This window comes from Pipistrellus kuhlii, unplaced genomic scaffold, assembly GCF_014108245.1.
Source record: "Pipistrellus kuhlii isolate mPipKuh1 unplaced genomic scaffold, mPipKuh1.p scaffold_m20_p_1, whole genome shotgun sequence".
Taxonomy (NCBI): domain Eukaryota; kingdom Metazoa; phylum Chordata; class Mammalia; order Chiroptera; family Vespertilionidae; genus Pipistrellus; species Pipistrellus kuhlii.
Window position 1 is genome coordinate 155267534 of NW_023425404.1, and position 144179 is coordinate 155411712.

At 40.0% G+C, this 144179-nt stretch overlaps 3 protein-coding genes, 1 long non-coding RNA gene and 2 pseudogenes across 7 annotated transcripts; 2 read left to right on the top strand and 4 right to left on the bottom strand.

Annotated features, from left to right (window-relative positions):
• Window positions 1–15774: 15774 nt before the first annotated feature.
• On the bottom strand, window positions 15775–23725 carry ODAPH (odontogenesis associated phosphoprotein). The gene is made up of 2 exons (XM_036413690.2): window positions 23599–23725; window positions 15775–17529 (listed from the first exon to the last, which is right to left on the bottom strand). The coding sequence occupies exons 1-2, from the start codon at window positions 23663–23665 to the stop codon at window positions 17141–17143; spliced, it is 456 nt and encodes a 151-aa protein (XP_036269583.1). The 5' UTR covers window positions 23666–23725; the 3' UTR covers window positions 15775–17140.
• A 17365-nt stretch (window positions 23726–41090) lies between these two features.
• THAP6 (THAP domain containing 6) lies at window positions 41091–56294 on the bottom strand. Of its 2 annotated transcripts, XM_045571674.1 has the most exons (6): window positions 56183–56294; window positions 55154–55256; window positions 54254–54461; window positions 47301–47426; window positions 43566–44074; window positions 41091–43347 (listed from the first exon to the last, which is right to left on the bottom strand). In XM_045571674.1, the coding sequence occupies exons 1-5, from the start codon at window positions 56292–56294 to the stop codon at window positions 43835–43837; spliced, it is 789 nt and encodes a 262-aa protein (XP_045427630.1). In that variant the 3' UTR covers window positions 41091–43347; window positions 43566–43834. The 2 variants fall into 2 exon arrangements, with proteins under 2 accessions (XP_045427630.1, XP_045427631.1); XM_045571675.1 differs by lacking the exons at window positions 41091–43347; window positions 47301–47426 and having other exon boundaries at window positions 43724–44074.
• Window positions 56295–56357: 63 nt separating this feature from the next.
• Window positions 56358–78060, top strand: RCHY1 (ring finger and CHY zinc finger domain containing 1). 3 transcript variants are annotated; one of them, XM_036413644.2, is made up of 9 exons: window positions 56358–56492; window positions 62063–62182; window positions 62419–62534; window positions 71392–71470; window positions 73792–73836; window positions 73945–74003; window positions 74091–74117; window positions 75020–75140; window positions 77397–78060. In XM_036413644.2, exons 1-9 carry the CDS (start codon window positions 56403–56405, stop codon window positions 77523–77525), a joined length of 786 nt encoding a protein of 261 aa, XP_036269537.1. In that variant the 5' UTR covers window positions 56358–56402; the 3' UTR covers window positions 77526–78060. The 3 variants fall into 3 exon arrangements, with proteins under 3 accessions (XP_036269537.1, XP_036269553.1, XP_045427638.1); XM_045571682.1 differs by lacking the exon at window positions 56358–56492 and adding an exon at window positions 60732–60875; XM_036413660.2 differs by lacking the exon at window positions 62063–62182 and having other exon boundaries at window positions 56364–56492.
• A 1943-nt stretch (window positions 78061–80003) lies between these two features.
• Window positions 80004–80604, bottom strand: LOC118705220 (annotated as a pseudogene).
• Window positions 80605–80653: 49 nt separating this feature from the next.
• Window positions 80654–102857, top strand: LOC118705240. The gene is made up of 3 exons (XR_004983644.1): window positions 80654–81067; window positions 87407–87411; window positions 102847–102857. It is a non-coding gene; the product is annotated as an uncharacterized LOC118705240 (long non-coding RNA).
• Window positions 102858–141341: 38484 nt separating this feature from the next.
• Window positions 141342–142939, bottom strand: LOC118708950 (annotated as a pseudogene).
• Between the last annotated feature and the right edge of the window lie 1240 nt (window positions 142940–144179).

Below are 144179 nucleotides of genomic sequence, written 5' to 3' on the forward strand. Positions count from 1 at the left end.
TCATTATTGGTTTCTTTACCTTAATTGTGCTAAAATATAAGGCTGGATCTATAAGCAACTGTAAATCAGATTAGATTGAAAAATGTGATTGACTTATTTTCTGTGACCTCCTCAGTGTAATCGAGCCACTGGCAGAGGATCCGAAATTGGAGGGTCACTGCTCTGAAAGCTTTAAGGCTAGTCCTAGTGCATTGGACTAAGTGGACTTTTCTCTATTGATTTGTATTGTGTTTTTACATTAGAAATGGGCCCCTAACACTATGTGAGTGAAAAATTATGTTCTCACATTGCTTTTTATTTACTTATTTTTCTTCTTTTTCTTTTTTTCTCTCTTTTTTTAATTAAATTATTATGTGTGTACATATTTTAACATTGCCACCCCCCCCTCCCCATACATACCCTTCCTCCCCAGAGTTTTGTGTCCATTGGTTGTACTTATATACAAGTTCTTTGGTTAATCTATTATCTCCCCCAGATCTTCTTACCCTACCTGCTGTAATTTGACAGTCTGCTTGTTGCTTTACTGTCTCTATATCTATCTTTTGGTTCATCAGTTTATAACGTTCTTTATTATACATAAATGAGTGAGGTCATGTGATGTTTCTCTTTCATTGATTGGCTTATTTCACTCAGCATGATGTTCTCCAATTCCATCCAGATTGCTGCAAATGATGAGAATTCCTTTTTTTTGATGGCAGCATGATATTCCATTGTGTAGATGTACCATGGTTTTTTGATCCAATCATCTGCTGACGGGCACCTAGGCTGTTTCCAGATTCTAGCTATTGTAGCTTGTGCTGCTATGAACATAGGGGTGCATATACCCTTTCTGATTGGTGTTTCTAGTTTCTTGGGATATATTCCTAGGAGTGGGATTACTGGGTCAAATGGGACTTCCATTTTCAGTTTTTTGAGGAAACTCCACACTGTTCTCCACAATGGTTGCACCAGTCTGCATTCCTACCAGCAGTGCACGAGGGTTCCTTTTTCTCCGCAACCTCTCCAACACTTGTCGTTTGTTGATTTGTTGATGTTGGCTATTCTGACAGATGTGAGATGGTACCGCATTGTTGTTTTGATTTGCATCTTTTGGATAATTAGTGACTTTGAGCATGTTTTCATGTTGGCCTTCCTTCTGTCTTCTTTTGAAAATATTCTATTTAGGTCCATTGCCCATTTTTAAATTGGATCATTCATCTTCCTTTTATTTAGTTGTATAAGCTGTTTGTAGATGTTGGAGATTAAACCTTTATCAGTGGTAACATTTGCAAATATGTTCTCCCACACAGTGGGCTGTCTTGTTGTTTTGTTGATGGTTTCTTTTGCTGTAAAAAAGCTTTTTATTTTGATGTAGTTCCATTTGTTTATTTTCTCTTTAGCTTCCATTGCCCTAGGGGCAATATCAGTGAAGAAGTTCTTTTGGCATATGTCTGAGATTTTGCTGCCTGTGGATGCTTCTAGTATTTTTATGGTTTCCTGTCTGATGTTTAAGTCCTGTATCCATTTTGAGTTTATTTTTGTGAATGGTGTAAGTTGGTGATCTAGTTTCATTCTTTTGCATGTATCTGTCCAATTTTCCCAACACCATTTACTGAAGAGACTGTCTTGACTCCATTGTATATTCGTGCCTCCTTTGTCAAATATTAATTGAGCATAGAAATTTGGGTTGATATCTGGGTTCTCGATTCGATTCCATTGATCTATATGTCTGTTCTTGTGCCAGTCCCAGGCTGTTTTGAGAACAGTGGCTTTGTAATACAGCTTGAAGTCTGGTATTGAGATTCCCTCCTACTTTACTCTTCTTTCTCAGGATTGCTGTGGCTATTCGGGGTCTTTTATTGTTCTAAATGAACTTTTAGAGAGTTCTTTCTAGGTCCGTGAAATATGCCGTTGGTATTTTAATGGGGAGTGCATTGAACCTATAGATTGCTTTAGGAAGTATGGACATTTTGATGATGTTGATTCTACCAATCCATGAACATGGTATGTTCTTCCATCTGTTTACATCTTCCTCTATCTCTTTTTTCAGTGTCGTGTAGTTTTCCACATATAGGTCCTTTACTTCCTTAGTTAAATTTATTCCTAGGTATCTTAATTTTTTTGGTGCGATGGTAAATGGAATTGCTTTTTTAGTCTCTGTTTCTGTAATTTCACTGTTGGTGTATAGAAATGCCATGGATTTCTTGACATTAATTTTGTATCCTGCTACATTGCCAAATTCATTTATTAAGTCAGTTAGTTTTTTAATCGAGTCTTTTGGGTTTTTATGTACAATATCATGTCATATGCAAATAAGGATAACTTTACTTCTTCTTTTCCAATTTGGATGCCTTTTATATCCTCTTCTTGTATAATTGCAATGGCTAGTACTTCCAGTACTATGTCAAACAGGAGTGGCTAGAGTGGGCATCCCTGTCTTGTTCCTGTTCTTAGAGGGAACGGTTTTAGTTTTTGCCCATTGAGTATGATGTTGGCTGTGGGTTTATCATATATACCTTTTATTATGTTGAGGTATGATCCTTGTACTCCCACTTTGTTGAGAGTTTTTATCAAGAAAGGGTGTTGGATTTTATCAAATGCTTTTTCTGCATCAATTGATATGACTATATGATTTTTATCTTTCAATTTGTTTATGTGATGTATCACGTTTATTGATTTGAGGATATTGTACCATCCTTGCATTCCTGGAATAAATCCTACTTGGTCATGGTGTATGATCTTTGTGATGTTCTGCTGGAGCCGATTTGCTAGAATTTTGTTGAGGATTTTGGCATCTATGTTCATGAGGGATATTGGCCTGTAATTCTCTTTCATTGAGTTGTCTTTATCTGGTTTTGGCATTAGGGTGATGCTGGCTTCATAGAAGGAGTTTGGAAGTGTTTCTTCCTCTTGAATTTTTTAGAATAGTCTGAGGAGGATAGGTTTTAGTTCTTCCTTGAATGTTTGGTAAAACTCTCCTGTGAAGCCATGTGGCCTTGGGCTTTTGTTTGCTGGAAGCTTTTTGATGATTGTTTCAATTTCTTCCCAAGTCACTGGTCTATTGAGATTTTTAGATTCTTCTTGATTGAGTTTTGGACGTTTGTATTATTCTAGGAATATGTCCATTTCCTCCAGGTTGTTCAGTTTGTTGGAATAGAGTTGTTCCTAGTATTTTGTAACAATCCGTTGTATTTCGGTAGGGTCTGTAGTTATTTCACCTCTTTCATTTCTGATTTTGTTTATTTGAGTCCTCTCTCTTTGTTTCTTGGTTAGCCTGGCTAGAGGTTCATCTATCTTGTTTATTCTTTCAAGGAACCAGCTCTTGGTTTTGTTGATTTTATGTATTGTTTCTTTGGTCTCTATGTCGTTTATATCCGCTCTGATTTTTGTTATTTCCTTCCTTCTGCTTACACTGGGCTTTTCTTGTTGCTCTTTTTCTAACTTTTTGAGTTGTAAAGTTAGATAATTTGTTACCATTTTTTCTTGTTTTTTTGCAATAGGCTTGTAGGGATATGAACTTCCTTCTCAAAACTGCTTTTGCTATGTCCCATAGATTTTGGATTGTTGTGTTTTCATTGTCATTTGTTTCCAGGATGTTTTTAATTTCTTTCTTGATTTTTCTGGTAACCCAGTCCTTGTTTAATAACATGCTGTTTAGTCTCTATGTGTTTGATTTCTTTGGGTTATTTTTATTGTAGTTAATTTCCAGTTTTATGCCACTATGATCTGAGAAGATGCTTGATATAATTTCTATCTTCTTGAACTTGAAGAGACTTTGCCTATGTCCCAAAATGTGGTCTATCTTTGAGAATGTCCCATGTGCATTTGAGAAGAATGTTTATTCTGTGGCTTTGGGGTGGAATGTTCTGAAGATGTCGATCAATTCCATCTGGTCTAGTGAGTCATTTAGGATTGATATTTCTTTGCTGATTTTTGTTTAGATGATTTGTCCAAGGGTGACAGTGGGGTATTAAAATCTCCTACTATGATTGTGTTGCTATTAATCTCTCCCTTAACGTCCTCCAGCAGTTTTTTTTATGTATTCAATATTTGGGTGCTCCCGAATTGGGTGCATATATATTTTATTTACCTGGGTTATTTCTTCTTGTTGGATTGCTCCTTTTAATATTATGAAGTGGCCTTCATTATCTCTTGTTATGTCCTTCACTCTGAGATCTAATTTGTCAGCTATAAGTATTGCTACCCCAGCTTTTTTTTCATTTCCATTTGCCTGGAAAACCTTTTTCCATCCCTTCACCCTCAGTCTGTGTGCGTCTTTTTTTCTGAGGTGGGTTTCTTGTAGACAACAGATGTATGGGTATTGTTTTCTTATCCAGTCTGTTACCCTATGTCTTTTGATTGGAGCATTTAATCCATTTACATTTAAGGTTATTATTGATACTTACTCATTTGACGCCATTTTTATTCTTTACCCCTGTGTTCCTTCTTCACTTCCTATTTCTTTATTTTTACAGTAGACCCTTTAGCATTTCTTGCATTGCTGGTTTGGTGGAGATAAATTCCTTCAGTCTTTTTTTTTGTCTGTGAAGCTCCTGATTTCCCCTTCAATTTTGATTGATAGCCTCGCTGGGTACAGTATTCTTGGATTCAGACCCTTCCTTTGCATGACTTTGTATATTTCATCCCATTCCCTTCTGGTCTGATAAGTTTCTGTTGAGAAATCAGTTGCTAGTCTGATGGGGGTTCCTTTGTATGTAACTTTCTGTCTCTCTCTGGCTGCTTTTAAGATTTTTACTTTGTCATTGATGTTTGCCAATTTAATTATAATGTGCCTTGGTGTCGGTCTTCTGGGAGTCATTTTGCTTGGGACTCTGTGAGCATCTTAGATTTGTTTGGGTTTTTTCTCTATCTCAGGAAAGTTTTCCGTCATTATTTCTTGAAATATTTTTTTCATGCCTCCCTCATTTTCCTTTCCTTCTGGAACTCCTATTATTCGAATATTGTTTTGTTTTGTATTGTCCCAAAGTTCTCTTAGGTTCTCCTCCTGTTTTTTAACTTTTTTTTCTAGAAGCTGCTCTAATTGGGTATTTTTTTCCATCTTGTCTTCTAGCTCACTGACGCGGTCCTCTGCTTCATCTAGTCTACTCTTGATGCTTTCTATTGAGTTCTTCATGGTAGCGATGTCATTTTTCATTTCTTCTTGGTTCTTCTTCATTTCCTCTTGGTTCTTCTTCAATTCCTCTTGGTTCTTCTTTAATTCCTCATGGTTCTTCTTCATTTCTTCTTGGTTATTGTCAAATTTCTCTTCCATTCTTTTTAGCCATCCAATGATCATTACTCTGAATTCTTGCTCTGGTAGGTTGCTTGCCTCTAACTCGTTTACTTCCTTTTCTGGTACTGCTTGCTTTTCTTTCATGTGCGGGCTATTTCTTTGTCTCCCCATGGTCTCTCTTTTCAGGATGTCTGGTTATGTGGTGTTCTTTCTCCTATGTTGATTTAAAGGCACAAAATACAACACTACCAGGTACAACATACAAGGCACTTAACAGGAATGTATTTTCGATATTAATAACCTCTAATAAAGGTGACTACTAGAGAAAGGCAAATTAGGGGATAGGAGAGAAGGAAGAATGGTAAAAATAAAATAAAGAAAAATAATAAAAAAATAAAATAAAAAAGAGGGATAAATAAAGATATAGGAATAGAAGAAAAAAATAATGATGAAATAAAGTTGGAAAACAGGGAAAAAAGAAAAAAGGGAGTGAGAGAGAGAGAGAGAGAGAGAGAGAGAGAGAGAGAGAGAAGAAGCAGACTAAAAGAGGAAGGGGAAACAAACAATATATGTGGAGAAAATTCCCATAGAACAACCACTAATCCCATCCAATGCCAGCAATAATACTTGGAGATTAATAAAACTACAAGATCCACTATTATTAAGTAAGGCTATGATATACAGAAGTAAAAAACAAAAACAAAGGATTTTAAAAAAATACAAAGCAACAATAAACACAAGAATAAGTATAACAATTTCACTAAAAAGCATAAAAATTCACTATAATCAACATTCACGCAAACAATGACAAAAGGATAGAGAGGAGAACAGGTTTTTTCTTTTCTTTAACTAGTTAATATAGTGAAGAAAGTGGTATTTATACTCTTGGATCAGGGCATTGGAAATTAGGTCTGTAAGTATGGTGAGAGCTTTAGCAGGGGGTATGCAGAAAGAATTGGGGGAAAACTAAAGCTGGACAGGGATAGGATAACCAGAAGACAAAAAGTGTAAAGGTTAGTAAGAGCGTGATGGTGTAAAGGTCGAGTTGAGATAGGGTTGAACAATGCTATAGTAGAGATTAAAATAGAATGAAGGCTAATCCCAATGTAATAAAGAGAAAATAAAATGGTACTGGAGAAAAAAAAGAAGAAAAAGGAAACAAAATAGCAGTAATAATAGTGATGATTGAGATTGAAAAATGTAATAATTAAAAAGGTAAAATCAAGGAAGTAAAAAAGAAAAAAATTCATTTCTTAAGTAAAAGATATAAAAAATGAAAATAAAAGATGTAAAAAATGGAAATAAAATAAAGAATAGTAAAATTAGCATAAAAATGACCAGTAGTGGTCATTCACTTCCTCTGTTATTGTAATTGGCACGCCTGATTCTCGGACCAGACAGTCTTGCGGTTCCCAGCCTTCCACTGCACCTCAGTCTCACAAGGTAGTCCTTAATTTTAAGTAGGCTATATCTTAGTTATTTGTGTCCATTTATTTTTGATTAATTAAAAGGAAGAAAAAAAAAAAGGCAGTTTGTAATTCACCCCCTAGGTGGCAGTGTTTCTGGTTTGACCTCCCAGTCTTTTTGATTGCTCTTGCTCGTTTCCAGGAAGGCAATTTCCCCCTGCAGTCTCCCAGGATAAGCCCAACTGGGCAGTCCTTCCCTAATATTCAGAAGCAAGGGGGTGAAGGGGATCAGGTGCCAAGGTGTCCAGATGTTCCACCCTTGGCGGGACAGCCCCAATTCTTAACAATCTGTCCTGTGTCTCCTGGCGTTTTAAAAAAAAGTCCTGCTTCTGGGGAAGATACGCCAAACCCAGCACTGGGTCTTGCAGGGCAGCGGCAGCCTTTCACTGCAGCTCGGCACGGGGGTTTCCTGGGCGCTCCGCGGCTACAATCGCTGCCTGTGCCGCAGGGACCCAGAACCCTCACACTATCCCCGCAAACTCTGACCTTTCCGCGGGTGATTGAAGAACTCCCTTGAATCCACATGTTTGCGCCGATTGGGGTGTCACAGCTGCTCGATGGACTCCTCTGCTGTGGGTTTTCCAGGCCTCAGAGAAGATCCTCCTTTCCTGGTAAGATGGCACAGCCTTCCCTCTGAGCCCGTAGCTCCAGGAGAGGTCTCTGCCGCCAGAGTGCTGGTTTCTTGGTCAGGAAAATCCTGTCCAGCAGACCCTTTCTTACCTTCCTTTAGAGTTCCGCTGCCCCTTAGCTGCCAATCAATATTCCCTGAGCGACTCAGACACTGCTTTTATCTGTTCTGGGGCCAGGGTCAGAACAAGTCTGTCTGTTCGGTCGCCATCTTGTCTCCTCCCCCCCTCACATTGCTTTTTAAATGCTTTTATTTTTTTCTTTTGATAGCTTTAGACATGAACTAATTTGAAAATGTACAGTTTATCTGTTTCTTTTTAAAAATATTTTTATTGGTTTCAGAGATGAAGGGATAAGGTGAGAGAGTATCATTGATTGGCTGCCTCTTGCACTTCCCACTGGGCATGTACCCTGACTGGGAATGGAACTGTGACCTCCTGGTTCATAGGTTGATGCTCAACCATTGAGCCACACCAGCTGGACTGTTTGTTCCTTAACACGTCCTTCTGTGAAATATCTAGCTCTAAATCTTAACATCACTCATTATCACTTGTAATTTGTGTGATTTGTGATTTAGATTGTTGTGTTTATCGATGTTTGGGGTTATCTGACATTGAATGTATTATACACTGAGACATTTTCTTCACAAAACAAAAAACCCATCCATAAAGTGTCATGTCTTTTGCTCTCAGTGAAATCCATTTCCTTCCCCGGGGGATATAGCCTTATTTAATCCCCCTGTTCTGCTTTGTTATGCAAGGGCATGTCCAGTGGAAGTGAGAAAGGTTCTAACAAAACTTTTGAAAATGTACTGTTGTCTAACATGAACGAAATCAAGAATCAGGAAGATGAAATAAAAATATCTCAATTCAGCCTGTTTTCCTATCAATAGGTTAGGGTAGTATCGCCTATCATTCAAGGGAGCAGGTTTTTATGTCAGTTTATCTTCATTCATCTATCTCCTTGCCTCTAGATCTGGAAAGGGATCTCTATTGATATTGCTGCTAGAATTAAAAACCATCTTCTGCCCCAAGGCAACAGTGTTTCAGTTGGTTACTTCCCTGTTTTTTGCATTTTTCCTTAGATTATCACTCCTTTTCTGATATGTATCACTCCTCATCTGTCTCCCAGTAGACATATTTTAAATAGAAACATCTGTTTATGAAGTTGCTTTTAGGCTCCGGCAGAAGAGTCAGGGCAGATTCTGAAGGCACCTGTGCAAGAACAATACTCAGTGTCACTGCCCACTACGTTTTCTGTGTTCCTTAATGAAGATTGGGAACCACACTTTATTTATCTCTGTTCCATACAACCAGCAAAGCAATTCCTATGGACGATAGTAATAATATTCCTTATGAAGGTAGGAATGTTAGTCATATTTTACAGGCGAGGTAATAGGCTTAGAAAATTTAAGGAATTAACTCAGCGTCAGTCGCTCAATAAATGATAGAGCCAAGCATGTTTGTTGAAGTAAATAGATGGTCATGATTTTTACATCTGGAATCAATTAAAATGTTTTTTGTTTAGCCGAAACCGGTTTGGCTCAGTTGATAGAGCGTTGGCCTATGGACTGAAAGGTCCCGGGTTCGATTCCAGTCAAGGGCATGTGCATTGGTTGCGGGCACATCCCCAGTAGGGGGGTGTGCAGGATGCAGCTGATTGATGTTTCTCTCTCATCGATGTTTCTAGCTCTCTATCCCTCTCTTCCCTCTGTAAAAAAAATCAATAAAATATATTTAAAAAAATATTTTTTGTTTAGATAATATAAACTCTGGGCGCTTAGACTCCTGGAGCTATACACATCTTTATCCTCTTAAAAGAGGAAGGAGTGCATTCCTCCAGCCACCAAATAAACCTTAATTCTGATTAAGCCAAATTTAGATACTGCTCACCTTGAATCAAGCATGTCGCCTGGGACATGGCATGTTCTGATTAGCGTGGGCCTTTGTTAAATTCCTTTGTCTGAATTAATAATGGGAGCTAAAGGAGGTAGGATTATGCTGATTGGTTCAGGCCAATCACAGCCTCCCTATGGAACCACCTGGCCCCTTCAAAGCCCAGGGGGAAGAGAATGGATGCTGGCAAAACCATTGCAATGCTCACCAGAGTTGGACAGTTTGAAGCTGCAAAAGGTATGTGTCATTTTAGATTTTGACTGATTCTTCTGAATTGTCCTCCAAAAGTGCTGTACCAATTCACGTTACCATCAACACTGTATGAGAAAGTCTATTTCTTATAGTGGAACTATTTTAGATATTAATAATTTTTATTTTCACCAATTTGATGGGTAAAAATTATTTCGCTTTAGTTTACATTTTCTTAAAGGCTACTTGTTATATATACTTTCATATATTTTTCTTATTATTGATTTATAGACCATTTGAGTTCCTTCTTCTATGAATAAAGATATTGTAGGTCATTTAAGAAGCAGATTTTAGCTTGACTATTGGAGATATTCCTCTGTAGATGTGTCTCCTACCTCCTGAAAACAAAGGCAAACACCAGATTCAGATAATAGAGTTTGGCTCAAGCTATATTGTAGGATCAGAAATTATTTTGTACTGAGAAATGCAACCTAGTGAGAGGAATGTGGTTTCATTTGCACTTTTCTTCTTATTTCATCTTAAGTAAAGCAGTCAAGTCCTCTTTCTTCTGAGGATCCTGGAAGGAAAGAAGTTAGTGAGAGACTAGCGCTTGTCCCTCCCTGCGAGAGGGATGAAGGAGAAGTCAGTTCTGCTGGAATGGACAAAAACTATTTAAGGAGGGTTCTGAAACACCTGAACTTAGGGGTGGCTGCAATTGGCCTTACCTCCGTTTCCCTGGTTTGACACCCTAATCCTTTGGCTCTGCCCAGGACAGCCTCGGGCTACCAAGCCATGATCCAGGAGGTGGCAGTAAAGCCCCACTCACCATAACTCTTATCCTTCCCCAGGGGAAAAGTGCTAAAAACCTTGGACGAATTTGATGTGAGAAGTATTTTTTGTTCCTTTTATCCATGCAATAGTAGTCTTCTTTTTCCATTTTTAAGGAGTGCCCAATATTAAGGAGTGCTTACTCTATTTGAGCTGCAGAGGTATAATTGACATATCACATTATGTAAATTAAAGGTGTACAATGTGTTGATTTGGTATATTAATAAATTGCAAAATGATTATCACTATAGCATTAGCTAATACTTACATCCTAGATTTAAGATCTACTCTCTTAGCAACTTTCAAGTATATAACATAGTATTATTAGCATAATCATCATGCTGTGCATTAGGTTTCCAGAACTTATTAACCTTATAACTGGAAGTTGGTGCCCTTTGACTTATTTCTCCTATCCTCCAGCCCTTGGTAACCACCACATGCTTCTCTGAGTTTGAATTTTTATATTTATTTTAAATATATTTTTATTAATTTCAGAGGGAAAGGGAGAGGGAGAGAGAGATAGAAACATCAATGATGAGAGAGAATCATTGATTGGCTGCCTCCTGCGCATGCCCTACTGGGGACAGAGCATGCAATCCAGGCATGTGCCCTTGACTCAAATCGAACTTGGGACCCTTCAGTCTGCAACCCAACGCTCTGACCATTGAGCCAAAGCACTGAGGCTGAGTTTGAATTTTTAGATTCCACATATAAGTGATATCATATAGCACTTGTCTTTCTCTCAGTGAGCAGTCATATATTGCTTAATGAAACTTTGGTAACTACCCACCAATAGAATATTTGAATACTTATTTGATAAATGAAATCTACAATTATAAGGAACATATACGTACTGATTTCCTTTATTCTGCAGCATTTAAAACATTCCAACTGATATTTCACATATATACAATAAAACACATAAATCTTAAGCACATGACTTGATGAATTCTTATAGATGTACACACCCATGTGAAAACCACCCCAATGAAGAGATGGAATATTGATGTCCAGCTCCCAGCAGGCTTCCTTTTGCCCTTTCCCAGCTAATTACCTACCAAAACTTATTACTATTCTGACTCAATCTCCAGGGATTAGTTTTGTGTGCTCTTGAATTTCATATAAATGGAATCTTGTTAAATGCATTCTTTTGAGTCTGGCTTCTTTCACTCCACATGAAATTGTGAGATTCATGTATGCTGCTTCCTGAAGCAGCAATTCCTTCATTTCCATGGCTATGTAGTATTCCAGTATGTGATATAGTAACAATGTTCTTACCTATTCTATTGTTGATGGACATTGGTATTGTTTCCAGTTTAGAGGTGTTTTGTGATGATTCAGTGGGTTTCTTTGGTGATGACTTGAGGTGTCGAGATGTATAGAACTGATTGCCCCAATAAATTGTTACAGTTGTGACTACTCTTTGTACCTCTCAGCCTTGACTTGTTTATCTCCCTGTTGTTTAGAACAAGCTTAGAGATTCTTAAAGGAACCTGTTATCTATTTACATTTTATTATAAAAATAAGTCAAATGTGCTCTAGGCTTAAAAAAGGAAAGTGGTAGTTTATTTATTTATTTATTTATTTAAACTATTAAAAGTACCTGACCATTCTGACCACAGTTTTCTTTAAAATTAGAGCCAGGTTTTTCTAGATTATGCAGCTTGTCTGGGAGTTTGAATTTCCTATTGTACATCTGTCATTATGGGCTGAATTTATTTTCTCCAAATTCATGTGCCAACACCTTGATCTTGGACTTTCAGCTTCCAGATTTGAGAGAGAATAAACTTCTACTGTATAAGTCCCCCAATCCCCCAGTCTATGGCATTTTATTAAAGTAGTTCTAACTAACTAGCAAACTAAAGTACTTCCTCAAATAGTTTTCCAAATGTCACAAGGTAACATCTATAAAATAAGTCTTTTTCTTAATTTTTTTTCATTTTTAATCAAACCCCAGAGTTTGCTTTACCTTTGCTTTAGTGTGCCTTCAGGAGCAGGCCCATGCAGCCCACATGTCCTTCCTTGGCTCGGCTGTCCCTGTGGCCACATGCTGCCCACAAAGCCCCAGAAGGCGCTCCAGCACCGCTGCGGTGGACAGTGCCCTCTGCGAGTACTAGGAAGCTGCTGTTCCCACGTTTTCAAACGTTGCTATCTTGGGGGGTGAGTTCTGTGCAGGGGGCGGGGGGAGAATGGACCCTTTCTCTAATCTGTGCCACACTTTGCCATGTTGGCCCCAAGGCAGCTCTATGTTCAGTGTCTCCTAAAATTTCTTTTAAAGAGATTTTTACCAGCATCTGGTGCTCACCATTGACTCAATCTCTGGGCTCAAATTCAATCCAAGTAGTGGTGTGGAAATTCATGTTATCTCATGCCTTCTGTTGATCCCTTTGAGACCCAAACTTCCAACCATACTTTCCATCCTCCCCCAAATATCAGTTATACTAAGAGTCAACCAGCCCATGACTCTTAGTATAACTAAATGTGAATCATTACAAGGGTGTTAGTATTGTGGGAAGCAGGAATAGGATTTTATTTTTAACTTATCTTTAAGGCATGGATAAATCTAATATTAATTATTTTGTGGGGATTTTTTTTTTTTTTTTTTTTTTAGAATTCAAATAATATTTCTTTATGCTGTAAAGGAAAAGAGAAATGCTTAATAATAATATACATGATGCAACATGACTAGTTCTTACCATACAGAGCAATGTACAAGCACTTTAACCACCTATCTTTACAGTTTTAATTTCACATATTTAAAACTGTAAAGGTAGTTACATATTTAAATATGTAAAACATATTTCCCCATACATGCATGCCTAATACTCCTTACATTACAATAGTTGTTGTATCATACCTGAATCATTAGTTAAGACTTGAACTATCATGCTAACATATTTTTAAACATAAAAAAAAAAAAGAACCAGAAGGCAGAAAAATCCCAAAGGAAAAAGTATTGAGGATCTTTAAAATTTTAAGTAAAATTTAAGGGGGAAGAGGGACATATTAAAAATATACACACACTATGGTAATACTTTACCAATTTAATAGATACAGTTCAGAAACAAATCTATAATAATAAAAGTGTAATATGCTAATTAGACTGGACAGCCAAATGACCTTCCAGACATCATTTTGGACATCCTTCTGGATGAAACTGCGGCAGCAGGGGGTGAGGCAGAGGCAGTTAGGGGTGATCAGGCAGGCAGGCAGAGTGGTTAGGGGTGATGATGCAGGCAGGAGAGTGGTTAGGGCCAATCAGGCAGATAGGCAGAAGGGTTAGAGGTGATCAGGGAGGCAGGCAGAGTGGTTAGGGGCAACAAGACAGGTAGGCGAGTGGTTAAAAGCCAGCAATCCCAGATTGTGAGAGGGTGCAGGCGGGGCTGAGGGACCGCCCCGCCCCTGCAGGAATTTCATAGTGGGCCTCTAGTATTAACATAAAGGATTTTCAGGTCTGCCCTCCCACCTCCTTGTCCCATGTTTTGCTCTTATTCTTCCAAAATGATTTTGGCTGATAGTTTATTCTCTACTGCTAGATTATTTAAAAAGCACAAAGAAACATTTAAACTGGATTATTAACTCTAACCTTAGCAAGAGTGCATGACCTCTGTTACCAAACATTACAGTAAGTTTACAGCGACCACAAAAGATTATTTGGTTCTCCTTGTTTATAATGATTATGAAAAGATAATACTAAGCAGAAACTTCTGCTGTTATTGATACCACAAACACAGGAAAGACAAAAGATGCGTTTGTTAGGCACTACTCAACAGACAAAATTTTTTCAGAAATCATTACATTTTCACTTAGAATTTTCAATCACAAAATATCTCAGTGGGGGGGAAAAATGAGTTACAAACTCAGAAGAGTGCATCTAACTTCGTTTTACATGCACACCGAAATCTCAGACTGAAATGTGTTTAAAGTCTACATGGAGCTGCATCCTCCCAGGTCCATTTCCCCTTTTCCAGCGGCAGCAGGGTCGCCCAGCCTGGGCTGTTGCTGTCCACTCCCAGGCCACTCCAGGCGCTTGCAATGCAGTGTTCCCAGATTTGTTTCCCCAATATCCCTTTTTAACCTTTCTCTTCTTTGTACCCCCACCCCAGTCTAATCTTACTCTGTCATTTCCTTCATCTGTCCCCAGACCCTACACTAACCACTTCCTCCCCTATGACTAACCCAGGGTGGCACTCCTTGTCACTAAGGCCTCTGTGTTGTGGTTAATGGTATCATTTTACTTTCATTTTGAGATAACTTCAAACTGCACAAGAGTTGCGACAACTGTACAAAGAACTCCCATGTACCCTTCACCCATTATACACCAACTGTAAAAACATTCACCACATTTGCTTTATTATATTTCTCCCTTCTTCCCGTTCTCTCTCTTTTACACACACACACACACACACACACACACACACACACACTTTTCTCCATAATAATTTGAGAGTTATTTGTAGAAATCATACTCTTTTACCCTCAAACACTTCAGATCTTACATGTTTTCTTATCCAATTATAAAATTCAGAAAATGTAATGCTGATAAAATACTATTATTTAACGCGTGGTCCACTTAAAAAATTGCCGTTTGTCCCAATAATATTTTCCATGGCAGTCTCTTCCTTTCCTTCCCACCTCCCTGATCACATTTAGTTGTTGGGTCTTTGTAATCATCTTTAAACTCTGTCTACCATGACATCTTCCTTTCTGAAGATTACAGGGCAGTTGTTTTGTAAATGTCCCTCAACTTGGGTTTGTCTGATGACTGCATTCAGGTTCTGCCTTTTTTACATAATTAGAACTTCAGGCTTGCATAGGCTATTTTTACCACAAAGCAAAAGTTGAATTTAAAGGTCATCACACCCTCCCCACAAGCTCCCATTGCTTCAAAAGCGGCTAATCCCACCTGAATGCTAAGAGGAACACACTTGATAAATACTAGTACCTGAGTGTGTAAACCTGCTAGGTAGGCATCACTGTATTTTAAGAGAAAAATGTATTAACCCAAAGGATGCAATTTTTCAAAAAAGTCACAAGAATATGCTTGTACTAGCAGGTGTGGGCCTGCTTTTTATATACATGTTCGAGGGTGAGAAGCAGTGCAATTTTACCTGGTTATTTTACAAAAGGCCCTTACTATGAAACACTTCAGCAGTCATCTGCTTTCTATAATAGATGCAAAAACTAGCTAATAAAGCTGTTAATCCATCTTTATTTTGTCTAAGTTTTCCTAATGATTAATATCATGTAGCCAGGCCTCAGGGACTCAGTTCAGAGCAGTTAATGTTTGGATGGCACTATTTCTAATGTTTGGGAGAGAAAGGCAGTGAGAGCCAGGCTGGTTGGACAGTGGGAGTTCTGGCAAGAGCAGTGAGTACTAGGTAAGAGTGAGTGGGGAGCAGGGATAAAACGGGGTCCTGAGAGGGAGGCGAGATCACATACAAATCTTTCTCTGCCTTCAAGTTTGCTCAAGGCTGGCTCATTTCTGTTTATGCCCACTAACCAACAAGAAAGAAAAAAAAGATGAAGGCTATTAACAAAATATATACTTTCTTAATGAGGATTTCAAGTATAGATTTTATTTAAGCCTGCCATTTTGAAGCAAATATCTGTTCTTATAAGGAAAATTTGTTATGAAGCAAGTAAAGGAAATAGTTGTGTAACCCCCTCCCTTTCTTTTCTTTAATACAGCAAGGAAGTAAAGTAATCTCTTTCCATTTCCCAGGCCATGTTCCCAGCAACCTCACGTCTTCATGTTCTTTCTTCTTTGTAAAAGCAGCAGCATCAGCAGCAACTTTTACACATAGCTCTTAGGAGGAAGAGGTATTAAGATACAAACCACATATACAAGACTAGTTCCTGTGTTACAGGCAAGATGAATGGCACAAACAGGAGTTGGAATGTTACAGAATGGCTAAAGAAATAACCAATGCATGTAATGGGTTGGGTTACTTATATTGCACTCCTGAAATACAAGCTTCCCATAGAGGAGTAAACTTATGTCTGTGGAGTCCTAGAGTTAGGAGAACATTCATGTCAACTTAATCAGACTTTGATCCCAGACTACATTGAAAGTTTTAGGGGAAGTATATCATTTAAGCTGGTGTCTGTATGATGATAATGGGAGAACGTGAGATATTTATCATGCTAATTTGCTTAAAAAAGTTAACATTAAAGTACATTTAGATATTACAATTAAAAAGAGTTCTGGAGTTAGGTAATTCAGTTTATGATAGCTTTAAAGTATTATCTATAGTCAGATATCCTATAATTTAGTTTAATCTTTAAATTTGTTGTTAGAAAACTGATTGGATCTTGGAAGTTCTCATCACAAGGAAAAATAAATTTATAATTACGGATGGTGTTAACTAGACTTATTGTGGTGACCATTTTGCAATATATACAAACATTGAATCCTTATGTAATGTTATGCCAATTGTACCTCAATAAAAATGTAATAAATTAATAACTAACCACTAGTTACATCCCTGCCAGACATGCTTGAAATAAAGCTTTCAGTTTTCCATAATTTCTTTTACAGTTCACTTTGTAAATGCACCTTGCTCATAAGTTTTCCAGTGAGTATCAAAGGGCTTCATTAATGTCTTAATTTGATTTGAGCAATCTTGATTTATTGAAATGTTCCCCACTCTAATTTAGAAGATGGAGCTGATTCTTCTGGCATCTCAGTATGAACAGGAATGACCAGAATGTCTCATTTTAGGGTATTATTTGCACAAATATCATGTGGTTGTAAAAAGTTGGGAATAAGAATAATGTGGTTATTGCTCCTACTTTGCAAACTTGAATGACCTTTACACCAGTATCTTTACTGTTGGCAAGGAGAACAATTTCTAGTCAGTGGTGTTTAAGATAACTTTCAAATTTGGTAATTTCAGTTTGGAAAAAGAAAACAACGATTTTTATAGTCTTTTCTGAGGCATTGACCTCCTCTGATTGAGCAGGTTCGGGGCTTCTCTCTTCCATCTTTCCTCAGATGAGCTTCCTCTCCGGAGTCTTCTTCTGGGGAAATAGTTATAATATGGACTAAGACGATTGTTTGGCCAAAAATATGGACGGTACTGAAAACGGTGGTTGCACCTCCGCGGGAGGAAAGGGCTGTTTGGAAACCTTATTTGGACGCTGGGCCTCCGTATTGGAAAAAAGTGGAAAGGACACTTGGTTGTCCTTATGATGGGCGGGATCCTTGTCACCGGCTTTGTTGGAGGCGGAGGGGTGAGTGTAAAGATCTGGCAATCTGTAGGATCCACATTATTTTGTGAGCCTCTGGGAGGGATGACTACCCCTTGTCCTGTGGGGAGAAAAATGCAAATCAGGAAGCAGGCCTGATAACAACAGAAGAAGGGAGATGCTTGAGGGGTGGCAGGAGAGCAAGATTAGAGGGAAGAAATGAAGAGGTCTGCATGTGTTTGGAAGAACTGCCAATGTTCAGTGAAGTGAAACATGGACACACCTTATGATCCCATGGTTGCACTGTGGGGAATTTACCCAAGATAAATGAGTGTATATGTCTACAAAAGACTACTTCAAGAATGTTCATAGCAGCCTTACTCATATTAGCCTAAATTTGGGTACAATACAAATGTTCATCAATCGGAGAATGTATAAACAGACTGTAGATATTCATACAATGAAATAGTACTCAGCAATGCAAAGGAGAATTAATACAATACAGATGCATCCCACAGATGTTATGTTGAGCAAAACATTCCATTTGTATCAAGTTCAAGAACAAGCTATACTAATCTATGGTTTTAAAAACTGTAGTTAACTTAGGATTGGGGTAGATATTATTTAGTGGAAAAAGTAATGAGGGAACTCTTTAGATCTTGATATTGGTGGTTGTTAACATAGATATGGAGATAAAGACTCCACACACACACACACACACACACACACACACACACACACCCATATACACTTATCTATATATATAAAAGCCTAAATGACTGGCTGATTGGCCAGTAGCTATAACACACACTCACCACCAGGGGGAAGATGCTCAATACAAGATCAGCCAAACTGGTCACTTGGCAGCTGTGGTTCTCCAGTGACGCACCCAGAACCAGAGAGGAGGGAGCCTAATTCTGGGGTGCGTCACCGGAGAACTGCCCTCTTGCAACCCGGGACCTCTTGGGGGATGTCAGAGAGACAGTTTCAACACAATCCCTGCAGGCCAGGTCATGGGACCCCACCTGTGTACGAATTCATGCACTGGGCCTCTAGTATATACATATCTACACACATATTATATACACACATATATGTATGCATGTGTAAAATGTGATCAATCTATACCTTTAAGATTTGTGCATTTTATAGTCAGAGAAAAATATATGATTTCACTACAAGTGGAATCTAATGAACAAAATAAACTAAAAAGCAAAATAGAAACAGACTCAGATATAGAGAACAGACTGACAGCTGTCAGAGGAGTGGGAGGTTAGGGGCTGGGTGAAAAAGGTGAAGGGATTAAGCAAAACGACAACAACAAGACTTCATAGACAGACCACAGTATGGTAACTCCCAGAGGGGAAAAGGGTCAGTTGAATGTGGAGTAAGCGGAGAAGCTGTCTTTCCATAGAAATTATAAAATGGGGAAGGCCTCTCAGAGAGAAAAAGAGACAAGAGACCATGTGGTAACAGAGCGATGATGAAAGTAGCCTTGGTTCCTGACTTTCCAGGGCTGATCTGACTGAGGGCTGGTTGTACTTAGCGTCTTAGAGATATTCTTATAATAACCATTCCACTTCCAGTTCTCTTTTTTAAAAGCTAGCTTGAATTGGTGTCTGTTCCTGGAAGGAAATACCCTTTCTTCCAGACCCATCTAGGCTACTGAGTATTGAAATTCTATGACTGAAACTAGATTAAAATATTTCAACTTCCAGAAGATGATTAAATCCCACATGACTCATTCTTTCCTCCTACACCATTAGATCAGTTCCGATCCTTTTGTAACATAAAAATCTTCTGCTGAGGTTTCAGTTGCTAGGGGAGAAGCTAGCCTTACTCTTAATCCCCATCTTGACACTTTGCTGTCAGATCAGGCTTAGCTGGGCCTTGAGCTTTGTCACTCAGTAAGCTGCATTCCAGCTGTACAAACCAGCCAACCAACTGACCGACCGACCAACCCACCCACCCTGGTGCTCATCTCATTTCTTAAAACCTTAAGCTGCTCTCCACATCCTCCAGCTGACAGTGGGTGTTAGAGCCTGCTAGGCAGCTTTTTTCTGACTCTGGGATGTCCCGAGGTGTTCACTGTTTTCTTCTGGGAATTTCTGTGGGGCTCAAGATCAAGGTACATGTTGGTCCCATTAACCAACCTAAAAATGTGGGCAAACCCACATAAAACCACATTCTTCCAGCAGACTAGACACATGGTGACTATTCCAGATCTCTGGTTGGCTGGCACAAGTTCTGTAAAATGGGGAAGCCATAGGGATTGATTTGGGAACTGTCACAGATTCTTTACAAGGTTAAGGCCAAACATCTGAGTGAGGGGGTGATGCTATTCATGGTCTCCAACTTCGACTGAGTTAATACTGTTCATTAATTCTTTTTTTAATGCTATTTTTTAAAAAAGATATTTTTATTGATTTCAGAGAGTTAGGGAGAAGGTGAGGAAAAGATAGAAACATCAATGAGAGAGAATCATTGACCGACTACCTCCTGCACGCCCCCTATTGGGGATTGAGCCCACAACCCAGGCATGTGCCCTTGACTGTGATCAAAGCTGGGACCCTTCCGTCTGCAGGCTGACACTCTATATCCATTGAGCAAAACCAGCTAGGGCTCATTCATTCTTTTGTTTATTCTTGTTCTGCTCAATTCCCACTGTCTTCTAAACTTTTAATATGCTCCTTAAAGCTGCTTCAAAATTCCCATTCTTTATTTACCTGAAGAATTCTCCTCTAAATTTTCTCTACCTTTCTAAGTAGATTACTTAGCTTCATATTTCATAGAGAACACTTTGGTGATCTGCCATGAAATTCTTTGGTTTTTACTATCATTGCAATCATTGCAAAGAAAAGTCTGCACACTTCCGATTCTGCTGCCCCTCCCCCACCTACTTAAGTGGACTGGAATCTGACTCTACCTTCTCCACTCCACAAAGGCTACTTTCGCAAAAGTGATGGCTTTAGAAAATTTGGTTCCATATGCTTAGAGCACCATTTCCTGCCATTTTTGCTTGGTTTACTTCTCTGCAGATTTCATATCTCATTTCTTGAGGGAGGCCTGAGGCTGTGTTAAGGCAATATGCAATATGCTTCCATAGCATCCTGTGTGTTCATGATACTCATGAGTCATGTGATTACTCTTTAGAGGTTATACTTCTCCACTGTAATATACATTTGACCATCCTGTAGACCACATCCTTTGACCTCATCCCCAGCATGGTACCTAGCTAGAGTAGAATTGATTGATTGAGAGAAATCTGTTTCTGTAACTGCAAAGACTACCATTTTCCTATTTCTCAGGGGTAATTCAATTGTTACTAAGCAAATAGTTCTCGCTGTGTAATGTACTGACATGCCACCAAAGGCACTCAATATCAAAGATGAGAGTGCTTCTGCAACCTTATTCAGGCCAAAGTAGGTCAAATATTTAAATGCAGATTAAAAACATTTTGAGAGGCAGAACGGCATAATGTTTAAAAGCATAGGCTCTAGAGCCAGGTGTCCTGAGCTCTGCCATTTAACAACCCAGAGACGGGCTCCTTAACTTCTGAGTCTCCTTTTCCTTATTTGTAAAATGGAGAAAGTAATACTACCTATCTCACTGGTTTGTTGCATTATCTGAAATAAGGTATGTAAAGTGCTCAGAACATTCCTGACCCACAGTATGCATTTAGAAGGTGTGAGCTACTGTTACGATTAATCTTAAATGCTATGGAAAGATTCTGTTAGCAAGAGCCCAGTTTTCTTGGTTCCATTTGATTACACTTTATACATAAAATCTGCACTATTGATAGGACTAAAGGATGAAAATCTTATTACAACAGGACCTCCATGAAGACAGGAACTGCTGACTTTGTCAGTCACTGTGATGTCCCTCTTATGTAGAATAGTCCCTGGCTTAGAGTGGTGCCCAGACACACTGCAAATATTATTACATGGATCTGATAAATGGAATGAATGGCCAGCCAGACACTGAATTTTCCTCTCTATAGATTTTTTTAAAGCTCACTGAATATTTAATGTCAGTCCTAGAAAATTCACAATAATAACTTATATTTAAAATTAGAGTAAAATAAAAAATTAAGCCAAAATATTGCTTAGAGTTTAGATATCAATTTTAAGTGGGTTTATTATAGTCTAGACACAAAATTCATAGCATACCAACAACAAGTACTTTAAAAAAAATTAAGGATAAAAAGACTGTCATATAAATATATAATTACTTGTGGTCTGTGGTTATTTGGGCAGACAATAGTTGGGTTGTAGAGAACTATATGGATTTTAAGAGAAGTAAGCTTCATATTTGATTTATAAGTATTAGTATGCAGTTCTTCCATGGAGTATTAGAAAAATTCACACATGCTTTTAGAATTGAATCAGAAAGAAATATAAATCCTGTAATTAATTTACTCACCATTCAACTCAATTTGATTTTGACTTAGTTAACTGCAACTCAATTCATTGTGTAGACTCACAGAATGACTGGCTATCTTGATCATATCTCTGATTTTACAGATAAATAATTTGGAGCCCAGAAAGTGTCACACAGACTTATTTCATTTTCAGCAGTGCGCAGGGTCCTATGCTAGATACCGAGGCGCATGCAGAGACAATAAAGACCTGGCCTGCAAATACAGGGATTTGTAATACAGAGCAGAATGCAGGAATGCCATGGGTGATGCACACGTTATTATAAGTATTATTCTAAGTTATCGAAGAGATTGCAATTTTGTCTTAAGCCTTTGTGAAGGCAGGACCATAGTAACAAACATTGTCATGAGAAGCAGAATTGCAGTACATGGGGGGCAGAACAGGAGGAGGGGCAGTCCAGCCTGCCAGGAAGAGGAGAGGAGAGAGTGAGGGTTGTGGAGGTGAGCATGAGCTGGGACCAGGGCGGCTTGGAGAGAGCGAAGCTACATTGGATGGACTTCCATGCTCGTCTGAGGGACAGTGGGGAAGCGTGAGACAAGTTCAGAAATCATGTCTCCCATTTTAATTGGTGTTCTTCTGGTGTGAATAAACCTCTAATCTCATTATAACGGGTTTAGCTACACATTACAAAGTTTCCTGACGAATGGTTCACTTTCTGGAACGAAGGCATGAGGTGGCTGGTTCTGTTTATGGTGTTTCTTTTATATGTCACTTTTAGCAAGTGAGGCTTGGAGGCCTTGTCTTAGGAAGAAGTGGGGCAGGGGTTATTTGTAATCTGTATTTCCTGCCCTCTGATCACCGGAATGCAGAGACTGGACAGGGTGAGCTCCAGTGGTCTCTCCGCCACCTCTAAGATTCCTTCCCTCTCTGCTGTGAGCTTTGGGGGATGGAAGCAGGGAATTTGCTGGAGGCCGATTAGCTTCTGGCTGGGCCCCTGCAAAGCCCCCAGGGGCATGTGAAGATGAGAGATGCATGAGAGATGCAGTTTGACTCCTGGGTCTCTACTCCCTGAACCATAGTTAGTTCTGGAGCGAAAGGAAACTGTCATCAGACCCAGGTCTCCCAGTTTCTTCTTCCTCTCTCTCTTTTCCCCCCTCTCCTCCCTTTTTTTTTATCTTTTTCTTTCATTTCCCCAGAGGTTTGTAAGCCAAATCTAAGGCCACATGGAAATTTCATAGTGGAGAAAGGAAAAAGAAAAGGAACAGTGGAGAGATGGAATCTAATATAATCCTAAGGAAAGAAATCTATGCTCACCTGAATGGCACCAAAACTCAGCTAAATAGATGTGATTAATTAAAGCAACTAACAAACAGAGACTAAATACCCACTATGTGCAAATCACCGTGCTTCTGGGGATAGAAAGAGGTGGACATTGCTGTCATTCAGGGCTGCAAATTGTTAGCTTTAGAACCCTAGTAAGTAGTATTCGTATAGTGTTTTAAACTTGAAGAGCTTTTCTGGCACGATGGCTCATAGTCCCCCAAATAATGTATGTTTTTAATCCTGTCACTTCACATATGAAGAGACTGATATCAGAAAGGTTAAGTATGCCTAAAATCACAGCGTGAGAATTGAGACTGAGATTGAGATCGTCATATGGTAAGATTCAGCCTGTCCTAACCACACAGGCTGGTGAAAGCTGACAAACATTTTCAATTTATGAACATGTATAATCATGGAGCCAAATTTTATCTTTTCACACAACTTATTCATTAGTGGGCCCACGGTAGAATAAACACAAAAACCCTTACCTTCTGCCACCATTACCACCAGCCAGGAGGCCAACAGCCAGCCGGAGAGGCAGAGCCTGTGAGCCATGGCTTCTACCTGCGCAGTCACTACCTTGAACCTGGCATTGGTTTAAAAGGGAGTTGGTGACTCAACAGCCTGAGTCAGGTAATTTGCATTTGCATAGTGGACCACAGTGGTCAGGGCCTGCGGTGTGAGGCTAAGAAATCAGCAAGGAAGTACCAGCAAGTATTTATCAACCAGAAGCTTCTTGTAATGACAGCTAAACATCGTTCATTTGTCCTTAGAGTTGGACTGTATTCTTTTAATTCCCTAAAGTCTTCTTCCCTGTTTACTTGTGTATGAGTCTCCCTCCACAAGAGAAAGACTGTCTAGGAAATAGTCAACACTGCTTCCCTTTGTGGAACTTACTTACTTAAAAAAGCCAAACAGGACAGGGAGAGCATTATCAAAAAACTTCCTAACCCATGCAGTTTAGAGAGGCCTCTGACCAAGATTTCTGGCTTCTCTGCTTTTGTGCAGGAGCCAACAGCAGCAATAAGCAAAGTATCTTCTCTGATAGCCATCATGATCACTGTCTAAACCAGTGGTCGGCAAACTGCGGCTCGTGAGCCACATGTGGCTCGTGAGCTGTGGCTTGCCGCTCTCTTGACTTAATGAGTTTGCCGACCACTGACCTAGACTCTTGATTCCAATAATTACAGGCTGCTGCTGTTCCTTGTGATTAAGCCCTAAACAAACACCAACGTTTGGAAAGATTAACTTAACGAGTTGTTTTCCAGGCTCTTCCTTATGCACGAAGTTGCCAATAAGATGGATGTGATACATCTGTACCCAGTTATTTCCTGAGAGAAGGATTATCAGCTGCTGGAGGAGTGGGATGGGATGATCACGAGTGATTAAGAGCATGGACCTTGGCGTTACAAAAACCTAGCTCCAGTTTTGGTACATAGTCCAACTCTAATTTTCTTTTTTAAAAAATGTTTTTATTGATTTTTAGAAAGAGGGGAAGGGAGAGGGAGAGAGAGATAGAAACATTGAGGAGAAACATCTATCGGCTGCCTCCTGCACGCCCCCTACTGGGGATAGAACCCACAACTCGGGCTTGTGTCCTGTCTGGAAATGGAACTGGTGACCTCTTGCTGCATGGGTCAACCACTGGGCCACACCAGTGGGTCTGTTCTTTTTCCTACCAGCTGGGAAACTTGGGGCGAGTCCCTGAGAGTTGTTGAAGCCTCAGGTGCCTCATCTGTAAAAAGGGGCTTGTAGTATTTTTCTCAGAGGATTGCTGTGGAATAAAAGAGTCAACTGACTTAAAACTATTTCAGTGTGTGGCCCATGAAATGAATGGTTGTGGTTATAAAATTATTCTGACTCCGATTCTTTGTTTTCTTAGGAGGTGATACTTGCCCAGTCATTCAATTGCTCAAAAGGTCCCCCGCTTAGAGCATTTCCTGGGCATGGCAGAACAGCAGCACAGAACACAGTCCCTAGCTTCGAAGAGCTGACAATCAAATGAGGGAGACCAGGCAAACAGAGAGCCAAAACGAATAAGGCAACATGGTAAATTCCACAGGCTTGTTATAATCCTAGGCAAAAGTTTGGAATGGATGATTAAATGAACGATTTGTCAGCAGCTTGGAAAGGACGCAGGGATCATCCAGGCGCAGCTCCTTTCCTTTGATTAAGGCACTGCCCACTGGCTCAGCAGGTCTCTGTTGTCCACGCATGATGTGCCCTAGGTACTGGGCTAAAGATAGAGTTCCTGCTGTCATCGAGCACACAGTCTGGCAGGGACATTAAATATTAACTAAGGAATAACAACAAAGGATCTTGAGGGGTAAGAGGGGGAAGTACAGGAGGCTATGAAGCAGAGCACAGAATCTGTAATTTTCCATCACGGGGTATGTATTCCAGATGCTACTTTGCCCCTGCGTTGGTAACACCCTGCCTTGCCAATAAAACCAGGTCCACGTAATCGCTTTATCTACTGCCCAGTGTTCCATTTTCTGGATTTACTTTAAATTATTTAACCAAACTTTTAGTTGAAGGACATTTGTGTTATTTCTTCTGATCTCCTTTCTTTTCTGTATTGGGTTTCTAAAGAGCTTCCAATTTACATGTGGATGGAAATAAATGACAAAAGCAAGTGGCATATTTTTCTCATTTGCATCTATTGCCCTGAAATTTATAAAAGAAAGGAGCAAAACTTTAAAAGGGACATTTAGATTTTTTAATTAAATTTTTATTTGACAAAAAGTTCTTATTTCCTTACTGTTGGTGTATAGAGAAACTCTTGCCATATTTTGTTTATTTATATTTTGTTTATATATAAAGTGAAACCAAGTGATCAACAATATATCGATATAAACTCAATGAAGCTGTTGTGAGGTCATTAGGTTAGCAAATTCATTTGCAAAAATCTTTAACTCAAAAAAGGAAATATTTCTGAAAGCTTATTTCAAATAGGGTAACTTTGATAAAAGTATTTTTTTCAGTCATATACTTTAAAAATCCACAAATCATAACAGTCATTTAGTTGAAGACTGCTCAATGAGATGTACGTTTCCATAATCCCAATGTCAACAAAGCTGCAGGAGTTTTGGGTCACTGTTGTTGGTTAGTGTGTTAAGGGGAAAGGCCCATATGGCCAGTTGGTGTTAGGTTTTTCTCACAATAACTGTATGAGGAGGTGATATAGAACTAACAGTAGTTACACTTCTTTCCCAAAGACTGAGATATTGAGGCTGGGATTCAGAACTGAGATTTTCCTGTATCCAAAATTTATGGTTTTCTTCTAATTAGATGTATTTACTTTGCTTTGAAAATCCAGTCATTCATTTACTCGCCAATTCATTAATAAATATATATTCTTATTTTAATTGAACTGTGTTTTATGTCCATGTGGCTTAACAATCTATGAAGAAAGAAGCTCTACCCTGCTAGCACCTTTTAGAAATGACCCAGGGAGGCGCTCTGGTTGGCTAAGCTTGTGGCTGAGGAAGGGAGGGTAGAATCAATACAAGAAGAGAGATAGGGCCGAAACTGGTTTGGTTCAGTGGATAGAGCATGGGCCTGTGGACTGGAAGGTCCCAGATTCAATTCCAGTCAAGGGTATGTACATTAGTTGCGGGCACATCCCCAGTAGGGGGTGTGCAAGAGGCAGTTGATCAATGATTCTCTCTCATCGATGTTTCTAACTCTTTATCCCTCTCTCTTCCTCTCTTAAAAAGTAAATAAAATATATTTTTAAAAAGAAGAAGAGAGATAGGGGTAACAGACAGGGCCATGAGGGATGTTGGCCAAAGAGCTGACCTGATTTGTGTCTATTACACCCACAGTGTCACATGACCTTCCCACCCAGAATGTCTCCTTCCCATTCTCCAGTATGTGTCCCTTACCCAGAATGCCTGTTAACAGGACAATTGATGTTCCTGTGAAAAACAAAAAGAGGACAACTTTTTATTACTAAATGCCTGGGATTGTTACAAATATAGTAATGTTTATATTACTGCTTTTTGAGAGAAATTGTTGTTGGCGACTAAAGGGTCATGTGGTTCAGCCACCACTTGGCATGTGACCTTATTCCAACCAAATGCCAACTGAGATGGAATTATTCACCGATTCGATTCAGTTCGGTATCCGTGTCTAGGCTGCCTTGATGAAAAGTTCCCAATGCCCTATAGTGACAAGTTTCATCACAGAAGGGACGCTAGTCTCTGAAGGCTTTGTGATCCTTTTAGGGAAAAGTCCCTCATGTCTTTTCAGGTTTGGAGCCCAGAGAAGCAGGAACCTGACTGGGGCGTGCTACTTTGTGAATGTGTATCTTGTTTTCATTATTCATTCAGCAGCTACTTATTTACCTGTGTGCCAGACACTATGTCAGGTGAGCAAAACAGACAAAAATTACCTGTCCTCATGCAGTATCATTCAGTGGGATGGAGACAGAGAGTAAACAATAATTGTAACAAAGGAATAAATTATATAATATGTTAGGATATGTGAGAATGTTAGGGTATTCGGTAATATGTACTATAGAAAAATAAAAAAATAATCAGTGTAAAAAAAATGGGTGGGTGTTGCACCTTTAAGTGGAAGATGATGTTTGAACAAGGACTTGAGGGAAGTGGAGAAGTTATTTATGTAACTCTATGGGGGAAGAGTGTTTCAGGTGGAGAGTACAGCCAGTGCAAAGGTGCTGAGACAGGAGTAGACTTTGCATGTGACATCAAAGTGGTGGTTGTAACTGGGCAGAGTGAGTCAAGGGGGACAGTATCAGGATAAGGCCATGGGGTCAAGGGTCATTATGTGAAGCCATTGGAGGGTTTTGCAGAGGCATGACATGATCTTACATCTTGAAAAGTCAACTCTAGCCACTGTGTGGAGAACAGATTGTTGAGGGCAAGGGTGGAAGCAGGCGGTCCAGGTATAAGACTACAGCAGGAGTGTAGGGGGAGAGGATGATGACTCAAATTGGGGTGGTAGCGGCAGAGGTGTGGGGATAGGGAGATTCTGGACGTATTTTGAAGGTAGAATAGATAGGATTTCCTGGTGAATTGGAAGTAGGGTGTGGGAGTAGTGGATTACACCAAGATTTTTGGTCTGAGGACTTGACTGCTGTGGTTGAGTGTGGTCAGGTGGTGAGATTATAGTTGAATTTCTAAAATCCCAATATATAAAAACTCTGGGTCTGTCATATCCACAACAACCGGGAGGCTCGATCAACTGGAAGTCAGTCCTGCAGTCAGTGCTAGGTTGCTATGGTGACCCAGCACTGACTGCTGCCGGGGCTGTGAATCAGCCTGGAAAAGAGGCCCAAAGAGAGAGGCAGAGTCTGATCCGTAGCCTCTGTGGCAACTGTTAATCAGCACTTGCCACTCTCTTTCCAGGCCTGGTCAGCAGCTGTGCCTCCATTTCTCTATAGGCCTCCACTGGGGCTGCTGATCAGCCCCACCTTTCTGATCAGGCCCATTGATAGGTCCAGAGATGCTGACTGGCATAGAAACCGACCAGTCAGAACCAAATTGGCCAGCAGAGGAGGACAGTTGGAGACGATTGGGCTGCCAGAGGAGTAGTTAGGTGTTAATCAGGCCAGCAGGGTAGTGATTATGGGGTGATCAGGTTGGCAAGCAGAAGCGGGTATGGGCAATCAGGCAGGCATGCAGGTGAATGGTTAGGAGCCAGCAGTCCTGGATTGTGAGAGGGATGTCCAACATGTGACTAAGCAGTCAGACATCCTCTGAGGGGTCCCAGATTGGAGAGGGTGCAGGCTGGGCTGAGGGACACCCCTTCCCCCCGTGCATGAATTTTGTGCACCGGGCCTCTAGTGTTACTATAACATTGCTTTATCCATCAATAAAAATTGACACTTTAGTGAATAAATACTAACAAACTTTACAATGTGAGACAAGATATTAGTCTGTGAACATGTTCCATGAAATTGCAGGACTAGAGAAGTGAGACTGTCATTTCTGGGCAATAAGAGGGAACTGGTTTGCAGCCCTGGTGATGTGCCAGGAGATTCTTATGTCCAGCACAGTGTTGCTCACAGGGCATGGAAAGGATGATGTGAGCAGGTGGGTGAGGCACAGGTTCTCCTGACCCACGTCAGCTCTGGATTCTCTACTTGCTCTGTCTAACCATGGGTGAGACCCTACATTAACATTGAACTTTGTATCTATCCTCTCTCTCTCTCTCTCTGCACTTTCAGATCCTTGATGGCAAGAACTAAGTATTTTTAAATATTAAAAAAAATTTAAAATTGTGATGAGCCGAAACCGGTTTGGCTCAGTGGTAGAGCAAGTCTGCGGATTGAAAGGTCCCGGGTTCGATTCTGGTCAAGGGCATGTACCTGGGTTGCGGGCACATCCCCAGTAAGGGGTGTGCAAGAGGCAGCTGATTGATGATTCTCTCTCATCGATGTTTCTAACTCTCTATTCCTCTCTCTTTCTCTCTGTAAAAAAAATCAATAAAATGTGTTTAAAAAAATAAAATAAAATAAATTGTGTTGAAATAGACAACATAAAAATGACCATTTAACCATTTTTAAGTACACAGAAGAACTGAGTCTTAATTACAGCTGTGGTCTCAGTGCCCTGCACGTAGGCACTCAGTAAGTAGTCTGGCGTGCATGGATAGAAGAATGCCTGGGGAGGGGAAGAAGGGTCCCTGCCTCTGCATATGAGCTCATGCACCTTGTTGTCTGGCAATTACCTATTGGGAGAGGACTGGAGGGTAAGAAGGTGCTGTACCCAGGGTCTCCAGATCTCTGCCACGCCCTGCTACTTGGATCTGAGCTCTGGGAAATGTTAACACCTTTCTCTTCCCACTTGCACTTTATGACGGTTAGTTTTGTGTGTCAACTTGGCTGAGACATGGTGCCCAGATAGTGGGTCAAATATTATTCTGAACGTTTTTGTTTTTTTCTGTGAGGATGCTTTTGCATGAGAGTAATTTAAATCGGTGAATTGTGCATAAAGCAGATTGCCCTGAATAACATGGGTGGGCCTCATCTAATCAGTCAAAGTCCTGAATAGAATGAGACTTTGATGTCCTCGGAGCAAGAGCAAGAAGGAGCTGAGCAAACAGCCTTCAGACTTGAACTGCATTATCAGCTCTTCCTCTGGTCTCCAGGCTGGCAGGCTTTTTGAACCCTGCAGATTTTGAACTTGCCAGCCTCTGTAATCACATAGACAAATTCCTTAAGATAAATGCCCACCTATTTATATACACATACTATTGATTTTCTTTCTCTAAAAAAATCTGACCAACACACACACATATTCTCTCTCACCTATATGCATGCTGCTCTCAGGTTTAGGACACATGTATGTACGAAGAGACTTAATAAACCAAATTCTTCTCAAATAAAAGTCTAGGTTTTGTGGATATTGCAGGGCATAGCCCAGTGCTTCCTGGCCATGACTTTCGGAATTTTCAGCTGGATGCTGAGTATTGAACTGCCTCACACATGCTTCATAAAGATACTCATGAGGAGAGTAGCACCCTCCATCCCCCATTTCAAAAAGCCTGTCTTTTAACTGGAGGCTGCACACCTGTATTCTGGGGAGACTCTCAGTGATCTCCTTGCTTTGTTCTCTTATCTGCCTCTCTTGCCCTCCTTCCTGGTGGTTTAAAATGTGTTTAGAATTTCAGGGTGCACAAATGCTGAAGGTACTGGGTTTGGATACAACAAAAGTGGTGTTGGGTAAGTAGTTTATTTTAGATGCTCAAATTCCGTATTAATTGAAACGGAATCCAGCTCCCTGAGAGGGAAAAGCCACAACCAGCCATGTTCAGAGGGGCTAGACCGTCCTAGCTGTCCCCCTGCAGCTTAGGGCACCGCTCCGCATCCTCAGGGCCCCGCCGGGATGTCTGCCTGAGGAATGGATCAGCCGCATCTCGCCTCACTCATCTCTGTGAATTTCTGTGGGATGAAGGTCTGTGGGATGAAGGTCCCGTTTTGCTGCCGGGGCTTGGAGAAGCGAAGGCAAACTGCAGTTACGTCTAAGGAGGCTGCTACTCTCCTGCTGCAGAAACCGCCTGTCTGGGAGAGGCATTCCCATCCCACGCTGGGCTGGCCGCAGTGAGTCATGCGGAGAGCTGCCATTAGGGCCTCCGTGAGTCAGGTGATCAGGGGAGCCGTGGAGACCAGGCCTGGACGCTGAGTCAGGCTAAGGAAGTAGCGGCTGGCGCTGTGAGGCTTATCTCCTGGAGGCCTGGGTGGCTTAGGGTTCTCTGTGGGCAGGATGGAGCAGACACCTTTGCAGGGAACCTGAAGGTGCTGTGGTTGGGACTGATTTGGAGGTGCTGCTCTGTGGTGGCCTGGATGACTCCCCTGCAAAGCTTACTAGCGCATCTTCTGCTGGAATTTTCTCTAAGAGGATCTCAGGCCCCCTGGACACATCTCCAATTCTCCCACTTGCAGATCAGGAGACTGAGGCCTAGGAAAGTTCTTAGCATCATCCTAGTGCTTTAACGGCAGAATGGCAATACTATCCTGGTCAGGGTCAGAGTGAGGCCCACTACATGAGAGCCTTTGCTTATCAGTGGTTTGAAACTATTAAACCAGTCGGATAAATCAGCTTCCCTGCCCCTCAGTTTCCTCATATGTATAAAGTATCGTTTACTGTGTTCTAAGCATCACCATTCTAATTATTGCACATCTATTAGGCCATTTAGTCGTCATTCATCCAATGAGAAGGTACTATTGTCACCCTCATTTTAAACATGAGAAACTGAGGCACAGAGAGGTTATTTATAAAAATAAAAACATAGTACACTAATTAGATCAGACAGCCAAACAACCTTCCGGATGTCCTTCCAGATGGCCTTTCGGACAAAGCCAGAACTGTGAGGACCGAGCCCCTTGCACGAATTTCATGCATCGGGCCTCTAGTATGGCTGATAAGTGGCAGAGCAGTGATATGAACCTATGCAGTCAGGCTCTAGAATTCTTGCTCTTAACCACTGTGCTGGGTGTGTCCTGATGTACTAGCTGTCAACTGATTGCTGTAAAAGCTTCATGAAAGTAGCCTTAAAATTAAGTCATGTGATGTAGGACAAAAGATTTGGTCTAAAGAATTTTTTTCAAGGCAAAATAAATAAAAAGAGGGAGAGGGAAACCTACAGTTTGGAAGAGATCTAAGAGACAGATTAACCAATTACAATCCCAACTTTATTCGGGTGCTGTTTGAAATAAACTAATTGTAAAAATAAGGAAGAACAAAAGACAATTGGGGAAATATGAACTCTAATTGGATGTTTTGATATTAAAAGATTATTATAGGTGTAATAAAGATAAATGGCTTTGTCCAAAAAAAAATAGTGTTTACTTTTTAGAGATAGATGCTAAATATTTATAGGTAATACTAGAGGTGCAGTGCCCGAATTCATGCATTGGTGGGGTCCCTCGGCTGGCCCTCTTGCAATCTGGGACCCCTTGAGGGATGTCAGAGAGCTGGTTTCAGCCCGATTTTTGCAGGCCAGGCAAAAATCCCCACCAGTGCATGAATCCATGCTCTGGGCCTCTAGTACGCATATAAGATCTTTGGTTAATCTCTCCCTGCTCTCCTCTCTCCCCACTTTCCTCTGAGATTCATCAGTCTGTTCCATGTTTCCATGCCTGTGCATTGAGCACCTGCCTCCTGGTGACCAGTGAATGTCATGGCTACTGGTCGAATGGTCACTTAGGTTTTTATATATATAGACTGGAGGACCAGTGCACAAAATCGTGCAGGTAGGGTCCCTAGAACCTAGCCTCCTGTGATCAGGGCCATCTTTTGTCTGTTTGCCAGTCCCCAGGATGAACACTGCTTCCACCACCAGGCTGTAAGGGCGCTGGGATCACCAGGTCATCCCCAGCTGCTTGAGGGCTCAGGTCTATGGGAAAGCAGGCATTGGCGACTTCACCTCCATGCGCTTGCACAGGCTGGCCGTTGATGGAATGCACTGCCCATTTGGGCCTGCTCACACTGGGTTGGATAGGTCATGAGTGTACCCCAAAGCTTCCATCAGTACCTCAAGCCCCAGCAACAGTGGCAGCAGCAGCGGCAGTGGTGGTGGTGCCTGCGAGAGTGGCCCCAAGTGGGCAGTGAGTTCCATCAGCAGACGGCCTGGCACACGTGCCTGCACATGGAGGTGAAGTCTGTAAATATTTTTCTTTTCTCCGCATCCAACATGGCTAGAGAGTGGTCTGGTTCCTGAGTAGGGGCTGTTGGGGATTGAAAGAATGAAAGAGACAGACATAGAGACAGAAGGGAAAAGATGGGGCTGGGTGGGACCACAGGGACAGGGAGCCAGAGCCAATACAGCATGCTTATTTTATACAGCAAAAAACAGGAAGTTTTGCTAAAAGTTAAGACAAAGGAGATAGTGTGCATTCTTGGGTGGGCCCAAGTCATATTCATTCCTGGTGCTTGGCTGGATTTAAATACCAAAAATCAACCCCTGGCACCTGGGCTGAAGGTCAAGCTGACAACACTCCTGCCTCTGGCAAAGTGTGTTTCCAGGACATGGCTTTGCCAATGCCACTGGATTCAGCTGACAATAATTAAAGAAATGCCCATGTGCCTTCTCAGGCACTCTCACAGGAGTCACCAGCACCTGCTTTTCCACAGGCCTGACTCCCCTGAGCAGCCGGGGATGAATTAGTGATCCCAATGGCCTGACAGCCAGCCCAGTCCTCTCACCACCCACTCTGATTCCCCCATTCACTATTGCTGATCCATGGGAGCCATGGGTTGGGGGCAGGGACCAAGAGGTCAGCCATTCAGCTTACTTTCCAGTCCCCAGTCCCGCCATGCTGTGCTCATGGGCCGGGGGTAGGACCATATATGGTGACCAGTGGTGTGGTCACCACAGTCATCATGGACACTGGCCCTATATATATATATATATATATATATATATATATATATATATATATATACACACATACATATTTAGATGCTGCCTAGGATTTGCTTCAAAACAATCAGAAAATGGGGAGGGCATCGGGTGTAGGTGGAATAAGATCATCCATAGTTAATAACTGTTGAAACTAGGTGATGGTACATTCCAGTTTATTATACTCTCTACTTTTGTTTGGAACTTTCCATTATAAAAAGATTTTAGAAATCACCCAGAATAATTCCTTATTTTATTCTCTCAGCACCATGGACCTACTTCACAGGGCTAGAGGGAAGAATAGTGAGAGAGTTGTGGGACACTACTTAGAAGTCACCTTCAAAGGCTGTCCTTTGTTTCAGGGTGATTCCTGGTGCTTTTCCCACATGGCAGATGTTCAGTACATTCTTCTAGACTGCGCGAATGCATGAGCATATGAATGAATGTTGTCTATAGTGAGTTGGAAAGCCATTCTGTCCCCAGATCAACAATCCTATATAATAAAGAGCTAATATGCTAATTAGACCCAGCAGCCGAACAACCATCCAAACGACATTCTGGATGACAGTCCAGAAGTGTGGCTGCGAGTGTCAGCTAAGGCTGCAAGGGCCGGCTGGGGCTGTGAGGGGCTGTGAGGGGCTGCAAGGGCTGAGCCCCTTTCATGAATTTCGGGCACTGGGCCTCTATTAATTTTTTGACCAAATATAATAAAATGATTCTGTATCTTCCCATTTAACCAAATACTGCATTTAAAGGCAGCTTTCTCTCTCACAATCATAACAAGGATCAAAATACTCCTACACTGTCCCTCTTTACCCTGGTGGACCAATGCACATGAACAAATTTACTGACACAGAATCTTCACTCAGGTGCAGGTGCTGTGTCCCCACCTCTGAGTTCCAGTGCAATTGATTTTTTGTTTGCCCAGCCCAGGATCCATCCCAGTTCTTCTGATTACCTAATAGCTCTGAGTTCCCAGTGAGGAAACATAATTTCTGTACTCTCCTTTCTTTAGGATTGCCTGTAACCCACTCCTGCCAATTAGCATAGCAGTCCTATAGCCATAGTGATATGTTTAGAGATGGGCATTTGACTCAAGCCAAGTCAACAGGCTCTGTCAAAACCAGTCCTGGGACTGTTTGCACAAATGACTGGAAAAGAGGCACACAATTGCCTTTGGACTTGAAGTTGTGAAGGGTCATACCTACATGGAGGGGGAACCGACATGATCAAGCAGAGGGGAGAGATATCAGATTCAGACCCTGGATCTGGCTGTACTAATAGTCTAATACCATGTTTCCCCGAAAATAAGACATCCTCCGAAAATAAGACCTACTTACAGGTTTCCTTCTGAGTGAAATATAAGGCATCCCCCGAAAATAAGGCCCCCCCCACTAAACATGGGAGATTTGGTCCACTGATTCTGAAAGAAATGGAGTCACAAGAAATTCACCAGGAAATTCAGGAATTGGATTGTTATGATGATGTTCCAGAAGATGATGACATGATTGTCATTGAATAAATGAGTAAATTCTTGATACTGTAGGATTCACGTTTGTCTGGTTTGTGTTGACAACTACCGTACTACCGTACCATATACAGGTAATAAATTTCCTTTATTTTCATTTAACAATAAATGTGTACTGTATTCTTCTTCATGGAAAAATAAGACATTCCCTGAAAATAAGACCTAGCGCATCTTTGGGAGCAAAAGTTAATATAAGACACTGTCTTATTTTCAGGGAAACAGGGTAGTAGCAAATTACATAGAGAACGAAGATTCTATTTTAAGCCTAGTGTTGCTTGCTAAGTGGAAAAGAAGAGCTATTAACTTTTATATTCCTGTGTTGAATTAGAAACTACTGTAGATGTAGACACAGAGTGGGAACTTATGTCAGTTCTAGGGGTTGGGTAAAGCATTAACAGAGATTAGATTTTTATTATTCCATGCATTCTTCCTGAGAGCCGAGAGGAACCAGGTGGCTAGACAAACCCCTGTGCAGGTGAAACCCATGGATACTTATACGTCTTGCAGACATATGTGGTAAGGTGACGTCATCTGAATGCTCCACTGCCCTATGTATGCGTGGTGGTAACACCAGACAGATTCAGATTGTGGTAATGAGTAACTGTGGAGTCTCCCCAGCTTCAGACACAGGATGAGTTCACATTTTATCCTTCGACCTGTAACTACCCCATCTAGAGCTTCTGAATGGAATGATCTAAGTCTAGCCTTAGATACTGTATATATGCTCAACAGCAATTCAACATTTAGTGAATTGAAACCTCCAGGTCTGGCATTGTAGATCACGGATGATGACAATGTGTCTCCTTGTATAAGGATGCTAAAATATTTATCATTGTACTTTGGGCAAGTCACCTAACATTTCTGTTTAATTTCCTCACCTGTAAAATGAGAAAAATAATAGTACCTACCATATAGGATTGTTGTGAGGTGAAATGAGTTAACATTTAAGCACCTGGAATAGAGATGGGCACTTTGTAAATATTAGCTGTCTTTATTATTGAACATTAATAATTTTCTGCCTCAGATAAACATTCCTCTAGAACCTGGGTATGAAATAAAATGAAGAAAAGGCAGAAATATGAAGATTTATGAATTGTGGAAAGTTCTACGAGAGTGTGCCATACTTCTGGGTATCAGTACTCTGAAGTCATGGTTTTTAGTGTTAGTGTTCTGAGGTACTGAGTTAACTGGAAAGCTGGATTGAAAGGTTCTCAGCAGGGGATGAGAGTGTGCGTGTTTAATTTTTTTTTTTTTTTTTTTAGGGTTCTGCTAGGTGGCTAGTCACAGCTAACTGAAATCTGTAACCATCCCTACCCAGACAGTGGTTTCTGTAAATCTCAGTAGCTAAGCTGACAGGGGTGTGAGAGAGTTCTTGGAAATATCCAAGTTTCACAGGAAATGGTAGCAATTCAAGACCTGGATCCAACTTTAGTCTGTGTCTTAAGGAGTTGATGAGCGTAATGATAACAATCAACTACTAGTTTTTAAGAGGTGAAATGTTTTTATTTAAATATACAGAATGCTGTTATTGTAACTTCCTTTCTTTTCTTTCCCTCCCTCCCTGCCTGGATGTTTTCTCTTCCTCTTTCCTCTCTGTGTTTTTGTCACAAGAACTATATACATTCCCCTCTCCAGAAGCACTTTTAGCAGTTGGCAGATCCTTCAATTCCTTTTCTGTATATTTACACACACATGCAATTAGAAATTGTTTTGTAGGTGGGTTTAAAATTATTTTACATAAACAGGATATTTTGAATTGCCTTCTATATTATTTCTTCTCACTTAAAATGTTTTTTCTCTCCATTCCAATACATATAGATTGATGTCTTTTTTTTTCAATTGCTGCTTATTACAGCACTAGAGGCCCAGTGCATGAAATTTGTGCACAGGAGGGAGAGGGTCTCCTCAGCCCAATCTGCACCCTCCAATCTGGGACCCCTTGGGGGATGTCCAACTTCTGGTTTAGGCCTGATTGGGTCTAAACTGGCAGCTGGACATCCCTCTCACAATCCTGGACCACTGGCTCCTAACCGCTCATCTGCCTGCCTGCCTGCCTAATCACCCCTAACTGCCTCTGCCTGCTGGCCTGTTCACCTCTAAACCCCCCCCCCCCCCCTGCCCCCCGCCCGCTGGCCTGGTTGCCCCTAACTTCCCCCTCTGCCAGCCTGATGACCCCTAACTGCCCTCCTGCCCCACTAGCCTGATTGCTCCATGCAGCCTGTTGTTCAGTCATTTGGTCTCCCCTCACTAATCCCTCTCCTGGCCTGGTCACCCCACGCAGCCTGTTTGGTCATCTGTTCAGTTGTTTTGGTTGTGACAGTTGCTTAGGCATATTATATGGATGCATCATAATTTTATTTATCCATTCACTGCTTGATGGAATTTGGGTTGCTTTCCATTTTCTTCTCTTACAAACAATCCTCTCATAGCCCACTTTGGGCACATGCAGTTTCTGTGCCATAAAGTACATTTAAAAATAACTTGCCAAAACTGGATTTAGATTTAAATTACAGAATACATTTTCATTCCACTCTGAAAGTTTCCAGTCCCTATGGGCCTTGTTTGATTTTTTTGAATAGTCACATTTATTGCTGGTTAAAAGCATTTCCTATCTTTTCAATGAAAAATGGCCAGATAATTGTGATGGCCACAAAAAAGGTGAAATGTCCATCCATCTCACTAAGACATTCCCTACCTAAGAGTCATCTGCAAGTGTCATAGTGACATGAGTGGCAACCAAAACATTTCTTGAAATCTTTAGGATTTCAGAGATAATCTCCTTCAGCTGTGTAGCCTGGCAACATTTTTTACCATTACAAAATCTCTTCCATAAACATCAGTCCCCTTCATTTTTAGTTAAATTGTATGTGAGTACAGTTTGCTGGCAAGTCTGCAGTGGGAGGCCCGTCTCCACAAAGTGCTCATCACCAGTGTTTGTGGTTAGCATTCTGCACAACCTGTACTCTTCACTATCTCTGTTTAATAAAACACTTGTTTTCAAAAGCATGAGGCCCAGATCTTGAGTCTGATGTGATGTTATCTTTCAACTCCACAAGCTCTACCACAAGCATTTGGAGTTTGTTAACTGATACAGATCTGCTGCGGCCTCTTCTACTGTCAACCCACCACAAATCAATAAGCTAAGGTTAGTTCAAAGATTGCCTATTTAGTGACTACATAATCTTAAATAGTGCTATTAAATCGCTCTCCTGTGAACTTTTTTACTGGTCCAGAATGAAATAAGATGTTTGTTCCAAGAATGTAAAACAGACCATACCATGAGCCCTCCATATATTACTTTCCTTTCTTTAAACCCCATGCCAGAGTTAACAGGAAGAAGGGCAAAAAGCAAGATGGGGAAATGAGTTTGACAGGAAATGATAGTAGCCCAGGAGGCTATTTGGGCCTTGAATTGCCATCTCTCCTTGTAGCAGCTCAAAAGCAGGGAAGGAACATTCCCCCATTGAAAGAGACTATTTTATTCACCGAGAAAATCTTGCCATGAAAAAGATGTTGACTGAACAGTGCTTCGAGATGTAGTTGATTTGCATTCTGGTGTAAGGTTTTTAACATGTACACATGTCTGTGAGCCACATTTGAGTAGCACCATCTAAAGTGCTTTATGAAGTTGAATAAATGAATGATATACCTATGATGGATTAAATGGCTTTTCGGGGTAGAGGGGGCAGAATGGAGAGAAGGATGGCAAATAAATAAAATAGTCTCTTTCAATGGGGGAATGTTCCTTCCCTGCTTTTGAGCTGCTACAAGGAGAGATGGCAATTCAAGGCCCAAATAGCCTCCTGGGCTACTATCATTTCCTGTCAAACTCATTTCCCCATCTTGCTTTTTGCCCTTCTTCCTGTTAACTCTGGCATGGGGTTTAAAGAAAGGAAAGTAATATATGGAGGGCTCATGGTATGGTCTGTTTTACACACAATTAAATACAATTCTCACAAGTGGGTAAGGAAGTATTGTCCACTTTGTAAATGTGGACAATAAAATAGTGTGCTGATTTACATTCTGGAACAAACATCTTATTTCATTCTGGACCAGTAAAAAAGTTCACAGGAGAGCAATTTAATAGCACTATTCCAGATTATGTAGTCACTAACTTGACCCAGGTCCCATCTATATATAAAAGCCCAAGTGACCAAATGACCAGTAAACTGATTGGTCACTATGACGGACACCGACCATCAGGGGACAGATGGTAACTCAGGAGCTGCCCCCTGGTGGTCAATGCGCTCTCACAGTGGAAGCGCCGCTCAGCTGACCCATGAGCGCAGCTGTTTGGCTCCAGCCCCTCTGGCCTCTGAGGCAGCACTACTGGGTTGCGGTGGCAAGCATAGCTGCAGGGCGCCTGGCCAGGGCTCAGGCTCTTCCCTGGCTGCCACTCATGCACTACCATATTCCTTGGGGGATGTTGGACAGCCTGTGAGGATCAGGCTGAAACTGGCAGTCCAACATCTTTCAAGGGGTCCTGGATTGCGAGAGGGTGCAGATTGTATGTAATAAAGTGGCAGGTTTGAGATTGGAACCTAGGTCTCTGGGTAGTTTGGTCTTTTATTGTCACATCCAAGGAGAGTGCTAATAGAATCCAGGACCCAGGACAGAACTTTAAAAATGCACCCTGACACACTAATGTTCCATTTTGGAACTTTGAGGTACTGTTAGTTTCATAGTCTGCCTTCTCTAATTGACACAGTTCTGACAATTGCCTACTTCTCTGTATTTGTGTTAGGTACATATTTGTATATCCCTATAGGTTATGAACACCTCATCTTATCCTCTTTGTATCCCACACAATAATGTATGGAGCTTTGAAAGCATTACATGTAATAGGTTAGTACAGTGGTCGGCAAACTCATTAGTCAGCAGAGCCAAATATCAACAGTACAACAATTGAAATTTCTTTTGAGGGCCAAATTTTTTAAACTTAAACTTCTTCTAATGCCACTTCTTCAAAATAGACTCACCCAGGCCATGGTATTTTGTGGAAGAGCCACACTCAAGGGGCCAAAGAACCGCATGTGGCTTGTGAGCCGCAGTTTGCCAATCATGGGGTTAATATTGTACATGTAATAATGTTAGTTTATAACTTCTTTATGTGCCTAAGATAAATATTAACTAAATGAGACTGAATCAGACTCAAACACTTACATTTTCAGATGTTGTGGTATGAAATCTACTGAGCATGTATGTCATCCAACAGAACAGTGAGGAGAAAAGCATTAGGAGCCTACATCAGTAAAATTTGGGGGAGGGGCATGCTAGGACATCCCCACTGAAGTATAAGACATATTAGTGCAACTTGTATCTCACTATGAAGGTGGAAGCACAGTGCTTAATAGGCCTCTTTGAGGTCTGAAGGCAGCATATTTCACACCTAAGAATACTGCTCTCTGCTCTACATTGGATGACATGAAAGGCTGCCAGATTTGAGTGAGGCCCAGAGCAGATCCATATTGTAGTGGAAGCAGGCCTGCCACTTGGGTCATCTAACCTAGTAGACTTATATTCGAGTTATTGGTGGAGAAAATGTGGAAAACATTAAGGCAAACTCTTGATTTTTTTTGCTTCATTTTATTGAATAACTAAATGTATAAAAACCACATAGAGCATGTTACTGAAGAAAATATTTTTTCAAGTATATAATGGATTCTTCAACCCTGTTATTTCTGTAACAATCTTATTTTTTCATGGAAACTAAGTATACAAATTTTAATACATTTCATCTGTCCTCCATTTAAAGACTATGTTATAATTATGATTATCTTTAGCAACCAAAGTCTAAAGATTTAAACTTTATATGGAGAAAAACGCCTTGTCATGTCCTTCACACCCGATTTGGGGCTGAGGTTGAACTGATGTATTGGTTTGTTCCAGAATCCAGAGGCCACGCTGAGCCTTAAAACGAAGGGAAACCCTTGGCTGGCCTTGGTTCCTGGAGGAACCTCTGGATGGGAGATGACTGATTTTGCTCCGCATAGAACAGCTCTTCCCCAGGCTAAGAACTGTTCTCTGGGAACTGTGAACTGAGGTATATACTGTAGTCAAACATATGTTTGGGGTGGCAGGTGGAGAGGGCCTTTGTTATGTCATATTTCTATTGGTAATCACATCTCCATAAAAATAAAGAGCAAATGGGTACTCCAATTCATTGATGATACCAATATTTCCCCACAGTTATCTCTCGCTCAGTGATACGAAGACCAATGAAAAAGAGCACAAGGACTGAATTCACTCTGAACACAAGTAGTAAAAGAGTAACTGGTTAACTGATAGAGGCAGAAACTGGGACTTGGCTTTTGTAAGGTCTCCCGGGCTTGATTTATTTTAAGCAGCCTGTAGAGAGCTAGAGTTTGGACACACTGTTTTGGATCTATCCTTTTACTTTTCTCCACTGCCCAGTGACTTTATTTGAAAAAATAGGATGAGAGAGAAAAATCTCCATATTTGTCACAGAAGTCATTCCCAAACTTCCCACTTAAGTGTCCATCATGAATTCAAAATTAAATAACATAAATAATGGGTAACTAATGAGTTTTTTTTAAGGTAGTAAAAATATATGACCTCAGAAATTTCTTAGCATAATGCTGATCCGTCAAATGTGGGTAAAAATCCCATTCAGACAGAAGGTTTGGAGTCCTATATAAAAATATAACATGCATTAAAACGGAGAATTCTTAAATATAAAAAAATTCAAGTGACGATATCCTTAATGATATTAATATATCACAAACAAAATTATAATGAACATTTTAGCACAAATGTAGTTCATTTCTAGTTAACACATTGAAATAATTGACACTCAAATTCTAAATACTATAACATAGATGCCTTAATGAGATTCATATATGTACATATGCTTCAAAGTAGAATTTGACTTTGGGTTAGTACATTGCATTCTAATCCATAGTTTTTATGTTTCTTAATTTCAGTTGCTTTTACTAAGAAACTGAGAGAAAACCAAAATTTCTGACACTTGGATCAATCAGAAAATAGCTAAGAGTTATCTGTGTACTCAGAAACTACTTATAAAGCTGATGTTTTTCTTACCGATTTCTCTATATAAAAGCTCTTGAATGGTAATCTATTCTTCTAATTAGAGGAAAATATTATAACCCTTTTTCCAATTCCTAATACCACTGGAAGAGACACATCATTCTTTTAAAATAGTTTCTTCTATATTTTATACTTTTGAAAGTGTCAGCAATATTACTTTCTGTAAAATATAAAGCAGCATTAAACTGAAAGTACTGGCATTCAGATTTTGAAGATATACCTTTGTGATGAAATGACAGTAAAAAAAACCCAGAATGTTCGGAATTGTCAGAGTAACTAGCTATTAGAAAAATCAGATTTATGAAAATTTCTAAAATTTTTTAAAACTACACAGGTTTACATAAAAGTAGTGAGGAAGAACAATGTACTCTATTTAAAAACTAAGACCTTGTCCAGGAGTCTTCTTAACTTGTCTCTGGACAACTTTAAAAGCCTAAAGTTTTGTACCATATGCTGTTCTTAGAGCCAGTACCATGGGATGTCTTGTGAAAAGATCTTTTGGTATTACTGATAACAAAACACCTTGGACTAGATCCAAAGTCAACATGTGTTATAAATAAATTCTGCTTTATAGTAAGATACATTTTAAAGTATAATTGAACATATTTACCATAAAGAGTACCTACATAAATAATAGTAAAAGTATTCCTTTGAAGTAAAAAATCTGCTGCTGCTGAAGAAGTGTTCAGTTCCTACTACCATAGCTTAACATGGCTGATTTGATATCATTTCCTTAGTCTGGAGAATTTTCTCGATCTTTTAATTTACACTAGTGGTTGGCAAACTCTTTAGTCAACAGAGCCAAATATCAACAGTACAACGATTGAAATTTCTTTTGAGAGCCAAATTTTTTAAACTTAAACTTCTTCTAACACCACTTCTTCAAAACAGACTCGCCCAGGCCATGGTGTTTTGTGGAAGAGCCACACTCAAGGGGCCAAAGAGCCGCATGTGGCTCACGAGCCGGTTTGCCGACCATGGACTTACACTAATGACCTGGCACTAGTTTAGATATATAAAAACGTAATTGTTACAAGTCACACCAAAACATGAGAACTAACACAAATTTCTGCATGTCTTAAAAAATGGTCTTTGGATAACAACTATAATGCTTATTAATGCTGAAGAGGACCCAAAGAACACTCTAAATGATAGACAGTATTTAATAATGGTAAATAAGAATTATTTTCTAAAAAGTTGTACCAATGTCAATTTTAGGTTAAACATAACGTGAAATTATTTCATGAAATACAGTCTCATTCTATGCTCTCCTGATAATATTCCCAACAAAAAGCTTCCAGTCTATTTGCTGTTTCTTGGCTGATGAGACAGTCATCCTTTAATTCCCTGATTGTCTTCCCCAATGATTTTTGGAAACGCTTTTCTCGGTCTAAAACATTCTGCAGACTTTTCTTGGTATCCTCTAGCTCGCTGATCACATGATCTAATTTATACTTAAGTTTCTTTGGACTGTCCATTACACTGTAGCTGTGCTCCTAAAAACATAAATACCAAGTTAAATGAACAGACAAATAATTAGCCAAAAGCTTATAACTAGGCCTCAGCTGTTTCTCCAGTTACTGTGCTTAGAGAGACCTTTAATAAGTTGGTGATTGTAAGTTGGTGTTAGTAAGATGGTGAACATAAGAGGAGGATAAGGGATTAAGTAATATTTTAGGTGCCTAGAGCCTCTTTTGTCAAAGGCTATGCAGACAAGAAGAGAGCAAAATGCTATGGATGGGATGCACTTCTCATTCAAAGTGGGTAACTGCTTATAAACACTGAAACCCACAATGGCTATAAGGCTTTCATTCCCTAAGTTTGTTTTAACAATAAAAAAACTTACATTGTTAAATTGGTAACAGAGTTACTTTAGTTTGATGAACAGTTGACTTTATAAAGGAAGTCAGGAAAGGAGCCCTGACTGAAGCAGGCCCTCAGGCTGGTTGTTATGCGTTTAAAGAGGACTCAGGCCTTGGATTATTAAAGAGATAATTTAAGTTATTTTAATATTTAATATGATTATGCTTATGTTTGCTGGGTATACCTTTTTCATTTGAAAATATGAAAGATAACACTGACATTTATAAAGGCACTATAAAAATTTTTGAATAACTTTTATTTAATATTGAAATTAGTGAAGAAAACTTTTGCTTTCAGCCAAAATGAAATAAGAGAGTGGAATGACTCCTATCTAAAAAAAATCAATACAAGGCCCAAGACACAAAGTTTTGACATGATCAATTAAAGTGATAACTGTCTAGTCAGGCTGATAAGCAATAAAATTGAACAGAAACAAATGATCAGAAATGAGATGATATTACTATAGATTTTATAGATATTAAGAGGATAATAGGAAATCTTATGAACAATTTTAATAAGCATGACAACTGAGATAAAATGAACAAATCCCTTGGAAAATACAAGCTAGCAAAAAGACTTTTCCACAAAGAACACTTTAGACCTAGACAGCTTTGCTGGACAATTCTACCAAATATTTATGGAAAAAATAATTCCAATTCTATACAAATTCTTCCAGAAAATAAAAAAGAGACAATATTTTTTAACTCATTCTTTTGAGATCAGCATTATTCTGATAGTGAAACCAGACAAAAAGATTGAAACAAAAGGAAATTACAGGCCAGTATCACTCTTGAACATACAACATAAAATTTAAACATAAAATTTTAAATCGAATCCAATAATATATGAAAGAAATAACGCATCACTAAGAAGTAGGATTTGCCCTAACTGGTTTGGCTCAGTGGATAGAGTGTCAGCCTGTGGTCTGAAAAGATCCCAGGTTCAATTCCAGTCAAGGGCATGTACCTTGTTTGCGGGCACATCCCCAGTAGGGGGTGTGCAGGAGGCAGCTGATCAATGTTTCTCTCTCATCAATGTTTCTAATTCTCTATCCCTCTCCCTTCCTCTCTGTAAAAAAATCAATAAAAAATATTTTAAAAAAAGAAGTAGGGTTTATTCCAGGAATGGAAGGATGGTTTAACATTCAAAAATTGATTGATGTAACTAATCATATTAACAAACTAAAAAAAAGAAAAACATAATCTTTCGATACAAAAAAATCATTTGACAAAATTAGCATTCTTTTCCGATAAAAAGTCTCAGCAAACTAGGAATAAAGTCACTTCCTCAATCTGATAAAGGGCTTTATAAAAAGCTGTAGTTAATATCACATTTAATATCATATTAATGTCTTCAATGATGAAAGACTGAATGTCTTCTTAAACTCAGGAGCAAGGCATGGAGCCCTGAACAGGTAGCTCAGTTGGTTAGAGCATCATCCCTATATGCCAAGGTGTGGTTCAATCTCCAGGCAGGGTGCATATAAGATTCAACCAATGCGTGCATAAATAAGTGGAACAACAAAAAGATGGTTTTGCTTCTCTTTCTCTCCCTTCTTCTCTTTCTCTCTCAAATCAATCAATCAAAAAAAAAATCAGGAGCAAGGCATGGAGATTAGTTCTTAGTAATTCTATTTGGTATAGTTCAAGGCAGTGCAAGAAAAAGAAATCAGCTATTCATATTGAAAAGAATCAAAACTATTTTTAATGACAGATGACATGATGTAGAAAATCTAATAGCTTCTACAAAAAGCTTTGATAATTAATATGAGTTTAGCAAGTTTTCCAGATAGATCAATATAAAAAAAAATCAATGGTATTTCCACATACTAGCATTAAATAAAACAATACCACTTATGAAAATGAAGTGAAAGACCTGTCCACTGAAAACTACAGAGAAGTGAAAGGCCTCAGTATATGAAGACATAACGAGTTAATGGGTTAAAAGATGTAAAAGATACTTATTTAAAAAAAATATATATTTTATTGATTTTTTACAGAGAGGAAGGGAGAGAGATAGAGAGCTAGAAACGTAGATGAGAGAGAAACATTGATCAGCTGCCTCTTGCACACGCCTTACTGGGGATGTGCTCGCAACGAAGGTACATGCCCTTGACTGGAATCGAACCTGGGACCTTTCAGTCGCAAACCGACGCTCTACCACTGAGCCAAACTGGTTTCGGTGTAAAAGATACTTATTAAGATTGCAATTCTTAAAAAAGAAAGATGGCAATCCTTCCCAAATGAATCTATAGATTTGACATAACCCCAGTCAAAATTCTAGCTGGTTTTTTGTGTGGATGTTTTACAAAGTGATTCTAAAATTCATATGAAAATGCAAAGGACACAGAATAACCAAAACAACTTTGAAAAAGAACAAAGTTGGAAGACTACCAACTTTGATTTAAAGAATTATTATAAAGCTATAGTAATCAAGATAGTAAAACAGATCTGGATTCCAGGCCTGGTTCTAGCATGAACAGACAATGAAATGTATAAATAAGTGCAAGCTTGACTACTATATGCGTATAATTACATTTTAAAACCTACAGGCAGAACTATTTTTTAAATTAGATTTTTCCATATAAAAATATAGTATCTAAAGGGAGGAACTGCATTTTCTTGGTTGAAATAGCCTTGTGAAAGCATTCTCTTAACTAAATATATAAACAAAGGCTTAACTACCTCTAATTTGTTATTGTATTACCATGGCCCTGGGATATTATAGATTAAAAAGAAAAATCTCAAACATCTAGACTCCTAGTTTTTTTCAAAAAGATCTTGAAAAGTTTAAAACTAATGGAAAGGAAAAATTCATCTTAAAAATATCAACATCAGCTCAGTAAGTAATTTTACTTACAAAAATGAACTGGGATTGAAATTCTTCAATACACGAGGAAGCACCAACAAGCTTGTGATTGTGGTGTGTGACTGGAAGGGGTTTGAGGGTGAAGTTTTTCCTACAATGAAGCTGTTCTTTTTTCCCCTGTTAAGAATTGTTAATAACAATTATTGTAGATACTTCTGTCCTTTTAAAAATTTTATTCCTTCCTAACTCTGCAAAATTAAAACATTTCTTTTAATGAAAACAACTTTTAAAAGTCACTAAAATTTAAATTCCACTGAAATTACTTTAAAGGAACTTTTCCAAAATTGCTCTAAAGTTCATCTAGAAGCACAAATTTTCCTAAAAAAGAAGATTAATAATGAGAGAAGATATGTCCTCCAGGTATTAAAAATTTTACATAGAAATAATAGTAAAACCAGTTTGCTATACTTCCTGGACAGAAAAATCTAGAAATAATTCTAGTAGATAAAAGCCTTTAGAATAAAATACTTGAATTATAAATAAGTGGGGAAAAGCTATAAATAATGTCAAAATCAAATAAGAAAACAGTTATATCCTTATACATAATAAAACATGATGAAAGTCTATGTATTAAAAATTTATGTAAAGGTAAAAACCATGAGGAACTATAAAAAATATAGGGAATGTTTATATAATCTTAAGGTGGGAAAGGCTAAAGTCAGACAATACAAAAGAAAATATAGAATTGACTACTTAACAAAAAAGTCTGAATTAAATAAAAACAAAATTAAAGACAACAAAAAGTAATTGCAACATAGATGGCAGTTAAATGTTTCATATCCTCAATACACACACACACACACACACACACACACACACACACATACACACACATCCTATCTAATAAAAGAGTAATATGCAAATTGACCGTACCTTCGCTATACCCACCAGACATGCTCACCACCCAATCAGGAGTGAATATGCAAACAAACCCAACCAAGATGGCTGCAGCCACAGAGAGCAGGAGGGAGGCTTGAGTTTCCTTAGCAATGGAAGAAGCCAAGCTTTCCACCTGCCCTTGCTGGCCCAAGCCTCCACTTAAGGCTACAAAGTTTCAATGATAGATAAATAAAAGATAAATAAATCTGAACAGAAATGGCTGCTGCCATGCAGCTGGAAACAGCAGGAGGCTTGAGTTGTCCCCGGAGATTGAGGAAGCCAAGCTTTCCACCTGCCCTGGCCTCTGCTTAAGGCTACAAAGTTTCAATTATAGAAGATAAGTAAATACCAACAGAAATGGCTACCGCCAGGGAGAGCAGAAGGGTTGGCTCCGCTCCAGGCTACAAAGTTTCAATTGTAGGAGAAAGGGAAGGGCAGTTGGGGGAGGACCAGGCCTGCAGAGGAGGAAAGTTGGAGGCAAACATGCTGGCAGGGGAGCAGTAAGGCATCAATCAGGCTGGCAGGGGAGTGGTTAGGGGGTAATCAGCCTGGCAGGCAGAAGCTGTTAGGGGCAATCAGGAAGGCAGGCAGGCGAGCAGTTGGGAGCCAACAGTCCTGGATTGTGAGAGGGATGTCTGAATGCCTGTTTGGGCCTGATCCTACTGGGAAGTTAGACCTCCCTCAAGGGGTCCCAGATTGGAGAGGGTGCAGGCTGGGTTGAGGGACACTCACCCCAACCTCCCCGGTGCACAAATTTCATGCACCAGGCCTCTACTGTGTGTGTGTGTGTGTGTGTGTGTGTGTGTGTGTGTGTGTGTATGACATTATAATATACCTTAAAATGTGAAAATAGAAGAGGACCTGAAGATATAACACACACACACACACACACACACACACACACACACACACAAGAAATATAAATGGTGAATAAACACATAAAAAATGTAGAAACTCACTAATATACAGAGATGAATTAAAACTGTAAGATGACATTTTTGCCTACCGTATTAATTTTAGCAAAGGTTAAAAACAACTAATACCAAAGGTTAAGCTGGGCAGTAATGCTTATGCATTGTTAGTAGGGAGAAGAGATTGATAAAAGTTTTTTGGTAGGCTACCGGATCCAGCCGGCATCACAGGTCCTGGAGGTAGGGCTAGGAGGTTTTAAGAGAAATAAAGACAAGAGAAAGCGGGACTTCAGGAGGACTGCTAGTCCATGATGAGACTGCAGCAACTTTATTAGTTGCAAGCGTACATTTATGAGGCTTTTCTGGGCATTTCTCCAAGTGCCCCTTTCCCAGGACAAGACCGCCCGTCAGCCCCTCAAGACATTCTTGGAAAAGATACATAGAGCAAGCGTCTGGTTAGATATCATTGAGAACAGCCTAGCTGAGAACATCCAGATAAGTCGTGCATCACGCGCACTCTCTAACAATGGGGCTATGGTCTGCCCTGTCCTTGGTTGACCCTGAAGGCTTAGGGGAGAGCAGGTAGGCGTCCCTACCCTGCGCTCAATCCCCTGTAGGAGAGCAGGTAGGCGTCCCTACCCTATGCTCCATCCTTGCCCTCGGGCCCCACGGAACACGGCTTCCCACAGTAGGCCTTGGGAAGAATGGTATCAAAAACATGTCTTTGAAATGTGGCCCTAGAAAAAAATCCAAGTTGGAGGCATAAGGTATACACCTGTAAGTACTGCCTCACACAACTATACCAAAACTACAACTAAAGACAAAACGTCTATCACCCAGAACCACGGGAAAGCTGGCTGAGTAGAAGTTCTACAACTAGAAGGAAAGAGAAAAGAACACTGAGATGTGCACAAGTGTGGAAAAGCTGAGGTATGGGAGGCGGGTGAATCACGCAAATCAGGCTGGCGGCTGGCGGCTGTGTGTGCTGTTTTTTTCAACCAGAAGGAAGACACGAGCTCCTGATTACTTTGAATTCCAGTTTCTGGTGAGACTCTGGGGACTCAAACTCCTCTGAGGGAGAAACTGGACTGTCTGCCATGGTTGGAAAGTGAGGGTAACTTTCTTGCAGAGGTTTGCCCAGCAATCATTGTTTACTGCGCCGGGGTGCAGGATGCAGGGACACAGAAACTCATATATGCAAAGATGGCTGACTGGCAGCCATCGCTGTTTGCCACATTCTAGCCTAGTGATTCCCTGAGACCCCACTCCGCACAATTTACCAACCCACCCAAGCCCTGTGCAGTGGCTTTTGCATATGAATGGCCTGCCCTATCACATCTTAACCTAACAAACTACAGCTCTGGTCAGACACCTCCAAAATCTCCAAGCAAAGAGGAAAAATCGCCAAAATTGGTTTGGCTCAGTGGATAGAGTGTTGGCCTGTGGATGGGAAGGTCCCAGGTTCGATTCCAGTCAAGGGCATGTACCTTGGTTGCAGGCATTTTCCTAGTGGGGGTGTGCAAGAGGCAGCTGATCGATGATTCTCTCTCATTAATGTTTCTAACTCTCTTTCTTCCTCTCTGTAAAAAATCAATAAAATATATTTTAAAAATAAATAAAAAAATAAAAACCTCTGAGGAACTTAATGAGACCTTTAAGGATCTTAATGAGAATGCCAAAAAAAAAGAAAAGAAAAGGGACCAGTCAGAAATTAAGCATACACTGTCTGAAATAAAGAATATACAGAAATTCAACAGTAGATCAAAGGACCCCAAAAATCAAACCAAAGATCTAAAATATGAGGAAACAAAAAACACCCAACCAGAAAAGCAAAAAGCAAAAAGAATCCAAAAAGAAGATAGTGTAAGGAGCCTCTGGGCCTCTGGGACAACTTTAAGCGTACCAACATCCAAATAACTGGGGTGTCAGAAGAAGAGAGAGAGCAAAATATTGAAAACCTATTAGAAGAAATAATGACAGAAAACTTTCCCTACCTGGTGAAAGGAATAGATTTACAAGTACAGGAAGCACACAGAACCTCAAACAAAGGGAATCCAAAGAGGACCACACTAAGACACATCATAATTAAAATGCCAAGGGCAAAAGATAAAGAATCTTACAAGCAGCAAGAGAAAAACAGTTAGTTACCTACAAAGGAGCACCCATACAACTGTCAGCTGAGTTTTCAACAGAAACAATGCAGGCCAGAGGGGAGTGGCAAAAAATATTCAAAGTGATGAAGAGCAAGAACCTACAACCAAGATTACTGTACCCAGCAAAGCTATCAATTAGAATTGAAGGTCAGATAAAGAGCTTCACAGACAAGAAAAAGCTTAAGGAGTTCACCAGGATTAAATGAAATGCTGAAGGGTATTCTTTAAGAAGTGAAAGAAAAATAAAAAGGTAAAGATAAAAATTATGAACAACAAAATGACAACAAACACATACCTATCAACAAATGAATCTAAAAATCAAGTGAATAAAAAATCTGATGGACAGAATAAACTTATGAATATAATAGAATCAGGGACATAGAAAGGGAGTGGACTGACAGTTCTCGTGGGAAAGGGGGTGTATGGGGTGTGGGGAAAAATTAGACACAAATCTTACACCTATGGATGAAGACAGTGGTGGGGGGGTAAGGGCATGGGGAATCAAGTGGAGGGGAATCAGATGGTGGAGAATCAGGTGGAGGGGAGCTATGGAGGAAAAAAATAGGAACATCTGTAATAATCTGAACAATAAAGATTTATTAAAAAATAAAAAACAAAACCAAAAAACAACAACAAAAAAAATGTTGCCCTAACCTGTGTGGCTCATTTGGTTGGAGCCTCATCTTACACCAGGTGTCCTGTTTGATTCCAGGTCAGGGCACATACCCAGGTTGTGGGTTTGCTCACTGAGATGGATATGAGAGACAACCTATCCATTTTTCTCTCTCTTTCATCAATTTAAAATAAAAAGATTTCTTTAAAAAATTTTTTTAATATGTAAAATTTTTGATCCAACAGTTTTATTTTTAAGAATTTAGTGCAAAGAAATAAAGATATGTACAAAGATTTAGCTACAATAATGTTCATTATAGTGCTATTTAAAATAGTGAAAGACTTATCTACAATAGTGAGGACTAATTACATAAATTATTGTTCATACATAGAATCAATGGCTATATGGTCATTAAAAATGCTCTATAAAGCTCACACCAAGAAGTACTAGCAAGGATGTAGATCCTTAGGAACTGTAATATGCTGATGGTGGGACTGTAAATTGGCAAACCACTTTGGAAAATTATGACAATATCTACTTAAGCCAAACAGACACATTAATAGAATCCAGCAATTCCACTTCTAATAGAAGTGTGCATACATTCTTCAGAAATATGGACATAAGTGCATCAAAAGTCATGAACAAAAATGTCGTAGATGAATGGGACAATTAGTTTATTTATACAATGAAATATTATAGTGCAAAAAAAAAAATAAATGGATTTTAGAGAGAGGAAGGGAGAGGGAAGAAAGGAGGGAGAGAGGGAGAGAGGGAAAGAGGGGGGGAAGACAGGACTGGGAGGGAGGGGGAGAGAGAGAAACATCCATAGGCTGCCTCCGAAGTGGCTCAGTTGGTTGGAGTGCTATCCTGCACATTGAAAGGTGAGGGGAGGGGGTTTGATCCTCAGTCAGGGCACATACTCGGATTGTGGGTTTGATCCCTATTTGGGGCAGAAGGCAACTGATTGATGTTTCTCTCTCACATCGATCTCTCTCTCTCTCTCTCTCTCTCTCTCTCTCTCTCTTTCTCGAATCAACTAAAAAAATTTAAAAAAAGATAAGCCAATAAAAAGAGGATATACATACAGTGTAATTCTATTTTTTAAAATATATTTTTATTGATTTCAGAGAGGAAGGAAGAGTGAGAGGGAGATAGAAACATATATGATGAGAGAATTATTGATCTGCTGCCTCCTGTATGTCCCACACTGGGGATCGAGCCCACAACCCGGGCATGTGCCCTGATCAGGAATAGAACCATGACCTCCTAGTTCATAGGTCAATGCTCAACCATGCCAGCAGGGCCAGTATAATTCTATTTTTATGACTATATAGGTAGAGTTAAATTTATATATAAACATACATATACAAACCACTAGAATGATACACATCAGAGTGTTAACAGTATTATCTCTGGATTACATAATTATTATTAATTTTTATTTTCTCTTTCCTTTATTATCTAATTTTCTATAATAAAATTTTCTTTATTAGAAAATATTTTTGAAAGTAACTCATTTTTTATTATGCCAATATTTCTTAAGGTCCTCTTAACAGAGCAGATAGATGATGCCTTACTATAGGATAAAAACCCTTCAGAGAAAATTGCACAAGATATTGCACATTTACTAATAAGGGAGAAAGGGAGACAGTCTCTACCTGATAACTCAGGTGCCTCAATAGGAACAACTGCAGAAAGGAACCAAGATCACTGCTGGACCACTTCCCTTGTTTCCAGCTGTCAGGAGGGAGATACCTTTCAATGGAGGCTCATTATATTGTGGAACCCACAGGCTCTCTATGAACTTTCCACATTGGATCAGTCAGTCTAAAGTTTATGGAAGCAAATACACTTCCAGGTATATTAGGTCAAGGAAGGTGTTGAGGATGAGGCAGCCAACCCATGGCACTAATATCACTGAGAAAAAACAGAATTCAACTAGAATTTACTTACCCAATCAATTTCCTTTTTTAGACCTCTTCTCTCCTTACCTTCTCCTGTTTTTTGTTTTGTTTTGTTTTTTTGTTTTGTTTTATTTTCCTTTTCCTTTCAGTCCTACCTAGGTTTCACGTTTGCATGTATATGGCTCTAAACCAAAGCGAGCAGAACTGCCAACTTGGAACTTGACTTAAACCATTCTTATGTTCCTCTATTTTTCAGATACAAATCTTGAACTATGCTAACTCTTAGGGGTAGTCCATTTCACCAAACCTTTATAAATATTTCTGAGTGGCTATTGGTAAAATACTCCTACTACATATTTCACAGTCTGAAGCAGCAGTTTACATCTTTAAAAACTTAAGAGGATTTCAAAGCAAGTGTGGTGAAGCTTCTTCAATAGTACCATAAAGAGTGAGTAATGGTGGCAAGCAGTACTCATAAACAAACCTGTAAGTGAGATGGGAAATCAAAGATAGAAGGTACGACTCCAGGTTTCAGTTTAATATTTGGAGCACTTCTGTCAAAATCTGTCTTCTTAAAGTGCCTTGAACACAACACATCTCCTTTTTTAGGCTCCCAAATGCCTGCAGCATTCACATCAAGTCTTTTCATCGCTAATACCCATTTTCTCTTTACATTTTCATCTGTGGGGAATCTAGAAAAAATAAAAAAAGTATTTTAAAATTAAACACTATTGATATTATACTTGAATTAAGGATTGACTAAATTAATTTCTTAACTAGGCATCGCATTACTGGCTTGGGAAATATTACGCAGAAACTGATCAAGACTTCATCGTGTTTCTACCTCTGTTTAAAAATAATTTTTTACTCGCTATACTCTTGGTTTCAATAATATTATTTTTCTACGTTTAATAATAGATTTTCATAATATGGTCTGGTCCTCATTTAAATTTTTCTCACGTTATAAAGAAATTTCAAAGGATATTTAATACTTTATGGTAAGATCCACAACTGAAGGTTTTTCTGCATCCAAGGACAGAATATATTTAGGCAAAGATCCTTCATTCACATTGTAAACTACAGGTAAACAACACGGACTTTCTTTGAAGGCATGCTAAAATGCAACATAATGCTAGCACACATGGCTTTGATGATATTTTTGTTAACCAGCAGGATACCATGGCAGGCATCTTTAATCTCTAAACTAAATTATAAGTGCAAAGGTATCATCGTCACTTCAAATGTAAGTAAAAAAGGTTATTTAAAAAGAACTTGGGAACTGAAGTTCAAAACTTAAGATTTAAGTAAAACTGTTTTTTGTTTTTTTGTGTAATTTTTTTTTTTCCTTTTGAAAGCACTTGGCTTAACTACAGGAAACTCTCACACGTGAAAAGTCAGTCCTTTTAACTTGGAATTTGGCAAACAGCGAGAAGCACATCCGATCGCGGAGCAGCATTTCACCATGACTTTAGCCACGCATAACAGAACTGGAAGAAAACGAAAATGGTCAGCGTTAGTAACTGCAAAGCAAGGGGGGCTTGTGTGCCTTTCCCGGTACATTTTAGTTTCAAGGGGAATCACACCAGAAAACCAAAGGCGAGTATGTTTCTTCCAACACCTGCCGCTCCGCTCATAAAAAGTGTCCAGGGGCGTGGCTCTTCTTGGATGAGCCAAGGGGTATTCAGCCACGCGCTCGGAAGCAAACACATAGGATTTCGGTTCCATGGCCTTGTGGGTGCATTTCCCTCCCAGGAGGGCTCTGCCCCCGGGCTCAGCACAGCGACCCCGGCGGCCTCCTCAGCCTCCAGCCCCTGAGGCTCCCCCGGGGGGACCTCCCTAAATCCCAGGTTGAGTCAGGTCTCCTCTGGTGTTATTAGCTCTCGGAGAACACAGGTCTCCCTAGCACTTCTCAAAGCTGTAATCTTATAAGCATTTCAGAGATTCCCCCTCAGACTTTCTCCCTCAGACTGCGAGTCCCACGGTGACAGGGTGGGGCGTGTTTTTTTTTTTGTTTTTTTTGCTTTGTCCCCGCGACTTAGCCGGTGACTGGTATACAGTAAATGTTAACACATAATGTGAAGAAAGAAAGAGCAAGTAAAAGGGGAAGGGGAGGACACAGGGAAGCCGGGCGCCGGTGAGCGTCCCGGTGCCCAGCCGTGGCGGCGCGCGCCCGGGGCGCCAGGCCGAGCTCCGCCCCTTTCTCGTGGCCGCGGCCCCGCGCGCGCGCCGGGAAGAGGGAGGGGCCGCCCTGTCAGGTGCGAATGCGGCGGCCGGAAAGGGCCCCGTCCCCGGGGGCCGGCCGCCGGGCGTCTCTCCGCGGCGCCGCCGCTGTCCTTCAGGCCCGAGCCACGCCCCAGAGTGAGGGCGGGCCGCTATGGGGTCGGGAACGCGAAGGCTACCTAAGAGTCATTACCGTTAGCGGCGAGGGCAGCGACTAACGTCGACGACTGAGACTGCGTCTTCCTCGGCTTCCGCCCCCGTCGGCCGGAAATCCGACTGCCCCGGGTCACGTGGCCAGGCGCCATATTGGCTCCGCTGGCCACCGCGTCCGGGAGGGCGGCGCTGCTTTCTCAGGACGTCGTTTCCATCCTGGAAGACGGGGGTCCTTGGAGAGTTCAGGGGAGGGAGAGGAGATGGCGGCCTTGGCGCGGGAAGATGGCGCTCGAGGCCCAGAGCGAGGACAGCGGGGCTGCGAACATTATGACAGAGGATGTCTCCTGAAGGTGACGACTTAATGCAGCTCTTCCTCTAGGAGCTTCCGCCGGGCCGGGCTGGGGACGGAGTGAGCGGGCCGGGCGGTTACGTGTGGGCTTAAGCTTGAGGCTAAAAGCGGTTCGTGAGGCTAAACTTCTTCACCTCCAGCTGGGTTCCTGCTGCGGAGAACATGCTCGGCGAGGTGTCCACAGGCCGCACATCTCCTGTTTTGTATTATACTTTGCAAGCAAAGTCGTCCTTGTTTGGGTATAGAGCCTGGACGTTTGCACTTCGATCCCTTTTTTTTTTAATCAGTGGGTTTGTTTATCTGTTTTGTGGTTGTTGCTGGAAGTAGACTGAGGCAGTCTCGGGCCTGTGCTGGCTTTTCCCCAGGATCCCTTCCAAGTGTGATGAAATAATGGAAGAGGGATAACAAGTAGAGAATCTGATGTGATTTCAGCTCCTGTAGTAGATACCGTTTTACAGCTTCATTTTGTGCCCACACCTGCCAAAGAGAACGAGTATGATGGTGTGAACTAGGAAGACAGGCTTGTAATGGCCACTAAGTAGGAAATGATGATGGCTAGGACAGTGCCTAATATGCATATATTGTTACTTTTGCTGTTCACTTCCAGAAGAATGTCTAGTCAGTCTGTAATTTGAAAAATTGGCACCCATCCGATTCAAGTTTCCTGATTTTTCGTGCGAGAAACAGTTTGAAGGTTTTGCTTAGAAAGCTTGAGATTTCAGCCCCACAACCCTACACCTGGTTCTTAGCTTTGCTCCTTAATAATTTGAGCAAACTACCTTTAAGTGCCTCATATATATAAAATACAGTTAATAATAGAAGTTCCTATTTCATAAGAACTATGAGGCCTGTGAAGACCATCTAAAGCCTTTTTAACAGGCCATGGTTTGGTGAATATTCCTCTACTGCAATTGATGAGCTCTCTTTTTAAAAAAATATATTTTATTGATTTTTTACAGAGAAGAAGGGAGAGAGAGAGAGCTAGAAACATCGATGAGAGAGAAACATCGACCAGCTACCTCTTGCACAACCCCTACTGGGGATGTGCCCGCAACCAAGGTACATGCCCTTCACCGGAATCGAACCCAGGATCTTTCAGTCCGCAGACCGACGCTCTACCACTGAGCCAAACCAGTTTCGGCAATTGATGAGCTCTTTCAAAGTTGGTCATTCACCAAGTGTGGTGTAAGGAATTGAATGCTATTATGATTCCATTTCCACTGAGTTGTTCTGTTACTCTTTCAAAGCTTGAGATCTAAAACTGAATTCAACATTTGGGCCTCCCTTTAACCCCCAAGAAACTATGCAGACATTGTATCTGCGTTTCCTAACACTAAGCTACTGGGCCTTGAATTATCAAATGCTTTTTTTGTCCTTCCCCTCTGTCTTCCTTAAACACCAGAGGCCAAGTGGAAAGTTTTTAGGATGCAGTAATCAACTAAATCAAATGCGGCTGTTTGACTAAGAGAAGAACTAAAAAATTATCCAAGAGGAGGTCGCTGGTATTCTGAGAAGTTTCTGTGGCGATATTGGGAGGAAACTTTATTGGACTGTATTCAAAGGAGAATGGGAGTATTGGAACTGGTAACAGTCTTTATAATAGACAACTCTTGGAGTGTGTTGTAAAAGAACAAAAACATAAGGCTTTGGTTTCTGGGAGATTGGGGTCATGGGATTATTTTCCCCTTTAAGATGGGAGTTATTGCTGCATGTTTGTATATTCTTGGAAATGACCCAGTAAAGTGAGAACATTTTATAATTGGAGGGAGAGGCAAAACTATAGGAGCACTGTCCTTGAGTATTCAACGAGAACATGGAACCCAGTGCGTAAGTTAGCCTTTAATAGTAACATGGACTGTAGATTCTGTAACAGAAAGGAAGATAGAATATAAGGTACATTTGCAAGTAGGCTGATAGAATTTGTGGGAAGATGTTCTCGATTATTTCTATTGTTTTCACAGTGAAATAAGAAGCATGGTCATTCATCAGCAGATTGTAAGTAGGTAGGAAGAGGTGTTCAAGGTTTAAAGAGAGAGGAGATGTGACTTAATCTAGGTTCTAAGTCCTACACTCTGGAAGAATAAGGAAATTGACTGGGAAAACATGGTAGTTTAAAGACCCACTTTTTTTAGTGGTTATGACTTTAAATTGAGACCAGTCAGTGTTGAGGTGCTTTTTCTTTATCTGTATTCAGCTGTTCCTATGTAAGTTAAGTAGGAGAGAGTTGGATTTAACCAGTTGAGATTCTGGATAAGTGAGTATGTAGAGGAAGAGGGGTGTGTACAGAAGAATTAGAGTGTGTTGGAAAGAGAGGAGGTACTGTTTAGAGAATGCCGTACTTGAAATTAAGTTTCAAACCACAGTTCTAGAACAGTGGTTTTCTGTGTGGAATGAATGGACTCAAGGTCAAAACTATTTTCCTTTAATGTCTAATACTAAGACATTCTTTTTCAGTGTGTGCAAACTAATGATTAATACTGCTAGCACCTTAGCACAAATCAAGGCAGTGGCACTGAACTGTGCTACACCTATATATTAAAAAAGAAAATAAAAAGAAAAAGCCAGGTATATTTAAGAATGTCATTGGTAAAACCAAAGCAGTAAAATTACTAATTGTATAAAATCTCATCCCTTGATTGTACTTTTCACATGTTTGATGTTTTCATCAACTGCTTTCGGCGCAGACTTCAATTAGGTGGTTTTGTGAGGAAAAGTTCTTGTGCAATTGTGAACTGAACTACTTATATTTTTTATTGAACAGCATATTTTTACTTGAAGTATGGTTATTCAGGCTTAGGTATTTGGTGAACATTTTCTTAAAAAGGAGAGAAGTGTGACTATCATTACCTGGAAAACAACAGTGATAAATTTTTAAAAAATATATATTTTATTGATTTTTTTACAGAGAGGGATAGGGAGTTAGAAACATCAATAAGAGAGAATCATTGATCAGCTGCCTCTTGCACACCCCCTAGTGGGGAAGTGCCCACAACCAAGATACATGCCCTTGACTGGAATCCATCCCAGGACCTTTCAGTCCATAGGCCGACTCTCTATCCACTGAGCCAAACCGGTTTTAGCAACAGTGATAAAATTTGAGCTTTCATGTACCAAGTAGAATTTTGGAAAACGTGTCTTAGTTACTGTGAGCTTGAGTGCTTCCCAGTACCTAAAAAATTTTTGATGAGATGGGTAGTGATATTAACAAATGTGATTTTTTTTTATATTGCATAATTCAGTGAACTAATACTTTCCAAATAACCTGTGCATGAGTAAAAGATACTTTCAAAGTTCAAGATAGGTCAGTCAGTTTTACTCTAACAGGGAGAATAGTTTACTGATATGATTTCAGAGTCCATATTGCAACTAAACAAGAGTTGTTGAGTTTTGGTATAGTATCAAAGAAGAATATCCAAATTCTCTGAAAAAGCTTTTAAGTACTCCCATTTTTAGCTACATATTTGTGTGAGTCCAAATTTCTCCATATACTTCAACCAAAACTCATTGAATGTAGAAGCAGAATTGAGAACCCAGAAATTTTTTTGGAAAATATAACTTATTTTTCATTAAACTGTTACTTATGTTAAGATGTAATGGGCTTGTTACTATTATTTTTAAAAGTAATGAATATTTTCAGGACCTATCAGTTTAATTTATAATATGGTATTAATAGACATAATTATATAAACAAAAGCTCTCTGGGATAATAATTTTTAAGAGTAAAGAGGTCCTAAAACCAAAATGTTAGAGAGCCACTGTTTTGTAGTATGACTGAGCATATGTGGAAGAGAGAAAGACAAGTAACTGAGATTTCAGGGTATTGGAAGGATTATTATTGTGGATGTGCAGATCACTATGAGTTAGGACAAGAATAGTGTTGGAGAGAGAGGCAGCCAGTTGAGTGTTAAAATCTTTAAGGAATAAACTATATCATGGTGTGAGTCATAGCATAGGAAGTGGTCAGAAATGAGTGGGGAGCTAAAAGGTTACATTGTACTGGAAAGTATTGGGTTAGTTTGCTAGTCTGGAAATTTCTTAATGTACTAGTTGGGGTAATGCTAAATAAATTGCTATAACAAAAAGATTCAACAGTAAGGCGAGTTAAAGAATAATGAGTTTATTTCTTCCTACCTAACAATTCCAAGGCGAGTGATCCTGTCTGTTAATGAAGCTCTGTTCTACATGATCTCTCCAGGGACAAGTTTTTTCAGTTGTATTATTTTGCCATGTTTTAAGGCATATAGTCATCAGCTGGGCTGCTGCCATGTACAGGTTTCATCTTATGGAAAGGGGAAAGAGAGCATGAAGGTGGGGTCAGTCCCAGTTTGTTAATTAATATTCAGGCATGGGAGTGGCACTGATGTTTTCTGCTCATGTTCTCTTGGTAAGAACTTAATCACTTGGCCACAACTAACAGCAAAGAAGTCTAGGAACTAGTATAGCTGGGAGGAAGAAGAGAACAGATTTTGGTTGTCAGCCTTTGCCACTCTTGAAAACAAGGACTATTTGTTATTCTATCCTCTAAAATAGGGGTGTCGAACTCAATCAGAGAAGGGGCCAAAATCTAAAATCCAGCCTAAATCGCGGGCCGAATGGTTTACTGAACAGTCATAAACTGTCATTGTGATGGAAACGCAGCGGAGTGCAGTGATGACAGCGCGGTGCGGGCCACATTGCAAGGCCTGGCGGGACGGATTTGGCCCGCGGGCCTTGTGTTTGACACATGTGCTCTAAAATATGAGGCATACACGGTAGTTAACAATTGACAAACACAAGTGAACTCAAATATCTTTCTAATATTCAATGTTTAGCTATTGAAGTAGGTAAATGAATTTATCTGGAAATCTCAAAAAGTTGTTGCTGGCTTGCCATTTAGGGTGTTGGAGGGTTAATTTTCTAGTCTAGAGCTTTGCATCCTTCATGATTCTTTTGCCTTTAAGGACAAGGTTGTGTTCAACTTGATACAAATGTATAGATGTTGAAAAGAATAGTTAAAATATGCTAAGAAACAGTGAGCTGTGATGTTTAACCTGTTAACCGAGCGGGACCTATAAATATGTCAAATGTAAACAATATCGGGAACGGGTAGGATGTATGAATACGTCCTTGAAATATATGTTGCGCCCTGAGAGGGATGGTATATATTTTTTGTCTTCTTTATTATTGTTTGTAAAATTTATAATTTTTTAATTCGATGTTTACATTTTTTGTTGGTATTCTTTTCTATTTGTTTGTAATTTTGTATTTTCCTTTTTGCTTTATGTATAAGTAAACGAAAAAATATATTTCATTTATTTTAATTAAGTATAAATAAAAAATAATAATAATATGAAATTATGTCCTCTGGGCGTGACGTACTGACACGTCCTAGTGAAAGAGTACTTGCCCGTTATAGATTGCATAATTAAAAAGGGAACTCCCCGGTTAACAGGTTAAGATCAGCTTACCCAACTGATTTGTAGGTTGTAGTCTTTGACCTTGTTCCAGAAAGAGTAGGAAGAAAATTTCTTTTTGCATTGTAAACTTTTCTTCTCTTGTTTATTATAATTCTTTTTCTCCCCTGGGCATTAGGCACCTTGCTGTGACAAGTTGTATACTTGCCGGTTGTGTCATGATAACAAGGAAGATCATCAGCTAGATCGCTTTAAAGTAAAGGAAGTACAATGCATAAATTGTGAAAAAATTCAAAATGTAAGATTTTATCACATTTTTATTTTCTTTATTTAAAAAAAAATTTACTAAGGTCATTTTAAAATTTTAATCAAGAGTATTGTCAAGTATTGCCAAATATCTTTGCTTTAAGTGTTTAAAATCTTATAAAAATAAAACTGCATATACTATAACATAATTCTGGATATTCAAATAGTAATATTCAAAATATTTTGGTAAATTTATCCCAATTTTTACTTACATGTGCCTTTTTTTAGGCCCAACAGACTTGTGAAGAGTGTAGCACATTGTTTGGAGAATATTATTGCAATATATGCCATCTGTTTGACAAAGACAAGAAGCAGTATCATTGTGAAAACTGTGGAATTTGTAGGTACTGTATGTAAAATATTCTGTTCTAATTACTTCTATTGTATCTGGACAATAATATAATTTTTTAAATTTGATAAATCTTTATTGTTCAGATTATTACAGTTGTTTCTCCTTCCCCCACCATAGCTCCCCTTCACCCAGTTCCCACTCCCTCTGCCCTTACCTTACCCCCACTGTCCTCATCCATAGATGTATGATTTTTGTTAAGTCTCTTCCCGTACCCCCCACATCCCTTTCCCCCTAAGAATTTTCAACCCTCTCCCATTCTATGCGCCTGATTCTATTCCACCAGTTTATTCTGTTCCTCAGATTTTTAGTTCATTTGATTTTTAGATTCACTTATTGATAGGTATTATGTATTTGTTGTTCATAATTTTTATCTTTACTTTTTTCTTCTTCCTCTTCTTAAAGAATACCTTTCAGCATTTCATATAATACTGGTTTGGTGGTGGTGAACTACTTTAGCTTTTCCTTATTTGTGAAGCTCTTTATCTGACCTTTAATTCTGAATGATAGCTTTGCTGGGTAGAGTAATCTTAGTTGTAGGTTCTTGCTATTCATCACTTTGAATATTTCTTGCCACTCCCTTCTGGCCTGCATAGTTTCTGTTGAGAAATCAGCTAATAGTCCTATGAGTGCTCCCTTTAGGTAACTGTTTTTCTCTTGCTGCTTGTAAGATTCTCTTTGTCTTTTGCCCTTGGCATTTTAATTATGATGTGTGTTGGTGTGGTCCTCTTTAGATTCCTTTTGTTTGGGGTTCTGTGCGCTTTCTGGACTTTTAAGTCTATTCCTTTCACCAGGTGGGGGAAGTTTTCTGTCATTTCTTCAAATAGGTTTTCAGTATCTTGCTCTCTCTTCGTCTGGTGTGCTTAAATTGTCCCAGAAGTTTAATTCTGATGTTGGTATGCTTGAAGTTGTCCTAGAGGCTTCTTACACTATCTTCAAATTTTTGGATTTTTTTTTTTCTTTTTGTTTTCTGTTTGAGTGTTTTTTGCTTCTTTGTATTTCAAGTCTTTGGCTTGATTTTTGCATTCCTCTAGTCTGCTGTTAAGTGTCTGTATTATATTTTTTATTTCAGTCAGTGTATGTTTAATTTCTAGTTGGTCCTTTTTCATATCCTTGAGGGTCTCGTTAACTTTATCAGCCTTTTCTAGAAAATTCTTGAAAAACCTTATAACTGTGGTTTTGAACTCTATATTTTGTCATTTGTTTTTCTCCATTTCTTTTGTTTGTGATCTGTTTCCTTGTCTCCTCATTTTAACTGCTTCCCTGAGTTGGTAAGGGTGGCTTTGTGTCCTAGGTGTCCTCTATGGCCCAGTGTGTTGGCCTCTCAGTTACCTGAGATGGACACTCCGGAGCACCCCTTTGTGGCTGTGTATTCAGCCTTGTTGTAATTAAGTCTTGATTGTTGTTGGTGTCACTGGGAGGAATTGACCTCCAGGCCAATTGGCTGTGAGGACCCGCTGTGTCTATAATGGAAGAATTGCTGTGCTGGGGGCACACTTATGGGGCAGGACTTGTTTCAATGGGGCTTTGGTGCTCACTGAGTCTGCCTCTTGAATGTGTCCCTTATGAGAGTAGTTGAAATCTGGTGTCATTTCACACAGATCACTAATTACTCTAGCTTCTGGATCTCCCATGGGGTACAGGTCAGCAACTATCTGAGGTCACCCAGCAGGAGCTACAGCGAGAACTACAGTTTTCTCCTCTTTGCTTGGGGTTTGGAGGTTTTGGAGTTGTCTGACCAGAGAGAGCTGCAGTTTGTTTGGTAGAGCTGCGATAGGGCAGGCCATTTATATGCAAAAGCCACTGCGTGGAGCTTGGGTGGGTTTGTAGATTGTGCAGGGTGTGGCAAACAGCGATGGCTGCCAGTCAGCTTTCTCTGCGTTTCCGTGTTTTCGAGTCCCTGTGTTTCCAAGTCTCTGCGTTTCCAAGTCCTCATATCCTGCGCCCCAGCGCATGAAACAATGATTGCTGGGTGCACCTCTGCAAGAAAGTCACCCTCACTTTCCGACCCCATGTCCGACAATCCAGCTTCTCCCTGTAGGAGTTTGGGTCCCCTGAGTCTCCCCGGAAACTAGATTTTAGAGTAATCGGGAGCTTGTCTCCCTTCGGGTTGAAAAAAAGTAGCACATCCAATTGCCTGCCACCAGCCCGATTCGAGTGCCTTTGTACCTCAGTTTTTCAGCACTTGTGCATGTCTCAATGGTCTTTTCTCTTTCCTTCTACTTGTAGAACTTTCACTCAGCCAGCTTTCACGTGGTTATGAGTGATAGACTTTTTGTCTTTTTTTTTTTTTTAATATATTTTATTGATTTTTTTACAGAGAGGAAGGGAGCGATATAGAGAGCTAGAAATGCCGATGAGAGAGAAACATCGACCACCTGCCTCTTGCACATCCCCTACTGGGATGTGCCTGCAGCCCAGGTACATGCCCTTGACCGGAATCGAACCTGGGACCTTTCAGTCCGCAGACCGTAGCTCTACCACTGAGCCAAACCAATTTCGGCGACTTTTTGTCTTTTAGTTATAGTTTTGAAATTGTGCGAGACAGCAGTTTATGTGTTTACCTAAGCTGTCAACTTGGTTTCTCTGGACAATAATAGTTTTGAAAGATCAACTTTATTGGAATATAATTTACCTCTAGGAAATCCTGAAGCCTGACTTTCCTATTGAAAAGGCACTGGAAAAAGCGTGGGTAAGCCTGTAAGTTTGGTGTGTTGGAGTCTCAGGGAATCACCAGAGCAGGAAAATGGTGATGGTTAAGTTGATGTAGACTCAAATATGGCTCCTGCCTGCTGGCTCTGTGAGGAAAGGGCTCAGAAAACGAACAATGGCCTCTGCCAGCACTTCTCTTTGGCAAAAAGCAGCACCTCCCTCCCCCAGCTCTCACCCTGATGCCAAACATTCATTTCCTCCTTGATTGTTCCTGGTGCCTTTTGAGCTGCTCGGGATAGAACTCAGAAAGAGTAAGTCAGAGTAAGTTCTTGTGCAGGCCCTTTAAGACGAGCTGCCCGGGACTCCATCAGCCCTTCTTCTTACTGAGCCTCAATTCATGGTGGATTTTACAACCAGAAATTACAGATATGTCTCTTCCCAGCACTGGAGGACTTGGATGGGGTTGGGGGTGGAGAGGGGCTGGGATCCCTCAGGGGAGACCTACATACCTGATATATTTCTTCTGATTTTTTTTTGCCACAAATGGCTGGGGGACCAGCCTGTTCTGCATCTTTGCCCCTCCTTCCAGCCTTGATGCAGCTACTGCTTTAAATCCCTAATTGTAGGATTTCTATTCAGCTAGATTTCAGGTGGTCTGACTGATGGTTGTTCTGTAGTTTAGTTATAATTTTGATATGGTTGTGGGAGGATACAGGTACTATGTTTACCTATGCCACCATCTTGACTAGAAGGATTCCTCTCTTTCTTTATCTTTGGAATTATTTTCTTTCTGCTTGAAAGCACATAGGAGAGGCAGGTGCGACCTTCCTTGTCAGTAGTTCTCTGATGTGAAAAGGGGCAGTATAATCACTTAAACTGATCTAACCTCTTTGCACTTTACAAAGTTAAACAGCTAAAAGGAATAAAATAGGAAACCAAACCTTGTTGAATGTACAGTGCATATTGGCAGAGCCTCCCTAATTATGATTTGCCTGCTTGCAAATCTCCTGTTCAGTTGTTTCTTTTGAAGGCAGTGGATTTTTCTGTTGCATTTCTATCTTCTTCAGTTTCAACTTAATGAATTTCTCAGTGTCAGCCATATTGAGTTTGTCTTGTTCCTGATATTAAGGGAAATGCTTTCAGTTTTTGCTCATTGAGTATAATTTTGCTGTAAGTTTGTCTATATGGCCTATATTATGTTGAGATATGCTTCCTCTATTCCCACTTTTCTGAGAGTTTTTATCATGTACAAGTGCTGGATATTATTGAATGCTTTTTTTTTTTTAAATGTCTGTTGATATGATCATGTGATTTTAAAAAAATCATTTTTGTTTATGTGATATACACATTTATTGATTTGCGAATATTTTACCAGCCTTGGATCTCCAGTATAAATCCCACTTGGTCCTGGTATATGATCTTTTTAGTGTATCACTGGTTCCAATTTGCTAATATTTTGTTAAGGACTTTGACATCTTTGTTCATCTTTGTAATGTCTTATATAGTTTTAGAATTAGGATAATGCTGGTCTAGTAAAAAGAGATTGGGCACCTTTCCTCTTCTTGATTTTTTTGGTGTAACATGAGGAGGATACGTGTTAGTTCTTTGAATGTTTGGTAAAAATTGCTTGTGAAGCATCTGGTCCAGGACTTTTTTTTTACTGGGAGGTTTTTTGTTGTTTGTTTTAAAATGTTTTTATTGATTTTAGAAAGAGAGTAAGGGAGAGGAAGAGAGAGAGGGAGAGGGATAAAGGGGTGGAAACATCAATGAGAGAGAAACATCAACATTGACCAGCTACCTTCTGCACCTCCCTCCCCCCTTGCTCCTCCACTGGGGATTGAGCTGCAACTGGGCATGTTGACCATGAGTCGAACCAATGGTCTCTTGGTGTATGGGTTAATGCTCAGTCACTGAGCGAGCCACACTGGCTTTGCTGCTAGAAATTTTTTGATTACTGTTTTAATTTCATTAGTTGTTATTGGCCTATTCATGTTTTCTGATTCTTCCTGATTCAGTTTTAGAAGGTTGCAGTTTTCTAGGAATATGTCCATTTCATCCAGGTTGTTTAGCTTGTTGGCATATAGTTGACATGTAGTATTTTCTTACAATCCTTTACTTCTTTCATTTTTATTTTATTTTTATTTTTTATTTTTATTTTTTAAAATATATTTTATTGATTTTGTACAGAGAGGAAGGGAGAGAGAGAGTTAGAAACATCGATGAGAGAGAGTCATCAATCAGCTGCCTCTTGCACACCCCCTACTGGGGATATGCCCGCAACCAAGGTACATGCCCCTGACCGGAATTGAACCTGGGACCCTTCAGTCCCCAAGCCGACGCTCTATCCATTGAGCCAAACCGGTCCCAGCTACTTCTTTCACTTTTGATTTTATTTATTTGGGTCCTCTCTCTTTGTTTCTTTTTCTTTTTTTAATTTTCTTATTGATTTCAGAGAGGAAGGGAGAGGGAGAGATAGAAACATCAATGATGAGAATCATTGACCAGCTGCTTCCTGCATGCCTCCTCTGGGATTGAACCTGTAACCCAGACATGTACCCTGACTGTAATCTCCTGATTCATAGGTTGAAGCTGAAGCACTGAGCCACGTTGGCTGGACTCTTTGTTTCTTGATGAGTATGGCTAAAAGTTCTTCAAACTTGTTTATCTTTTCAAAGAACCAGCTCTTGGTTTCATTGATCTGTGTGTGTGTGTGTGTGTGTGTGTGTCCCTTAAGTCATTTATTTCTGCTCTAATCTTTATTATTTCCTTTCTTTTACATATTCTTGGCTTTTCTTTGTTCTTTTTCTAGTTATTTTAGTTGTAGGGTTAGATTATTCACTTGAGATTTTTCTTGAAGTAGGCCTGTAATGCTACGAATTTCCCTCTCAGGACTGCTTTTGCTGTGTCCCATAGATTTTTGAGTTTTTATGTGTTAATTTTCATTTGTTTCCAGCTAATTCTGGTTTCTTCCTTGTTTTCATTGGTAACCCATTCACTATTTAATAACATACTAGCCTCCATGTGTTTGAATATATTTGAGGTTTTTAAATTGTAGTTGATTTGTAGTTGCATGACATTGTGATTCTAGAAGATGCTTGATATGATTTCAGTCTTCTTGAATTCTTTAAGACTAGTTTTGTGTCTTAACATGTGGTCTCATTTGAGAATATCCCATGTGTGCCTGATAAGAACATATATTCTGTTTTGGTATAAAATGTTCAGTAAATAACAATTAAATTCCTCAGATCTGGTGTATAATTTAAGGTTGTTATTTCTTTGTTGATTTTTTTGTCTGAAAGATTTATCCAGTGATGTCAGTTGGGTGTTAAATTCTACTACTTTGACTGCATTGCTGTAGATCAAGCATGTCAAACTCAAAGGCTAACACAGGCTGAATAAACAAGGTTTAAGTTTATGTGGGTTGCAAAAAAACAAAAGCTTCAATTTTCATAGAAACATAGGTTTATTTTAATATAGACATGCTGAATACAAAGGGCTGAAATAAATGAGTAATTGTTAACATAAAATAATAGAACATTTTAATAAAAATTAATATTTTTTTCTTGAACATTAACTTACCAGACACTGAGAAACTGCACAAATTAATTAGCATAAAACAAATACACCTATTTTTCTTGTTCTCCGAAAGTGAAATATTTCCTGTTTGCATGCCAAACAAGTCAGTACAAGACTAATGACATGGCAATAAGTGCTAAAATATTCGCTGCTCGTATTAGTGGAGAGAAATGGTGCACTTGCGCGTAATGTGCGTAAGAAAAATGAACGCAACACAATTATAGTAATCAGTGGTTAGTGATGTTGTAGTTTGTTTTTAATAATGTATAACAGGATATTTTAAAAATTACAAACTTTTTATTGAAACTTTTTTTTACATGTTATTTTGGCTTGGTTGCAAAAATGCGTGTTGTGGGCCGTGAGTTTGACATGCTTGCTGTATATCTCAGAGTCCACCAAAAATATTTTTTAAATGTATTTAGGTGCTCCTATAGTCAGTGCATATATGTTTACAAGGGTTATATCCTCTTGTTGGGTTGATTAGTATTATATCGTGTCCTTGTTTGAATCTTGTATGGCCTTTGTTTTGAAGTCTATTTTTCAGATATAAGAATTGCTACCCACTTTTTTTTTTTTTTGTTCCCATTTGCATGGAATAATTTTTTTCATCCCTTCACTTGTTCATAGGTGGGTCATGTTTTCTTATCCAATCATCTACCCTGTGTCTCGATTCCAGGGTTTGGATATAATTTGAATAGGTTCTAGCTTATAATTATTTCTGATTCTTGCACTTGCATCATCAAAATTTAATACTGACTCCAGAGCTCAAGTACATGACAAATAGAGTCTGGTTTATCATTATGTCTGTCTAAGCATTGCCAAGTTCAATGCTTTTAATAACCTTCAGGAGCTCATAATGTTGTTTAAAGGTGGCTGTCTCCTTAGCTCCAGTATAGCAAACCATTTTTTATTTTTAGATTATAAACTCCTATTAAGCCGAAACCGGTTTGGCTCAGTGGTAGAGCGTTGGTCTGCGGACTGAAAGGTCCCAGGTTCGATTCTGGTCAAGGGCATGTACATCGGTTGCGGGCACATCCCCGGTAGGGGGTGTGCAAGGGGCAGCTGGTCAATGTTTCTCTCTCATCGACATTTCTAGCTCTCTATCTCTCTCCCTTCCTCTCTGTAAGAAATCAATAAAATATATTTAAAAAAATAAACAAATAAACACAGCTATCCTCTTTAAAAAAAATAAAAAAAATAAACACCGATTAAGATGATCAATCCTATGAATTTTTGCAGTTTTTATACCTTCTGTTTCCTTTCCGGTACCCTCCCCTCCCCCGTGTTTTTTTTTTTTGTTTTTTTTTGTTTTTTTTGTTAGTCCTCACCTGAGGATATTTTTTCCATTGAATTTTAGAGAGAGTAGAAGGAGGAGTGAGGTAAAGAGGGAGGGAGGGAGAGAGAGATGTGAGAGGGACACATTGTTTGGTTGCCTCCTTCACACATCAGGGCACAGGATCGAACCTGCAACCCAGGTATGTGCCCTTGACTGTGAATTGCACCCATAGTCGTTTGTTGCACTGGCCTATGTTCTAACCACTGATAAACATCAGCCAGGACCTTCCCAATGCCTTAAATACACACTTTTCTTTATTTGTTCACTTACGAGCCTTATCAATTAAATTTTGGTATACAAACATCATATTATAAAAGATGGAAGAATAATGATACACATTTTGTTAGCAAAATGGGTTAGTCCAGGTTCTTTTCAGAAAATATTGGGAAGTCCTTTCTATTGAATAACTAGATGAGGGTGCTATATTTTTTGTCCTTAGAAATATACTGTTCATTCATTTTCTTGAGTGAAACCATTCATCTGCAGTGGTTCTCAACCTTTCTAATGCCTCGACCCTTTAATACAGTTACTCATGTTGTGGTGACCTCCAGTCCACAAAATTATTTTCGTTGCTACTTCATAACTGTAATTTTGCTACTGTTATGAATCGTAATGTAAATATCTGTGTTTTCCTATGGTCTTAGGCTCTACAGCAGCAGTTCTCAACTCACAGGTTGAGAACCGCTAGCAGGGTTGCCTAAGACCATAGGAAAACACAGATATTTACATTACGATTCATAAAAGTAGCAAAATTACAGTTATGAAGTATAATAGTAACGAAAATAATTTTATGATTGGAGGTCATCACAGCATGAACTGTTTTAAAGGGTCACGGCATTAAAAAGGTTGAGAACCACTGATCTAGAGTTATCATCATCTGAAAGCCATAATCTGATTTCTTACATATATGATCACCATCATCATTAGTCTAAACAGTGATTTTCAACCAGGGATAATTCCCTTCCCCCCCCCCCCCCCCCCCCCGCACTCCCCCTCCCTAGGCATTTTTAGCAATGTTTGGGGACATTTTTTGCTTGTTACAGCTGTGTTGGGAGGGAAAATAGTCTGCTCCTGGCATCTACTGGATATAGGCCAGAGATACTGCTAAACATCCTACAGTGCACAGAATAGTTCTCCACCAAAAATAATGATCTGGCTCCAAATGTCAATATGCCTAGGTGGAGAAACCATAGTCTAGAATGCTGCTATTTGATTCTGTGTTATGATGAACAAATTATCACTATAGTAAAAACAATTCTAATCTTTTGCCTTTTTCTTTTTCTTTCAGGATTGGTCCAAAGGAAGATTTTTTCCACTGTTTGAAATGTAACTTATGCCTAGCTATGAATCTCCAAGGAAAGCACAAGGTATCAGTATGCATACTTTTAAAAGTAATAATGGTTTTTCTCGAAACTAGCTTAAAACTTAATAATATATTTGGAAGTGTGGGAATTTTCAGTGTTACTATTGTAAGTACAACTATGTTGCTTTTTATTTTTAAGCAGTGTCAAAGAATAGGTGTTCTTAAATAATGTGCTTGAGAATATCTGGTCTACTATTTATTTTCTTTGTAGTATGTAAGAATTCTTATATCAGTTATTAGTATGTCGTTGATAACTCCTAAATTGGTTTATGGATTTTTACCATTGGTGTTAATTTTAAGAAGTTTTTAAAATATGAACTACAGGAGAAATGTGGAGCATTGTGATCTGTTAGCACACAGCATTCCAAGAAAATTTAGGAAATAATCTTATATTTTCTTTAATAATTAAACATATTTTTAATCTTGATGTAGCAATTAAATCTTGATGTAATGATCCCAGGCCCTTAAAGTTATTTTTCATTATTTAGAAAAAAAGTAATAAACTACCATTAATAGTACTAATTCTAACTAATATAAGAATTTAGGGAATGGAGAAACTAGTGAGGGTTTTTAAAAACAGATATGAGATAATAACTGGCCTAAAATAGTAAAGTGATAAGAGAAGTTGAAGTGAATAATGAATACTAGTGTGGGATATGCTGACAAGGCATAAGAGATAAAGAATGGAGCTGAATAAAGATGACCCAAGGTTTTTAGCCCTGGCTTATAGTACTTGTTTAATAGATTGTGAATTTTTTTGAAGTAAAAGGATTGAGTTTGGTTATATAGACTTGAGTTTGATAGCAAGATATGCTATGTTTTGTTTTTTTTTTTAATGTACACATTTCTCTTAGGATATTTTTATTTTGTTTCTCAGTTTTCTTCTGTTTGTATTAGTAAATGGTCCTGCCATCTACTCAAATGCTTTCTTTAAAAATCTGATTATTATCCATGATTTGGTGCTTTCCTTTACCTCCCCATATCTAATTGGACACTGTCTTGTCAAATTAAGAACTCATTCCCTGAAGGTATTCTAATGGAACTCAGATATTGTTCTATCTCTTACAAGATACAATTTCTGCCGGGGAGGTATTCTACTGGAACTCAGATATTGTCCTATCTCTTATGAGATCCAATTTCTGCCGGGGCTAACTGGCAAACCCTGAATGACGGATGAATGATTACTCTGACACACTTTTTTTGTGAAAGAGAGGCTAAGGGGCTAATTGGCATAAGGAGCCAAAAAAGCCCCAATTGCCTTGCCTCCTTAGAGTTTTATTGTCACAACAGCTTGAACTAAAATGAACTATTACATACTGTCAGCAGGGTAAGCATCCTTGAGAAAGCATATGTGTCCTTTAAGCAAGGATGTTTTGAGGTCTAAGCATAAAAATTCTAGCAAAATACCCAGGGGCTCAGACTTGTTTAAAAGTAAAGGCAAGATTTGCTGCCTTCGATAAGGTCCGCCAGAGGCCTCGGACCTTTTAGAGAATTCTCCTTACAGATTTTTTAACCAAGTCCCATGCTTCCTCACAATTTCAGAAATTATTTAGCTTTTGTAGGCCTCAGGTACCACATCTTTAAAATGGGGTAATAATTATATGTGTTTCATTTAGAGTTGTGAGAATTAGACTAGTACAGATAATGAACTTAGTGTGTGGCAAATGGTAAGATCTTGATAATATGAACTGTTATTCTTATCAATATTATAAGCAGGTTAGCTTTGGAGTAAAACACATATAAAACAGAAAAGTCCCAAATGTTACTATCATTGCAATTTTGGTAAGTCTTAGGACTCACTAAATTACCTTACCTGTAAAATGAATAGAATTTGAATAATTAAGATATATTAAGTAATTTCATTATTTGAGGTAATGTTGCAAAGCCTGAAATAGTTGTGAGTTAAATTGTTCTCCCCTGATATAGGAAACATGAATTAATGTTAATTAGTATTATCTTTTTTTAAAATATGTCTTTACTGATTTCAGGGAGAGGAAGGGACATGGGATGAGAAGGGAGGGAGAGAGTGAGAGGGGGGAGGTAGGAAGGAAGAGGATAAGAGAGAATCATTGAGCTGTCCCCCTGCACTACTACTACTGAGGATTGAGCCTGGAACTTGGGCATTTGCCCTGACCGGGAATCAAACTGTGACCTCATGTTTCATGGGTTGACCTTTAACCACTGAATCACACCAGCTGGACTGTTAATTATTATCAATAAATTGGTTTTGTTTTTTTTATTTGTTAATTTTTATTAATAATATTATTATATCTGTTATTTCCATCTAGTTAAGCTTTTGATAATTTGAATTTCTCTTTTAAACAGTGTATTGAAAATGTTTCCCGGCAGAATTGTCCAATATGTTTGGAGGTAAGCTTACAATATTTTTTGCTTTGGAAATAATCCCCTCTTGATTTTAAAATACTTGGTTGATTATATTATCTTAATGTAAGCAGTAACATTTATTTCTTTTCACAGGACATTCACACATCTCGAGTTGTTGCCCATGTCTTGCCATGTGGACATCTTTTACATAGGTAAAGTAAATTTTTTTTCTCCCTCAAAAAATGTTGGGAAATAGTTTCTGTTTTACTAAAATAATATTTTGTTTTTTTCCCCCCCAGAACATGTTATGAAGAAATGTTGAAAGAGTGAGTGTTTGGCATTTAAAATGTTACAATTGTAAGATGTCTGGGTTTTTTGTCGTCGTCTTTTTCATTGCTATTAGTATATTGGGCATGACATATTTGTCTTCAGATGGGTAGGGTAAGTGAGTAGTGTTAAGCTGGGAAAGCATCTTTGGGGGTATAGGACAGCATGCCTTATCTCATCCTACAAATGGAGACAGTTACCTCTGACTTTCTGGATACACTCACTAGGGCGCTCTGTTTCTGACAGAGGCAGTCAGTCATAGCTTTGTAAAATTTTGTGCTAAGGCATGTTGCTCAAAATTCTGTGAAGTCATTATGTTGTCCCAGTATAATAACCTGCAAAGAAAGCTGGTAGCAAGATTATCTAAAGCTGAGACTTTCTTGAGGGGGAAGGATGTGAAATAGAGATAAGAATAATTAGGAAAGAGGAGATTGTGTAAAATGTATTTTGTTCCTGCAACTTGATGAGCGGTTTTAATTTATAATAGCCAGATAAAAGGAAACTTTTTCAGAATTTTTAGAAAATAATATCTGAATAAATTTTAAGGAATATAGTGTCTTCTTTACTTAAATATATCCAGAAATTGAGGTTGTTTAGCTAAAAAAGAGGCTTAGTTGGTTTTTAAAATATATTAAGTATATTCTATAAGTACTAGGGACTAATTCCTGTCCATTTTAGAGAACCGAGAAGAAAGAAGTAGGTTTAAAAAATGCCATATGATTCAAGATTTAATCGAAAACTTTCCTAGTATAAAAGTTCCCAGATTTGTAATAGATTATCTTGAAATACAGATTAATGCCCTTTGTTGAGTGGTTTTTGCATTAGTTAGCATGTATCTTCTATACTTGAGTTGATATGCTTCTAGTTTAATATTTGAAAATAACCTTTCTATCTTTTCTAGAGGCTACAGATGTCCATTATGTATGCACTCTGCTTTAGATATGTCGAGGTACTGGAGACAGCTGGATGATGAGGTAGCACAGACTCCTATGCCATCTGAATATCAGAATATGACTGTAGATGTGAGTAGAATCAGTGCTGAAAACTTTTCAAATCTTTGTTGATGTTCCTGTTTATTTTTGTCCTTTTGATCAAATCCTTTTTAAAAATACTGCTTTGGCATAGATGCCACTTATGAAAGCCAAATGCTATAGGAAGAACAGGCAAAATAATCTTTAAATTTTAGTTACTTTGAACTAAAAAGACCAGGGGAAAAAGTTCTAAGAATATCTTTGTGCAGTTCTTCCCAACACTAGGTGGCAGGCAAAGACTTTATTCTGAACTGTTTACACATTACTTGCCAGGATCAGTAATGTACCTGAGTAGAGGTGAATTATTGGTTTGACGATTTATTTTCAATTGATTTCAAGCAAACATGTTTGCTGATTTTTGAAGATCACTTTTTGTTTTTTATTTTTAATGTTTAATACCCTGTTTATTCTATGTTACTTAGACTTTTAAAATTTGGTCTTATTAGCCTGTAACCTAAAATATAAGAATATGTTTCTGTGCCATTTGCCTTATAGAGAATGATCATCTTTTCTCCATTAATTGAGGTGTGGTGCTATCTATTCTCAGCATAGTATATTGAATTACAGATAAGAATTAGAATTCTAGATAGCTTTCTGGTGCTTTAATAATTTTTGGACATATACATTTTCTAAACATCATTAGTTTAGTTTAGGTACTTCTACACAAAAGGGTCAGAACCACTTATGAAAGCCAAATAAAAATTATTTTTGTTGTATTCACATGAGCATTTTATAATTCATGTGACTAATTGAATTGTTAGTAAGGTCAATGATCACTTTTGGAATACTAAACTGATAATCACATGATGCTTTATTGTAGGCTGCAGTGTGTGATATTCCATGTGGAAGATTTTTTAAAATAACAGCTTTAATAAGATGTAATTCACATACCATACAACTTATCCATTTAAAGTATACAATTCAGTGCTTTTTATCATATTCTTGGAGTTATATAGACATCCTCACCATCAATTTTAGGATATTTTCATCACTCCAAAAAGAAACCCTGTACCTATTAGTAGTCATTCCCAGTTCATTAGCTCTAGGCAAACACTAATCTATTCTCTACATTTAGATCATATTCATAAGAGAATTATTTTCCAAATTATAATTTAGAGTAAATTTGTAAGTCTTCTCCTTATTATGGTGTGTCTTTTTTAAAGCTAATGCTTTTCTCACATAGTACTGATCAATTTTCAGGGTAACACCTTTTTTATTTTTCAAGATCTTAGTACTAGAAAAGATTAATCCCTAAAGGGCATTTTATTGACCTTTTAGGGATGAGCCAAAAGCTATTCTTTGTTCAATTGTAGAACTACTTTTGAACTTTAATTCATTTTTGAGGTATAGAAGACTAGGAATTTAGTATATTAAACCTAAAGAAAAGGAAGTGGAGAATCTGTTGTCCAGCAAGACCTGGTGCTGAAGAAGTCCCTTATACATAAATGGTCAAGTTCCAAGTTTCCCCAATTAAAACACACCCCATTAGCACTTCCAAATACTTGTTTCCCCTAACTCCTTAAAATCCTCTGATTATAAGCCATCAAGGAGTTTGGGCTTTTGAGCAATAGCTTTCCCATTCTTCGTGTGTAGTGTTAGCAGTAAAGTGTTTCTGATTTTTCCACTGCCAAAACAAAAAAACGTAAAGAATAAACAAAAATGTCATGATAAGTATGTAAAAATTTGTTTTATTAACTAACATAATTTTCTAAGTGTTAATGAAAATAGTAAAATCATGTATGTTATTTTGAATTAAAGTACAGATGGTTCTGGACTTGTGGTGGTTTGATTTATGGTTTTTCAACTTTATGGTGGTGCAAAAGCAATACACATTCGGTAGAAACTGTTCAAGCTAAGCTATGAGGTCCAGTAGGTGTATTTTCAATTTACAGCATTAACTTATAATGGATTTATCAGAATGTAACCCCATTATTAGTAGAGGAGTATCGGTATAGGTGTTGATCTGGTAAGTGCCGATGTTACTTTTCATGCTAGTACTATTTATACTACTCAGGAGCTATTTTAAAATAAACTTCTTGGCACAAATCCTCATTTTCATTTTCTGAATTCAGTTTTAGAGTTTTCAGTGAACAAAAAATAGGGCATTTCTACTTATGGAAATGTTTAGACACATATATGTGTTTTTACATCTTTAGTATGATTTCTGAGGAAATATTTTGAGCAATGTCACTTTATATTCTCTATGGTTTAATATGCTTAATTTGAATTCATCTCTTCATTTTTTAGATTCTCTGCAATGATTGCAATGGAAGATCTACAGTCCAGTTCCATATATTAGGCATGAAATGTAATATTTGTGAATCCTACAACACTGCTCAGGCTGGAGGTTGTAGAATTTCACTGGATCAGCAGTGACCAGCATATACTGCACTGGAAAACTCAGCATTTTCTGATAGAAGAAGCTATCTTTAGTGTCCTATTGTCATAATGTGTCAGAATCTATGCATTAGAGTTGATGTGTTTTGTACTAGTGTCACAGCATAAAGTCATTTACAAATACTTAAGGATTCAGGGTCTCTTTATAGAATCATCATATCTATATTTAATGAAAGCCACTGCACCTGTGTTTTGATTGAAAATTCCTTTAGTGTCAGTTGTTTGGAAGCCAATGATGTTTGCCACTGAATCTTACATCCATAGAAATATGTTATACTTTCATGGAACTTTGCTTTAAGTGGCACTCTGCATGCAGAATTCATTTCTAGTTTGACAGAACTGTAATTAATTCTAAATATTATTCTTGACTTTTTAAGGGCTGTACTATAAGAAAATGTTCTATCTTACTGTTAAAATCTAATTCCATATGCTTTAGAAATTTGTAAGACAGTCCTTTGGATCTTGTAAATGTGAATTTTGACAAAATAACTGCTAATAAAATTATATTGAAACTTTTATAGAAATTTTTTCCCCAAGACTATCTGTTTTTGGCTTAATTAGGGCAATATAATCTTATACTGTAAAAGAAATATTCTTTTGTTTTGAGGTGTTCTCCCATAAGATTAGTTGAGAAAAATGTATTGTAAAAGAATAGAATTCTTCTAAGTCTTAAGAAAACCACCAACATTGACAATAATTTTATTTTGGTTACCAAAATAATTTTTTCAAAGAATAATTCATAAGTATTCAGTGAGCAACTACCTTGTGCCTGGGTATGGTTCTATATGCTGCAGAGACAACAAAAAAAACCAGTATAGTCAAAAGTCCCTGCCCTTATGGTGGTACATTCTAGTGTTCCTCATACTTAGTAAGCTTCTAATGTGTGTGTGTGTTTTGTGTGCATGTGTGCGTGTGGGTGTGTGTGTTTGTGCATTTAGTGGTTGTCTTTGTTGTAAGTGGGTGGATTCTTCTCTAAATGCTTAAAAGTAGGTTATAGGTTTCTCTTTCACGGCCCGCATGGAAAGAGTTCCAATTCAGGGTTCGGGTTCTGGAGAAGGGCCGCACACAAGTGAAGAGACTTGAGTCTTGAAGAAATTCAACTTGGCGATATGGGGGGCCAGGCGGTAGTCCAACTGTAGTGGGAGAGCTACTCTGGCTCTGGCCCTGCCATCCCCTTTTATTGAGGCTTTAGGGAAAACATCTTAGGCAACATAAACAGAAATTTACATGTAGTCCTTAGGCAGGAAATAACAGAAACTTACCCGGGACAAACAAGGTGGAGGCTGCTTCAGCTAACAATATCAACTAAAGGTTAGAGCAATTAAGGTTGTTGACCAGCCTTCCAGGCTTCCTGTCAACATCCCTTTTTAGTGAAACTGAGTTGTTTTCCAGGAATGAGTAAAAAGGGTACAGAATATTCCTGGCAAGATCTCTGATTTTTTAATAGTTTTTTGTACTCATGTAGTAGAATTAAATATACCTCTTAATTCAGGAACAATGCACAGTAATACTTGATGATCCTGAACTTTAGCACTAGTATCCCAGTATTCAATTTAGTTTGTTTATAAAACGCTTTATAAGTAAAGTGTTACTCATCAGTCAACTCCCATTACATTTCTAACTTTGAGCTAGTTGAATTTTCTGTGAATGAGGTAGTGTTTTAACTAGAGATCCTAACATTTCTGGAACATTTATTTTTTCTTCTGTTGAAATTTCTTTACCTGGATAAAGGTAGCAGTATTGATTTCCAGTTTGGGGCCTGGACCTTCTCTATTCTATGTTGCCTTCCTATCTTACATGTTCTACTCTTGCAGTCACTCCCTTCACTTGGTTTCTTTGGCCTGGGCAGGGGGGCACTATCAGTCTTGATTTGGGGAGCAATGGGATATCTTGTTCGGTGTTACTGTTTGGAATACAGATAAGGAAAGACTAGTTTTCTAGTTGTAATACTTTTTGTCTCTGTTATCCTGCTAAACTAGTTAAGTCATATGATTGCTTTTAATTGTTGTCACTGGATCTTTCAATAGGAGTATAGAAGTTCTGTGTTTTGAGAATCTACCATGTGCCAGGCTTATGCATTAGTGTTAATCATTACAATAATTCTATAGCATAGGTGTTGTCTTCATTTTATTGATGAGAAAGCTGATGTTCAGAGGTTATATGACATGCTCGAGTAAATTACAGGTACTAAATGTTGGAGCTGGGAATCAGGTCCAGACGTGTGACCCCAAACCCACTGTACCACACTGCCTTTGACTCAAACTTCTATTTTGTCAAAGTAGTCCTAATAGTCATATATTATGGAGGAGCTCTTGATTTGTTAGACTTTCCAGTTTTAGATGTCTATTTATTTATTTATTTATTTATTTGACAACTGTTTAGTTTTTATTTCATAATCATAAAGTTAATTCTAGCTAGACTGGGAAGGGGTAAGGGAATTGTGGAACCCAATAAACTTGCAAGAACAAAGATTATAGAACATTCCAAGCAAATCGGGGTGAAAGGGTGCTCTCCTGAGCTACAGAAGGAATGGTCTGGTGATAAAGATAAAACACAAGTCAAATTTATCAGAGTTGTCCACAGTCAGCAATGGTGATCTTGCAGGTCTTGCCATTCCTGGACCCAAAGTGCTTCATGACTGTCAGAATATCCATGTCTTCTTTCAGCTGGCCAAAGACTACATGCTTGCCATCCCACCATTCAGGCTTGGCAGTGCAGATGAAAAACTGGGAGCTGTTTGTGTTAGATACAGCATTTGCCATGGACAAGATGCCAGGACCTGTACTTTTCAGGACAAAGTTCTCATCCACAAATTTCTCCCTGTAGATGGGCTTGCCGCCTGTGCCATGTGGCAGGTGAAGTCACCACTTGGCTCATAAATCCTGGAATAATTCTGTGAAAGCAGGAACCTTTAAAACCAAATCCTCTTCTCCCCAATGCTCAGAGCACTGGAGTTTTCTGCTGTCTTTGGAATTTTGTCTGCAAACAGCTTGAAGGAGATTCGGCCCAAGGGCTCGCCATTGACAGCAATGTTGAAGAACACTGTGGGCTTTGTCATGGCTGGTCACAGAGTGGCTTCTGGGCGGAGGTGTCTGCAAAGCTAGATGTCATTTTAATTCATAATCTGATTATTTAAATCTTCAACTCAGGATCCAAATTTGTCCAAAATAAGCAGATTAGTAAATGCTATGATATCCAGTCATGTGCTTGAAGCAGTTTTCAAATGCCCTTGAGGTCGAGGCTTCAAAGAATTGTTCATGACATGTCCAATTCACTTCTCATTCACCTATCATAAGTGCCTTAGCATTCAGTATGTAATAACTTAAAATGGAAAGTCTTAATTTGGGGGGGGGGGGGGGGCCTTTCCTGATTCAAGAATATTTTTATTGTGGGAAATATGTAAGAAGAAGATAGTCCTGGCCGGGTTGCTCAATTAATTGGAACATTGTCCCCTACACCAAAGTGTTGCAGGATTTGATTCCTGGTCAGGGCACAAACCTAGGTTGCAAGTTCAATCCCCAGTCTGGTGGTGTACAGGAGGAAACCAATCAATGTTTCTCTCCTTCCCTCCCGCCCTCCTTCCTTCTCTAAAATCAATAAAAAACATACTTGGGTAAGGATTTAAAAAAAAAAAATAAGGCAAGTCTCATCTTCCAGAGATAACTACTGTTCATATTCTAACAGATAACTTCATTATTTTCTTTTCCTGTTCATAGAGACTTAAAAAGCTTACAGGAATGTATGCCAAGTCTGGTTTAAGGAATTGTCTGTTCCTGAAATAAGGAACGGCGTAATTGTCTCTAATTTGTATCTTAGTATACTTATTTTAAAAACCAGTAACTCAATATGTTTATGAATTTTTTTTAAAGGGGAGGGCATCAAGAGTTCAGGTGGATTAGTTTATTATTATTTTTTAAAAAATATATTGATTTTTTACAGAGAGGAAGGGAGAGGGATAGAGTTAGAAACGTGGGTGAGAGAAACATTGATCAGATGCCTCCGCCTCCCTACTGGGGATGTGCCCGCAACCAAGGTACATGCCCTTGACCAGAATCAAACCTGAGACCCTTTAGTCTGCAGGCTGCCACTCTATCCACATGAGCAAAGCTGGTTAGGGCTGAATTTCTTGGTGCATAGAAGCTCAGTTGCCCCTTGTATCATTAAAGAAGTGTACATAGGTTATTTTTTATCTCTAGAAATTACAAGAGAGTCTTAAGTGTAGGGAGCTGTATGTGAAATTAACTTTAGCTCATGTTTGAAGTAAATAAGTGAGGATTCCTTAGAACAACTTCCAGGCAACTTTTTAGCTTGGTTCTGCCACTCAGGGACCACAAAAGTGTGGTTTTTTGGAGATGGGTGAGCTTGTGACTTACGCATTCTCTATTTTAGAATCAGTAGATAAGTACATTCCTTTGGGTGTCAACAGGCCTGCTCTATGACCCCTGGGGTAATGCTTGACAGTTCATTAAGATTGCCCATGTTTAGATGTTGCTTAGGCCTGCCAAGCATTTGCTCTGGTAAACCTCTGATCAGGATCCAAGGTGGTTGCACTTGTTTTCTCCCAGAGTCAAAACTTCCCTTAATCACCCACCTGCTTCCAACTATTGTCCTGTTTTCACTCCTCTGGCATACCATATTTTTCCATGTATAAGATTCTATTTTTTTCCAAAATCGTTAGGCTAAAAATGGAGGGGCATCTTATACACGGAAATCAGCCCAGGAGGGAGCTAGCAGGTGCATAGCTGCCCATACCTTGTTAAACAGGCTTCCTCCAATCCTGAGCCTTATTACTGACATCAGTTGATGCCATAATTGGAGGTGGAGGTGGAGGGTGCACAGATGCAACAGGGACTGGAGAGTTCTGAGCCCATGAAGACGTCAAAAAATAAGATAAATACTGGTAAGCAATTGTCTTACTCTGCAAAATTCAAACTGAATGTAATCAGCTAAGCAAAAGAGCATGGATATAGAGCTGCAGAGAGCTAATTTGGGCCTCCTCCCACTGAGAGATCAGACAGTGGAGAAGACAGGAAGAACAACTTAAGATGCCAAGAAAAGCCTTAAGAGGAAAACGAGCAAAATGTTTAAAATATTTATTTAATTTTTGGTTGGAATAGTGGTGGTGTCTTATACTTGGGGTGTCTTATTCATGGAAAAATACAGTATTGTATTTTTTTTAAGAGTCAAAATTCAGAATGAGCTAAATATGGTAAACAGCCCTTTAGCCTGTCTAGAGGTTGCCGCAATCCCATCTATTGCCAATGCAGTGAGCTTAGGTGGGGCTTGGCCATTGGCTCCTCATCCTTGTGGGCGGGGACTTGAGGACTTGAGTCTGGAAAACTTTGAAAAAAACAGTTCTGTGTCTTCTAGAGAAGTGGTCGCCAACCGGTTGTCCACAGACCACTGGTGGTCCGTGAGGTCTGAAAGGTTGGTGATCGCTGTCTAGAGCCTGTTCACAACATCAGAAGATCTCTTGGAAACCCATCCCTGATTGCCCCAGACTGTTGTCCACCCACTTCCACCTCCCACGTGGCATCACATTTGCTTGAAGTCTCTAATTGGCATTTGTTCCAGTCTCCTTTGCTTAGATTATTTACACGTTAAGTTAATCTCCCTTGTTGAATTTCAATTTCCTTTAGAACAACTAGTATAGTGTTTAATATGGAACTTAATATGATCTGTAGCCTTCTCTTAAAGTTTTAATGAGTTAATGAGTTATATTCCTCTGGAGTTCTTTTTTCTGATTTTTATTGTACTTGTTTAACTTTTGCTCTATGGCAGCATTGATTGTGGGTCTGGAAACTGCCTTTTTAGTTTCAAAGGTATTTCTGTGAAAGTTACCTTTAGAAAATAGAAATGTTAGGATTTTAAGAAATGACATGAGATGATAAAAACTGACCCAACACTTAATAAAATCAAATTTGAGAGTCATACATTTATAAGAGTATATGATAACATTTATATTCAGTTTAAAGAATAATAATAACCTGAACATTCAGGCCTTCACCACTAGAGAATAAGAAATAGAACATTGACAGTATTTGTGACACCCCAACCCTCACAATAGCTTCCTTAATTATATGTAATTATATGTTCCTCTCTCTTATTGCCTCATTCCATGAAACAATAATCCTGAATTTTGTTAGTTGTTCCTTGCTATTGTTTATAGTTTACTATCTACATATTAATTCCTCTAAATATATATTTTATTTTTACCTACTTTTGACTCTTGTATAGATGGAATCATGTTATATACTAGAGGCCCAGTGCACAAATTTGTGCACCAGTGGGATCCCACGGCCTGGCCTGTGGGATAGGGCAGAAACCAGATCTCCAACATCTCCAAGGGGTCCCAGATTGTGAGAGGACACAGGAGTTCTAAGTCAAGTTCTGTATCAATTGAGAAGTAAATTTGGGAGTCATATTGCTTCTAACGGGAAAAGTAGATTGTGGCTTGGAACCAAGGCCAAATTAAGTTTGCTCTTCCTTATTCTAAGTTGAATTTACCTGTACAGTCATTGAGTACACCTGGAGAGGGAAGTAGTGAGTCTTAAATACTGCAGTTGCCAGAGGGAAGGCTACAGCATAGAAAGGGCTTAGGCCATACATGTACAGGGTTTTTTTTCTCCAAATTTCACCATCAGGTAACTCCTCTGATGGGTGGGGTGAATGAGGAAGCCAAAGAGAGAAGGATGGAGGCTTTCTAACAAAGTTGATCCTTTTCACAAAGTGGAAGTAAGGGCCCTGGACCACCTATTTAGTTGGAAATCCAGCTATACTATCAGCCAGCCCTCTACATACTCGGATTCTCAACTTCACTTTGACCCTGGAACAATGCTCATCAATTGAGAAAAACCCACTTATATGTAGATCGGTGTAGTCCAAGCCCGCTTAGTTCAAAGGTCAACTGTACTTTTAAAGAGGGTAGAATTCATTAGCTGAGACAAGAATATGGAGGAATCCTGGTTCCAAAGGCCCTGAGATAGCCATGTTGTGCTGGTATCTTTGAAATGAAGATGATCTGAATCTGGTCAGACCATGTGGGCTGAATGTAACTTGCAGATAAATAACCTCTTCCTGGTATAGATTCTAAAGCCAGCCTGACTTTCAGGGATGATGGGCTGTGGTGCCAGGCAAGACTCAACTTCTACTTTGTCATCCTGAAAGTGAAACAGTGCTGGCTGGTGTAATCTGTGCACTGTTTCTTTTACAATCAAATCATGTTGATGTCGTAGGCAAAGAGCATTATTTGTCACAATTAATCTCTCTCTTTCTTTTGGCCTTTTACTTTGTGAGTTGATTTATTTTGGGGGGGCTATTTTGCTGTGAAGATTAACGGATTTGTTTGACATAATGAAATTACAGACTTTAGAATTGGAAGACCATATATTCTAACCCACTTGGTTTTGCTTGATCAAACTGAATTCTAGAAAACTGCAATTTACTTGCCCAAGTTTTCTATGAAGGCCTGCAAAGGAAGAGTTTTTCTTTATTTTCCACACCATTATATCCTCTGAGGCTCTGTATCTGTATGTGTGTTGCAAGCTGGGATAAATACAGTTGTCCCTGTGCATAAATACCTACCCAGACATACAGATAAGAGATGATCTGAGTTGGGAGAAGGGAGACATGAGGAATAAAGGAAAAGAATGGAAAACATGTAGGAATAAATAGAAACTATATTTTCTAATGTAACAGCTGAGTGTAGAAATCTAGTTATATTTGTGTATCCAAACATTTGGGATCCTAGTTTAGTGTAAAGGTTTAGGTAAGGAGCCAAATGGTTGAGTGAGCAGCTTGAAATGGCATGGGCTTTGGAAGCACAGAAGTTCAAATTCTGTCAATCTAACATGACCTTGGGTCTTAACTTCTCAGACATTTTACTGTTTGTGACATAGAGATAGTGGCAACAACTTCATAGGGTTTGTGTTGTGAGGCTTAGATAAGATCAAGTGTAAAGCACTCAGGAGAGTGCCTGCTGTGTACTGGGCCATCAGTAGACCTTACTCTTAAAGCTCATACCCTTCCTGTCTGCAGCATTGAGGTGATCTCTATTATCTACTCCCAGTGAACTGTACCAATGTTCCCAAATCTCCAGCCATTGGAACAGAGTCTATGCCTTACCATCCATCCTCAAGTGGGTTCTCTTGGGAGAGACTGTCCAGGGACAAATGGCCTCGAGTGGATTGGGTCTTGCCTCTTACTCTTCCTGGGGGGACCTCACAGACCATGAGGTTCTTCTGGCATAATACCAGGTCCTCGCCATTCAGCCTGCAATGGCTCTCCAGTCCCTTGGTCATCCCTCTCATCCTTGACTCATTTTCCACTGAGGGTGACAGGAGCTGGTTGCTCTGTCCTTTCTGAGTAGCTGTCTGCTGACTGGTTTGGCCGGTAATGCAGCAGTCTGATTGTATAGCTCTGAGCTCCTTATAGGAGGAATCCATTCTCTTTGTAAAGTAACTGACAGGTTTTAGTGAGGTTGTGATGAGGGACATTTCTTTTGAGGTCATTGTAGTACATTTTGATTTCTCAAAAGAACAAATTTCTAAATTTAGAAAAGATAGGATCTTCTGAACTTCAGAATGGTTTGATTGTATATGGGAGACTTGAATTACTTTCTAATTTCTCTGCTTAATATGGGGCAAGTAATTTCCCTGGTAATCAGTTTTATTTTAGGTAAGAGAAATACCGTATTTTTCGGGCCATAAGACACACTTTTTTTCCCCCAGAAGTGGGGGGAAAAAGTCCCTGCGTCTTATGGTCCAAATATAGCCTACACATATACTTTAAAAAAAAAGTTTTTTTACTTGCCCGGCTCTGTGTGGTCTCTGTGTGCTTGCCCGGCTCTAAAATGGTTCTAAATGCTGCTGTTTACTTTACAGGGTTGATTACATGTGTTTATGACTGTGATGTTGGGTTTTAATGCACATAAAATATTTTAGGACACTATTTGTTTCAGAATCTTTTTTTCTTCATTTCCCTTCTCTAAAAACTGGTGCGTCTTATGGTCTGGAGCGTCTTATGGTCCGAAAAATATGGTAATACATAATAATTTCTGATAAATTTAGAGAAAGTTTCCCCCCTGTTAGTAGTCATATTTACTTGGCAGTAGAGTAGAATGGTTAAGGACACAGGCTCTGGAGATGGTTTATATCCATCAGTTCTGTTATATTTACTTGCTGTGTGACTTTGGGCAACTTATTTAACCTTTCTGTGGTTCGTGGGTCATTTGTGAAGATTAACTTTACTTCTGTAAAATGTTTAGACAAAGGTAGCTATATTATGATGTATTTCATATCTGCTACCTTTTCATATTCTTTACTTATTAACAATTATATATACTGATTAGATTTTCATTCTTTACTTTCACCATCTTGCCCCAATTAAGTCCCATAACTTTCCTCCCCTCTCTGATTTATGCTTTTACATCTGAATAAGATGATTGGCAGTCTATGGTATAAAGATGCTGGTGAACTGCAGGGAAAATGAACTCAGCTTACCACCAAACTTTGTTTTCTGACAGCAGAGGGTGCCACAGTGTTTCTGGTGACAGGGATTTTTTGTGCAGAATGATTTTTCTTTCTACATGGTACTTAAAAAGTAAGAGCTCTTCCAGGATACTGACATTGAGAACATTTGTTGTCCGTTATATAAGAATGACACAAACCAATATCAAGAGTGCATAGTCATTGAATAGTTTTAAATTTTAATTAAGCATGTCTATTGCTATCATATTTCATATCTGCCTGTTAGATTTTTTTGGGCCAGATGTATAAAGGTGGAATATTTTCAAGAGTATATGACCAGTACTATCTGCTAATGTTAGACCCTTATATGTTCGGGGGCAAAAGAGGAGGGAGGAACAGTGGTGAGGAGTCAAGGGGAAAGGAAGAAGTCTGGGAGCAGGCAGCGTCAGTGCTGGAATGATGCAAATTTTGGTGCCATGGGAGTCTGCAAGTTGAACAGGACCAGATGGATGATAGTTCTAAGTGGAAAAGTGCTGTTTGACTTGCTGATAATTGGAAACCGATCAAGCCAGAGAAACAAATATACATACCAAGGGGGATCCAAATTATGGCAGATTGAATTTTTTAAGATAGCTGCAATAAGATCTCCATCCCATATGCTTATTGTCCAATCTGACATTGATATTCCTTCTTTTTAAAAGGTGGGGACTACTTTTTTCTCCCCTTGTACATGCATGGCCAGTGACTGTGATTGAAGAGGTATTTCCTAGACTAGTCATAAAGGTGACAGATTTGCTACTGGGACATATTGGAATCTCACTGCCATGCTATAAGGAAGCCCAGGTCACACAGAGAGCCCACATGTGACCTTCAGCTGACATCACAACCAATAGTTAGCCATGATTGTCAGACATATGAGGGAGGAAGCTTTCAGAGGGCTCTAGCCTTAGTCACCTCCTGATTGTAACTTCATGACAGACTGAGTGTAGAAGTGCCCAGCTCAATCTAATTGAAAAGTGCCCAGCTCAATTTAGTGCCCCGAACCATAAGAGATAATGAGAACATGATTGCCATTGTTTTAACCCACCAAATTTTGGGGTGATTTGTTGTCTAGCAACAGTAACTGAAATACAAAGTTAGGGTCCACCAGCCAGATGGTCTGGGATAAGAGAGTAAGTCAAGGAGGTATTTCCAAAGTTAAAAGCTATTTAGTAGAAAGGAGTTTGGGCACAGAAGAAGGATTCAAGATCAAGGTTAGGGCAGTCAATTAGGGAGTTTACAGTGAAGCATGACTGGTGAGGGTTCTGTGATGGGGCAGACTACGTCCTATCTTGCTCTTCATAAAAATAAGCCCACACCTGCGGGCCAGTGTGGCTTGGTTGGTTGGAGCATCATTCCATACACCAAAAAGTGGCATGTTTGATTCCTGGCCAGAGCACATACCCAGGTTGTGAATTTTGAATACATTTAACATTTTATTCTGTTTTAGTCGACATTTGCCAACTCCAACAAGGGAGACTGAAACAAAACATTTAAATTAAATATCCTTCAAAGTTTACAAACCCAAATAAGAAAGAAACCTCAATACTCAAACATTAAAATTTATTTTTATAAGTTTGTAGAATTTATGGTTCAGAGTTATTAAAGCTTAAAATTGCATGAAGACTTCTGGGACACTCTGTTATTTGATTAATCCCCAGTAAGTAACCAATTTCTCATCCCTGCCACCATACCCATCCTGTAGGGTACCCTCCTCACTTTACCCATTCTTCACCTCCCAGGTCCGGCTGCCTTTACACGGAGTTGCCTTCCTCACCTGATGGGGCTATGACTCTCTGGGGCATCTGCACTGAGATGACTTTTTGTCCTGCTTGTCTAAGTTGAGCCACTCCCTGGTGTGGACCTCTCTCCCCACCCCCACCCCCGGCACCCCTCTTTAACCTCCAGAGGCTTACTTTATGCTCTGGGCCCCATGGCTCACGCCCTCCACATTTTATGATGGGGATATCTACTTCTCTTGGGGGTCACCTAATAAATTTAGGACTGAATTGTTCAGGAAAAATGGCAGGGGAAAAAATGGCAGGGAAAGGCAGAGACCTAAGAAGAGAAATAATTTGTTTTAATCTTCCTTCAGTATATTCAAAGATAAAGATTTCCCTCTCAGAACTATCTAGGGGCATCTCACAGATTTTAATATATAATACTTTCATTGTCATTCAGTTCTAAGTAGCTTATAATTCCCCCAGGACTTTTGTTTAACCCAACCGTTATTCATTTATTTAAATAAAATGAGGCCTTCAATCAAACTGAGTAAAATGGAATTCTAGAAGTCATTTTACTTGTTTTCTCTGGGCATGTTAAGTGCCAATGATCTCTTTCTAGCTCAACATGGGAAGTCAACAAGTATTTACATATCTAAGATGCCATTTTAGGTATTATCACCAGGGCAATACACCATAAAACAACCCATCAGCATTATAAGTCTTTTAGAGAGGAGGAACTATTTCCTTGGGATATAACAGGAGTTTCTGAAGTCTGGATGTCTTACAAACCTTTGCTGGAATTAAAGTTGTCGGGTCAGTTTTATGATGCAGAATATTCTGTGCTTTTCTGGCAGCTTCAGGGGAAGAGGAAATATTAGCTCCTTATCTTGCTAAGACTCTTCACCAGAGTTAGAAGAGTCTAGTTTTTCAAGGCTAAATGTTAAAATGTATGAGAAGAAACAGAGGCAGCTCTGAAAATCCCGAAATTCACAGTTTGGAATGGTTTATATGAATTTTGCATCTATATTTCATAAGGTGTTTTTTAGTTTCAGTTTGAGAATTAAATATTCTATATCTTTGTTCTTTTTTTTCCTACTTAGACTAACCATTTCTGAAAGTGGTGACTTAAAAATCTCTGAGTAGAAGATTAATTAATTTCTTGTTTTGTCAGTTATTGTTCCATATTTTAAGACTACTATTATTAATATGTACATATTTAATTATATATATATATATATATATATATATATATATATATATATATATATATATATTCATTGTCATTAAATCATCTTGGTCTCTTACTCCTAATATCAATATATAACTTTTATGCCATGTGATGCTTTTCATTTTATATATTCCTTTTTGTCTATTATTAAAATTGCTATATTGGATTTCTTTTGGTTTACATTTAAATAGTTAATCTTTTTTTATATATATATTTTATTGATTTTTCACAGAGAGGAAGGGAGAGAGATAGAGAGCTAGAAACGTCGAGAGAGAAACATTGACCAGCTGCCTCTTGCACACCCCCTACCGGGGATGTGCCCGCAACCAATATACATGCCCCTGACTGAAATCAAATCTGAGACCTTTCAGTCCGCAGAGCGACGCTCTACTGCTGAGCCAAACTGGTTTCGGCAATAGTTAATCTTTTTTTAATCCCTTAAAAATTATTTAAAAAATTTTAAAACTAAACACCTGACTCAAGAATAAACAATGACAGTTACATCTGCCTATGTATTTCTCTTCTCCCCACCCCCAGCCCATTTACCTGTTTCCCTCAAAGGCAATAGCTATTCTAAGTTTTGTGTATATCATTGCCTTACTTTAAAAAAGTTACATATATACATATATATATTATATACATGTATGTATCACATATGTAAACAATATATTTTTATTAGCTGTTTTTAAACTCTAAAAAGATTCTATCATGTTGTATGCAGTATTCTTAGACTTGCTTTTATTACTATTATGCTACCTATTTCTTAAAATAAGACAACAAGGAAGTTTGCTACACTCAATTGACTCTTCCTTTCACAAATTATTTCTCTGTAGCATGTGATGCTCTTCAATAGCATTTATCCTCTGTAGAATTTTTCCCCCCCCCAAAAAAATAGTGGTCAGTCTTCTCAAACCATGTTGCTGCTTTGTCAACAAAGTGTAGGTAATATTCTAACCTTTCGTTGTCATTTCATCAGTCTTCACAGCATCTTCATCAGGAGTAGATTCCATCTCAAGAAACCACCTTCTTTGCTCATCCCTAAGTAGCAACTCCTCATCCATTAAAGTTTTATGAAATTGCAGGAATTCCGTCACATCTTCATGCTCCATTTCTAATTCTAGTTTGTTACCACCACATCTGCAGGTACTTCCTCCACTGAAGTCTTGAATCCTGCAAAGTCATCCCTGAAGGTTAGAATCAAGTTCTTCCAAACTCCTCTTAATGTTGATATTTGTATCTCTTTCCATGAATTATTAATGTTCTTAATGGCATCTAGAAGGCTGAATCCTTTCCAGAAGGTTTTCAGTTTACTTTGCCCAGATCCATCAGAGGAATCACTACCTATGGCAGCTATAGCCTTACAAAATGTATTTCTTAATAAGACTTCAAAGTTTAAATTATCCTTGATTCATGAACTGCAGAATGGATACTGTGTTAGCAGGCACAACACAACATGAACATGAATCTCATTGCATATCTCCATGAGAGCTCCTGGGTGACCAGGCGCATAGTCAATAAGCAGTAATATTTTGAAAGGAATCTTTTTTGCTTAGCTAGGTCTCAACAGTGGGCTTAACATCCAGGCTTTGTTATTTTTAAAGAGCATGCGCAGAGTAGATTTAGCATAAACCTTGAGAGCCCTTGGATTTCCAGAATGATAAATGAGCATTGGCTTTAACTTCACCAGTGGCTTTAGATCCTAACAAGAGAAGCATCCTGTCATTGAAAGCTTGGAAGCCAGGCATTGGTTTCTCCTCTCCAGCTTTGAAAGTCTTAGATGGCATCTTCTCCCAATGTGAGGCTGTTTTCATCTACATGGAAAATCTGTTTTTTGTAGACACCTTCATTAATGATCTTAGCTAGATCTTCTGGATAAGCTACTGCATCTTCTGCGTTACCTACTGCTTCCCCTTGTGCTTTTATGTTACGAAGACAACTTCTTTCCTTAAACCTCATAACCAACCTCTGCCGCCTTCACACTTTTCCTCTGCAGCATCTTTACCTCTCAGCCTCATGGAACTGAAGAGAGTTGGGACCTTGCTCTGGACTAGGCTTTGGTTTAAGGGAATTTTGTGCTGGTGTGATGTATCCAGACACTAACACTTTCTCCATGTAGCAGCAATAAGTTTAAGTTTAAGTTTTTAAGTTTCACCTTAAAAATTTTTAATATAATTTTTGTGTTCACTGAAGTAGGACTTTTAATTTCCTTCAAGAACTTTTCATTCACAATTTGCCTAACTGTTTGGCACAAGAGGCCTAGCTTTTGGCTTATCATGACTTTTTATATGCCTTTCTCGTTAAACTTAATTATTTCTAGCTCTTTATTTAAAGTGAGAGACTTGCAACTCTTCGTTTAATTTGAACACTTAGAGGCCATTGTAGGGTTATTACCTGATTTCAATGTTTCCTCTCAGGAAATAGAGAGGCCTGAGGAGAGGCAGAGGGGGGCAGGGGGTGTTGGGGCGGATGACTGGTCAGTGGAGCAGTCAGAACACACACATTTATAGATTGGTTCACCATGTTATGCGTATGGTTCACGGTGCCCCAAAACAATTATAATAGTGACACCCAAGATGAACTAATCACAGATCACCATAACAAACAATAATAATGAAAAAGTTCAAAATATTGTGAGAATTAACAAAATGTGACATGCAGACACAAAGTGAACTATTTGAAAAATGGGCCAATAGCCTTCTTGATGCAGGGTTGTTACAAACCTACAATTTGTAAAAACACAAGTACTATATCTGCAAAGCACAATAAAATGAAGCTCAATAAAAATGGTATGTTTGTATAGACTTGGTGTTAATTTCTCTTTAAATGTTTGATAGAATTCTCCAATGAACCTATCTGTTTTTATTTTATTTTATTATTAAAAAATATTTTTAAAATTGATTTTTTTTGGAGAGAAGAGATGAGAAACATCAGCCAGCTACCTCCAGAATGCCCCCTATCTGGGACCAAAGTATACAACCCAGACCAGGAATCAAACTGGCAACCTTTTGGAGCATGTGAAGACGCCCAACCAACTGAGCCACACAGTCCAGGTCTATCTGTTTTTATTTTAAACTAGTGGCTCAGTGCCCAAATTTGTGCACTTGGGGAGGAGGATGTCCCTCAGCCCAACCTGTACCCTCTCCAATCTGGGACCCCTTGGGGGATGTCTGACTGCCATTGTATTTAAGATTTTTCCATCTCTTTTCCTGGCTTGATACCTCATTTTCTTTTAGCCCTTTGGGTAAATATCAATTTCATGTGGTTGCTGGCCTAAGCCAGCAGTCGGACATCCTTCTCACAATCTGAGACTGCTGGCTCCTACCTGCTCACCTGCCTGCCTGCCTGATCACTCCTAACAGCCTCTGCCTGCCTGATCACCCCTAACCACTCCGCCTGCTGGCCTGCTCATCCCCAACTGCTTCCCCTGCCAGCCTTCTCTCCCCCAACTGCCTGCCCCTCCCCCACCCCCCAGCCTGGTTGCCCCCAACTGCCCCTTTCCATCTTACTCACCCCAAACTTCCCCCCTCACTGGCCTACTTACCCTCTACTGCCCCCCTCCCCCTTCAGACAGCCTGATTACCCCCAACTGACCTTCTCTCCTGGCCTGATCACCCCTAACTGCCTCTGCCTCAGCCCCTCCACCACCACCATAGCTTGTCTGGAAGGATGTTTGGAAGGTTTCTCTCAAATTTTCCTTTTTTTTTTTTTTTAATTAATTAATTAATTAATTAATTATTTTTAGAGCAGTTTTACATTCACAGTAAGGCACAGAAGGTACAGAGATTTCCCATATACCTCATGCTTTGGACACAGTTTCTCCCATTGTCAAAATCCTCCACCAGAGTGGTACTTTTGTTACAAGTGATGAAGTTACGTTGACACATCAATGTCACTCAGAGCCTATAGTTTACATTAGAGTTCACTTCTTCTATTGTTCACTCTAGGGGTTTGGACAAAATTATAATGATATACTATATCCACCATTATAGTATCAGAGTGGTGTCACTGGCCTAAAAATCCCGTATACTCTGTTTATTAGTCATTTCCTCCCTTTTAACCCCTGGCAACTACTAGTCTTTTTACTGTCTTCATGGTTTTTCTTTTTTTCCAAAATGTCATTTAGTTGGATTCACACAGTATGCAACTATTTCAGATTGGCTTATTTCACTTACTAATATGTATTTAAGATTTTTCCATGTCTTTTTCTGGCTTGATATCTCATTTCCTTTTGGCCCTGAATAATGTTCCATTATTCATTTACTTACTGAAGGATATCTTGGTTGCTTCCAAATTTTGGCAATTATGTATAAAACGGCTATAAAAATCCATATGTAGGTTTTTTTGTGGACACAGTTTTCAACTCCTTTGGATAAATATCACTTTCATGTGACTGCAGGATGGCATGGTGACAGAATGTATGTATGTTTGTTTGTTTACTTATTTAATTATTTATATTGATTTTTAGAGAGGAAGGAATCTTTGTGAGGAGCAATCAAGCTATGTTCCTTTTTGGAAGTTTTAATATTATGAATTCAATTTAAAAAATAGCTACAGGGCTATTTAGATTATTTAACATCAATGAGTTGTGGTTTGTTCTTTCTCTGTTCCCTTCATTCTGCTGAGAACTATCACTGAACTTTTTATTTTGTTTTTTTTAATGTTTTATAATTATAAAATTCCCTCTCAATTATTTTATATCTTCTAATTTTTCGCTAAGGCATAGTTTTGCGTTTGTTTTAAACATGTTAGTAACTGCTTGTTGCATTTTTATAATGGCTGCCTCAAAATCGAACATCTCTGTCATCTTATTTTTGGCACCTGTTGATTGACATTTTCATTAAGTTTGAGATGATCTTGGTTCATGATTTAATGGGTGATTTTCAATGGAAACTTGGACGTATTTATATTATAGGACCCTACATCTCATTTAAATCCCGTGTTCTAGTTGCTTTTTCTGCTACTGCTCCGGCTGGGGGTGAGGGTGCTGCTTCTTTGTTTTCCATCTGTCCTCCACGGACACCCACAGTTGGGGCAGGGGCTCTTCCTCAGCTCTGGGTCTCCACTGACACAATTATGGGATTTCCATGGGTGAGGAGGAAATTTCCAACTCCACTAGGCTTTTTCTTTTCTTTTCTTTAACTAATAATTGATTGATTGATTGATTGATTGATTGATTATGGTATCACATAATTGTCCTCATCCCCCCATTCCCATCCCAAACCCCTCCCTACATATGCCCCCACACCCCTGTTGTCCGTGGCCACTGGCTAGACCCATATGCATGCACACAAATCCGTTGGTTGATCTCTTCCCCTTACCCCCACCCTCCCCTACTTTCCCTCTGAGGTTTGAGAGTCCGATCACTGCTTCTCTTTCTCTGGGTCTGTTTTTGTTAATCAGTTTATGTTGTTCATTATTTCCTCTAGATGTGTGAGATTCCACTAGGCTTTTTTTGATGCTACCCCAGTGAAGAAGAAGCGACACCTTGCTACTGCCAGGCAGAGGTGGAAGTTCTGACTCACCCCTAGTCCCCATTGGTGCAGTGGGAGAGAGGGCTGGTGATGATGAAAGTCTTGGCTCCTGGTTGTCTTTCTGCTTCTGGTGGTGGCTGTAGGGTACTTCATTATGACCTTGCAAAGGTGGAAGTCTAGGCTCCCCACTTTACATTTTCTGGAGTGGATGGTGGTGGGGCCACAGTATTTTTTGGGGTATTTGAGCTGGACTAGAGTAGTTATTGTCTGAAAGATTTTTTATATTGCTAGATTTCTCCTTTCCTGGTCCTTGACTAGTATAAGCAAGATTTTGTTTTGTCTGTGCTTGTTTGTGTTTTTAGGTTGCCATCGTCTTCAGTTCCAAGTCTGGGACAAATGAGGCAAAAAGAAAACTCATGGAATTCAGCACTGCGTCCTTCCTCGGGTCTGCTTTTTTCTCTCCACCTTACAGAGTATTATGTTAGTTTTAATCTAATGTCTAAGATTTTTACTTGTACTTAGTGGGAAAGATAGGGAAAATAATGCCTATTCCATTTCTCCAGAAGTGGAGATCCAGTGTAGGATATAATATATCCATTTTACAGAAACAAAAATATACTATTCAAAGATGTTAATGAACTTGTCTAAGGCCACAAAGGAAGTGAGGATAGGGCAGAATCAAACTCAGGCTCTAAAGTTCTGAATGTCAGGGCTGAGGGGCAATCCTTTTTCAGCCTCTTTCCTGATAACTGAGTCCTCTCTCCATTGTCAAGTGCCATCATGGAGGCCATACAAGGAAGTAGCATCCCTCCTAATTTCTGCTTCTTGCACCAACATAAGATTTCACTCTGGGTAGCACGAACCTCAGATTATTGTATGGGATAATACAATATGTCCTGTTGTATGATGTTTCTGTGATTTCATTCCTGTGCAAGGCACATTGTTGATGATTAGTAGCTGCCAGTTGACTTTGCTTTTTCTGACCCTGGCATTTAAAGCTTGCGTGGAGAACCTTAGGCAAACACTGTCTGACATGAGTGAAAGAGAAGGCGTTACCACCTTCACCATTTCTTCTACATCCATTTCTCCATCGTTCCTCAGTCTTCTCCAATGTAGTGAGCATGGTGGAGCTGTGATCAGTTCCCCATAAGTGCCATTTTACTACTTTTGTGCACCACCTGATTTTGCTGTGCTTTCCAAAGCCAGTGTTTGCAGCCTTTCTCCAGAATTCCTGGCTCTTGGGGCCTGCCGTTCCATAAAGGCAAAAAGCTGAATACATGGGATTTACACCCCCTTGATGTTACTCTTAACTAATAACAGATGGGTACAGGCAACTCGGAGAGCAGCTGAGGTTACTCTCTGCAGGACAGTGCCGGGGGCAGCACTGCTGCTTGGCTTTCTCCCCCTTTCCACCTCACTCTCCCCTTCCTTTAAGGTTTCCCCTGGGAGCACTTCTTTAATAAATCACTTTCAAGACAAATTCTTATTTCAGGGTCTGAATCTGAGAAACCTGACTAAGACATCCATCAAAGAAAGTCAGAGGTGGAGTTGAGGGTGTGCAGTGGTCACTGTTGAGGAGGAAGAGGGAGGAGTCATGGCCAAGTTGCCATGATCCTGTTGTTATGGAGACAGATGTGCTGAGCTGTATCACAAGGTTGCTTTCTTCCAGGTATGGTGTTGCTGTGGAAACACAGAGCATGAAGCCTCAAAGAACACTCTGTTCTAATCTCAGCTGCTTTTTCCATCTGCTTTGTGTCTCATTAGCAGGAGGAGCCTCGTGAGACAGGAAGCTTTGACCACATCTCTGTTCAAGCCTTCTAGAGAAGGGCCCCACTTCGGGGCTTTTTCCTGTATAAATGGGAATCTTGGGGTATTTTTAGGTAAAGTTTGCTAAGTTAGATCTAAACAAACTCTTCTTATGCTAGCAAAATAACTGCTTGCAATCATACTTACAACATATTTATTCCAACCTAAGATAAAAAAGATTCACCTTAGACAGCCTTATTTTGAGGCCATAAATTAAAAAAAAAAAAAAATTTAGCATTAAAAAATTTTTAGAAAAAAAAAAAATTGCATTAACCTCTCTGTTCCCAGAAATGGGAATGGTTATGCTAACTCGTGCTAATGGCTTCTATCAAGGAAACAAGGTTTTAAGAAGGGTAGTTATGGGATGTGGTATCTCTCCGCGGTGTTGGCACTGACTCTGGAGACTAAGCATAGGCATCAATCTGGCCCAAGGCTACGCCTTGCTGGTGGCAGTGGCTCTCAGTTACAGTGTGGTGTGATAGATATGGTCTCATGATTAAGAGCATGGGCTTTGGTGTAAGACAGTGTCTTGTCTTAGTCACTGTGGGCTGCTCTAACAAAATACCATAGACTGGGTGGCTTAAGTAACAAACATTTGTTTCTTACAATTCTGGAGGCTGAGAAGTCCAAGATCAAAGTGCTCGCAGATTTGGTGTCTGGTGAGAGCTCTCCTCCTGCTTTTCACATGGCTGCCTTCCTCTTCTTTTATGAGTACTAATTCCATCATGAGGGCTCCACCCTCATGACCTCATATAAATCTAATTATACCCTAAAGAACTCACCTCCAAATACCATCACATTGCACATTAGGCCTACGATACACATCAATTTGGGGACATACAAACATTCAGTTAATCACAGATGGTTTTAGGTTGACTCTTGAGGCAGGGACAAAATGTGAAAAAGGTCTCTTTTATTGTAAAAAGGTATTTACCTTGACATTTAGAAATGGCAATGGCTTCTGCTTTCTTTATTATTATTGTTGAACTTAAACTGAATTGGAGTTTTTAAAATTAATTGCTGACATTTTACTACCAGAATTTCTTAGCAGTATTAGCTAGATTGGGAGTCAATATCATTTTTAAATAAAAGCAGTGTCAGTCATGGATCATCCAGGAAAACAAAAATCATTCTAGGTATTTCAACTAGAACAAGGCTTAATATGGGGAATAAGGTACCTACAGAAATCATTGAGAGGACTAGAGGAGAAAAGTCAAGAGCACAACCACAGCTATGGTCTATTCAAGGAGCCAGAGAGATTCTGATGCCATTCTGTGGTCAGCAACTGATAAAAAACCACTGTTGGCCTCATCACTCCTCTGCAGCCCTAAGGGAGGGAATTTCAAGGGAACTTGGAAACTGTTATTAAAAATTCCCATTTGCTATTGCCATTTGCAACAACATGGATGGATCTTGAGAGTCCAGTGCTAAGCAAAGTAAGTCAGGTGGAAAAGTACAAGAGCCATATGTTTTTATTCATTTGTGAACTATGCGACAGAAAGAAACATACAAAACAAACAAGAGAACTCATTGCCACCTAGAACAATGGTGGTTATTGGAGGGGAAAAAGGGTGGGGTAGGTTGAGGAGGGTAAATGGATGATGGAAGGATATTAAGCTTTGGGTGATGAGTGCACAATGCAATGTACAGATGATGTATTATAGAATTTTACACTTGAAACTTGTATAATCTTATTAACAAATATCATCCCAATAAATGCAATAAAAAAAACCTATATGCAAAAACTATCAGAGGAAGCAGAGTAATTCCATCCCCTATATGCCTTCTAGTTCTGGCATGAGTGTATCACCTTATCAACTAAGCCATTCACAGTACCCTGCTGAAAACTGAGTATGTGATATTTAGTTCCCAGGCTTCCAGCCTTATGATGTAGGGAGAAGAGAGAAGGGGAGGGAAAAGTGCAGGGCCAATATCTGGTTATCATTCATTCAATTAGCCTAGTCCCCAGCATCCTGGTTTTATTTCTCAGCATTTGTAATGGTGAATTGGATTATGAAGTGTATGAGTTGTAATTATGTTTTTGCCCTTGTATTGAATAGAGAAAATTCCTGATTATATACACATTAGGTTGTTTAATTTGGAGTCAACTAAAAGTCAGAATATATTTAATGAAAGCTAGGGACCTGAGACCCAATGACTGGAATACCATTAACTATCTGGGATGGTAATATAACAATAGTATAACAATAGTACTCTGTTTCCCTGAAAATAAGACAGTGTCTTATATTAATTTTTGCTCCCAAAGATGCGCTAGGTCTTATTTTCAGGGATGTCTTATTTTTCCATGAAGAAGAATACAGTACACATTTATTGTTAAATGAAAATAAAGGAAATTTATTACCTGTATATGGTACGGTAGTACAGTAGTTGTCAACACAAACCAGACAAACTGTGAATCCTACAGTATCAAGAATTTACTCATTTATTCAATGACAATCATATCATCATCTTCTGGAACATCATCATAACAATCCAATTTCTGAATTTCCTGGTGAATTTCTTGTGACTCAATTTCTTTCAGAATCAGTGGACCAAATCTCTCATGTTTAGCAATAGCATTCTGAGACAGAGCCTAGGGGGGGCCTTATTTTTGGGGGATGCCTTATATTTCACTCAGAAGGAAACCTGTAAGTAGATCTTATTTTCAGAGGATGTCTTATTTTCGGGGAAACATAGTAGTAGTGATAATCATCCTATATAATAAAAGCCTAATATGCTAAGTGGTCATCTGTTCAACCAATCAAAATGTAATATGCTAATGATATGCTAAGGCTGCTCAACTGCTTGCTATGATGTGCACTTACCACCATGGGGCAGATACTCCGACTGGTAGGTTAGCTTGCTTCTGGGATCTGGCTGATTGGGACTGATCTACATGGGCCGGACATGCCTTAGAGCCCTCCCGTGGTCCCTCCTCAGCTGGCCAACCTGCCACATCTCTCCCTGGCCCAGTGATTGTGCATTGGTGGCGTCTCTTGGCCTGGTCTGCACCCTCTCGCAATCCAGGACACTTCGGAGGATGTTGGAGAGTCCATTTTGGCCTGATTCCTCTCAAGGCAGGAGCTTCTCCCTGGTAGTCAGTGTGCTCCCACAGGGGGAGCTCTGTTCAGCCAGAAGCCAGGTTCACAGCTGGCGAGTGCAGCAGTGGTGGCGGTAGCCACTCACACCTCTGTGGGATGTTTGACTGCTGCGGGGAGCAGGCCTAAACCATCAGTCGGACAACCTCGAGGGGTCCTGATCTGTGAGAGGGCACAGACAGGGCTGAGGTTCCCCTTCCCCCACCCCGAGTGCACAACTTTCATGCACTGGGCCTCTAGTATAATAATGATGATGATGATAATGATAGCTACTGATTATCTTTACTATTGGCAATTTTCTAAATGTTTTAAATCTACTAACTCAGTGGTTGGCAAACTCATTAGTCAACAGAGCCAAATATCAACAGTACAATGGTGAAATTTCTTTTGAGAGCCAAATTTTTAAAATATAAACTTCTTTTAATGCCACTTCTTCAAAATAGACTCGCCCAGGCCGTGATATTTTGTGGAAGAGCCACACTCAAGGGGCCAAAGAGCTGCATATGGCTTGTGAGCTGCAGTTTACCGACCACAGTACTAACTCATTTGCTTTTTTAGCAAAATCAGATGTGGTAGATACCATTGCTATTCCCACTTTATAGATAAAGGCACTGAAATACCTAGTCATTATATAAGTCTCCCAATTTCAATACAGCTAAGAGTGGCAGAACAAGACTTTGAATTTCAAACATCACAAAAACACATAGAAATTCCAGCAGTCAAAAATAGGGTTTTTATTCACTTGTTACTTTATTTTAAATCTTTTTATTAGGTGCCATCGACGTATGAGTTTTCTTTGGCTTTCCCTTCTGTTTACCTTTGTATTTTGTGATAAAATTAGTGGGTAAAATTCATTGACAGTGTTCTATGTGTCAGACACTATGCTAAAGGATTTGCAGGTAATATACCCTTTAATGCACAAGACCACTTAACGAGGCCTGGAGAGGTCAGGTAGCCTATTCGTGTCACACAATAAGTAAGTGGCAGAGCCTGGAATGAAATGCTAGCACTGCACTGGCCAAGACGGTTAGCTACTAGCCAAATGTCACGGCTGGGCGCTTTCAATGTGGCTAGTCTAATTATGATGTACGGTGAGTATAAAATGCATACTGTATTTCAGAGGCTTTTCACAGTGTGGCACATCTGGGAGATGTTGTAGGGTGAAATAAGACCGAAGCACCTCATTTCCAGGCTCAATCTCTTCTTAGGAGTTCGTCCGAAAATTATTGAGGCATGTTGGCTACAGTGATTGGAGTAGACTTTACTGAGAGCCAGGGACTTGAACTGGTGGTGGGGCTCTGAAAGGAAAGCATACATTTGCATTTCTTACAAATGCCAATGGCATTTTGAGCTTAGTGAGCAGATGAGTTATGCTGGAAGGGTGTGCTGTCTTCTGAGATTACTTATTACAAATCACTCAGCCTTGGAGTTGCCGAGTCTAGCAACTCAGTTTCTCTCTCTGCTTTGTTGTTCTCTCTCTATGTTGGCTCGCTTATTCTGACTCTTCGAGCACAGGGTGGGAAAAAAAAAAAAAAAAAAAAAAAACAACCAAAAAAACACTTGATTGACTGGAATTGCTGGGTCCCTGTTCAAAATTCTCTGAGGGGAACATGATTGACTGGGCTTTGGTCAAAGATTCTCTTTTAGTCAGTCAAAATGTGCAAATTAACAATATGCTACAGAAATAACTGCCTCTCTATTTTTTCACCTGCACTTCTATCATGCACGGGGAAGTTTGTCAACTCTTTTTCTCCTCAAAAGAATTTTTAAAATACTTTCACCACTCCATAATCATGCCACAGCTCTTAAACTAGTAAAGCAGTATAGTTCGCAATTTTATTTAAGGCAGTTCCCAATTCAGGTGTTTTGAGATGTCTTTTTGTGTTTGGCCAATGTATATACCTTTTACTGTTCCCATCTTTTATATATAAAACTCAATTAAACTCGATAGCTTCGTTCCCCTCATTTAATACTATTACATTCTATTCACATATTTAAGTAATGTTATTTTATAGTATTTTATCAGACTGTCTTTACATAGAGTGACTATGAAGATCTGGAAGGCAAATACTACGTTTACTTGTCTTTACTTTTCTTTTCTTTTTTAATATTTTATTGATTTTTCACAGAGAGAAAGAGAGAGGGATAGAGAGTTAGAAACATTGATGAGAGAGAAACATTGATCAGCTGCCTCCTGCACACCTCCTACTGGGGATGTGCTGCAACCAAGGTACATGCCCTTGACCGGCATCGAACCTGGGACCCTTGAGTCCAAAGGATGACACTCTATCCACTGAGCCAAACCGGTTTTGTGTTGTCTTTATTTTTCTAATTCTGGTACATGATGCACTTTCTGTAACCAAATGTTGAATGAAAGAAAGAATGAATGGCACTGAATTTTCTTTCTTTTTTCTTTTTTGTTAATTCTCACCTGAGGTTATTTTTTCCCATTGATTTTTAGAGAGAGTATAAGGGAGGAGAATAGAGAGAGAGAGCGAGATAACCATCGATGTGAGAGAGACACATTGCTTCATTGCCTCCCAAATGGTCCTTAACCAGGGCCGAGGACTAAGCCTGCAATCGAGGTACCTGCCCTAGACTAGAATCGAACCAGCTACTCTTCTGTCCACAGGCCAATGCTCTAACCATTGAGCAATTGGCTAAGGCTGGCACTGCATTTTCCATACCAAAAAAAGACAGGTTTTGTATTTTTAGGATTCCCTTTTTATCACCTGATCTGTGATTCTTTTCTAACCTACCAGGATTGCTTTTTAAATAACTTGTTCTTTGGACTCTCTTAGATGGAAAAAAAATTCACTTAAGATGATTTTTTAATACTCAGACTCACTCATGTAAGTGATGAGATTTGGCAGTGGAGTTGGAAGGTCTTTCTCAGTAGGGATCACCCCTATGGAGAAATGGTCTACAAATGTTTTCTCTGAAGGGAGCCTTGATACTAGAGAACACTGATCAGTCCCCTACAGATCTGTTTTGTGAGAGGGTTCTGAACTGAATTATGTGGCCACCTCTCACTGTCTGATCTGATTCCTCAAAGCCTTCTTCTCAGCCATGTTCCTGGGCATGACTGTTGCCCAGAAAAATTCAGGATGAAATGGTCCATTCAAAGGCTGTGGCCATAGGTTTAGCTACAGAAGTGTAAGTGTTTGGCCCGTGGCGCTGTCTATAAGATCGGAGTCCCTGGGCGGAAGCCAAAGCTCCGCTCCACATTATGCCATGGAACTGAAACTCAAGAGGGAAATAATGCTCCTGCCAACGCAGGAGCTTTGCAGCCGTGACAGTAATTATTAAAAACTGTTAACAGTCCAAATATTCCAGCAGCTGAATGCCATAAAAATGGAGCCAAACCTTCAATCAAGGGTTTCTAATATAATTTCTCTGTGCTAGCTTTGTGATTAAAGATGAGTTTAACGGACTCACATATTAATATATGTAAATGAACCAGGTTGGAATTGCCATATTATTAAGATGAAAACTTGGCTTATTTTATCCTCAAAATAAGGAAATATCCATCTAGACCAGCAAATGGAATCATTTTCCTGGTTTATACCAAACGTCCAAAACTGATAATTGCTGGTGCTTACTCTATATGGAAAGACATGGCTCAGCTGTTTACACAGTGAAACAATATAGATGACATGTACTGAATGCTGCCTATGAGCCAGGCGCTTTACATACTGGATGCTGTTCAACATCACAACTAGATCACCTCCACTTTACAGGTGGGGACACTGATATGCTTAAGGCTAACAGTAAGGAGCAGCGCTGCTATTTGAACTCTCATCTGGGTGGTTTTAAAACCTTTGTTTTTTATTTAAAAAAATGTTTTTATTGACTTCAGAGAGGAAAGAGGGGAGAGAGAGAGAGAGAGAGAGAGAGAGAGAGAGAGAGAGAGAGAGAGAGAGAGAGAGAAACACTAATGATAAGAGAGAATCACTGATCTGATCTGCTGCCTCCTGCACATCCCATACTGGGGATAGAGCTGGCAATGCAGGCATGTGCCCCTGACTGGAATTGAACCTGGGACTCTTCAGTCCACAGGCTGATGCTCCATCCATGGAGCCAAACCAGCTAGTGCGTCTTTGTTCTTTCTAAACTCCTAAGCTATCTTCTTTACCAGTTCTTCTCTCCCTCTTTTTTTCATTTTTTAAAAAAATATATTTTATTGATTTTGTACAGAGAGGAAGGGAGAGAGATAGAGAGTTAGAAACATCGATGAGAGAGAGTCATTGATCAGCTGCCTCTTGCACACCCCCTACTGGGGATATGCCCGCAACCAAGGTACATGCCCTTGACCGGAATCGAACCCGAGACCTTTCAGTCCCCAAGTCGACGCTCTTATCCATTGAGCCAAACTGGTCTCAGCTCTCCCTCTTTTTTTCAATTTCTTACAAGTTAAAATATAGATTGAATATATTTATGTGTATAATGAAGCCTGAGGGTAATTTTTTTTTGAGGGGGGATATGATGAAGATAATGATATATTTATAAAATGTAACTCAAACTAAAGTGATAGGAGCCTCCACTGGCTTTATAGCCAAGGTCATACTGTTCCAAACTAGTTCTGAGAGTGTGGGGCTGCCGCATGTGTCCTTGGGAACAGAGAAGGGCCCTCGGGTCCTTCTGTCCCACCTCCTGCTGTATCTCCATGCCGAGTCCTCTGTATCCCAAGATCCCACTCTCTCCACATCAGGGCCCTGACTTTGGCATAGGAAACCTATTGAGGCTGCAAATTCGGTTTCTCTGTAGCTCTGCTACAGTTAAATCTTATCCCTGATTTTCAGCACAGACTGCAAGATTTAAAGACCCCTTTAAATTCTGCAGTGGAGACATGTTGACATTCACAGTGTGCCTTGAATTGTTAGCTAGCTAACCTGAGCCTGTCATTTTCTTTTGTCAAGATTTCTAAGTCTCTTAAATAAAATGAGAAATTTACAATTATTGTAATTATCATGGGCCCCATAATGTTCAAGGGTACTGCCAGTGCATACTCCAATACATACTCGCTTCCTTTGGCTTCTTCCTTCAATCCACACAGGAAACCTTGGTGGCTGTGATGCTACTGCATGCCAGGGGTCATTACCACTCGACTTACCAACACCTGTGTGGACTTTATCTCTGTCTAACCACAAGAATGTGGTGACAGCTGTCTTGGTCTTGCATTCAGGATATTTATGTTGGAAGCATGGAAGAGGGAAGGGAAGAAGGCAATGCAAGGGTGAATTGTGAGACACTGGGGCTCAGTCCTTCCAGGGACCCTTTGAGGAACTGTGTGAGATGAACCTCAGAGGGACAGATGGGGAGAGAACTTAGCTACTGCCTCTCATGCCCTCTTGATCAAGGTTTGTTCCCTGGTGTTTACTTCCTCCCACCTCATAGATGACTATCTGTGGGGTCAGAATAGCTGGTCTGTGGGCCTCTCACCTGGCTTGACAGTGACAGAGAAGCCTGGGGGCAGAAAGTGGGCAGTATATTTGGAGCACTTGACATACTGTATGATCAGGTTACATCTGAGCGTAGTTGATTGCATCAGTAATGATGAATAAAACGTTAGGCAAGGAAGATGTGAAGGGGGGCACAAGAAGTATCAGACACAGATGTGATTTTGTTATATGGCCCCAACAAATTATCACAAAATAGATGATTTCCTAAAGTCTGGGTTAGCTGGTTTCAAATCACACCAGTACGAGGCATTGATGACTCTGTCTTGGTTGTGGTGCTCCAGTTTCTCCTCAGTCCCTCTCATCAAGTGTTCACAAATGTTGGGGTTTAGACTCAAGGTCACACGAATACTCAGGGCTTTACTTAAATGAATGCTTGGTTACATTTGTGTGGCTAGTGTCACATAATGACTGTGTATTTGTTGTAATCCCATGGTTGCTGGTGTTTTCTGAGGACTGTGGTGGTACAAAAGGCTGTGGGCCAGGGAAGGTAGAAATAGGATAACTTGTGAGGGAATCTGAAACAAAGATGTATGTCTCCATTGATGGGGGTGAATTCAATCAGATCCACTGGGAAGCTTTTCCCAGATGTCATGCTCTTGGCAGGGGGAAAGGGAAGGGGTTGAAGAGGCAGAGTATGTGTTGCTTGGAGCTACTCAACAGGCAAGTCTGCAAAGCCCCACCCACTTCTTTTTGAGAATGCTGGAGTTGCCCAGTACTCAGTGGAAGTTCCACAGGATTTTTGACAGATTTGTCACTTTGGTCCATCAGGTTCCTACAGCCATACCCAAAGCCAGGAGAGGCCCTGTGGAATGAGGGTGGCTGTCCACAAAGCTTCTGAAACAAAGACGTGACTTGAGCTGATTAAGAAGGAGACAGAGCCCTGCTGGTGTGACTTTGTTGGCTGGAGTGTTGTCCTGTGCACTGAGAGGTTGCAGTTTCAGTTCCTGGTCAGGGCACATTGATGTGTTCTCTCTCACATCGACATTTTTCTCTCGCTTTCTCCTTTTCTCCCCTTTTCCCCAGTCTCTCTAAAAATCAACAAGCAAGTTCTTGGGTGAGGGTTTAAAAAAGAAGAAGGAGGCAGAATACTTGTACAGACTTCTGTGTAACATCAGCTTTTGGAAACCCACAGCTGCCCTTGACCTCTTGACCAAGGTCTCCTCCGTCTCTACCACTAAAGCGTCCACAAGTGACTATGCTTTCCTAAACTGACCTTGAGGCTGGTGACAGGCTGTCCCTACAGGGCAGATCATCTGCATGCTCTGGGAGTCCTGCCTGCTCCTCCCCAGCCGCTGGCCTCCCGGGATGCTGCTTTTGGCAGGAGTGTCTTACAGCTGGGTTGATTATTAGCGAATTTCTGAATCATTTATGCCAATGCTCCCTTTTGTTAGTGTGAATGATCATGAACTGGTTGTAATAAAAGGGATTTGGGTTTGAGGAACAAAAGAGCGAGATCTATTTTTCAGTGTAACGTTATAAGTTGTTCAGTTTTGTTGTCGCTCTTGAAGACTGTTGGGAGAAGCAGTTCGGTGTGTTGGAAAGGACCCTGATTCCCGAACCTCCTCTCCTCCTCTCCTTACTGTGCCTTAGTGATCACCTTGTCTAACATCCTCATGCTTCGTTTGAGCAAACAGAGGCCCAGGGAGCTTAGCGGTGGAATCAGAATCAGAAGCCAAGTGGCTGAATTCTCTCTCTGCTCTCATCTACATGATCTCATTGACCTACTGGGCATTCGTTTAACTCGTGAGGACACAAGTGAGATGACAACTTTCTGCACTCATGAGAATGCTCTCCAGAAACTGACCAGGCTGGTACTCTGATCTCAGATTCCAGTGTCCACAACTGTGAGAAAATGAATATCTGCTGGTTAGGCCACTCAGTTTGTTGGTATTTTGTTATGGCAGCCTGAGCTGACTAATTCAGGGGGCTAGACTAGCTAGCGCAGACTATCAGAACTTGTCTTAGTTTGAGTTCTTCCAAAAGCTGACCCTGAGACAAGGATCAAAGGGAGACAGTTTAATTGGGAGTTGAGACCAGGAAGCAATGGGAGAGTATGCAGAAGTAAGACAGGAGGATAGCAAAGCCAGTATGCAGTGAGGGTGATCACTGTGGGCAACTGGAACTCAGTATCCCTGGGGACTCTCTGAAAGACAATGTGGAATTGCCTGGGAATTTCCCTTTTAAAGGCCAGGGAAACTGTGGTGCTCATATGTCAACTCACCGTCCCTGCAAAGGCATTAAGTTCTGAGCATTCCTGGCCTACATGTGAAGACACAGTGAGGATTCCTGGGTCAGTGAGTGCTATCAGGGTAGACGTGCAGTGGTGTGGACACAGGAGCTGTCTCCAGTCACTTCTGGGAGGACTGAAGGGACATGAACACGGCACAGACCATGTTGAACTACAGCAGAACTCTTACACTTCAAGATGATCATGAACATTTGTGGGGCTTGTTAAAATACATATTCTGACGCTGTCGAAAACAGTGTGGAGTTTCTTAAAAAAAAAATTGACCCAGTGATCCCACTTCCAGGGATATATCCTAAGAAACCCAAAACACCAATAAGAAAGTATGTATGAACCCCTATGTTCATAGCAGCACAATTTACAATAACTAAGATTTGGAAACAGCCCAAGTGCCCCACCAGCGGATGAGTGGGTAAAAAAGCTGTGGTACATCTACACAATGGAATACTACTTAGTGGTAAAAAGGAAGGAACTCTTACCATTTGCAACAGCATGGATGGACCTGAAGAGTATTAGGCTAAGTGAAATAAGCCAGTCAGAGAAAGGCAAGTATCACATGATTTCACTCATATGTGGAATCTAATGAACAAAATAAACTGAGGAACAAAAATAGATCCAGAGGCATAGAACCATGGAACAGATTGACGAATTTCAGAAGGAGGACGGGGTGTGAGGTGGGAGGGAATATTAATGGAGGACCTTATATATACACTAGAGGCCTAGTGCACAAAAATTTGTGCACTCAGGGGGGAGGAGCTGGTCCCTCAGCCAGGCCTGTGCCCTCTAGCAATCTGGGACCACTTGGTGGATGTCTGACTGACGGCATAGGCCCACTCCCCAGGGGATTGGACCTAAGCTGGCAGTCAGGCATCCCTCTGGCAACCCAGGAACCGTAGGGGCTGACTAACAGCTTAGTTGGACATCCTTAGCACTGCTGCAGAGGCAAAATAGGCTCCTGTCACTGTTGCTGTGCTGGCCAGCCATGAGTCAGCTTCTGGCTGAGCAGTGCTCCCCCTGTGGAAGCACACTGACCACCAGGGGGCAGCTCTTGCATTGAGTATCTGACCCCATCATTCAGCCATTAGGGTCAATTTGCATATTACCCTTCTATTACCTAGGATAGCCCATGGACATAGACAATAGTATGGCAAAAGTTTGGGAGGGGTGGGTATGGGGAGGAGGGGTCAATGGGGAGAACAACAACAATAACAACAATAACAAAAGGAGACGTCTGTAATACTTTCAACAATAAAGATAAATAAAATAAAATAAAATCTTGCCATAGAAAAAAAATACAAATTCTGATTTAGTAAGTTTGGAGTGGGGCCCAAGATTCTGCATTTCTAACAAACTCCCTATGCCGCCACTCTAGCTGGTCTATGGATGAGGCTTTAAGTAGAAAAAGTTACAGATTCTTTCATGGATTCAGCTCATTTCCACACATATTTATTGAACACTTGCTGAGCTGGATACTGGGGCTATCCTGTGATATACATTCAAAATAGTGAGATTAGAACATAGGGATCAATATTGTATCTGTTTTACAGATGATCTAAGGGCTACCTGCTTTAATTGTCCAGGCTTGGAAGTACTTAGTACATATTCATTTCTTTTAAGAATCAGAGGAAGAAGGATTCCTGAAGTGTTTCTATTTCTTGGACAGAATTTGAGCCTTTTAAAAATGGTGGAAGCCATTAGCACAGATCTGCCTCTAGGTATGTGTCTCAATGTTGTGGTATTAGCCTTCCTGAGACCAAGAGAGGGTTTTCACAAAGCTATTGTCCACTTGAACATTTTAAAATTAAAAAAAAATCTGGAGGTGTAATAAAAATAGCAACATTTTTATAGTAGTTTACAGCTTTCAGAGTGCTTTCCACCACATTATCTCATTATGCCATTGCAGACTTGAGAGAAAATAATCTATGAATGGCATTTTAAGATAAATGTATTGCACATTAGGGCAGGTACATTACACAGCTGGGTACATGATATTCAAGATCAGATGATAATGAAAAATGACTGTGAAGAAGGCTGCATATAAACATACTGTGTCCTAGAGTACTCAGATAAAATCTGCACTAGCTGGGAAAAGGCAGTTCAGCATATTGTCATTAGTTTCTCACCTTTAAACTTTTCAATGTAGAAGTTGTAGAGTTGCATCAAGGGTCTTATGAACACTTTTGCCCTATGTACAGATCTTCCAATTTGACCACTTGGTTTTTCATTCTGTTGAGAGGCTTAGGGCCAGCTTTATGTCTCATCTCAAGTTAAGTCCCAGGAGTGTGGCTCACACACAATGGGTATACCTCATGGCTGTCAACCTCTTTGGCTGAGCAGCCAATGGGCTTAGCTGGTCAGATAAGAAAATAAAAATGAGATGGTGAAGAATTTTTTTAGACATTGTAAAATGACCTGGCTGTGCCAATCTTCATAAATATTTTGCTTCATATGCAATGAACTTTAATTATATCTATCAAATATTATCAACAGAGATTATGAATTATGTCTAATATATAATTACACCTAAATAAAAGTAAACTATTTTAATAACATTTAATAATAATAATAATAATAATAATAATAATAATAATAATAAAATTCCAATAACCATGAAATATTGAGTGGAAAGGAAGCAAATGAATGTCATTTATGAATATTTTGTCAGTCAGAATGCTTTTTGCTTTAATTAATATAATTTTTCCCTAACCAGTTTGGCTCTGTGGATAGAGCATCAGCCCACAGACTGCCAAGTCCCTGGTTCAATCGCAATCAAGGACATGTACCTGGGTTGCAGGCTCAATCCTCACCCTAGGTGAGTGTGGGAGGCAAACAATTCATCTGTCTCACTCACATCAATGTTTCTCTTTTTGTGTCTCCCTCCTTTCTACTCTCTCTAAAAATCAATGGAAAAATATCCTTGGGTGAAGATTAACAACAACAAAAGAAAATGAATATTTAATGGAGCCCAAAATTTATTGTTTACATAACCCATATCTGGAAGTAAGTGGTTCTGAAATTTATTAATTTAGCAGCACAGTTGATGTCTGAGTTCTGGATCAACTTCTCTGTGATTCTTTTGATTTTCATTTCATACTCACACAATGGCTATCACAGCTCTGAGCATGGCATCCTCACACAACTGAACTGAATTCAAATAGGAAACAGAGTGCTTCCCTTCCCCTCCTCCTCCTCCTCTTCCTCCTCCTCCTCCTCCTCCTCCTCCTCCTCCTCCTCCTCCCCCTCCTCCCCCTCCTCTTCCTCTTTGTTTCCTCCTCTTTCTCTCTTCCTCCTCTTCTTTTTCCTCCTCTTCCTCTTCCTCCTCCTCTTCCTCCTCTTCCTCCCCCTTCTCCTCCTCCCCCTCCTCTTCCTCTTCCTTTCCTCCTCTTTCTTCTTTTTCCCCTCCTCCTCTTCTTTCCTCTCCTCCTCCTCCTCCTTCTCTTTCTTCTCCTTTCTCCTCCTTCTCCTTCTTCTCCTACTTCCTCTTCTCCTTCTCCTCCTTCCTCTTCCTTCTCCTTCTTCTCCTTCCTCTCCCTCTTCCTCTTTTTCTTTTTAAATGATATAGAAAATTCATTTTGAGAAATCCTTTTAAGTTTCCCATAGACCATTTTGACTAAAAGTGGGCCATCTGTCCATTCAGACACCACTCATTGGTAGAGAAAGTGGGATTAGCATGATTGGCTCAGCTGATTATGTGTAATCTTCCAGGGCTGGGTTAGGGTATAAACGTTCTTGGGCACATTGCTTCCTCAAATATGAACAAAATAGGTTAGGAAAAAAATGAAATGGCTCTTGGGGAGGCAAGCAATTTTGTCTGATACACATATTTTCTATCGTTTCTTTAGAAGTTATTTGATTGCCTATTAATTGAACCAGAAACACACTGAGGTGTTAGAGTCAAAGACTAAGATGTAGAACATTACCTCTTACTGAATTCTACAGGCTTATAAAAATATTTGTGGGACAAGTTGTGTTTCTTGCTAGTTTGGGATTCTTATGAAATGGGAGATTTCCTGTCCAGAACTCAGCCCCCACATGGTGGCATATGCCCCCTATATTGCTTGCATGCCTGGGTCTTCAGAGGGGGAGAGGAGAAACAGCATGTGGCCTAATGTTACTAGACGGTCTTTGTGGAGGAAATTTTTCAGGGAAATTTGGAGATTGAGGGAGAGCAGAGCTGGGGGAAAGATGTAGAGGTAAAGAAAAGGAGGATTTAAAAAGTGTTATCTGAATAGGTATCCATCCCCTTCATGTATTCAGAAAACACAGATAAGGCCTTGACCAGGTAGCTCAGGTGGTTAGAGCATTATTCCTATCACCAAGGTTGCAGGTTCAATCTCCGATCAGGGCACATATAAGAATCAACCAATGGCCGAGACTGGTTTGGCTCAGTGGATAGAGCATCGGCTTGGGGACTGAAGGGTCCCGGGTTCGATTCCGGTCCCTTGGTTGCTGGCACATCCCCAGTAGGGGGTGTGCAAGAGGCGGTTGATCGATGGCTCTCTCTCATCGATGTTTCTAACTTGCTATCTCTCTCCCTTCCTCTCTGTACAAAATCAATAAAATATATATATATATATATATATATATATATATATAAAAAGAAAAGAATCAATCAATGAATGCACAAATAAGTGGAACAACACTTTGATTTTTTTTTTCTCTCTCTCAAAATCAATTTTAAAAAATCTTAAACAAGCAAAAACACAACAAACAGAAAACACAGTTAAGAATATGGGCTAATTTAGAATAGATGTCTGTTTTATAGCCTGTGTTTCTTCAACATTGCTCTGAAAGTTGTGTCTTCAGCAGGATATATTCTCATCATTGCCCTCAAGGGGTAAGCAAAGTATTCTCCCCAGTGACCCCAATTCTAACTGAAAAGCCATCTAAACCTGTGGGAGGACCTATGGGAATTATAGAATGTTGGAACTTCCTTGCCCAAGGTTATCTCAAGTTCCAAGATAATTGCTCAAGCATTACCCACCATATCTACACTAAGCTGAAGGAAAAAAAGGGAAGAAGTAGGAGAGGCAAAGGGGAGTGCTAGCTGGTTTCTTAAGGATGATTCTCAGTAGCAGCTACATGATACATATAGACACATATCTCACTAATCAGAATTTAATTACATGATCCACCTAGCTATGTGGGCATCTGGTAATGTGGTCCTTATTTTGACTGGCCATATACTTAGCTAAATATTCTATTTCCCCCCAAATTTAATAAATCTTTATTTCTCAGATTATTACAGTTGTCCTCCCCACCCCCCCCTCTCCCAAATAGCTCCCTTCTACCCGGTTCCCACCCCACCTTCTGTCCTTATCCCCCTCCCCCCATCACCATTGTCCTAATCCATAGATGTATGATTTTTGTTAAGTCTCTTCCTGTACCCCCCACATCCCTTTCCCCCTGAGAATTTTCAACCCTCTCCCATTCTCTGCACCTAATTCTATTCACCAGTTTATTCTGTTCCTCAGATTTTTAATTCACTTGATTTTTACATTCACTTGTTGATATATATGTATTTGTTGATCATAATTTTTATCTTTTTTCTTCTTCTTTCTCTTCTTAAAGCATACTTTTCAGCATTTCATATAATCCTGGTTTGGTGGTGATGAACTCTTTTAGCTTTTTCTTATCTGTGAAGCTCTTTATCTGCCCTTCAATTCTGAATGATAACTTTGCTGGGTAGAGTAATCTTGGTTGTAGGTTCTTGCTATTCATCACTTTGAATATTTCTTGCCACTCCCTTCTGGCCTACATACCAGTTTCTGTTGAGAAATCAGTTGATAGTCATATGGGTGCTCCCTTATAGGTAACTACCGTATTTTCCAGCGTATAAGACGACCCTCTAATTTTACAATTGAAACATAGGTTTAGGCCTATATTCACTGTATAAGGCTACCCCCCACTTCTGAGGCAACACCAGTTCTTTTTTTAATAGACCGCTTCTCTGACTCTGGCCAATCTGAGCAGGTTTTTTACTAGAACACAGTGTAGCTTCGGGTACAGAATATGTATAATTTGCATGCATAAAAAGCCTGCTTGGATTGGCTGAGTTAGAGAGGCGATCTATTAAAAAAAGAACTGGTGTTGCCTCGGAAGTGGGGGGTAGTCTTATACAGTGAATATAGGCCTAAACCTATGTTTTAACTGTAAAATTAGGGGGTCATCTTATACGCCAGAAAATACGGTAACTGTTTTTCTCTTGCTGCTTGTAAGATTTTCTTTGTCTTTTGCCCTTGGCATTTTAATTATGATGTGTCTTGTGTGGTCCTCTTTGGATTCCTTTTGTTTGGGGTTCTGTGTGCTTCCTAGACTTGTAAGTCTCTTTCACCAGGTGGGAGAAGTTTTCTGACATTATTTTTTCAAATAGGTTTTTAGTATCTTGCACTCTCTTTTCTTCTGACACCCCCATAATTCTGATGTTGGTATGCTTGAAGTTGTCCCATAGGCTCCTTACACTATCTTCAACTTTTTGAATTCTCTTCTCTTCTTGCTTCTCCAGAGGAGTGTCCTTTGCCTCTTTGTATTCCAAATCTTTTACTTGATTCTTATGTTCCTCTAGTCTGCAGTTGGGTCTCTGTATAATGGTGTTTTTTTTTTGTTTTTTTTTTAATTTCAATCAGTGTATGTTTAATTTCTAGTTGGTCCTTTTTCATATCCTCGAGAGTCTCATTAAACTTATTGGCCTTTTCTAGGAAATTCTTGAAAAACCTTATAACAGTGGTTCTGAACTTTATATCCAGTCTTTTGTTCTCCTCCTTTTCTTTCATTTGAGATCTCTTTCCTTGTCTTGGCATTTTTCCTGCTTCCTTGCATTGGTAGGATGACTTTGTATGTTTGGTGTCCTATATGGCCTATTGGGTCAGGCTCCCCAATTACCTGAGGTAGACACTCTTGGTCTTCCCCTTTGTGGACTGGGTGTACAGCCTTGTTGTAGTTAAGTCCTGATTGTTGTTGGTATCACTGGGAGGAATTGACCTCCAAGCCAATTGGATGTGAGTATCAGCTGTGTCTACTCCAGGATACCTTCTGTATTGGAGACAGTCTTATAGGACCAGACTTGCAAAATTGCAAAAACCTCTGAGCTCAGATTGGATGGGGTGGAGTCTCAGGGCTGAGCTGACAGTCTAGGCTTCCTGTCAGCCCTGCCCTTGTGGGCGAGCCTCAGACCTCTGCCTTCCGAGGCTCCCCTGAGTTTCCACCTGACAGTCCAGATTCCCGCTGCAAGAGCCTGGGTGCCCCAGGGGCTCACCTGGAATTGGGTTGGGTTTCTGTAGTCTGGAGCTTCCAACTTCTTCTGCTATTCAGCGGCTGCAGGAACCTCTGCGGGTCAGACCTCTCTGCATTCACTCACTAGCGCGCTGCTGTAGAACCTGCCCACTGTGGCTCCTGGCTCCCCCAAGTCTCCCAGTCTCTGAGTCTCCAGTGCCTTTCTCTACAGTCCAGACTTCACCCATATGAGCCTGGGTCCACGGGGTTTCGGATGAGGTTGGGGTTTAGTGCAGTTGGAACTGGGGTTCAGTGCAGTCGGGGGCTTCCTTTCCCCTCTCGCCAGCCAGGCACTCGACCACCTTCCTCTCTACATGCTAGTGTCTCCCTACCTCAGCGCTTTGTGGTTCCCCTGATCTGTGAGCCTCTCTCCTTCTTTCTAGTTGTAGATTTTTCCACTCAAACAGCTTTCCTGTGATTTTGGATGATGTCCGTTCTATCTTTTAGTTGTTGTTTTGAAGTTGTGGGAGGCAGCAGCTTAGGTGCTTACCTAGGCCGCCATCTTGGTTTCTCCTAAATACAGTATTCTATTATTATGGAAAAAAGAAAGAAGGGATATTGGGAGAATAAAAGAAGGGAGCCTCTTACAGACCTGTACTCCCCTCTGTAAATGGGAGATGGACTAACACTTTTATGACTCTTTCCTCTTATTCATGTCATTTATTTAGCATGAAATGTTCTTTTTTCCCACGTGCATCTCACATTTATGCACAACTCCTTTGTTGTCTACTGACATTTTCTAATCTTCATAGCTTAATTCAATGTTACTCCTTCAAAAGAGAATTCTTGGATTAGAAATCTTCTTGCCAATTAGAACTAACTTTTTCTATGTCCTCCAGCCCTTTTCTTATACATGTATTATAGCAAAGTGTTCATTCTTTTTTACATTATCAGAAGTTGTTTATTTTCCCCTTAGATTGTAAATTTCATAAGGGCTAGTTTCTGTATTTAACCATTTCCAAATTCATACAGTGCCCACATGAAAAAGAAGTAAACTCATATCTTGTTTAAGCCAGTGTAACTTTGCATCTTTCTAAAATCACTCACAGCTAAGTATAATCCTAACTAACATAAGAGCTTTTTCCCTTCCCTTTATAGAACTGGGAAGCACTCTATTTCTGAACTGATGATTATACAGTTACCACCTACAAAGGGCTGGAACATTAAAAGAAGGAAATTAATGAAGAAGTTTGGGAATTATTATTAAGTTGGTGCTATGATGTATTCTCAGTCTTCAGTGTTAGAGGGTTGGTAGGGTGAAGAAGAAGGATGTGGTTTTTGTAATCTAACATACCTGATTTAAAATAGTGGTTAAATGACTTATAGATGTGTGAGCTCTGGTAAAAGAATTATTTTTCCTAAGTCAGAGTTTCCAGATCTGTAAAATGGAAATAAAAAACTTACTTTGCAAGGTTGTTTGGAGAATTAAATAAGCTGTGCCCAAAGTGCCTGGTACTGAGAGGATACACATGATTATAATGATCATACTGCGGATTTGGAGTGATTCAGGGAAAAGCTCTAAATTGCCTTATCCCAGAGCCACAAAGCTGATTACACATGGGTCAGTGGTCCTTGGAAGGAGATTTGCCACAGAAGGCAAGGCATGTTATTACTGATAACAGAAATTGAGAGCACACCATTTATAGTCCTGTAATTGAGATGATATTTGGCATATTGGTTTGGACAATATCACTCCAACATCCATTTCAAAAACCTCCAGATGAAAAACAGACACAAGGTACGAGCACTCATTGATGCTCTTAATAGTCATAGCAACATGTTGGATAATGGTAAAATTATAAGTGGCAATTCCATTGAAATGTGGGCTGAAGCATACCTATTAAATTGGTACCATAGTTAAAACAGTCTGTGCTTTTCATAGTTCTCTAAGGAGGAGCAGTTAAACCCCAGATTTTGTCTTTATGGACAGCAATATAGAAGTTATACATATCACAGACCAAAAGCAACCAGTGACAAAGCTGTCAGCACTTCAAAGTCAGAATAAAAGAATAGATGCAATACTTAAAAAGGAAAATTGGAGAAGTTTATGTGAAAACTTGGTTAAAAAATGACTTGTGGGCCCCCAAAACTTATGAGTAACTTTTTTGACTTTGTACAATGTAAAGTCTCCAGAAAGTTTTTGAGGCTAATTCCTAACCTATATTTAGCACTTTTCAGTTTATTAAATGCTTTGACATACCTTACCTCACTTAATTATTCTATTCTGTATAACAAATTACTACCAATTTAACCATTTAAAACAGCATACATTGATTGTTTTATAGTTTCTGTGGGTCAGAAGTCTGGGCACAATTTTTAAAAAATATATATTTTATTGATTTTTTACAGAGAGGAGGAGAGAGGGAGAACTAGAAACATTGATGAGAGAGAAACATCCACCAGCTGCCTCCTGCACACCCCACACCGGGGATGTGGGCACTATTTTTAAAAAATATATATTTTATTGAATTTTTACAGAGAGGAAGAGAGAGGGATAGAGGGTTAGAAACATCGATGCGAGAGAAACATCAATCAGCTGCCTCTTGCACACCCCCTACTGGGGACGTGCCTGCAACCAAGGTACATGCCCTTGACCAGAATTGAACCTGGGACCTTTCAGTCCGCAGGCCAATGCTCTATCCCTTGAGCCAAACCAGTTTTGGCGAAGTCTGGGCACAATTTAAGTGCACTTCTGCTTAGGGTCTCCTGAGGCTGAAATTAAGGTGTTAGCTAGCCTTCATTCCCACTCAAGTTATTGGTGGGATTAATTTCTTATGTTTGTAGGCCTGAGAGCTCTGCTTTCTTCCTGGGCCCTCAAACTACTGGACACTCAACTCCTGGAGGCTGCTCATAGCTTCTTGGCAGGTGGGATTTTCAAACTTGTCCACTGTCTTCAATAGCTGGCAAAGAGAGTCTGGTAGCAAGATGAAGTTTTATGTTACTAGAGGCCCGATGCACGAAGATTCATGTAAGAATGGACCTTTCTTCCCCTGGCTGCCAGCACCACCTTCGCTCCAGGCTGGAGCAGCCTTTCTGCCTTCCCACGCTGCCCAGAGGTCAGCAGGAGATGGGGTGGTGTGGAACACTTGCATCGTTGCCATGGCAACAATGAAGGCATCCTGCACCCCCCCTGGTCGCTCAGCGACTGCGTATGCAAATTAACTCACCATCTTTGTTGGGTTAATTTGCATACTCACTCTTGATTGGCTGGTGGGTGTTGTGAAGGTACAGTCAATTAACATGTTACTCTTTTATTAGGTAGACTAGTGGCCTGGTTCATGGATTCCTGCACATTGAAAGGAAATTAATTAGAAGAAATATTTTAAGATTGCTATTCTCCCTTTATCTATAATAGAAGTGTCAACCAAATTCATGATCAACAATGACAGATTAAAACACACACATGCAATTGGCACCAGCAAGAGCTTTATATGCATTGTGCATGTGCGAGTCAACTTAGCCTTTTATAGATATAGAATAAACTTGCTTAATTAGACCTGCTTTCTGATTTAACTAAACTTTTTCCAGCCCAGTGAAGCACCCCAACTTCTCTTTTAGGTAATTGTCAGCAACACAGCAGTAAATATCAACATGAAGAAGATTATTACTGTAGATCACGCAAGGAGAACAAAGGTTAAAATATTTAACTGTAGCAGGGTTTGACTATATTCTGTGCAGTGAGAAAATCTGAAGTCATTTTCAAAGTCCATCATTTCTTCTTTTCAGTCAGGTCAAGTTCTTAAAACTTTCTAAATCTCCATATTCCTGCTAATGAAAAGAATTCCACCAAGTCTCCTCTCTACCTACTCCAGGACTTCTGTGAGGATCAAATGAGATGAGGCATGGGGAAACGCTTCACAAACATTTGATTAAAGTGTAAAATGTTTGCACCTGGCTATAAACCAAGTCATGTTGTCATGTTCCTGGGGTAAAGAAACTGCAAGGAGGCTATTCACTAGGGGAAGGAATCTGGGCATTGCTATGTGATGTTATTACCTGGTGCCCACAGTGATCATTTCTGGGCTGAGCCTGGGCTGGGGGCTGCATTTTGTGCCAGGGGATCTCTGCAGCATTGGTTGTTATTTGGTAGGGTGTTGTCCTGGGGTGGTGGCGGGGCCTGTGCTCCACTTGGGGGAAGCTGAGTGTTGTTTGTGGGCACCAGGTCTGTAGTGACATTTATTGTTAAATGGCCTGTCACTAGGGAGAGGAAGTCGATGTTGCTACATGATGTCGTTACTCAGTGCCCACAGCAACAGTTTCTAGGCTGGGCTGGGCTGGGCTGGGCTGGGGACTGCATTTTGTACCATGGGGTCTTGGCAGTGTTGGCTGCGATTTAGTGGGCTGTTGTTCCAGGTTTATGGTAGGTCCTGTGTCCCACTTGGGGAAGCCGAATGTTGGTTTGTAAGTGCCAGGTCTGTGGTGCCATTTATTTGTAAATGGCCAGTGCACATCGTGACAGCTCCTGCACAGAGTGTCTGCCCTCTGGTGGTCAGTGTGTGTCTTACAACTGGTTAAATGGATACTTAGCATATTAACCTTTTATATATATACTAGTGGCCCAGTGCATAAAATTCATGTACAGGGAGGGTGAGAGGGAGATGTTACTCAGCCCAGTATGTACCCTCTCCAATCTGGGACCCCTCTAAGAATGTCCTACTGCCAGTTTAGAGGAGTTGGGCCTAAACTGGCAGTCAGACATTTCTCTCACAATCTGGGACTGCTGGCTCCAGCTGCTCACCTGCCTGCCTGCCTGCCTGATTGCCTTTAACCAGTCTGTCTTCCAGCCTGCTCACCCCCAACTGGCCCCCCTGCTGGTCTGCTTACCCCCAATTGCTACTGCTGTCCCATCCTGGCCTAATCACCCCCCAGAGACCCAAAATCCCAGCCCTCCTTTTTTTTTTTTTTTTTTTTTTTTTTTTTGCACCTCCTTGAGCAGAGGCCAGGGCTGGCTAGAAGCAAGTATCTAGAATTTATTTATCTTCTATAATTGAAACTTTGTAGCCTTGAGTGAGGTCAGGGCTGTCCAGGGCAGGCCGGAAACTTGGCTTCCTCCATTGCTGGCGGCAACCCAAGCCTCCTGCTCAGCTCCAGCTCTGTGGCCAGCTGCCATCTTGTTTGGGTTAATTTGCATACTCGCTGCTGGTGGGTGTGGCTTGTGGGTGTAGCAGAGTGATGGTTAATTTGCATGTTTCTCTTTTATTAGTGTAGACTAGAGGCCCAATGCATGAAATTCATGCAAGAGTAGGTCTTCCTTTTCCTGGATGCTGGTACTGGCTTTCCTCTGACACCTAGGACCCAGGCTTTCCTCTGCCCACCAGCAGGCACCTAGGACTTGGGCTTCCCTTGCAGCCTTGGCTTCGCTCAGAAGGTCATTTGGAAGGATGTCCAATCTAATTAGCATATTATGCTTTTATTATTCTTCTTACTTATAAAAGCCTAAGTGGTCATCACGCCATGATGTACCATGCTGTCACAAAATGGCTGCATGCACAGCTGGCACACGCAGGTGGGCGGGGCTGGGCTTGATGCTGTGTGTGTGGCATGGAGCCTGCCTGAGAGTCCCACCTCCTCCCAGCATTGCGCACAAAGCCAGGAGGAGGCGGGTCCCCCAGTTCCACCCAGTGAGGCCTGCCTGGGGGATTCCACCTCCTTGTGAGGAGGCCTGCCTGGGGGTCCTGCCTCCCCCAAGCTCTGTGTGGCGAGGCCTGCCTGGGGGTTTGGCAAGGCCTGTCTGTGTGTCCCTGAGCTCTGCACAGCGAGGCCTGCCTGGGGGTCCTGTCTCCTCCCAGCTCCACACAGCGAGGCCTGCCTGGGAGGTCTCCTGCCTCATTTAGTGAGGCCTGACTGGGGGTCCTGCCTCCCGGCTCTGCATGGCACAGAGGCAGGACCTCTGGCTCCGGCCTACCTCTTTGGGGCAATCTATTGAGGAATCCTGGTGGGTGGGTGAGGCCTACTTTTTTGGAGCAATCAATCATGGGGCTCCTATACTGTGACAGGGCACAGGCCAGTCTGGGGGACCCCACCCCTCCTGAGTGCACGAATTTCGTGCACTGGGCCTCAAGTAGATATTGTAGATAACCACAGAGTGACCTTCTGTAACTTTCAGTATATTCTATTGGTTAGAAGCAGCTCACACTCAAGGGGAGGGGATTAAGCAAAGGGCATGCACACCAGGAAGAAGGGATCATAGTGTCCCTTCTATGGTGGAGTCTGTCCACCATAGTTTTCAGTTCAGTCCTTTGAGAAAGTGGGATAGATATTCCTACTTCAGTTATACAGATGAAGACACTCATTATTAGAGAGGTTAAATGAATGGATATTCAAGACTACATAGTTAATAAGAGTAAACCTAGAATTCATTCCTAAGTCATAGTTCTGTGCTCTAATCATTAGTATTTACCATCTTGTATGTCTTTGTATCTATCCATTTATCCATTCATCTACTCACCCATCCCACCATCTTAGTATGATCTTCTTTTCACTACATGATACTTCTTATGTAAATGTGAGTAATATTCAGCAAACTCACTTCTTTGAACACAGCGGGCTTACATGTGTCTGTGTTAGACAGGTTTGGTGAGATTCTTCTGTGGTAACAGGAATTTCAAAAATCTCCATGGTTTAAAATAACAAGGGTTTATTTCTTGCTCATATTACACATCCTTTGCAGGTCAGCTGGGTGGTTTGCTTCATCTTTTCTTACCCAGGCTGATATTATAGTCACTGTCTTGAAAGCTGTCAATCCCCATTCCAAAGGGAAAAGAGAGCTCTGGTGAGGTGTGCAATTGCAGTTAAATGCTCTGACCCAGAAGGGAAACATGGCATTTGCTTAAAAGTAGTCAAATGGCTTTCCCCAGCCATAAAGGAGCCAGAAAGTTCAATTCAACATGATTTCCAGGAGTGGAGAGACCCAGTAATAATTGGTACATAATTTGTGAAGTACTAACTACCATAGCAGTGAAATTAACCCCCCTCAAAATGCACCCGTGCTACCTTTGTATATTGTTCATGGCCTTAGCCCCAAGTCCCTCACCTGACCTGGCCCCCACTCTGCTTCCGGACCTGTTCCAGAGAGCTTTAGTTTTTAACTCGTGATATACTTACATCTTCAGTACCTCTCCCCAAGCCTGAGCTTTACAAATGCTTCTCCAAAGTCTGATTTCTGTTTCTTTCTTTCTTTCTTTCTTTCTTTCTTTCTTTCTTTCTTTCTTTCTTTCTTTCTTTCTTTCTTTCTTTCTTTTTTCTTTTTTGAAGGATCTCTTATCTTTTTTAAAAAATATATATTTTATTGATTTTGTATAGAGAGGAAGGGAGAGAGATAGAGAGTTAGAAACATCGATGAGAGAGAGTCATCGATCAGCTGTCTCTTGCACACCCCCTACTGGGGATGTGCCTGCAACCAAGGTACATGCCCTTGACCGGAATCGAAGCCGGGACCTTTCAGTCCCCAAGCCGATGCTCTATCCATTGAGCCAAACCGGTTTCGGCTGGTTTCTGTTTCTTTCTTGATCACAATTTCACTTTGTATTCTTAATGACATTGTTGTTGTTCCCCCCTCCCCCCATTCTGGGTAAACAGTACACCAAATTGTGCTGTACTTCTGGGACCCTAAACCCAGACCCAGGCCTTATAAGCTGATGTCTTTGTAATAATGAAGTTATCGATATTACCATGATGAATACCATGTGGGGAGAAAACTATCATTATATCCTTAACTATTCCCCTGAATTCCTTTCTTCAGAGACACTGTAGGCCAAGCATGTCAAACTCATAGCCTGTGGGCCTCATGCAGCCCATAATGAATATTTTGCGGCCCAGCCAATATAACGGTATGTAAGAGATGCTTTAATAAAAATTTTGTAACTTAATTTTTTTAATATCCTGTTATACATAATTATTAATAACGAACTGCAATGTTCACTAATGACTGATTACTATAATTGCGTTGCATTCATTTCCCTTACACTCCTTACATGCAAGCATACCATTTCTCTCCACTAATACTAGCAGAGGATATTTTAGCAGCCAATTGCCCCACCATTAGTCCTGTACTGACTTGTTGGGCATGCACAACAGGAAATATTTCACTTTCAGAGAACAAGAAAAACAGGTTTATTTGTGTTACATTAATTAATTTGTGCAGTTATTCAGTGTCTGTTAAGTTAATGTTTAAGAAAAATATTAATTTTTATTAAAATGTTGTATTATTTTATATTAACAATTATTCATTTATTTCAGCCCTTTGTATTTAACATATCTATTGAAATAAACCTACGGTTTCTATGAAAATTGAAGCTTTTGTTTTTTTGCGGCTCACATAAACTTAAAACTCTTTTATTTGGCCTGTGTTAGCCTTTGAGTTTGACATGCTTGCTGTAGGCCATGATCTAAATTCAATTAGTAAGTGTCATAAAAAAGGAAACATCAATGGAAAAAATAGATAAAAGGATTAGACATGACTGAGCCCAGCAGGAAAGCAGAGCAGAACATTCTCAAGGTGAATAATTATCTGAAGGAAGGTAAGCAACAGCACATTCTATCAGTTGCACGCCACCGGTTTTGGCTTACTGTGAGAGCTGCAACAAGTGAGCTAAAATATTAATGCGAGAGTAAACCACCTTAGAAGGATGTTGTACGACTACCACATTCTCAGTAGGTGCTGTGCTTCTGGAACAAGGCTCCAAAGAATAAAGAAGCAGCTGGGCTAAATCTATGATCACTGCAGAAGACACATTTTTTATCCTACACACTTGTGTTCTAGCTCATCATTTTAAGCATTTCTGTCAACTCTTAGGCTAAATTACACTCAACCTTGTTGTGCATAAATTTGATACCACTATAGCATATTAAAGAAACTTGCTGGAAAAAAAGTAAAGTGCTGGGTTAGGAGAAGCAAATTCTGGGAAGCATCTCTCTTACTAAGGTAAAACTTCAACCTCTAAGATTTAGCCCCAAATACAGTATTTGCAGGCCAGGAGGCAATGGAGGTGAGATGCTCCCATTTTGATTCTCATGAATCAAAATGGGAGATGGTCATGCAGCCCTTGAGTCTCTGCAGGAATTCTGTTCAGCTGTTAGGCTTTGATTCAGACCTAAACCAAGTCTGTTCTCTTAGTTTCCTCCAGAATAGCCAAGGTATTCTGGAACTTATTAAAGCTTTAAACAAGCAGAGATACATAAACCATTATAAGTTAGCTTATAAGTAGCAGTTTCTGATCTTTTCCATAGTTAGCGCATTGCTAGGGCAGCTGAGCCCTGCCCTTGCCCTCTCTGTCTAGCAGTCTTTATCTGAGTTTCCCCCAAAGCAGACCCTGACATGTGGCTCTGTATTTGATTTGATTTGGGAAGTTATCCCAGGAAGATCAATGAAGGAGTGGAGAAGTGAGGCCGCCAAGCCGAAGAGGTCTAATGTTCTTTTTCTCATCTTATAAAAATATAGTTATTTATCCTTAGAGTCTAGAGTTCAGCAGAGAGACCTTTTGTGTGTTTTTTAAAAATATATATTTTATTGATTTTTTTTTAAAGAGAGTGAGAGGGATAGAGAGTTAGAAACATAGAGAAACATTGATTAGCTGCCTCCTGCACACCCCCTACTGGGGTTGTGCCCACAACCAAGGTACATGCCCTTGACCAGAATTGAACCTGGGATCTTAAATCCGCAGGCCGACGCTCTATCCACTGAGCTAAACCGGTTAGGGCAGCAGAGACCGTTGGATCAAAAGTAATTTGTCATTGTTCTAACCCAGGAAAAGTATGAAACCTATAGGACAAGCTCTGGAAGAAAAGGAGGCTCATCCGAAGCTAATCCTTTGCATTGGCCTTCCAGACTGAAAAGGAACACCGCAGGAAACAAACAAACAAAAAGCCATTACTCACTACATTTTATCTTCACAACATGGATACAGTTTTGTTTGGAACTTCCCAGAATATTCAAATTACTTGTCTATTAAGTGATATTTATACAACTTCTGGATTGCTACAAGATTAGAATGGGCAATCCCCACTTGAGAGCATGAGCAACAAGAAAAAGGAAAACAACAAACCTCAGGATTAAAACCCAGGATAAAGGGGTCAATTCAATGGTTATGCTGGTATATTTACCTAATTCAACAACTCAAAATGCAATTCAATAAACAGATTTTGAGCACTGTAATGTGAGAAGTCCAGTTAGCTGCTGTGGTGGTGGTAGAGGGAGTGCTGGAAGTGAGGAGAACACGAGGGAAAGTCTGCCCTTGAGTCAACTGTTTATGGTAGAGAAAGTTAGAAAGAATGTGGGCAAGTGTGGTGGAGGGTGGAGCGCTGTGAAGGCAATAAAAGAGGCTCAACCACTTGAGTCAGACAGAGCAATTGAAAAAATCCTGTTCCTGATGGGAAATGAGGAGAGACCTTCTAAATAAAGTCCTGAAGAGATCCAACATGTTCGCTGGGGGTTGGGGTGGTGCTGGGATTTTTATGGATGGAAAAGGCGAGGGAACCCACCACCAGCATTTGCAGAGTTCAGAGTAGAGGACTGTGGGTTGGGTCGGCTAGCGTCCAGGGCACGTGCACAGGAGATGCTAGAGAAGAGGCTGCAAAGCGCTTGTACCAGAACAGAAAGGGCTATAAACATTAGATGGGAACCTGGTCCATAATCATTGAGACAACGGGGAGCCACTGAAAGTTGTCGCATGAGATGCATTTGGCAATGAGATGCAGGATGAGTGGAGACAGCTTGGGTATGGAAGGCGGTGAAGACATCTTCAGGGACAGTATGTGTGACCAGCGTGAAATCAAACATTTGCTGTGGCGTGACGGGCTGCCAAAGCCTGACAAGAATGCACTTGCCAGCTGAAGTTAGCACCCTGCTCATCAGGACCGTGGCAGGCCCAGAAGAAAAGAAGACCACAGATGGAAGAGAGGCAGCATCTATTGTTCCCACACTCATAACTAATCAACTGTATGATGTCACACAGGAGCTTTACAATCAGTGCCGGGGCTTGGGCACTGCCAGTTGGCTGAACGAAATAGGTGATGGAATGAAAGGTTGCATGCGATGAGCTGTGCTGAAGCAGGAGCATCCCCACCGCCCCCCAACTCCCCAGGAAAACGGGCACTGGCAGTGTTTAGGGGAGGCAGGGACCTTCCTGTCACCTGAGCTGCCTGTATGCATCACAGCGAAGCTGCAGCAGTGAAATGCCCCCTCCAGCAAATTGGATCTCGGGGTAAAGGCCACAGAGTGGGGCCTCAGCTTCGTCATCTGTAAGATGGCAGGCACGTTGAGGATCAGATTAAATAAGTCTTGTGCAGCATTTGGCAAAGGGCCTGGAACATAGCAAGCTTCTCATTCCCCAAGGATACTCCCTGGACAGCATGCCTGTGGAGCTATGGGAGAACTGGTCATTTCAGAAGCATGTGCTTCTGAACCTGGAATGCTTTGGGACTCCTAGTTTAGTATGCATTTGATGTAGAGCAGAGGCAGCCATGGGAATGGCTTGGTGTCTTCACATTATGGTTCTGGCATAACATGATAGGCAAGTGGCATTATCTACTGTTCGACTTCCCCCTCCTTTCCCTGGTACAGCTTGACTCTTCCTAAGTGCTTCTGTCCTATTTCCTGTCTTCCCCCTTCCTGACATTAAGAAACTACTGGCTCCACACTGCAGGCTCAAGGATCTGGCAACCCAATCTGGACTGCTTTGAGTAGCTAATTAGGGGAGGAGAAGAAAGTAGAGGACATAACCGCATCACATTTTGTAAAGACATTGCAAGTCTAGAGAGGCAGTAGAGCAGGAACTAAGAGGGGACACTGCTTAGGGCATTTGGACTATTTAGGTGTCAGATTACTAACCAGAGTCTATCTTTCCTTCTCTTGCTCCCCTCCCTCTTTCCATCTGTTGTATAAAGAACAAGACAAACCTTGCCTTGCAGCAAAGTATAAGGGGGAGAAAACATGCACACAAATGACCCCAGTGGGAGTGATAAGCGTCCTAGAATAGACTCAGATGATGTGATCCGTGAGTTCAGAGGTGGTGGGTTGGGTGGGGCAGGGAAGAAGGCAGTGGGGAGGGCATAGGCAATGACTTCCAAGCATCATTTGATTTCTTCACCCACAAGGAAGGCTTATAGAAGGTTTCAAGGAGGAAGTGGCAATAGGGCTGGAAGGATTTGTAAGATTTAGACATTTGCAATAAGGGAAGGCAAAAGCTCAAACAAGGTGCAGGAAAGAACAAAAACAGTGGTTGTATAAAGGAATGAGACATTTATTTTGGTCAGGTTTCTAAGAATATGAGGGGAACAGTGGGCCAATTTAGGAAGGAGTTTGGAAGCGAGGTGGGGATTTAGAACTTTAGTTCATAGCGTTAGAGAGCTGGGGAGTGATATCAGGACAGTATTTTGGGAAGATTATCCATCAGCATTGTGAAGAATGGATGAGGGCAGGGCATAGGGAGACAGCTTGAAAGTATTGCAATGGTCCAGGAAGAGCTATTGCTGTGAGTTCAATACTGTCATGGGAGTGAAGAGGAGTGGGAGATGAATGGGATGCATGTGGTAGAGTTAGAATTAGTAGCAGTTGGTAATTGATTGAAGGTAGGGCCCAAACAGGAAAGAACTACCAAGAATCAATGCTAAGTGAAATGCCAGACAGAAAAAGTCAAGCATCATTTGATTTCACCCATATGTGGAACATAAAACTGAAAGCAACAAATGAACAAACAAAAACTTAGACACAGACAATTGTATGGTGGGTACCAGAGGAAAGGGGGTGTGTGGGGGAAATAAAGGGGGTCAAATATATGGTGATGGAAGCAGATTTGCCTTTGGGTAGTAAACACAATGCAATATACAGATGATGCATCATAGAACTGTACACGTGAAACCTGTATAATCTTACTAACTTATGTCACCCCAAGAAATTTAAAACAAATGACTTTTCTACCTTTTATCATCTGGGATTGTCTAACTTCACTTGTTCCTTAAGGATATCGGCCCCTCTCAGCCTAACATGAGCCTCCCCTTCTGCAAGCTTTCCTGCTTCCCAATTCCATCCCCACCCACCTCCTGTTCTGATGATGGGGTGGAAATCCTTCTCACTGATATTGTGTCATAGCCATGTATTGTACAAAGAACTATTCTGGCTTTAGAATGGACCCGAACATTGTTACTGTCGCTGCTCCTGAGGATTTCACATTTAGAAAGGTTTTCATGATGCATTGACACTGGGAAGTAATCAAGTTTTCTTCAGGGTGTTCAGAGGTTGCTTGGGGTGTATTGCTGACAAAAAGCTTGTAAGTGTGATGATTTTTCAGTTGTTCACTGTGATGTGAGAATAGAAATCAATTAAGCCCAGGGTAGCAGCTGCTTGTCCCAATCCACCTACCTGCCCAGAATTTCCATTGAAATTCTTTCATTTCTCACTTCATCTACCATCTATGTCTTAATAGACAATATGCCAAAGATCTCTATTTCTTTAAAATTACTCTTGTCATTGGTATCCTAAATATTTTCCCTCTTGCCCTCTCATTCTCTCTTCCTTCCTCCCTCTTCTCCCACAGATATGAACAAAGATGTGTAATTGTATATTTCAAAGTTTTTGGGGGCGTTGCTTAAAGCAGCAAAGGTACATTCCTCAGTCCATGTCATGGCCATGGTTCTGTGGTTGGTCCTGAGTGTCTGCCCTCTGGTGGTCAGTGTGCATCATAGCTATCAGCCTGTCAGCCAGTTGGCTGGTCAGCCTGTCCCTTAGGCTTTTATATATCTAGATGTTATTTATGCTAAAGATAAGTACTTCACAATGAAAGGAAGATAAGTACTCCACAATGAAGATTTTATTCTGTACTAATCAACAGGAACTGCAGCCAGGAGAAGATTAGTTAGGAAATGGGACTGAGTGGAGGGAAATCATTCTTCCAAAGCTGAGGAAGACCATGGTGGCTGCAGTGAATGAAGCCAGAACTGTTGCTGGCTTGAGCTTGTTTTGTGAACATGTTTATGGTGAGGAAGTATCATGTTTTTCTGCAAGTGTGTAACTCTGGATTGTGAGCCCTGAAATTAGAAAAGGGAACCAACATGCAACTGTGTAGACTTGTAATCTTTGATCTCACAATGGCCTTAACAAGGTATGTGGCCTGGGAAACACAGAACTGTGGCAAGGCAGCCTGTTGGTTTCAAGAATTTCTTTTTCTACCTGACAGCTGCCAACTATGGGAAAACAGGGCTTGTTCCTCCCCACTAAATCTCCGTCAGAGAAACATGTATTTTGTGTTCATAGAGGGGAAAAAAAGAGCATTCACTTTTCTCTCTTAGTTCTGTAGAGATGTGTTACCTAGTTATGAAGATTATATCAGCAGCTCAGGGGCAGCACATAATGAAAGAGATTTACAGAGTTGCTGTTGAAAGCTGTAGATATCTATGCATGCTGTTCCCAACTGAGAGAAAGCCAGGGATGACTGCTATGAAGGTCAATGACAAATTTAAATGCATTTAAAAAAAAAAGATAATTTACATAGCATTTTGTTCACAAACATTGAATGACTTTGTTTCTCAGGAAAAATAGTCATTAACATATTTTATTTCTCTCTCATGGGTTATCATTATGTTGTTATAAACATGGACACTCTAAAGAGATCCTGCTGAGGAAAAAAAAATATTTTTTCCTGATAATAAAGAGAAAACAGGGGTAACTAATTCCACTCAGCAATGATTTCAAACAACTGGCTTTGCACTTGAAGTGGGTAGAAGATTCTGTCCAAGTCTACTTAGTAGTTTTAAGCTATTTATATATATAAAAGGCTAAGTGTCTGTCCGACCAGTAGCTATGAAGTGCACTAACCACTAAGGGGTAGATGCTCAACATAGGAGCTGCCATGATGTGCACTGATCATTTAAAAATAAATGGTACCACAGACCTGGCACTGACAAATGAACACTCAGTTTCCCCAAGTAGGACACATGCCCCTCCACCACCCTGGAGTGACACCCTGCCAAAATCTCAGCCAACACTGCCAAGACCCCATGGCACAAAAGCAGCACACAGCCCAGCCCAGCTCAGAAATAGTTGCTGTGGATGCCAGATAATATCGACTAGCCACCTTGGAGTTTCTTCAGCCCAGGAACCCAACTTGCTTTATAGCCAGGTGCAAACATTTTACAGTTTAGCCAAATGTTTGTGATGCATTTTCACATGCTGCATCTCATTTGGTCCTCAGAGAAATTCTGGAGTAGTTAGATAGGAGACTCGGTAGAATCCTATTTTCTTTTCATTAGCAAGATGCAAATAGTAATATTAAAATATTTCTTCTAATTAATTTTCTTTCAATGTGCATAAACCCATACACTGGGAAACCAGTTAAAAAACAAAGAACAAATGTAGAGTTAAAAAACGGAGGAAAAGTATCATTATTCAAATTAGTTATAATTATTACATGAAAAAATTTAAGTAGTGGATTGACCTTTCCCCACTCCTCCAAATGGGGTCATTCTTTGAAATAAAATTATATGGTAATGGCAAGCATGCCAGGCAGATCAAGGAGAAGTTGCCCTGGGTGAAGAAAGGCTGGCGAGAGCCTATCTTGTCACCTTGCCTGGACTCAGGAGTGACTATTGAAGCATCTTTGAGGGATCCCTGGAGTCCTGAGGATTCCATTTTGAACATTCTGGGTTGAAGAACAGATTTTCTTTGAATCCCAAGCCCATAGGATTTGAACAGTAGTCTCTAGCTCCTGAGGGGTGACATGAGCCATTTAGTGTTTTGACACAGTCAGTGTGAACTTTTTGGCCCAGACTATGAAAATATTGGGATTCTGGCAGAGACTGGGATTCTGAAACTGGGTGTAGATGTGTAGTGGGACTAATCCACCATGGCAGTTGTGGAGCAAAAGGGAATAGAGATGACATCCTGGTCCACAGGAACTGTCCAAAGTCTAAAATCTAAAAGGGGGTGGCGATGAGTCAAGTACAGTATCTGAAGCAAAGGATGTACATCTGAATCAATTAAGACTGGACTAGGGTCTGAGAGTGGAGACAGAAGTTAGATTTTGGGATACAAGGAGACAGCCTTTAAGGGATCCTGTGGTCTTCCCTGTGGGTGATAAGGGAGCTAGAAGAGCCCCACATGGCCTGGAGATGGCTCTGGCCATGGAGGGATGGGGTTGATTGCGTCTCCTTATTTTACAGTCAATGTTGGTATCTTGAACACATTGTGAACCAGCAGCTGCTCATGGGTTTTTCTCATTCCCTTCCTCCAGCTCACTGATTGAGGTTCCTCAACCTCAGCAAAGATGGGCTTCAGAACTTACCTTTGACAAGGATTCAAAGTAATTTCTTTCCTAAAATTTAATGTAATTTAAGAATCCTAGCTAGATCAAACAAACATTTGCACTGTCTATGTGTATGTCATATATGCTTGTGTCACTGGGATTTTAGTTGTTTGGCAGTCTTTTCTTTCTCATATTGTTCTGAAGGCTGGGTATGGTTCTGGGGCTATGCAGCACCCACTCATTTTATAGCCTAAAGTCATGTCCATCTAAGAACTTCTCTCAAGGCTGAGGGTAACTGGGGCACATGCTGCAAAATATAAATGTTGACACTGCCCTCTCCATTGTGTGCCTGAGAGAGTCATCACCTAGGACAGCCAGAGAGGGGGAGGAACAAAAGCTTAGGAATCTTTGTTCCTTTGTACTGAAGATGTATGAATTGTTTCCTTTCTAAAATGTCTAAAAAACAGGATTTCCCCTGAGAACCAATATGAAAGACTCTGGGGGAAAAAATCATTATCTCTGAAATAAAACCTCATGTCACTATGATGAACTCAAACTTCTCTTGATGAGTTCTTTATCCTTTCTTATGTAAAGCTGTAGAGAGAACCTAAAAACCTGTAAGTCATTTGAACATAAGACTAGGAAACAAGTAATAGAATTTTAAATTTAAAGGGAAATTATAGATCTCTTGGCAGAGACTATTTTTCATTCAGGGACCATCTATAGGAGCTTTTTGAGGCTTCTGAGGCATTGTCCTAGAACCTTTATCAGAGGGGGGCAGAAGGGCATTTGAATAAGGAGCTAGATTCCTTGGACATGAAGCTGGCTGGCCTTTAACAAGTTGGGATCACATTTCTGAGAGGCAGGTGCTATAAGAAAGCTCAAATCTCAGAGATCCTCTGAAGTTGATTGTCACAGATCCATCCAAACAGAACCAAGCATGATCTACAATCAGGTAAGCTCCAGGAAACTTAGAAGACTCAGGAAGGTCCAGCTGACCCTGATGAATCTGGATTTTATTTCTCAGACCTTGAGGCTGCAAAAAGAGACTTTGATCAGAATGTCTCAAGGTCTTAAGGCCAAGTTGGTGATGGAGTTAGGTTTAGAGCTCTTGGCTCCTGACTGATTTCCAGTTCAATAAGTTTTCATATCTACAGTGTTTCCTTCTCCATTATGTTCCAAAAAGTTTCCTTCCTTCCTTCCTCCCTCCCTTCCTTCTTTCCTTCCTTCCTTCCTTCCTTCCTTCCTTCCTTCCTTCCTTCCTTCCTTCCTTCCTTCCTTCTCTTCCTTCCTTTCTTCCCTCCCTTCCTTTCTTCCATAGTCAAACATTTGGTACCATGTACTTGAAATTAAGCCATTTTTAAAAAGAAAAAAAATGAGTAGTACATATTAAAATACTACTATAGTAAGCTTTGAATAATTGTCCACTGATAAAGTAGGGAAAACTTTACCCAAGGGCTTATAAGATCAAGGATTTTTTTTTAAACTATACATTCCATAATTATTTACCAAAGGTCATATCCAGGAGTCTAGAATCAAGCACTTATATATTTGGGTAATTGATGGTGCTTCTAAATAGGGTTGGCTAGGTGTAATCTTGGCTGATAAATATGTCTCCACAGGAACATTTGTTCCATTCATGTGGTGGTGTGAACTTCTGTTATGGTCCCAGCACAGGTAAGTAACTAACTGGTAGACACAAGTTGGATAGGGGTTGGAAGGAGGTCAGGGTGAAAAGGATGTAAGTAAAGGCCTGAGCAGCATAGGTCAGGGGAGACAAAGGCTGGAATCAGGACTAAGAGTACCATGGCAGACACTAGAAACCCAGTGTAAGGGCTTAATGCAAATTCAGAAAACAGTGAAGAGAAAGTAGGAGCAATAGTCAGAAGCCAAGGAGGAAGCAGAAGTTAATGGGCACAATAAACCTGGATCAGAGACAAGTCTTCAGCAGCCACAGTGGTTCCTGAACCAGAGTAGCCATATTGAGGACAGACTGGCCTCAGGAAAGGTTTGTATTCTTGCCAGTGGTTCAGCCAGATGCAGGGCCTAAATACCCTGGATGGAGGCTGTGGAGCAAGACAGATGGCTCCTGCAGCAGCCTCCAAGCTTTCTGGGGCTCCCTGGAGGTTGACATGGCTACTGACTTGTCAAGAAGGAGATGTAGATGGGGGTCTTGGGAAGGGCATCAATCCCCTGGGCCCCTACCCCCCGTCCTGTCCCTGAATGCACAAGGCAGAAAGAAAGCTCTTCATAGGCATTTCATCAGAGAAGTAATTTCAACCCACTTACACAAGATAACAGAAGAGCAAATGCATAGCACAGTGACATAACGGCAATTTTAGTGCTTTATTAAAAAAAAAATCTATAGTGTCCTCCTCATATAATAAAGAAAATGTACACAGGTGGACGGGATGATGAAAAAAGCTCATCAGAGGCACGCTCTGAAGAAAAGGAGTTTTTTAAGAAAAGGCATGTTCTTAAGTTTGTAACCTGTAGTCAGGGTTGAGAGGTGTGGGTAACACTGTTCTACAATTCCACTTCATTTAAACACCATATTCTTTATGTATCTCACTCCCTGGAGATTACAACCCTGGCATTCAGAGCCCTAGTCAAAGGCTGATTTATTTGTTTGTTCACTGTTCACTGATTAAGCATCTAAAAGCTAAGTTCCAGGAGCATATGATCGAGTTGAAGAGACAGCTATGTGCATTCATAATAATGATGAAATATGCAAATCTAGGTAAGCCTAAAGTCTGGGCTAGATTCCCAAAGAGCATAAATAGAAAAATGCCTATCTCCATCTAGGATGAAATGGGGAGGTGACTCTTGCACTGAGTTTTGAAGGGTATCAGACAAACAAAAAGAAACAGAATTCTAGGCAGAATTTGCAAAGGCAGATATGTGAAAAAGTGACTTTTTTAGAGAGCCTGGTCTGACTGGCATCCAGGGAAATTGTGGAGGTGGGAGGTGGCTGGAATGACAAGCTGGGGGCCAATTCATTGAGGTTCTTAAGTTCCATACTGACATGTTTGGATTTTCTTCTAATGGTCATGCTATGGACTGAATTGTCCCCCGACCTCACACAATTCATATGTTGAAACTGTAATCCCCAATATGGTGGTATTAGGAAATAAGCCTTTGTTAGGTAATTAGGATTTGATAAAGTCATGAGGGTGGAGCCTCATAACAGGATTAGTGCCCTAATGATTAAAGGAACGGAGAGGGAAAGATCTGTTTTCACCAAGTGAGGACACACCGAGAAGGTAGACAACATGCAAACCAGGAGAGTTCTATCAGACCCCAGCGATGTTGTCACTCTGATTTCCGACTTCCAGTCTCCAGAACTGTGAGAAAATAAATTTCTGTTGTTTAACTCACCCAGCTTCTGGTGTTTTATTATGGCAGCCCACGTTGACTAAGATCGATCAGTTGGCTTAAAACATTTTTGGACAGGAGAGGGAGTAATTTTTACTTTTATAAGTCCTTCAAAACATGTGCAGAAATCTAATGTACAAATTCATCCTAGACTGTGTGTATCTCTGTTGCCTAAGTTGTGGATCAACAATCTAGTAGGTAGAGGAATATTTATTTATTTGATAAATGTTTATCATGCTGGTTTTGTGCCAAGGGCTTTTGATAGTGCTGAAACTGTGATGGGGACTTAGACAGTCCAGCCACTGCCCTTATGTGGCTTACCTCCTAACGGAGAAGGTAAAAAGAAAACAAATATAAGAGCAAGATAATTTCAGGCATTAAAAATACTATGAAAACAATAAAGCTGGGTGACATGACAGATGTTTTCAATATGTAGTTAAGGAAGAGGCATGCATAAAAAGCTTTTCTGAGGAGATGCTGATGGAACTGAGATGTAAATAATGAAAGAGCCACCATATGAGAAGTTGGGGGTAGAGAGGCTGCAAGTGCCCAAGAATGGGAGATGTCAGGAGTTAAGAGGCTATTTGCCATGGTAGGGAAGAGGTAAAAATGAATAGGACTAGGAGTGGAGATGAAGGAGAGGATTTTTGAATTAGGAATGAATGGATTTGAGATATATTTTGAAGGCTAAACCATCAGGAGGGTTGGTTGGGAGAAAAAAAAGAGACAAGTATGACCTTTAAGTTTCTAGCTAAAAGAATTGGATGGATGATAATGCTGTCACTGAGGGAGGGACAAATAAATTAATTTGATTTTATGGGAATAAAAGGACTAACGGATACAATTCAATGATTTTAGAAAATTTCCAACATTTATTCAGGTGCTGTTTCTAAGTTTGATCTCCTCCCACAACTGCAGTCACCACCAGCTCCATCAATAAGAAATAGCTGTCTGGTTCCAGGATTGAGTTACAGGCTCTCACACAAAACCCATCACACCAATTATAAATAGGAACTAGTCCCTCTGCTTCTTTCCTCAAGTTGTGTTGCCAGCCAGCAGAAGCAGATAGACAAGAAAAGATTTACCGGGGAGTTTTACAGTTAGACCAGGTGGGGGCAAGTGGAATTTACCTTTCCTCTTTTGTTTTCTTCCTTTTAAAAAAATCTTTTATTGTTGAGATTATTACAGATGTCCCTCTTCCCCCTTCCCCCTGGTTCCCACCTCGCCCCAGGCCTTTACCATCCTATTGTCTGTGTCCATAAGTAATGCATACATACATATCAGATCTTCGTTTAATCTCTTCTTGCTCACACCCCCTCCCTGAGAATCATCAGTCCATTCCATTTCCATGCCTCTGATTGTATTTTATTCACCAGTTTATTTTATTAGATTTCTTATATGCTTATTTTGATTTTTAGATTTAATTTTGATAAGTATATATTTGTTGCCATTTTGTTGTCCATATTTTTTTTTTTAAATCTTTTTCTTCTTTTTCCTCTCCTTAAAGAATATCCTTCAACATTTAATATCATACTGGTTTGGTGGTGATGAACTCCTTTATCTTTTTCTTGTCTGTGAAGCTCTTTAACTGACCTTCAATTCTAAATGATAGCTTTGCTGGGTAGAGTAATCTTGGTTGTAGGTCCTTTCTATTCATCACTTTGAATATTTCTTGCCACTCTCTTCTGGCTTGCATAGTTTCTGTTATAAAACCAGCTGATTACTTTATATTTTTGGATTCTTTTTTCTTTTAGCTTTACTGGTTGGGTATTTTTTTGTTTTCTCATATTTCAAATCATATGTTTGATTCTTAGAATACTCTTCTCTATTGTTGAATTCCTGTATATTATTCTTTATTTTAGTCAGTGTATGCTTAGTTTCTGACTGGTCTTTTTCCATTTTTTAAGAGATTTTTAGAAGATGCCTGAATAATCTTATAATTGTGGTTTTGAACTTTATATCCAGTAGTTTGCTTTCTTCCCTTTCTTTCATTTGTAACATGTTTCTTTGTCTCTGCATTTTGGCTGCTTCCCTGTGTTTGTTTCTATGTATTAGGTAGAGCTGCTATGTCTCTTTGAGTTGGTAGAGTGGCCTTGTGTAGTAGATGTTCCATAGAGTCTAGTGACCTGAGTCTTCTCAGTCACCTGAGCTGGGAGCTCTAGGTTCACCCCTTTGTGTGCTATAAGCACAGTCTTATAGTTGAGACTTGATTGCTATTGGTGTCACTGGGAGAAATTGACCTCCAGACCAATTGGCTGTGGGGACCAGCTATGTGGGGGAGCTGCTATGCAGGAGACACTCCTATAGAGAAGGACTTCAGTGGAGCTTTGGTACTCACTGAGTGTTTCCCTTGAGTGTGTCACTTATGGAAGTGAAGAGTTGTAATCTGGTATGGTCTGACATTTACCATTGGGTACACTGACTCTTGGGTCTCCAGGGATGTGAAAAGTCAGCCACTGCCTGGGGCCACACAACAGGAGCTACAGAGAGATATATAGATTCTTCCTCTTTGTATCAGGTTTGGAAGTGCCCAGAGGAGGCCCAAATATGAAGCAAGGCAGGTTGGTGCAGGTGCTGGGTCTTGGGCCTTTTATTGATAGGTTTGGAGCTTCCTTACCCAGCTGCAGCTTGTTTGACAGGTTTTTACCCTGAGGAAGGAAAGACCAATAATACATAAAAGCTGCTGCATGGGTGGGGTTGTAAATTGGATGAGGCAGACTCTTAGGGAATCATCAGAGCAGAGCAAACAGAGATGGCTGCCAGTCAGCCAGCCCTGCAACCGGAGAATTCCCAACACAGGAACAATGATTTCTGCCAGCACCTCCGTCTGGGAAAAAGCCATTCCTGAGTTCCTGTCCTGATGCCAGACAATCCAATTCCTCTACATATGTGTCTGGGTTCCCCAGAACCTCGCCTGGCACTGGAACTCAAAGGAAGCAGGACCTTGTAAGTTCAGTTTATGGTGCCAGTCTTTTAAGAGGAACAGATGGGTCTCCAGCTGCCTCTGTGTCACTGAGCCCCAATCTGCACTGGTTTTTACAGCCCGTAGTTTTTACTGCCCATAGGGACTTCTTTTCCCAGGTCTGGGAACCTGGACTGGGTGTCTGGTGTAGGGTTGGGACTCCTTGCTTCTCTGGGTGACCTCCTCAGAGGCAATCTCCCTCCCAATTAAAAAAATGGCACACATGGGTGCCAGACCAGCCCTTTCCACGCCTCCATGCTCCTACCAGTCTCAGTGTGCTTTCTTCTTTACTTCTCTAGTTGCAGGACTTCCATTCATCCAGTTGTCCAGTGGTTCTGGATGATGGTTGTTCTGTATTTTAGTTGTAATTTTGATATTGTTGTTGGTGGTGGCAAATGCAGGTGTTTACCTACGCCCTCCTCTGCCCCCTGTCTTTTACCTTTCCTCTTAGAGACGACCTATGTGCCTGCCATTTCAGCTTGCTCTCAAATCCAATTCCCATCCTTCCCTTGCTCTGCTCTGAATCATGGGAAATTATATTTCCAGATAGGGTGGGTCAGTGGGAGGACCTGGTAGAAAATTGCTGGGCAGGAGAAGAGAAGTCAGGTATCCCACCTCTTGTCCTGTCCTGAGTGAGACAGCTTTCTTCACGATGCCCAGTTTCTGTATGAAGTCCCCTACCCTGGCCCTAACTATTCTAAAGCCATATGATCCTGAGCTCTGATGATGCCATTTCCTTGCACAATTCCTCCTGTCCCAGCATGGAAGTGGATTCCCACTGTGGCTTTGACATTTATTCTTTGCTTTCTGGGCTCTTTGATTACTGATTACTTGTTTAATCAATCCCCCAAATTCAATTTTCTCTATTTTTAAGATTTGGGGTGGCTTTTGGTATCTTAAGAGGATCCAGTCTGATATGACATGTATTTTTGTCTGGTGGATTTTGAGAACCCTAGGTGTTAAGAGATCAGCTTACAACGTCTACATTTTCTGGTTCTTCTCCAGCCCTTTGAATTCTTTCCCCATAACTTTCCCTTTCACTCTATACTTGTCTGAACATTAATCTTTTTGTTCTATGAGAAGTCAAACTCATTGCATTGTTGTCTTTTCTGCTTAGAAAGCTTTGCCCATGTCTACATAAAGGGCCTGTTCCTAAATCCACTAGATGTCTACCTTCACAGCTTTAGCGCATCTACTCTGATGCTCTTCTTCATTGGATTAGAATCAGTGGTCGGCAAACCACGGCTCATGAGCCACATGCGGCTCTTTGGCCCCTTGAGTGTCCTAATGCTACTTCTTCAAAATAGACTCATGTAGGCCGAAAACCGACTTCTGTGCATGGGCCACGAAGTTTCAATCGCACTGTACGTGTGCGCCCGCACGTGGTATTTTGTGGAAGAGCCACACTCAAGGGGCTCAAGAGCCCCTTGTGGCTCTTGAGCCTCGGTTTGCTGACCACTGGATTAGATGATCAAGAGTTCCACAAATTAGCTTCTTTGCACCACCTGTTTCCAAAAGCAAATCCACACTTTCTTTCTGAGACTCTATTAGGGGTATTTAAAAGTTCGTTTGAGATCCTTTGATAGCATAGGCCTTTGACATTTAAACACCAGAAGGAGCTCTCAGGTTTCATGCAGGCATTAATTGACACTATTAATAGTTAAAGAAAAAAATTTGTGTTTGGCTTATAATATTGTCTGGATGTATTATGGAACATTTTGGTCAAATGCCTTAGTTGGGGAACAGTAAAAACATTTGATGAAGCTTTTTCTTTCTTCTTTTTAAGTAGAGTATGTTGTGATTAGAGGAGGCTGGAAAGGAGCATATTTTGCCTGAGGGCCTACTATTAAATTTCCATATGTCAGGACCAACTCATTCTTTTAAAATGCAATTGCCCTTTGGAGAAGTCTCATTAGTCCTTCTCTGATGGTGTAAATACTACATTTAACTTTCTTTTTAACTTCTGGACAGATCAGATTTTGCGGACAGTGAGTTTCAAGGCAGTGCTAAATAAAAGTAGGCTTGGATTTTCGGAAACAGAGGCTCATCCAAGAAGTCTGGCCAGGCATATTGGGGTGTGTGGGCGCGCGCGCACGTGTGTGTGTGTGTGTGTGTGTGTGTGTGTGTGTGTGTGTGTGTTATGTTTGCATGTTCATTGAGTGAGCAGATGACAAAAAGGTGAATGAGAAGAAATCAGTGGTTGTTTTTTTATTTTATTTATTTTTTTTATACCATTTTGTCCAGATGTGTCTCTAGAGCAGGGGTAGGGAACCTTTTTTTTCTGCCAAGGACCATTTAGATATTTATAACATCATTTGTGGGCCATAAAAAAAAAATGATCAACTTAAAATTAGCCAGCTATAGTTGGTCAAACATTTAATTAACTCACCCCTAATGCCTCGGTAGGGCCAGATCAAATGATTTCTCGAGCTTTCTGTGGCCTGTGGGCCGGACATCACCCACCCATGCTCTAAGGATGGTGTCTTCTCTAGAGGAATAAACATTCTGGGCTGTGGAGGATATGTTTTCTGTTATTGCCTCTTGCCTTGTTACTCTAAACAGCAATTCTGTTTGGAAACCATTAACATTGATAAAGAACAACTTTCTGGAATGAATGGAATTAGGTTTCTTATCTGGTTTACACACTCCAGTGAACATATGTACAGTAATGTAGCAATTTACTCAAGTGGTTACATGTTAATGTGTCATTGATAGTAACTATTTAAATCTCATTCCTGAATTTACAGGTGCTGGTGGCTAATCTACTTGTCTAGGTAAAACAATCCCAAAACTATTCTCTTATATTTGATATGCTTAAATAAAATTATATGTACTATTTACCATCTGGTGAAATCAAGTCACTATGATATCAGCAAGCTCCAAACTTTGAGGAAGGAACTGTTCATGAAGCAATTTACATCCAACAGGTGTACTATGGCTCTACTATGAATATGAACAAGGCAGTAGGGATGATCTGTAGAATGCCATTTCATCTTGCCTTCTCGACCGACCAAGGGTTCTAAAGAAAATACCATTTACAATTTACTTTTTAAATTTTTACATGTTTAATGGCTGTTTGTATTTTTTTTTCCTGGAAGTGATTTCCATCCAGCTAGCATTCACGACTGTATTTTTATTTTTCTTACCCCTGTATAGTAACCTGTTCCCCCAAAAATAAGACAGTGTCTTATATTAATTTTTGCTCCCAAAGATGTGCTAGGTCTTATTTTCAGGGGATGTCTTATTTTTCCATGAAGAAGAATACGGTACATATTTATTGTTAAATGAAAATAAAGGAAATTTATTACCTGTATATGGTACGGTAGTACGGTAGTTGTCAACACAAACCAGACAAACTGAATCCTACAGTATCAAGAATTTTCTCTTTTATTCAATGACAATCATGTCATCATCTTCTGGAACATCATCATAACAATTCAATTCCTGAATTTCCTAGTGAATTTCTTGTGACTCAATTTCTTTCAGAATCAGTGGACCAACTCTCTCATGTTTAACCTAGGGGGGGGGGGAGCATTATTTTCAGGGGATGCCTTATATTTCACTCAGAAGCAAACCTGTAAGTAGGTTTTATTTTCGGAGGATGTCTTATTTTTGGGGAAACACAGTAGCTGGATGGAGAGTAATGAGTAGATTAGTTTATACATTTTTGGTTTTTATCTTCCACGTTTAATTACTGAATTTTATATAATTATTGATTTCTTTGACAGGGGATCTCAGATATCATATAATCATTAAATCATTTTCTGAAATATGTTTAAAGTTAACTTATTTAAGTGTAGGATTTAAGATTTTGACAATTTAATTTCCTTTGAACATAAGTCACTTTTTGCAAGCTAGGATACAATCATACTATGGCATCTAGTTCCCTGGGGATTTAGGCCAAATCTTGAGAATGACATCATAAATACAAAGTGCTAACAATGAGATTACAAACTCTAACTCTTATCTACATTTTTTCCTTAGAAAAAGTAAAACATTCAGTCCTTTATGGCATGATATACAGACTATTTTAATCCACGAAGGATAGAATTACCCAAATTATATGGTGCCCAACTTAATGGTGAGCCAGATCAGAGCTAGCCAAGGAGTGGTGAACAGAGAAAGTGTTAACATTTTGAAAACTTTCTTTGAGGTTTAAAATTCCTCATTACTCTTAATAAGAAAGCAAGTAAAAAAATATTACAGATGCATCCACATTCATATTTGATTTTGCCAACATCTTTCACTAGAACATGAAGTTAGAGCATAGAGTAAGATACTTCGATATTTTCAAAAGGAATTATTTAGTAATGAGAAATTTGACTTACTGCATTCTTCCATTTGTTTTAAGAACAAACCGACAATAAAGACTGTTTAAAAGAAATGCTCTCCTTAAAAGGGTGGTGGCAGCAATACTTTCCAGTTTTTCCAATTAACATTGCTCTTTTTCCATGATGCAGGTTCATGTGGAAAAACTTGTCAGCTTTCTGTTAGGGCCAAGAGGTGAAAAATAGAGCGTGCCCTAATTAACTAATGGTAAACTCAGTTAACATCTTTAGGATAGACCCATAAAACATGGCCATTGTTTTGTTAAACATCTGTAAACTGTAGAATTCCTTAGCCCTTAGCCATAGTTTCTGTTCAGCTTCTTAAAGCTGAGCTCAGTCCTAACTGACTGCTTCTCAGGGCTGAGGTGGGTACCAGTCATCTAGTCTGAATTATCACTTTAGGAGTAACCCCAGTAGCCTTTGGATGCATAGTAGGTGATAAGTAGGTGGTAAAATCCTGGATGCCTGCTGATCTGCAAACACCAGCCCCCTCCAACTTTGCTAATATAGCCCACCAGTAGGAGTACCCTGTAGCAACATCAGTGTCTTTAAATGGGACCGTAGGTGGGCTTTTCTTAAACTAGAGGTCAATGGAGCCATCATCTGTGCTGGAAAGTCATTAGTATTTCTCACTTTATTATTGGGGATTCCAGTAGCGAGGTTGGTATGAGATGGCATCATAACACACTGACACAGCTACCATACAGAGCGTTGTGCCAACTCACCTGCACACTAACAGCTCATTCATGACACCCTTCACCCAATTCTGATTTTTGATATGTTGGGGTTTAGGAGAGTCATTATAGTGATTAAAGTGGGATGACAAATGACATTTTAGTCACATAGCTGGCATATAACCTGGGACTTGCAATATGAGGTAACAAATACAATGACAAAATGCCAATGTGCCAAAATTAGTAGTACAATGTCATGAATTAGCACATGGATACCAAGTAAAATGAAGTACCAGGGAAACAGATGGAATGAGCATACATCCTTGATGATGTTGTACCACTGCACTGGCCTGCACTGCGTTTTCCCTACTGTGAATTCATAGTGTGGTAATTAAATGTCTATTGCTTAAACTCTGCTGATTGAGGTTGTTTCTTGCAGCTAAAGTCATTCCTAACTGGTCTGATGTCTCAAAACCAAACTCCTCTTTCCTATCTTTCTTCTTGTTGTTCCTCTTATATTCATCATTTAATGGCATCCACCCAGTTGCCCATGTCAGAATCATGGGGATCTTTCTCACTTTTATCTTATTCATGCTCCTTAAACATAGAGACTGTTTCTTGCTCATTCTTTTATTTCCAATTCCCAACACAATACCTTGTACATAGGATACTTAAAACAGGCTTTTTGAACTAAATTTAATTAGAGTGAAGTGAACAGATTACTTAATGTCATGAGTTAATACATAGACTCCAAGTAAAGTGAAGAGGATCAACTTGGGAGATATTTTATTTAGGCTATTGTGAGGTTTGATAAACTAGCCTTGCCCCTTGTCATAGAATATTTCTCTGTTGACTAAAATTCTTTTGTCACCCTCATTATATGTTTCTTTCAAATAGACATTGTTGGATGAGCATTTTGTTTTCTTCTTGGACCCTTGTTTTTAAATTTTCCATGTTAAAACTCCTGTTTCCTGACATTTCTGCCCCTTAAATCAATGCTATTGATTAAGCTACTGCCAGTGTTGCTCTTCCTACCTTTAATCTTGTAGAGACATTCTGCATCTTTATAATGGCTTTTGCTAAAGTCTGCTCTATGATTTCACAGTAGCTAATGATATTAACCTTATTCTCAGAATCTTGGGTAAAATTTCTGTCTACTTACAGGATGAGGATATATGAGGAAGGGGTTCACAATCTTGTAGGGAAATGGAGATACTAGATTTGAAAAGGGAAAAACTCTTGGGGTT

Excerpts from the sequence above, each read along its gene's own strand:
- ODAPH (XM_036413690.2), bottom strand. The coding sequence starts at position 23,665 with ATGGCTCACAGGCTCTGCCTCTCCGGCTGGCTGTTGGCCTCCTGGCTG. Across the intron at positions 17,530-23,598 it reads GGTGGTAATGGTGGCAGAAG|GACAAGGGGTAGTCATCCCT; the intron begins GTAAGGGTTTTT and ends TTCTCCCCACAG.
- RCHY1 (XM_036413644.2), top strand. The coding sequence starts at position 56,403 with ATGGCGGCCTTGGCGCGGGAAGATGGCGCTCGAGGCCCAGAGCGAGGA. Across the intron at positions 62,535-71,391 it reads GAAAACTGTGGAATTTGTAG|GATTGGTCCAAAGGAAGATT; the intron begins GTACTGTATGTA and ends TTTTTCTTTCAG. Across the intron at positions 73,837-73,944 it reads ATTGTCCAATATGTTTGGAG|GACATTCACACATCTCGAGT; the intron begins GTAAGCTTACAA and ends TTCTTTTCACAG.
- THAP6 (XM_045571674.1), bottom strand. The coding sequence starts at position 56,294 with ATGGCGCCTGGCCACGTGACCCGGGGCAGTCGGATTTCCGGCCGACGG. Across the intron at positions 55,257-56,182 it reads CGCTGCCCTCGCCGCTAACG|TTCTGTTATGCGTGGCTAAA; the intron begins GTAATGACTCTT and ends GTTTTCTTCCAG. Across the intron at positions 47,427-54,253 it reads ATTTCCCATCTCACTTACAG|GGGAAAAAAGAACAGCTTCA; the intron begins GTTTGTTTATGA and ends AATTCTTAACAG.